We start from the raw sequence: 115,804 nt of genomic DNA on the forward strand, positions 1-115,804 counted from the left end.
ATTTTTTAGTAGGGGTGGGAGAAAAAATCGATTCACATAAATATCGCAATATCTTTTTTGACGATTTTTAAATCGATTTTTTTTTCAAAGATCGATTTTTTTTTTGAATTATTTTTTTATTTTTGAATTTTTATTTTTATTTTTTTTGAAATTTTTTAAAATATCGTGCAATGTGCATTGGTTAGCCTTTTTTACATACAGAGAGTACAGGTTTTGAAAAGGGTTTAAGTTCACTTTATAATGGAGTATGTTAATTTATAGGCTCCTACAGTATTTGTGTGCAGATAAATGTTAAAAATGCAGACTAAAAATCGAGAGAATCGGCAATATCGTAGAATCGCAATTTAAATCGAATCGCCATCCAAAAAATCGTAGAAAAATCAAATCGGGAGAAAAGCGCATCGTCCCAGCCCTATTTTTTAGTCTGAATAGTTTCATGGTAACTGTATTTGTCCACATCCAGAGGTGCATGTGAACTGTGCTGATGAACAGTTGGGTTTGTATTTTATCATTAGCATTTATCATTAAACTGTATCAGCTCACCTGTAGGGCCACATCTTCTTTGCTAATTAATGTTATTTAATGAGAAGCTCTATGCTCTGTTATTTAGATTGGTCATTGAACGCACCTGTCAGTGTCACTTCAACTGTTTCAAAGTATTGTGGTTTGCAAGAGGCTGTTTTCATAGCAGAGGTATTGGTTGGTCATAGTTGGAGATGCACAGCTATTACTAATAACACTATCGCTGCCTGTGTTGTCCCAGTGTGTGGACACAGTGACAGAACATGGAATGAATTCAGTCACGTTTTCCATCTACACCTGTTTTGTTCCCACTGTGATGTGTCCACCATGAGAAAGGTCCTTCATGTTCAGCAGAGTTCACACATACAGTAAGACACCTGATTAAAAGTCTTAGCGCTGTGAATACTGTTGCAGATCAGTAAACACAGGAGTTTCCCTGCTACGTCAACACTACAGTAAACACTAACTCCCAAGCTTTACCACTTCCTCTGACCAACTATGTCGGGGAAATTCTGCACAGTGTCCACTACTCGTGATTGAAACACACAACACTCGGCTGGAGCTTTGATGTAGTCCAGCAGACTAACAAACACATTCTGTGTAAAATACCACCAGACATCTGTTGATACTCTACACTGATGTGTGTTGGCACCTTAACCTGACACTTGGTTCGTCCTGCAGTGTCTCAAATCAGACTTTGTATCCCCTTGTGGCCAAAATACTTGAGAACACCGACAACCCCCTCACACAAATGCAACATCCTGACACAACTTCCTCTGAATAAGCCACACGTCATTCATTGTCCAGTCGTGTTTGGGCAATCGGTGAGAATTCGGCAATGAGTGAGCTCACTCTCACCGTATTTGGCACTCGGTCGTCTGATTCATGTTGTCGTCCGAGTTGATTTATTCAGAAAAGCTCTTGAAGGCATCGTAGGCTGGTTGTCTCACGACAGTGCTATCAGAAGGGAGTTGTTTGACTTTACTGAGAAGAAGAGTGAAGTGTAAATACTGTAGCAGAATGTAAATGGAAGTTCAGTGTAGAGTAATGTGTAGCTTACAGTCGCTGTGGCAAATTTCATGAATTTCCAAGGTGACCATGAAGCTCTCTAACCTCTTAAAGACTGTCACAGTCAACACTGTGTCATGTAAGAATAATGTTTAACTTGCTTGAAGTGACGCATGAGTCTGAATTTAGCTTCTTTTTAATCTTTTTCCACAGTGCATGTTTCAGAAGAGTTGGAGAACCCCCACCCCCCCTCATACAGTAGCACCAGGACTGGGGGCCAAACAGGAGGAGAAGTATTACGGTGAGTAGCACTTCACGCTGTAATGATAGGATTACTTCCTTCTGTTGTGCTCAGACAAACTGTGATTACATCAGGACTCAGTCTGGGGAATGTGTTGTTTCCTGCATTAATATCTTTTGATTGAAACTAACAGTTGAGCTGCAGTGCATGTTACAGTGCAGCTCGCTCATTTCTTTTCATTTATTAAAACATTAAATGGTAAATATATGCAGAAAAGAAATGAATACTTAGTGTCAATTAAAAAAAAAGTAATGTCTGTGTACACTTGGAATGAATTAACGCTTACTTTTCACATTGAGGTTTTTTTGTAATGCACCATTGAGCTCAATAGAGATTCCCTTGTTTCCCCTCAAAGGCCAAACACAGAAAAGATTCTAATCAGGAAGAGAAACACAGCGTGCTCTGTGTGTGTGCTGAGAGGGTGTGCTCTTAAAAATAGGTCCTATCCCAACCTATCTGCTGCGAGGTTCATAGGTCACTGCAGTCTCATGTTTATAAACACTGTGTTGTGGAAGAGCCGTGAAGAAGGCTTGTAACCACACTTAACGTCTGCAGCTTTGAGCCAGAGCGCCGTCACTCACGCCTTGACCAAACTTTAATTTCACACTCCGCTCATTAAAGGGGACACAGTGGTAAGTAGCTCTGCCTCCAGTTTGTACGGGTAATTTTAAATCAGTGCTAATTGAGCTATATGTATTTTTTTTATTTTGGGAATTTGAAGTGTGTGTGTTTGTGATATTGCTGGCCCTTTAATGAGGTGTTGGAATTGCACCTCGTGGCCTATCACCGAAAAGACTCATCATAAAAGTGAACACCTTGGATCTGTAGTGGCTCTTTTTTATTGAGTCTTTAATGTAATTTTGGACAGAAATTTTAGTGAGAGGAATAAAATAAGCCCTGTCTGGATTCAGCCTTCGACAGAAAAGTGCCCACTCCGTTTAACCCGAGCCAATCCTTTTTAAAAGACGGATGTTAAACACTAACAGCTCTTGATCTTGTTATTTGGGGAGAAGGAACTCCATAGCTGATAAGCTATTGATGCAGCCTGGTCAATGATCAAGGCTTTGAGGATTCAAGAAGGGATTTGTCTTCTTGTTTTTAAATGGTGTTCTTTGTGAAATATGCTAGTGGTATGGGTACGCACTACGCATGCTTTATGATTATGGATCAAAATATTTTAGTTGGACAAATTGATGGACTGGTGCTCTTTTCACGCTTCACCAAAAATACCGTAGAAACTCTGTATTACGAGTTTATCACCAATGGGTTCTGGTTTAAAATTAGCTCATCTTGTAATATCACTGAAAAGATGTCAGGCGTATTTCTATATCCTTCCTACAGAGTTTTTTGTTTTTCTCTAGTTATATTGTTGTCTTTTGTTTTGTTTCCGTTGCTCCCAGAATGTGCAGTCTGTTGTCACCAGCTTTGACATCTGCGAGCCGGATCACCCTCGTGGTTTTTACATTTAACCCAGTATTTATGGTCTTCACATGGCACAGATCTATTCCCTCATGTTGTGCGCGCCGTAAATCCGTCAAAAACTTTGCTAACAAGCAGACTGCCAAAAGACCTGTATGTGTGGATGTGGATGTTTGTGTGTGTGTTTATGGCCGTCTTGTGTCTGCACTGTGTGCCATCATACCATTATCCAGCAGTGTTCCTCATCTGACCTCTCTTTACTATTCCCCCACCCTCACCCCCCCCACGCATCAACCACCCACAGGCTTCACAAGAGACCTTATGAGGATCATTTGACTGAAATGATATTGCTGCTTCAGGCTTTTTAGAGTGGGGGGAAAACAAGCAATTTGTTACACAATTCTCACCAGAGACTTTATTGTGCTGCAGAAGGCTCCTTGCTTCAGTTATTAGATATGTTATTCTAAGATAAAGGTAGCCGTTTCGGGGGTTTGGATGTTTTTTTAATGTGTGATGTGCAAGCTTATTATACTAATTCTTGTGTTTCTTCATAATTAATGTCTCCGTGCATCATTGAGAGAGCCTTTATTTTTAGGGCTGATATTCATCACTGATTTAATGACATCAGGACTGATTAATCTGATAGCAGTGTTTCCTAGTGTTGCCACATAGGAGTCTAAGCACAATCTGCAAATGTTCTTGTCTTATACTGATGACTTTCAACTCTGCTCCAAATTATTATTTAATTCTTACTTTTTTAATTATTCTTATGACTAATAGTCAGAGTGACAGCATATACTCGAACTTTTGGCAACGATTCATGAGTCTTGTTTCAAAAATAGATATATTTCCGATGCAGTGCATATTGCATAACAATATCCATTTCCAATTATTTCATGTGATGTTTGCCACGCATACTTAATCACAAAGCAGCTACGATCTGCTATCGTCACAGTCCAGTCATGTTAAAGTAAGACAAGAGGGTTTGGAGCATGGAGAACATGATTGTGACAGTAAGGACGTGTTCACATTTGAGCCAGACAAAACAATTCTCACAAACTCTGTTTTCATCTATAATGAAATTGTCTGTGTGTAGCTGTCTGACATTTGATGCTATAACCAGAAAGTCTGTTTGTCTTTTAAAACATGATCACATTTCCCAGAAACCTCACCCAGTGAGGTCAGTGGTTCTAATGTTGAGGAAGCATCTGTCAGAAATGTGTCACTAAAAACACAATCTGCATGATTTTCAGTTTGCTATAGCTGTGTGTGTTTTAGTCCGACTCAGATAGCAGCACCACTTTTTTTCATTTATTCGTCATATATTAATATTGTAGGCTACAACATTTAGTTACTCTGCATTTCATCATCACTTTGCTGTCACTCCTGTCTTCCAGGGGACCAGAAGCGAGGGGACAATGCGAGTCCACGTGCACACCAAGTTCTGTTTCCTGTGTGTGCTCACCTTCCTCTTTCATCAGTGCAACCACTGCCACGGAGATGGGCACGGCCATGGGCACGGCCATCAGCACGGCGGGCATCACCACGACGACCACAGCCACGCCCACAGCGACCTGCAGATCTCGGAGGCCCCGTACGTGAAAGGAGCCACCGCCCCTCCGGAGTCCAAGGGCCCCCGGGGGGACGCTCTGGAGGAGGAGCAGCGCTTCTACATCCAGCAGCTGTTCAGGCGCTACGGCCAGAAGGACCGCATGGACTTCGAGGGCTTTCAGAGTATGCTGCTCAGCTTGGGTCTGGGCGAGGTGAAGGTGGTGGCCGCGGATCACGAGGAGCTCGGCCACGACCACGTAGCCCACCTCGACCTGCTGGACCTGCAGGAGGGGCTGCACTCACATTCATCCACCAGCGACGGCCACGATCACGATCACGGCCACGGCCACGGGCACGGCCACGGGCACGGGCATGGGCATAAGCACGGTCACGGTCATCCGCCTCACAAAGCAGGCTCCCAACAACCACACACAGAGAGAAGTCCCACACGGTGCACGCAGAAGCCCACCGCTGCCAGTCCAGCCGCCGGTGATGACCATAAACATGACCACGATCATGACCACGATCATGACGCAGAACACGGTCACGATCACAGTGACCATAAACATTCTGACGGACATGTGCAGGACACACACGATCATGATCACGAGCACGACCATGATCATCACGCACACGACAAAGAGCACAAACACGAGCAGGTGCAGGCGCAGCCGGACCGCAAGGACCTGACCTCCCAACCTCACGCCGATCACGACCACGCCGGTCACGATCACGACGACGGTCACGATCACGATCACGACGGTCACGATCACGACGGTCACGACCACGACGGTCACGGTCACGATCACGACCACAGCGATCACAATCATGACCTCAACCACGTCGATCAACCACAGATCAGCACGGGCGTCCCTCCCGTCGACCAGGACCAGGCGCCGTCCCCGGTCCCTCAGGAGCGCCGGCCCTCCCCCGCCCCAACGGAAGGCCCGAGGACCAAGAAGCCCAAGAATCCGTCACGGCCCAGAGGACAGCGAGGGCGCAACAAAACCCCCTCCCCTCTCACGCCGACGTCTGACGACCACGATCACAAACACGATCAGGGTCACGGACACGGTCACGGTCACTCTCATAAAGATAAGAGAGAAGCACCGGGAGCGCCCGTCATCCCCACTTTACCTGCCCCCTTCCTGCCTGGGCACCCGGGCGGAGTGTCACATCAGCATGAGGAGGTAGGACTAAAATGTTGCCTGTTGTAGAAAATGAACAATTTTTTTTGTTTAGTCTGAGCTGGGCAATACAGCTTCATATAGCTACCTGATGTTTCCCATAAATACGTTACCCAATGCCATGACAATGTGGTCACAGCAACTCAGGTTAAACATTAAGGAAGGTTTGTTTGCATATGTTCCATCTTTCTTGTCACTACATTTCTTTGTTGAGTTGTTTTTAATGTTTTATGTTTGCAAGGCTGCAGCATTTTGAGAGTGTTTGTTTACACAGATAACAAATCCCTTGAAAGTATTTTGACCCAAGAACATTGGAGGATGTTTGCCTTAAATGACAACATTATGATATGTTGGAAATCTCTGGCTTTGTCTAAGAAGAAAAATGTAGACTTTAGTAGAAATTCTGAACCGTAACTTAAGGTGATCCTTCACACAAAATCTGTCAAACACTCATCTGTTCTTTCTTCTCCAGTGCTTGAACCTGACACAACTCCTCACCCACTACGGCCTGAACCCTGAGTCACTCATCTCCCCCGCTCAGTTCACCTACCTTTGTCCTGCCCTGCTCTACCAAATAGATAGTCGCGTCTGCATCCGCCATTACCACCAGATGGATGTGGTGGAGCAAGAAGCCTTGGAGCCCATCAGTTCCGGTAAGGGGCCATGTATCTTATCGATCCAGTCCATTTTGACTGAAAAGACTGGGATTGTAGAAAACAACGAACAATAATTTCAGAAAGTGTCTGCTAACAGCACAGGCTTAAGTACTCGAGACCTCACTCGGGCTGCAGATCTCAGGAGGGCTACAGCAGACGTAGAAATGAAAACACTCTGTGTCTGCCAAGTTGTTGTTCAAGGTAGTATTTTTGTTTTTCCATAAGACGTGGGCAGGAAAAACCAAAACATATCCTCATTATGCTTGCTCAGGGTTTGAGGTTCGTCCAAAGCACAGCACTTTGACCTGAAGTCTGCACTGCATATGTTAATGTACTGACAAAAGGAGGGGTTTGTGGTGTGCTACAAAAGTGTGTAAACATCACTCGCTGCCTGTTAATGTTTAGTAGCATTTTTGTGATGTTTTAACCTGTGATTCTGAGAGAAAACTTTTAGCCAGTCTATCTTACATTTAAAGGGATAGTTCAACATTTTGACAAATTGGCCCATTGCCATAATCCCTATAGTCATAGCAGTAGGTTCGTTACCTTTAATTGTCGGTGCAAACTATTTTTAGAACGGCGGAGCAGAGCCGTGAGCTGCTCAGAGCTACGCTACGGAGGCTCATGGATTTCTTGGTTTCCCTCATGAAACTCATCAAATACACAATCCAAGAACTCCAAAAGGCTCTCGTGGACAAATTGTGACCTGCACATTCACCACGCTATGAGATAATAACAGAACATTACAAGATGGAGTTGTTTTCTATGCAAATGCAGAGACTGCTTGCTGAAATACTGCCCCCGACGGCAACGCGCATCAGCAGTTTTGCATGAATTTACCTTGAAAACAACTCTGTCTTGTAACGTTATTATCTCATACCGTGGTGAATGTGCAGGTCACAACTTGTCCACAAGAGTTTTTTGGAGTTCTTGGATTGTGTATTTGATGAGTTTGATGAGGGAAACCAAGAAATCCCATTGGTAGCGTAGCTCTGAGCAGCTCGCAGCTCGCGGCTCTCATACTTAGATGAGCTTTATTCGCACAATGGAAGTACAACTGTAAGTTATTAGTTTTACCTGCTATCTGCAGCCATCAGCCACAGGAAACAGCCATCTTCACGAGAGGGAAACCACAGGGACATCACCAGGAACCATTGTATGTATAATGTGATGCTATCAGGGCGAGTAACCTGGAGCCTCTCTCCTGGGGAAGAGTGACAGACCTGCATAATAGGATGTTTGTTTGAACTAATCAAGTCACATTTTAGAATGACGATAATAATTGAGGCGAATGAGGAATCATAACCGTCTTCTCCTGGGTATGCCCACTATTGTTTATTCCATCCTTTCTCATTTTCAATACTTAGAGAGGCCAGTCCCTCTGTGGGTGAGGATTACTTTTTTTCTCATTTTCCACTCTCCAGAGCTGCAGTGAATATCATCAGAGAGTAATTTGAACACTGACATTAGCTTAAAAAGCAGGATAGTGAAAGTCAGTGCGAGTGTCTTACAGTAATTTGAGAGCACGTCTGAGACTCAGAGCCTCAATGAATAAGCTCTCCCTGACTCATCTCAAGCTTTTTGTATTTCTACACCACCGGTGCTTATTTAACTTTTATTTGCAGAAGAAGGAAGAATAATATGCAATGGCCCTGAATATGAGTGTTTTGGTCAGAGATTAACTCTTCAGTCTCACAGTCACACAAAACTGCAAGCGCGGCCTGGCAGAGAGGAAGAGAGAGTGTTGTTGCTGTTAGTTGTAAACTGTGATCTTTGATCTTGACAACACTTGATAAGACTTTGCCTGCTAAACAAACACATCTATCCCATTCACACATTCACATTCATTTTTTTCTTTTGATTCCTGCAAAGGTTTCTCACATCCCAACCTTGTCTTTTTTTAGTTGGTTGAGTGGAAACGTCGGTCCTGCTCACCTCACTGATGTGTAGACGGAGTAGGTCACTCAAGAAGAGAGTTGTTGTTGTTTTGTTTTTATTTTGGGTGTATTCGTCTAGTGAGAAAGTTAATGTCTGAATGAATACACAGCCAATTTGCTGTGTCATGTCCTGCCGACCTCACACAGAGCATCATGTGATAGATGCTGAATAAGAATCATTCACTCACCGACCTGCAGCACTCGTGAGCTCGGCCCCTTTATGAGACAATATGAGCCCTATTGTGGCAATGAACAAGTAGCTGTATCATGTGCCGACCACTTTGAAAATGCCAAATAGCTTTTTTTTGTGTGTGTGTCCTTTTTTTATGGACCGGACTCATTTGTGTTGAAAAAGACAGTGTTAAAAAAAGAAAAGAAAAGAAAAGAAAAGCCAGAAATGGGGGAAAATGCTGTGAAGAATGAAGTCAGTGTGAATCCACACTCACAGTGTTTGTACTGTAGGTTTATGAGAATGCAAATGATAAAATCACAGTGTTTTAAAGTTAATGAGTTACAGGTCATGAAACAAAGCTCATAAAACCATAAACACCACAATTCAAACCAGGACCAGTAATCACACCTTCTGCGCACAAAACAGAGACTGCAAATCTTTGCAGAGTTGGGGATTTATGTGTTATGGTACTCTGTGTGTGTGTGTGTGTGTGTGTGTGTGTGTGTGTGTGTGTGTGTGTGTGTGTGTGTGTGTGTGTGTGTGTGTGTGTGTGTGTGTGTGTGTGTGTGTGTGTGTGTGAGAGAGAGAGAGAGAGCAAGTGAGCCACCTCACACCTGGAATGAAAATTTATTGTGAACCTGTACACTAATCAATCTGCCCATGGTGCATCTGCTGCACTGTTACCACTACACTGTGCTGTTGCCGTGTTTGTTATTATGGACAGCGTAGACAGTGTGAGGTCATAAGACGCTCAGCTCAACCAGGATTTATATTTAATTGGAGGCAGGATCTATTTTAATGACAGGAAATGTTATTTTTTTTGCACACATCACAGTTTTGCATTCGGGATTGGATGACACTGTCAAAGCAGTGGGCACTTAAGTTCAACTGGGAGATTACACAAATCCCCTGAAGGTACTCACACTTAAATCATTAATTATTAAACGCGCATGCTCCTCTGGAGACACCTGTATCACGTGCGCCTCAGGCAGTGTGCCACCGCCGCAAACAGTCATAAAAATGGTAATGACCACGAGGAAGACAGCACGAACAAGTCAAAAGGGCAGGAATGGCTCCTCATTAGTGGAAATCTAGAGGCGCTAGTTTTTCTTTTTTTTTTCCCCTGCATTGGTACACCAAGACTCGACCACAGGCATCATCGCCACACGCTGTGGAGCTACCTCTCATTTACCTCGTGCCAGCATCCGTGGGGGAGCATAGAAAAAGAAATTTGCAATTGGTTTCCCCCTGGTCCCCACACCCCCTCTCTTTGTGTGCTGTGCCAATTAGGAGTGCTGAAGCAACACCCTGGGCCATTTTTTTTTCTGAGCCCTGGCTCAAAAGAGATGTGTAATTGGAGAGAAGACACAGACCAGTGGGTTCTCCTTCTCCTCTTCTTCTGTTCCCTCATCACCGCCCTCTATCTCGGGGCCTCTAACCTGTGACCAACTCCTCCTCCACACACACACATGCACACAACCACAACTGCATAAAGGTAATGAGACAGAGAAGTAGATGAGCTGCGCGAGTGCAGAGGACCCGATGTGCTGTCGGCCTGATATACAGCTGCCTCTCAGGGTTACACGCTGTTCCGCCTGATGCAACAAATAAGAAAGCAGTCGACTGTGGCGTCTTTACTTTTGTACGGCACATTGGAACTGGTTGTAACAGTAAAACAAGGAAGTGAGGGTTATTAAAGACATTTTCAACTATGATGAGAGAATGAATTCAGCCCGTCCACTTTGTCCCCCTTCTAACGACGGGGCCCTCGCCATAAGACCGGCAGTCGATAAACAGGCACTTTGTAGCTGTTGACGTCTACTGCTCTCTCGTATGCAGCTGAGAGCTCGCTGTAGCTTTTATGGGAAATGAGGCCACGGATCAGCTGATGATGAATAACAAGAAAGCACAAAAACAAAACACTGGTCATATTTATGCTGCTGTCACGCTGTAGTTATCAGGCTGTCTGGTATAACGTCTCTCTGAGTCAACAGAAAGACACCGCTGGGGGGACACTGACCCAGGGTCAGTCGAGGAGTTTGATTTTACACTCTTCACTCTGCTTCCCACACAGGACAAAACATAATCTGCACTGTTTTTAACAAATAATAACATGTAGCAATGCACAAAACTAGACAGATATAATGTAGAATACAGAAATACAAAACACAAGCTTGGATCAATGACATAGATTTCACCATATGTCAAACCTAGATTTTTATTTTTATTAGTTATTTTTGCTTTTTTATACTGGCAAACTCCACGCTTGGTTTTTGCTCCTGAACGCTGCCTTCACTGCACAGTCAGCGGGATGCGAGGCCCTGACAGAGAGCCTCAAAGCACCAGAGGCAGGACTCTTCCACCAGAAAAATAAATGCAACACATTTAAAATAAAAAGAAGGCAGGGTAGAAGAGTGGAGAAGTGTAACAAATGCAGTTGCCTCCATACACAACATGGGGCTCTGGTTTGATGAGCATATAGTAAATGCTGTGAATCCTGAGCTCCCAGCTCCACTGTCAACACCCCATGTGCCTCTTGATTCCTGCTCCAGTTTCAGTGGGGCACATGTGACCCTGCAGTGAGAGTCGGGGGGTTTGGGGAGCAAACTTCCCCAAAAGCTAAAGACAAGCAACTGTGTAATCAGGGCTTCGGCGTCAGTGTTTGCCTTTTCACTTAAAAATGTCTCCCCAGCAGGAACTTAAGTCTGCTGTCTTCTGATTGCAGAGGCTGTTTGTTTTTTTGTTTTGTAATGTTATTTTTTGTAATCCTGCAGCTGGGTAATGGGACAGTAACAGCTTGACTCAGCCACTCTGAAGTCTGCTCCGTCAGGCGGAAGACGCGTTTCAGATCATCTCTCCACAAGCGACACCACCTGGGGTTGATTAGACGAGGAGAGGAAGTGTGTCTGTCAGTGTGTTTTTACTCTTATCTGTAATTTCCCTCTCTGGCTAAGTGTTAGATTTTGTCCTTTGGTGCATGTTAGTCAAACTCTATTATTGCTCAGTAGTTTTTATGAAGATAAGTCACACTATATTAGGTTGTCGTGTTGTAACAGCTGAGTTCACTTCAAACCCTTTGACCCTACAAACCAGAGAAGATAAATTCGATGGCTATAAAGCAAAGAAAGAGAGAGGGAGCGTTGAGAGCTGTATTTACGGAGCAGCAGACGAGTGTGTTGTGAAGCGCTTCTTCTCAGATGCCGAACAGAAGTCAGTTGTCTGTGAGACGCTCATTACATGCGCACAGTGTTTTAGTCAGCAGATGACCTGCAGCACAGCTGAAAGTCAGCAGCAAAGGACCCATCATCACTTTAGTAAACACACCGGCAGCTCCGCTCTTACACTGAACTTCATACTACATTAAACATTTTGTCCTCTGTGATGAAAAGAATCACAAACTTTTTCTTCTCTCTGTCTTGTGCTGTTTTGAGCCACGTCCCGGCCCGACAGCAGGACTGACACTTAAAGTGATTGTGTTACCTTTCTGACTTCTTCTCCTCTGCTTCATGTCGTTGTGTCCACGGCCTTGAATGAAAAATGAGGCGAGTGGAATTCTGCTGAAATGTCACTTTGTGTTTCCCGCTGTCGGCATCATGTGTCAACACAAGGACACGGGGGGATTGAAAACCTCTGGAGCATAGTTTCCTTCACTTGTGAACAGGATGAGAGAAAGGATTTTAGCCAGCAGTCTAATGACGCTGTTAGCGTATCTTTACTCTGAACACTGGAGCTGGCTGCTTAAAGTTGCGACAGCGTTTCAACCAAGGTTGCTGTCTTTGCTACATTGTCTACATTTGATCCGGTTAGTCCTGGTTTCACTCAGCATTAATGCAGCGAGCCAAATAACTTTTTATGACATATTGATGCCAGGTCCTCCTCATTGCCTACGTATGCTGCATCTCCCTACACTTGACATTGATTGGTTTGTAAACAGGCGCGCATATGAAGTACACGTGTCACCAGAACTCTCCTCAAATTAGCAAAGTAGCGATCTAGGAAGATGGATGGACGTTCCGTTACGACGTCGCTACCAGAAGCATCAACACCACGTCCAATACACGAGCCTAGTTCTGATTCAGATGAATGTCGTCGTCATGCGGAGGCTTTATCGCTGACGGCTCGTTCGTCCGGAGAGACCAATGAGTCGTATCACATATCACTTCTTGAAGGCTCTTTAACATATATTTGGATGTTTGTCTTGCCTTCCGGCAATGACCAAAAAATCTGTAATGGGCTCCCTAGGTTGAAATCCATGTGATTTTACCAGCTGTTCCCTCAGTTGTCTTCCAGTGATGTAACTAGGTTTTGAATTTGCACAATATCACCTCTACCTGGGACCAGTAGAAGGGGCGGGGCAAGCAGTGGTTCATTTGCATTTAAAGGGACAGCCACTGAAACCAGCCGTTTTGAACAGGGCTGTTTTGAGCAGATGAAAAGAGCTGTGATGTTTGATCCTTGGGGTATTTTGACCAAAGCATGTCACAGACATGTCTTTAAGACACCTGGGAACTATTTTAATTTGTGGAAAGGCATGACATGTCTCATTTAAAGGTTCATAAGTCTGAACCATCAAAAAAAAAAGCACAGTGCAAAAGTCCAAACCATGGTTTTATTTTGGCCCGAACCGAGTCCAACTCTTTTGGTTGGACCAGATTTCAGGTCCTTGGTCCGGGGGAGCTTTCACATAGAAAAAACATCATGTGGCTTCGGGGTCTGGGCTCCTGCTGCTTGTTGTCATGTAAATAACAGTCGTCCATTCTGTGTCTTTTTCCAGTGTGGGTCTGGACCTGGGGCTTCGTGTCCATCACCATCATCAGCCTGCTGTCTCTCCTGGGCGTGGTCCTCGTCCCCATCCTCAACCAATCGTGCTTCAAGTTCCTGCTCACCTTCCTGGTGGCGCTGGCAGTGGGCACGCTCAGCGGCGACGCTCTTCTCCACCTGCTGCCTCATGTGAGTTCACCACAGACACAACGTCCGCACACTGGAGGAGACACTTTAGTGAAACATGGGACACCGAATCAGCCAATAGAAGTCCTCCAGAAGTTATTTCACCTGCATGTTGACAATATCCGTATAGACTTTATATATTTGAACCATCCTGTTGCTGACTCGCATATGTTTGATAGTTAACTCATTGGCTGCCAGCCATTTTCAGAGCAGAGAGCCCCATACTGCCAGCCATTTTAGAGCATTTTGAACGATCTTATAAGACCCACAGAATATTGTGTTCTATGACTATATAAACACCGAAACTACCAAGAGAAAAGTAGACTCTCTTTGTTCAATAGGGAAAAAAAAGTTTGTTTCTACCTTTTTCCGTTCTTTTGTAAACAGCAGTAGAACATAGGCTGGTTTCGCCAAAAACAGCAGTTTTTGACCAAAACACTGAGAAAACGAGCTTTTTGTGGAAAGAAACATGTCAAGCAGATCAGTGACTTTGACGTTGATATTTTTTGCTTTAGTGACACCTCACACATCTGAACAGTGTTTTCCTTCTATAAAACAACAAAAACAACACTGAGAAAGGACTTTTGATGGCAAAATAATAATTTATTTACAAATATCAGTAAAAATGCATTAACTTTTTTGTACGTTTGTAGCTGTCACATGACCTCTGCCCCATGGTCGACCACTGCTCGATCCACCACCTGTAAATTATAGAAATATATAGAATTACCATAAAAATACATCTCTTATAGATGTAGTCAAGTGTGATGTGGAGTTTTTTTTTTTTTAACCTTTCCGATCAAAGCGATCCGCCCTTCTCTAAGCAGTAAAAGTTAGCTCGCTAGCAAGTTAGTTTATTTTATTATTTTTACCATTGATGTATTATATTATTACCTTCATGTCTTTCTGGAGCGTGGGGACGGGTCTCTGCTGCTCCTGGTTGATCCGGACGGAATCGCTCGGGTCACGTCCACCGAGCCGTCAGTTGAGCTCGGCTCTGGTCTGTGGTGACGCACCGTCAGCTGCTGCTCTCACCGGCCGCTCGGCCCGGCTTGATCGCCGGTGTCCAGCGTCGGTGTCTTTTTCAATGATCTCCGTCATTTTCTCACGATCGCGACCCTCTTCCTCTCCGAACTACCGCGACACACACGGTACATAATGTGCCGACGTGCGGAAGGCTCCGTGCATAAGTTTCTTTAGCTCTTGTCATCTCGCTTCTTCTTCTCATACCGTAATACATGCTGATCTCTCATCCAAAGAGGGCACTGCTGCCCCCTACAGGCCGCTACACATCTTTACACTAGTTTACAAGCCTGATATTGATGGACAAGCTCCGCCAGACCTTCCTCCAGCCCTTCCCGTTGAAAAACGCAATTGACGTCTATCGACGTCAATGGCAGTGAACGGTTGTAATTAGATTGACGTCTATAGACGTCAATGGCAGCCAATGAGTTAAATCATCAGAATTTAGCAAACAACCACAAATTAAAGCATTTCCTTAAAAACCTCTCTTTTTTCCTTCAGATTTTTGTGTCTATAAACCTTCATCCTGCTGGTTCTCTTCCTCTATCCAGTGTTCTCCCTCTCAGTGGGAAGGAGCATTAGGAGTTTGATCTGTCGTTCTAGGAGATAAAAATCTGATGTCCTGATAAATTTGTTATCCGTCTCCGCCTCACAGTCGTCTTTTGTTCTTCTCTGTGTTCAGTCTCAAGGGCAGCACGACCACAGTGAGCCGGGGACAAGGCACGAAGACACTGATCTGGTAACGGAGTTTGATGGAGTCTGGAAAGGGCTCACAGCTCTCGCCGGCATCTACCTCCTCTTCATCATCGAACACTGCATCGGCATGTTCAAGCATTACAAAGACCAAAGGGTAAGTCGAGCGTGACCTCGTGAGGCTGCACCCCAGTTATTACCACTTATTCTCACCAGCCCAGTGCTTTCTCATCTGTGTTTATTGTGCGTAAACGTGTGCGTCTCTGCTCACAGGGCTTGAAGAAGTCGTGCGAGGAGGGGAAGATTGGCAGGAAGCTCTCAGATCACAAGTTAAACCGGCGCTCGGATGCAGAGTGGCTGCACCTGAAGCCGCTCAGTGAAGGTAAGAAGCTCAGAGGTCACGGCTCACGGCCTGGCTGAAACGGGCTCCGTCTCTGCAGGACGTCACTCCAACGTCTCCTCTCTCTTTCTCTCTCTCCGTCCCAGACCCCGACAGCACGGCCGTCTCCTGCGACAACGGCCACAACGACACGCAGCTCACCGAGCTCCAGACGCCGGACTCGCCAACCAACAAAACGCCGCTGGCACCCGCCAATTCCGAACAGGAGCAGCACTCCCCCACTAAGGAGAACGGACGCAAGGCCAAGCAGCACAGACACTCCCACGGCCACGGCCACTCCCACGGAGGGAACTGCCACTCAGACCAGGAGATGAAGGACGCCGGTATAGCCAGCATCGCCTGGATGGTCATCATGGGCGATGGCATGCATAACTTCAGTGACGGCCTGGCTATAGGTAACGGGGCTTAAGTTGTTATGGAGACGGTGTGATTGTTCTCATGTTGCCTATTGATGGGTAACAACCGAGGCAGGAGCAGATGCTATTGATCCCTGATTGGCTGATTCGCATTGAGTGCACTGTAGTTACTGTGGTATGAAAAACGTTTCAAATGAACGTCCCACCTCACAGGCAGCTGCTGTTTTTTTATCTCCATCATCATGGTTTGACAGTCAACTTCCTGCAGCTTTAATCTCACATCAGAGAGAGAGGTTTAAAATTGACATAAACTCTATCATAAAACGCCAATAAATCCATCAAATAATGATAATAATCCTGTCATTTCCTCTCATGCTAAAAATAAGTTGCCAGGTGGAAAACGCTACATTTAATGTTAAACCTAGGATCACAGTAGTAGTCCATAGTTCACATGGCACAGTATGAAAGAATAACCAATATTGAGAGCTGGCAGCTGTTCATTTTCAATAGACGCTGGCGTCGAAGGGCGCCTGGCGCGGTGGCGGCGCTGAGCTCATAATTGCGGTCTTCGGTTTCTCGGAGCTGTATGATTTCTCTTTATTCATGTAGGGGGTATAATGAATAATACAGAGTGAAAACATGAATGATAGTATGTGGTCAGCCTAGATGGACAGATCCTGCGGCACAGTGTGAAAGCCCTGCCCCTTCGATGTCAGCGATCAGAGCGTCCGCAGGCGCCCATGGTGCTTTTGGTGTGAACGCACAGTTTGTCTGAAGTAGAGCTGATGAAAATAATCACTGAGTTTGGTACTTTGGTAGTTTGTCTGACACGGTTCCCCTTAGTGATTCAGCTTTTTACTATTATTTCCAGAACAGCCAGACGCGTCTCAGTCACATTAAAGTGGAATGTATCTATTAAAGAAATTAATTGGCAAAATTAAATATTGGAACAATAAGTAGAAGGGTTTATAACAGCTCAGTGGCCTGGGAGGCCCTGCTGGCTTCTTCCCAATTCTGTATTCCCGTTTGATTTTGTTTTTAAACTGTGTTTTAAATGTTATTTAATCCAGAAACACAGGACTCTAGAGGAGAGAGTAGCAGCCCTGTTATGACCACTGGTTTTAATTATTACAACTTTTTTTTCCTCAGATGTGTTTTTTTTTCTCATTGTGGTGCAGTTCACAAAACTAAAATACCCTTGAGCCGCGTGCGCTGTTGCCACGGAGAAGAAGCCAGAGAGAACTAAGCTGAGAACTGTAGATTGTGTTCTGGCAGCACTGTGATGTAGCTCTCGTCTCAGTGGGTCATGTGACAGATTCTCCCTGATGCACCTTGAGAGATGGATTCACCTTCTACAGTGGAGCTCCACCTCAGCATAATGTGACTCTATCTCTGTGGGACTGTTGCTCCTCCCACTTCACCGCTCTGGTTGTGTTTGGTTCCAGACTAAATGTCTGGCCACATCTCAGACATAGAAAAGAAAAGAGCAGCTCACTCTCATTGTAATGTACTGTTGTGTGTTGTGTCGAGGGTTCCCACACTGAGTTAACAGGTTGTGACTAGTTAATGGTTTCTATGGTTACCTGATTAAAACCTGCACACATTAAGCCGCTGCCAGACTTCCAGTGGAATTCAGTGAAAACAGCGGGAGATGGGAAATGAATGCTGAAAGTGATATTGAACTATTTCTTGTCTCTACAGGTGCAGCGTTCAGTGCGAACCTGACGGGAGGCATCAGCACATCTGTGGCTGTTTTCTGCCATGAATTACCTCATGAACTTGGTAAGCCGAAGCACCAAATGCAAAAAAAAAAAAAAAAACATAACAAAACATTAAATTAATACCCACCACACGCAGCACACATGTTTGTTTCGACGAGAACAAAGCCGTTGTTTTGCCAAAGGCTGTTTGCTTAATTCACTGCACAGAAACCTGAATGCGTCGTGTTGTCTCCCGACCATCCGTCCCCTGAAACCTGTTCAAAACCCAGTGGTGTCAATAATCATCATTCTTCTCCTTCTCTGCAGAGAAATGTACTTTTTCTTTTTTTTTTTAACTAGATTAATGGCTTTCGTCTGACAGCAGTGAAATGGCCTGTCAATGTGTCTGTCAGTGACGATGATGCAGCGCGCCTGGCACACATTGTTCAGTACAGTCAGACTCAAAGATGGTACAGCAGCCGGTGCATTCATTTGCATTCGAACATGTTCTCTCCGAGGAGCCTTTTGACTCAGTTTGATTCAGCAACAGCGAACAGTTTTGTTCCATGTTTTATTTTTTCCTCTCCGCTCCTAGTTTGTTTATAGTGAGAGGAAGTGGCGGTGGCGGTGGCGAGCGCGGGGGTGAAACAGACAAGACAATGGGGCCATCCATTGTAGATCAGTACTAATGATGTCTCTCATCGCGCCACAGTTTCAGAGCCTCATTTGTGCACTTGAAGAATAGAGCAGTGTCCATTATGGCAGAGCGAACCGGTGAATAATGGACTGTGTTTGTGTGCCCACTTCCCCCTCGTCGTGACCAGCAGCAGCCTGTCCCGCTGCGTTCAGGGGGAATATGTGAGGAAAAGGGGTAAAAACACACTTGGCAAAACAAAAACTCGCTTCATCGTCGGCGATGTTTGGCACTCAGCAGGTTGAAGTGCCAAGAAATCAGTTGTTTAGGCTTCGAGACCATATAGAATAAGCACTTGAGCTTTGATTCGAACATTTATGTGATTTATGGTTATTTTTTACACACTTGTACTCGAGTTTCCAGATGGTTAACTGCAGCACAAGTCCCGTCCAAGCGGCATGTGAACATTTGTTTGATCGTTCTCTTTCTTTATCTCTCTCTTTTTTTTTTATCCTCTGTGCAATTTCACATTTCCTGTTGATTCACAGCCCATTTTTGAGCGGCACTTGTTGTCGTGCCTTCGCCCCCATCGGGCGACTTGTCAGACAAACCCAGCAGTTTGACAAGTACACCTCTCAGCTCCTCCTGAACACAAAAGCCGTCCCCCAACTGGCAGCTGGATGGCAAAGATGATGATTATGAGGCGTCTTTAACCACCCAGAGTGAAGCTAATTGGCAGTGATGGGTGTGTTAATTGCGGTAGATGAGGCGGTGGCAGGCGTGTCTGAGTGTCTGAAGGACTGGAACTGGGGAGGCAGGAAACGCCACAGTGAGGCGAGGCAAAAAAAAAAAAAAAAAGAGCCATTGAAGTGAGGTGTGTACCGACTGTCTTTCTTTAACTTCACCCACTTTTTCTCCGGCTTTGATTGATGGATGAGAGCAGACTGGTAATATATTCATTGTGGTAATTAGCGAGGAAAAGAGGCCGCTTGTTACACAGAGCAGGAAATGTAGGCCACCCCCTTCTCAGTATTCATCTCTCTTTCCAAATCCAGGGCGTTTCCGCTGAGACTTGGGCCTCTTCCCGCATTTGGCCCGGCAATGATTGAAGAGGGTAGAGAGGCTACGGCATGCATATGTAATCATAAGTGTATCGGCGGGGGGAGTTAAAGACATATTTCTTGGAAAGAGCAGCTCCTGGTCTGTTTTTCACCTACTTGAAGACAGATAGCGGTGGCAGGTGTGTGGAGGGAGTTTGTTTTGAACAGGTTCACCTCATCACCGCAGGCAGAGTCAGAATAAACTGGATGAAAAAAAAAATAAATACAGTATATATATATAAATGAAACACGCAGCGTGACATGTGCCAAGCCTTTCACCGAGGGGTTTACATGCAGCAAAGTGCACGTCACTCTGCAAACTGTAAACAGAAATTGGACACCGCGCTGTCACCGCCGCAGCTTTGCACTTTTTTTTTTTTTACTTCCAGCGCTGGTAAACAACTCGTCAGAATAATTCGGGAGCGGTGCATGATAGGATGCAGTTTTCCACTGAATAGACAAGGTACACGGAAATTGCCGTAATGGTGTTAAAATGAGTGTGTGTCTCTCCCCCCTCCCCCCCTCCCCCGGCCGACAGGTGACTTTGCGGTGCTGCTGAAAGCCGGCATGACGGTGAAGCAGGCCATTGTCTACAATCTGCTGTCCGCCCTCATGGCCTACGTTGGCATGATGATTGGCACCGTCGTGGGCCAGTACACACACAATGTCACCAACTGGATCTTCGCCATCACAGCTGGCATGTTCCTTTATGTGGCTCTGGTGGATATGGTAAGTTGGCACAGTGCATTCAACAGCCCCAGAGTGATAATTGCCCCCTCCCTCCTCCTCCTCCTCCTCCTCCTCCCCCCGCCAAAAGCATTAGCTTAACTTTCACTTTATCCTCCTGTTTCTGCTTCCTGATCTGCAATGCTAATTCCTGGAAGTCCTTTTTCTGATCCCAACCGGTTACTGTCTCTTCTTTCGTAGCTGCCAGAAATGCTTCACGGAGACAGCGAGGAACACAAGCGCTGCCAGCTGGGACACTTTATCCTGCAGAACCTGGGCATGCTCACCGGGTTCGGCATCATGCTGCTCATCGCCATCTTCGAAGACCGCATCGTTTTTGATTTTGGCTTTTAGTAGAGGAGAAGGAGATAGAGAGAGGGGGGTGGGTGGGTGGGTGTGGGGTGGGAGCTGGATATTCCAGTATTGTTCTTCTTGGCCTTAACATGCTTCGTTTGCAGTGTATCGGCCCAGTCTTGCATGCAGTGTGAGTCTCGTTCATGGCCCGTGCCTCCGCTCCGAAACACTCTACGGTAGTTTTATGCATATCCCCCACGACTCCGCCGGTGATGTTTACTCTCTGCGCCACTGTCACCTCTGCTCCGTCGGCTCCAATCTGTCCGCTCCCCGCGCAGCAAAACAACAAGAACCGAGGCCGCGCTCCAACCACTAAAAAAAACCCCAAAAAAACACACCATCACCGCTCTGAACCCAGTCAACTCCGTCTGAGGGAACCGGGCCGTAGATGCGGAGGTGGTTGAGGAGCCGCAGTGGTGCAGAGACGCAGCAGTCACGGCCCAGCAGTCCTCCACCTATCCATCATCACCTGTTGTTAGCGTGCCGCCGCCGCGCCCCCCCCCTCCCCCCTCCCTCCCACGTCCTCGTCTCTCATCCGCCCTGTGCTGTGTCCCATCATCCATGCCTCGCACATCTGTGGTGTGTTGTGTGTGTGTGTGTCTGTGTGTCCCGCCTGCCATCCATCACCAGCTGTGGATGTCATCACGCCGTGTATCAAACATCTCGTGCCTCCGTGTGCCAAGCCCTGGCCGCTGGAGCAGCACCACAGCTGCCTACAACCGCACAAAGAGACAGTTCAGCTCGCTCCAACATCTGGAGTTGAACCCTCCAGCTCGTGTGGCTTTACCTGTAAAATGTTTTTCCACGGCCTTATGAGCTGCAGCGTCAAAACAGAAACACGTCACCCAGACTACACATGGGAGATGATCGAAATGAAAACGGCTCTGTTGTTATTTTGCTGCAACTTCCATTCGTTGGCTTTGAGTTGCGTTTAATTGTCAGATCATGTTGTTGGGATTATTAATTGTAGTTCATAGTGATAACTAACACAGCTGCCAAAGCCTTTACAAATTAGCATTTTCAAAATGTTTCTTTTTTCTTTTCTTTTTTTAGAAACTAGACGTCACAAGTGTCTGACCAACTCCTTTAAAGGGTTTGTTGATCTGTGGCCAAATGAGACATATCCCTGTTAGGCCTTGATATTGTATCTTTCTGTATAAGAATCAGCAGCTTCAAAAATGTGAAAAATGAGTTTTTATTCCTCATCACAAAGTGTTGTAGTTTACTAGATTCATTTAGGGTGCCTCTTTGAGTTCCTATACGGTACTTTGTCTGATGGGACCTTCCTGCAGTGGACATGCAATTACAGTAGGAGGCCGAGGTGTCGCACTAATGCAGATTTCTTGAAGTACTGTAAATACATGAGGTCTTAATAGTGTCAGTAGCTCAGCAGAGCAAACGTTTGTTCCTGCTAATAGTTTAGAAGAATCACCGAACTTCCTGACAATCACAGACAGACCAGGCAGAAGACGGTACTCTTGTTTGGCAGCAAGGTGAAGTACAGTGTGCTTTCAGAAGAGCATTCCCTGCACTTGTAGTGGATGATCAACCCAGGTTGTCAAACCACAGCATCAATCTTATTATTATTATTATTATTATTATTATTATTATTTTAATATTTTACAAGCATTCCTCATGTACCGGTATGTTCGGTGTTAAGATTAAAGTCAATCTGGTGACTGTGCCAAAACTAGCCCCAATGTGGAATTTCAGTGGCTGGTGCTTGACACCTCTCCTCTCGCCCAACCCCTAACCTTCCCCCTGACCCCCCCCCCCCCAATGCTAACCCTTTCCCGCCCCCGCCCCCGACATTCCATTGGCTGTTCTGCGGCTCAGATGCTAAGCTAGCGATCCCTAGCTTTAGCTGCTGGAGCACACGGATACTGTGCGTGGCTTCATTTATCCTGTCACTGTGTGACATCCATCGTCTATGTCTTAACTGGCTGTAAATCATCGTCAGTCACATTGAGCTCACGTTATCGATCTGACTGATTCATGCATGAAGCATGAGTGAAACGGTACAGACGTCGTGTTGAGTGTAAAATTGTTTTCATTCTTTGTATTGCAAAGTTAAACTATTGACATCCTTTGTTACTTTTTAAATGAAGTGAGTGTGAAGATACGGTGACGTAGTTTGGGGCGTAGTGTGACAAGTGTTACCAGCCTTTATTAGCTAAAAGCAAACATACAGGTGGCACCCTCTGAATCCTCAACAAGCATTTTTTTTGTTTCACCTTGTGTTAATATTTAAAGTGCAAAAAATGATTAAGCACGACTTGAATGTAATTTCACTCTGTTCTTACATGGAATAAGCTCATCATCTGCGGTCTGTAAACCAGGAGCTCCTCTCTCAACTGTGCTGTCATGTATTTGATAAGAGCTGGTGACACCTGAGACAATATGCCTCAAATACAAAGCTTCTTCAATGTTTGTTGGACAAAAACTGTCCTTTAAATAAAAGTCTATGATTGTTTGCTTTTTTTTTTTTTTTTTTTTGCTTTGTTGTCTGTAATTGTTTAGTAATCTGGATATAAAATGTAAAATGTGACATCCGTGCTGTTTGCCTGTCTGTGCATTCTCCCCATTGCGAAAAAAGGAAATAAACTCTGAAAAGATCCCTGATTTGTGATCTCTGAAGGAGGTTTGGTGTCATGTTAGATAGACAACTCGTTAAGTCCTCAGCAGCATGATCTGTCAGCATCACTTCCCTGCCTCTGTTCCTCTCCTGCTTCACTTTGCAGTTCCCAGATCAGCAGGTTTAGGAACGCTGATTCTTAAATATATGCAAAAAAGCTCAGTGAATGGAGCGTAGATGTAGAAAGTGAATGTGCGAGGTGCAGCTGAGACACTGCAGTGTCCTGGCTGCTGTAAGAGCTGTCATAGCTCGCTAGCGCTGCATAATGAAGTTACCGGCGTGGTCTGAATGTATTTCTGCAATCAGCAAGCAAACCTCTCTGTAAAAAAAAAAAAAAAGGTGCAACGTGGTGAAATAAATAACTGGTGATGTGGCCTCTGTAATGTTTGGGTGCATTTAAACCTGCTGACTGTCGACTCAACAAGAATATCTCTAAAAAGCATTTTGTTCTTCAGCCTCTGAGCTTCAACACATTCAATTTAAGATAAACTATAGATCAAACCCTTGGCTGTAACTTTAGTAGGTTTACTACAGCAGATCCATGCCAGAGTTTAGAGGTTCAGACGTGATTGGACAGACCATATCAATAATTTGTGGTCAAACCTTTACAGTGAGTGACTGAAGACTTTGACCCACAGACATCAACAGACGCTTCTTCTCCTTCAGTTCTTCCTTGTTGTGGAGTCTCCTGGTCTTCAGCAGGTGAAATGCAGCTCAGTCAGACTGAGACCAAGTCAAAGCCTCAGACAGTAGAAAATGTTCCACCTGTTCACCCTGAAAACAAGCTTGTGTTGCTTTGGCCCTGTGTTTAGGATCACTTACCTGCTGAGTGATGAAGTTTTCTCCAGTGGGCTCAAATGTGTTTTGTTGAATCTAAGCACAGAGTGACCCCCCCCCCCCCTGCATCCTTCTGCCTCCAAGTTCCACTGGAGCCATACATAACATACGTAACAGAACCAGCACCATGTTTGACAGATGAGGTGCATCATGGGTCAAGAGCTGTTCCTGTTGTCCTTTTCCCTTTTCTTCTTTCTGTTGTCTGGACAAAAGTTGATTCATGTGTCATCAGCTCAAAGAACTTTGTTCCAGGTCTCCTCTGTATGTCCCTGCAGTCAGACCTTTGCTGTGAACGCCCTGAGGTTCTGATGAGGTCTTCTCTTGATCAATGATGAGGAAACTGGTCCACCATGGTCCTGCAGAGGACTCTTGACCCACTTTGCATTCATACAGAGGCTGGTAGTCATCAGTCTAATAAAGTTGTTTACCAGCTATTTTATATCTTTGAGAGTTTGTGCTTTTTGTTGAGCCTCATTATCCTCTTCACTTGCAAACTGACAGACTCTAAATAGTAACTCAACACTGAGCAACATGTGAGCTCATTGAAGCAATATGCACCTGCCCAACAAACATTAAGCAGCCGTGTGTCAAAATACTTACTTTCACTATGAGAACTTTGTTTTCAGTTCTTCTATCCTGACATCATTATTCTCATTAAAGCACAGACATGGTAGTTTACTGTAGCATAAAATATTTAATTTAAAATAGGAAAATGCTGAAGCTGAGAACCTGAAGAACATAAACTGTAGCATGGACTGTAAATGCTCACATGAACAGTGCTGGTTCTGCCTCAAGGTTGTTCCAGCCAACTGGAACATCACAACACATAAATCTAATGAGCTGGAGGCCATGCTACTGAACACGGGCCTGGTATCATACCGTTTCTACCACACCACTGTTGTATATGAGGTAGAAAAAGGCAGAGACGGTGCCTTTTTATGCTTTTAATATCACAGTTACAGAGTTTGTACTGAACCAAGTTGTGAAACAAACCAGAGTCTAGGAGCTGAGCTGGCAGAGGAGCGCGACCCCTCGTCTGATCCAGTGCTCAGCGGGCACGTCGGTGTTGAGCGTCATGGCGATGACATAATTGGTGGAGTGGCCAGTGGTGGACAGGGTGCCGCGTCGCTCGCTGGTCTTGTAGACGGGCACCACGTAACACATCCTCTGGGGGATGTCCTGACGCTTAATGGGCTTCAACCACATCTGACAGAGAGAGAGAGGAGCACAGACGGGCCATCAGGGTCAAATGACAGTTATTGCAGTCAAATATTTTCAAAGGAGAAATTCAAATCCTTAGGACGAATGCATGAAGATGGATGCAGTTGCATAAAAAAAAGAAAAAGATCAGATTACTATTAGAGGTCAGGACAGAGAGACTAACCTGGATTTAAATCAAATATTACCTTACAAATTGTAACTTTGGGGACATAAACTTATAAAACAATTGCATTAACAAGGAATATTCCCTTTGGGCTATTAACAAGTCTTGGTTATGCAAAAGGGATAAACTGGGCCACTCACAAAAAAAACAACAAAAACATCTTACAAGGGGGGAAAAAACAAAAACAGTTTGTTGAGTTGCAGCCAGAAGAGCACTGATCTGGTTTCATAATGGGCGCCTCTATGAAGATTTGCATTTCAAAGCCAGCCACGGCCTCTGTTGTGTTTTTTCCCCAACAAATAATAAACACATTTTTAATTAAGTTCTGGTCTTGTCAAAAAACTGATTCTGTTAATAACTTGCCCTGAAATGTCGGAATATTAAAAAAGTCAGTCTGGTGCATTATTCATAATCACTTGAACAGCGAAGACGAGAGAACAGAGGGAGGGAAAGAAGAAGAAAATAAAGAAAACTTGATCAGTCCTCGCTCTTAGCCACCGGCACTCTGTTTTCCATCACTCCGTCAGTCTACTTTCATATAGCATATCAAACTCAATTAACACGAGGATGAGAGAGGCAGCCCGGCTTCCTACAGGCGCAATGTGAAAAGTGCTGAAGCTGCTCTGTGTTGAGTCCAGAGAACAAGGAGCTGTGAACATCCTCCTGGGTGGAGCTGCAGCTACTGCTGCTTGTTCTTCACTTTCTCCTTGGAGACTCGCAATATTGGTCTCTGATTAAAAAAAAAAAATCCTTGTTGGAGTTTACAAGCTGAATAACGCTGAAATCTGCCCATTTTTAATAATGTGAGATGAGGATCCGATCTCTGTCTCTTTCTGACACCCAGAGGGATTCACGGGAGCTGAATCAATACACCTCCTCTTAATATCAGAAGGTGTGTTATTTTTACTCTGGTATTTTTACACTACCAAGTCATCTCACAATAAGGCTTAATAGTCTGCCTCACTGAGGTGCCAAAGCCTCACTTATTAGTGCTTTCCTTAAAATTGAGTTTCAGTACTTCTTTACCAAAAAAAAAAAAGTTTACTCATAGTTATGAAAACAAAAGATTCCAATCTTGTATTCAGCTCAGTGTTCTAAGTCATAACCAAGAAAAGTCCAAAGCACTCTGTTTTGGGGGGCAACTGCCAGTCTGACATAGGCCTCTAATTGTCTAAACACTTAATTTTCTATCAAATGCCCCATCATTCTGACAATTCTTGCCTCCTATGGTCAGAATGATGGTATTTTTTTTTTTTTTTTTTAAACATCCTGCCTTTCCGACAATTCATTTAATAGTGTATTTTTTTCCCAAACGATTTTGCACTGGTTGGGCTTAGGCAATGATATAAGGAGTTGGTTAAGTTTAGTAAAAAGACCAGGTAGAGGCTAGACAGGCCAGATAGACAGAGCCTTGGGATTTTCTTGGTTATAACTTAGAGAGCACTGAGCTGGATACAAGTCTGAGCGCCTGTTTTTGATACTCTGACCTGTGAAGCAGCTCTCCTCAGCCAACCTTTTGGCATTCGCTCTTTTGAGATTTTTGTTATTGCCTTAGAAGTTAAGTCAAAGGACAAAGTGCAGTTTCAGATTAAAAGAAAAACTTAACTTTTGAGAGTAAAATACAAACTAAACTTTGAGTTTGAAAACATCCTCAACTTTGAGTAACAAGAAAAAAAAACTGTGCTCATCTACATTTCTATGACAGCTAAGCAAACTCCATCTGCCGATGAAAAACAAGATCTCATCAGCAGCTCCAGAACATTTACTAAATGGAGCCTGAGAAGTGTTTGTCACACGACATGTTTGGTAAAGTTGTGTTGGAGGTAGCCCAGCTCCAGACGTCCTCATCAGTGCTTCCATCTTGAAGCGATTCACTACGTTTAGTACATGGAGTGGGAATCATTGTCCTTAAAGTGGGCTGGAGCTCCACTGTCACAGAGTCTGGAACTTTTTTAGCAGTGGGACTCCCTTCACCAGTGACTGAGCGGTGACTGTTGGCTCAGCTGCTGAGAGCTTATTAAAGGATCAGGAAACTCACAGAAGCTCTCATAATGTGATCACTGTAGTCAATAATAGACTGTGGAGCTGCTAAACACAGAGGAGGTTTTCTAACCAGACTAAAAGTGTGGACAAATTGCTGATCATCACAGCCATATGAACAGTGATGTATTCACTTACTGCTGCACGTACTGAAGAACGGTGAGGTCACTACTTAGCTCAGAAAGAAAGAAGTGAGTGGCATACTCAGCTGAATACTGTATGTAGTTTTTTTTTTTCTCATTTCCAATTCATACTGTTAAATGTTTTGTTTTTATGTCAAGTACATTGAGTTTCCCCTATATAAATAAAGCTGCCTCGCCTAGTGAGTAGGCATAAGTCTTTGATTGGTACTGATGGAAACATAATGTCAGGCTGAAAAAGTGGAGTGAGACAGAAGGACAGTAGACTCTGTTTTTCACACTGTTTTGCTGTAGTTTTCTAATCAGTAGTATTAGTGTAGCAGGTGTTCTCCTCACCACAGGCATGGGGTCATGCAGCACTTTGGGATAGGACTCAGCCAGCAGTTTGGTCTCTCTGTTCCAGCGGGCGCCATCCAGGAAGAGCCCTCGAATGTACACACCTGACACAAGCATCGAGAGGTAGAAGAGGTAGTGAGTGAGTGTTCACGTTACAGTCTCCTGCTTCCTCCTACAAACTCTACACAACCCAGAGCCGGGAGGAAGCCTGTGACTGCAGCGCATGCAGACGCCGGCTCTTCCAGCAACCACACAACTTATTACAAAATTGAGCTTAACTGACCTCTGTGAAAAAACGCCATCTTTTCATGCGGCATGTGCGCGACCCTATTAATACGGCAGGAGGAAGCCAAGGGTGAGATTTAGAGATAAGTGACTCTTGGCATCCTGTCAGTATCACACACTCAAATGCACAAACACACTGTCAGATGAGTAGTTTGGCAGTATGGGCTGTGTTAGTGTGACGGGGGCCCCAGCTGGGAGCTGATTGATGGTGAGACTGACTGAGGATCTCACAGCAGAGCTGGAGGCACAGCGAGGGGCTGACGTAGACCTTCATGCAGGCGAGAGACAGGGAGGCTTTGCTTTAACTTTACTCTCCGCCTCTCTCATTTTCAGTCAGCCTAATGTCAGTTTTCATCTGTTTGTTTCTTCCGCTCCACCCACTGCCTACGTGCCTCTTATTTCACTCTCCGCTCTCAGAGCTTGTATCCTTTTCTCATTTCCTTCTGAATCCTTTCACTCTTCAAGTACACTCAGTCCTTCCAGTCTCTTTCCTCTGCCTTTCTTATTGCTGAATATCACCTTTTCAATGGCCCTTCTAGTATCCTACTTTTTCCTTTAAAACATAGTTCAACATTTTGGCAAACTCACCTATTGCTATAATCCCTATAGTCATACGAGTAGGTTCATGACCTTTAATGGGCTTTATGCACAGCTCCACTACTTCCTGAACTTTAGCCAGCTCCTTTATTTCCTGTCTTACATTATTGGACAAACTGATTAATCCAGGTGTGTCTGACCATTGTGACTACTCAGACACACCTGGATTAATCAGTTTGTCCAATAATGTAAAACAGGAAATAAAGGAGCTGGCTAAAGTTCAGGAAGTAGTGGAGCTGTGCATAGAGCCCATTACCGGTGCATGTTGTTTAGAGATCAGCGGGGCAGAGACATGAGCTGCTCAGTAAACACAATGTAGGTAAATGATACAGGTCCCCTGTCCCTCATCAAACTCATCAAATACACAATCCAACAACTCCAAAACACTCACCTGGACAAGTTGAGATCTGGACATTCACCACACTATGAAATAATCCTGTAACATTATGAGACAGAGTTATTTTCAAGGCAAATGCAAAGCCAGAACTACATTCCAGCACAAGTAGTTCTGCGTATTTGCTTGATGTGTCGTAATGTTTCATAATTATACATGATTATTTCATAGCGTGGTGAATGTGCAGATCACAACTTCTCCATGAGAGCGTTTTGGAGTTGTTGGATTGTGTATTTGATGAGTTTGATGAGGGACAGGGGACCTGTACCATTCACCTCCGTTGTGTTCACTGAGCAGCTCACGTCTCTGCCCCGTGGATCTCAAAACAACATGCACCGATAATTAAACGTCATGAACCTACTCCTATGACTATAGGGATTAAGGCAATAGGCAAATTTGCCAAAATGCTAAACTATCCCTTTAAACTACCATCCCTTCTTCTCCCTGTAACCACTGCTGGTTATGGGGACTCCCTACTACTCTATCTTCAGTAGTACCCTACCGTCCTCTGGGGCCTGTTTGTATTGTCTGTCGTCCAGGACCTCGAAGTCGAAGCCCAGCAAGTCAATAGGGACGGTGTGTTTCCTGGCATAGTTCTGCTGGCTGCCTGTGAGGAAGGCCTGGGTGAAGAAGAATCCTGATACCCAGAATACAGCAGGTGTTCCCTTATCATACCAGCCCTGAACACAGGGGGACAGCAGGGCAGAGAGGAGAGAGACAATCACAACCACAGACAGACACATTTCAGATAGGTTCACATGGTTGAGCTTCGCTTCAGGTTACTGTGTGCTTTGTTCACAGTTTTTGTATTTTCATACAACAGGATAATCCACAGTGGAAAGAAAAACTGAAATGCACGTGAACAACATACACACAAAAGGGGGGATGGTGGGAGTATAACTACACAATAATGTTAAGTTGATTACATTAGCATGATAACAGGGTCTATTGTAATATTTAATATTCTAATATTCTAATCTAGGTCTAACAGATTTGTTAAAGAACGGAATCAGACTCTCAAAAAAGGCAACCTGTCTGAGTTGTAAATCTTATTTAAATACAACACTGTAATATAAAACAATGCATATTTCTGAACTATTAACATATCTGCCAGTTTGCTTATATCAAGTAAGTTATGTCAATGTAATGTAAAAAAGAAAAAAAAAAAAAAAGAAAGAAAGACAAAACATTGCTAGCATGCTTAATTAACCTTATTCACCATCCTAGATTCAGCTACTAGAAGCTATTAGTCTATGTTTTTGCAGGTGCGTGCATAAAAATTATTCTAGTAAAGTGGTAAACCAACTGACAGACCACACTGCCATCCATTCAGATCAGAAAACAAACAGCTTCTGAACTGAAGTCAAACCCTCTCCAGCTGTGGACCCCAGGATGTAAACAGCACAAAGTAAATGAAGAGATTTCAATTAATCTAAACCAATTGAGTTCATTACTTCTGTCAAGAAGGACTTGACTCCTTTTTAATGCCACAGCCGGTGGATTTAAGTCCCCACTTACCCACAGCCATGCAAGCTGTAGCCCATTTTTTAGATCTGGAGGGAGTAATGTAAGCTCTGCATACTGTAGAAACTATACAGTCACAGTAATTGCCAAGGTTAGAGGACACTCAGTATTGGAGCTCATAAAGCTCCACTTATAAGAAGAGGCAGCTGTGGCTCAGGAGGTAGAGTGGGGCTGTCCAGTAATTAGAAGGTCGGTGGTTTTAATCCCCGACTCCTCAGGTCCGTAAAAGTGTCCTTGGGCAAGATCCTAAACTCCAAATTGTACCCGATGATGTACCATTGGTGTGTGTGTGAGTGTGTGTTAGACATACTGTTGAACAGGTGCTGTATGATTGTATGTCTGCATCGGTAAATGTGACTTGTAGTGTAAAGTGCACCGAGTGGTCGTTAAGCCTTGGAAAGTGATGTATAAATGCAGTCCATTTGCTGCAAGTGCCCTAAACCACACTTAAATAAACATGCATTCAAGTTGGGTCATCATTTTTTGAGTGTTTCCCATCCATTAGCCTGCCTGTTGGTATCAAACAAAAATATACTTGTTTGATTTATGACACGAGAAGAAGAACTTGAGTTTCTCTGACCATATGGGAAAGAAAGAAGATTCAAAAAACTTATTCAGTCCAGTGTAGCTCAAAGACAGGCAGCAGGGGCAAAGGACTGCCAACAGCTTACACTCTGGAACCATCTAAAAAAAACATCAACAGATTAACAAGTAACCTGGACATGACAAGATGTGTGTTTTCAGTCTTCATTTGGAGCTAGGCAGCAACACTCTGACCTGTTGAAGAAACTGAAAAATAATGTATTTCTTCAAACAAAATTGTTACAACAGTATGCATTTCTTAATGCGTGGATGTTTTCTGCTCAGAAAGCTGCTGCTTCAGATAAGAAAGCCAAGACTTTCCAGTTCACCCTGTGGGGAGTCAAGGGTGGACATTTCAGTTGGATAACTAGTACACACACATGCACACACAGGCGCACACACACACACACACACACACAGAGAATTCTTTTCACTTGGCTGAGTAATGATGAAGAGGGGATATTTCTGCGGTGGAAATAGGAACAGGAAGCATGTGAACCGACAGTGAAGTGAAGCAGTTCACTTTGCAGACTCACATGACAGACCGTGTGTCTCTACATGTGTTTCCTCCACCGACTGTGATGGATCCAGATCCACCTACCTCCTACAGTACGTGTTGATAAGGAACAATGAAATACAGCCCGTCTTGTGCAGCTCGAGTGTGACACAGCTTAAGGCAGGGTTGCAGTTCACTATAGAGGCTACAGTATGTACTGGAATGAACTTCTCCATGTGATACCAGCCCCACACCTCTGAGGCCAAATAGCCGACAGGGTTTAGGAGACATTACCATTTAAGGAGTGTGTTTTTTTTTTTTTCCCAGAGGCAAAGCTGCTTGTTGGGTATTTGCCTTCCAGTGAGGAATGACCACAGTGAAACATTTCTTCTAATTTGATACTATAACTAGTATGACTGTGAAAACACTCTCTTCTTTCTTGTGTTCTTGGTTTTCTCTTTTAAATTATTTCTCTTTTGGTGTCAGTTTCATTCAGTCTTTTTCACTTCACTGTCTTCTTTATTAGGTTAAAAAAAGGCTTTTAAAATTAGTGATTTCTAATAACCCAAAACACACTGACACTGAAACTGAGCACCATTTCAGTACCTGAAAGAACTTGAGTCGGTCCAGGAAGTCGTTGACGTAGCTTCCCAGCGGTTTGAGGCTGGGGTAGGACTTCTTCATCCACATGCCTGGTATACGGCCCTTCAGGATGCTGCTGACCACTTCCTCCAACTCTGAAGACATCACCACCAGCCCCTGTACACACACATATACACAAAGATAAATTAACATACTGTATTTGCACACATACTGAAATCATCTTCACATTCTAAAAATGTGAAATTGTTCAGGTGCTGCATTGAATGTACGGCAAAGCTAATATGAGAGAAATCCAAGTTTGACACTTAAATACATCTCAGTGGAGATAGCTGACAGACAAGCACAGAATGGGAGCTCTTGTTACTCTACAGGGGGTCTGTAATAGCAATATGAAAGATCATGTGCTTGTTTCCCTTAGTGACTCTTTCATGTTCCCTCCAATCCAATCCCACGAGGAAGGTGCATCTCCAGAAGAGAGGAAATGTGTGAGTGATTGTTTATTGAACGATATAAAGAGATGCACATGAGTGTTCAGGGATGTTTTCTTTTCTTTTTTTTTCATTTCTGAAAGTGTTGTAACTGAGAGCACTACACATATTCAAATGACATCTGGTTTAGTAATTTCAAATTATTACAGCTTCATTTGTGAAAACAAATCTGCAAAATATCAAATCTTAAAAAATACAAAAAGATGGAGAAAGATATTATGGCCTAAATAAGTGCTTTCACTTTAATTATATCTCTTGGTTGCAATTCGATGAAAAAATAGAGTTGAAAACAACTCAAAAATAGCATTTTTAAGGCTTTTTAGTGGTTGTATTTGTGAGTCTGCTAAATTGTTGAGATTCACAGCTCATCACACCCAGCAGGTGTGGTTTGTGCCAACTACTTAACTCTTCTACCACTTAGGCACCTTCACTCTGATTTATTTGTGGATCAAGTGACTGGAAAAGCATTGCCCACATTTCAGACTAGGAATGGTAATTCCAACACAGTGATCTAAAGTGAGTGCCGTCGCAACAGCTGCTGGATAACATTACATTTGGGGCAAACATACATAGTGAAGAGATAATGAACAGTAATAATCTAAGTCATCTCCCTGTGTTTAAGTTAAATTTAAATTTGAGTTTTAGACCGAATCCTTAAATAAATGGTATTACTACTTTCCCATCAGCCTGAGTTGCAAAAAATGTGTCTACCGCTAATTGTTTAATATTAACATGCTAATATGCTAAACTAACATGGTGAACATGATAAACATGACATTTGCATGTTGGCTTTGTTGTTGAGAATGTGTTAGGCTGCTGATGATAGTTCTTAGCTCAAAGCACCACTGTGCTGTACAGCCTCACAGAGGTGCTTGCATGGCTGTAGATTATACTGTACAGTATTTAGTCCAGGCAAAAAGGAAGTGGCTGGAATACATAATAGCACTGCAGGATCTGAGACATTGTATTTAGCAGGGTGGACCCAGTTCTTCTCTTTGCTGCAGAGGAAAAGAGCTCTTTCTGAAGAGAAGGTCAAAGCACTAGCTCATGATTTGAGGATTTAGAGAGCTGGTTCATCACAGTGATTTCCTCTGGGTCATCAACATTTCTATAAAGTATCTACCTAATTTATTTCCAGACAGCTCATTGCCTATACATTTACTTGGTGCGTAATACAAACACACTGACTTTTAGGTAAGGAGGATTTTATGTATTGTACTTAATTACCTCACATTTCCCAAGTGCTTAACTGATAGAAGAATTATAGTGTTAGATTAGTATTCGTCGTGTCGTATTGCTTACAGTATTTGATTTCTGAGGATGTATTACCAGAGTTTCCCCTTAAATCGTTCAGCAGAGGTGTGCCTTTACGGAAGAATTATTGCTTTCACTGCACAGAAATGTAAAATCAATAATAATTCATCATGTGGCCTCACTGTTCATCTAAAAACAAACAAATGAAGTGTAATTACAGTGCACTGGGCCATATATCAGGCTATAACTATTCACGTAACAAGGATCACTGGAAATGCAACCAGGATCAAGTTTAAAGACTTAACTGGCAGCCCTTAGTTCCAATATGTAAGGTGTTGCACATCTCGCACATCCATTAGTAATGGCATCCAATTTCACTCAGTATAATACAATACCCCCCCCGCCCACTATCAGCACCACATGTATGCACCTTAATGGCCTTCTGGATGTTGATGCAGGAGCTTCGGATGGTTCCGAGCAGGTTGTTGAAGCGGCCCATCTCCTGCACAAGCACAGTGTTCATGCTCTGATTGTAGCTGGTGGGAAAGCTCCTCATTGCTGCCTCCAAGTCAAAGTTTCTAGGCAGCTTGCTTAGGATGTCAGCTGCCACATCAAAGACCATGTCATCTGAGGATTTGGCGTCTCCCCCTGAAGAGCGGGACTGATCAGAGACACAGAGCGTCAGAGGATGGATGAGAAGGGAAGGCAGGACTTATGGCTTTGACAGTTCATCATTTTTTGGGGGGAAATTATCTTTTGCTGTCTTTGACTTGTCAAATTATGTATTCCCTTTTTTTAGAACTTTTTTTTTTTTTTTTGCATTGGTGATATTTTGATCCTGAAAAAGACCCTGATGTTAAGAGGTTCTGACTTCTGACTTTACTCTGCTTATATTTCATCATCCTCGTGTCAGGGTGATTAAGATTTGTGCTGTTAAAAATATATAAAATGACACAAAATATCATAGATTTATCAGTTACCTTCCCTCTCCTAATCTGTGATCATTTCTCCAGCTCAGAGGTTCTCTCTCTCACACTCACACTCACACACACACACATACCACACATACGCCCACTCACACACACACAATCACAGTTTCATGGGAGATGGGAAGCTTCATTGCATTTTCCTCAATTTATTCCCACACTGTAATTTGACACGGTCTTTTCAACAATTCTAATAATCATTCATGCTGATAATTATTCGTTCTCATCTGTGATTCGTCCACTTTCCTCTCAGTCCGAGTGCAACATTTACCTATTTGATGCTCAGTCGGTAGCCAGCGGTAATGGATAATCATTGGCTAATGGCATTGGGGTTACAGTAGGGGAATGACAAATAGTTGCTTCATCCCATTTGAAGCATTTCCATGTTTATCGGTCATTGAGATGGATGACACTATATTAGATGCTAATAAAGTTCACACATGACTGAAGCCATTATTAATCTTGTTGAATGGAGTTTATATGAATAAATGTCAGACTCCATTGGGCTCTAATTTTAACTTGAGGTCTAGGAGTGGCAATGCCTGTGGAAATAATTTTCTATTTATTTGCAACAAGCTAGGTCTGTATATGAGGAGCTGAAAGAGGCATATCTATACCTATATATATATATATATATATCATGCAGTTATATCTTGATCCCTTGCATTTGTTTAATATTAAGTTTAATTCCCACAGGAATTCAGACAATTTAAACTTTTGAACATTTTTTGATAATTGAAAGGAAGTGCCATGTATCTTAAAAATACATAAATGGATACATGGATAAATAAATATCTTTCTCCACTTTGCCGGAGAAGCTGCACTTGTGTCATTTTCAAGTTGGCCTTGATGTGAAATCCCTTAGATTTGATTTGCGGCAAACATTAACTCGAACCAGGAAGCTGGAAGCTATAATCCTCACCAAGCTAACACAGTCTAACTCTGCAGAGCTGAGATATAATGATGTGGGATCACACAGATCTGCCGCGGTGAGTCACACTGTGTCTTTGCAGTGTGACTTTTTGTTCTTTGAGGAGTCTCTCTACAAACAACTGAACTTTGTATTTATATTTTTCTCTTTAATTAATGTCACATAGTTTATTTCAGTGGAGGGCAGTAAATTATGTTAGGCTGGTAAAGATGGTTAAAAAAGGAGGCATATTAAAGATGTGTGTTGTGATTGTGTGAGACAGTATTTCAGCATCTAGGTGTGTGTGCTACAGTCTGCTTGTTTTGTTCCTATGTTCACATCAGGCATTTGCTGGCTTAGAGTGTGACGCATGTTATCTACAATTTGAGAATCTCTTGAGCAAATACTGACATTCTGACTGAGCATCTGAGCATCATCAGCAGCTCTGCTGTATGACGATATTTTTCACTCTGGGTCCATTAATTGCACAATGTATTAATGGATTCTGGGTTACATTGTCGTTATTGTTCGAGCAAGGTGAAATTGTGGCTTTGTTGGTTCCTATTCGGATACTGGTCTCAGACTGTTGGACTCCACTGCATATTTCTGTACAAGATGGAACAACTAACATGTGTTTATACTTGCCTGTGCCTGCTACTTGGTAACTGCTAATGAAAACTAATGCCCGTTGGATCGGCACAGGTGGGATTACCTGTGTAAGCAAAATGCTGTCAAACAGTAGCTGTGTCTCGGACTGGTCCTTGGTGATATCTGCGTTGGCGTTCATGCCAAAAATCTCCGGCGACGGATTGAGCGGCAGCGCCTTGGTGTATTCTATGTAGCTCTTGTGCTGCAGCAGAGATGCAGAGAAACAGAGGGATGGCAGAGGAGTAAAGTCAGAGGACAATTTTTAACGCAACATCAGGAAACATCTCCAGCAATAACAGTCTCTGAAAAACAAGTTGGCTTCTTAGATTGCTGACATTTATGATAATGACTATGTAAATGTGACTTCATGAATAAAAGATGTGGTTGGAGGGGGGGCGCAGCACTGGAGAACAAAATGCCAAATAAAATGGAGCGCACCATAGATTGCACTTGTGTTAACAAATATATCAACCTTCACTGATGGTGGTTGCCTGCTGTGCCTTGTTACACACATTTTATCTCATAATGACTTTTTAAAGGTAGCTCAACAAGAGTGCTAAGCAACTGTGAGTCCCATAATATGCTTAGTTTAGAAACAAACACATTAAAGCGACTTTGACTTTTCTTGAGTTTTAAAGATAGTGAGCAATATTATGAGGTTTGTGTGCATGTGCTGGGTCTGGTGTCAAGGAGGAACGGTCTCTGATCTGCTGTTGTAACTGATGCAAAGTCATATTGTTGGAGAGGTTTCAAAGAAGCTTGTTGATATGGATATTGTAATTACTCTGCTCTGTGGTGCAGCGTATTCAATCTCAAAAAGATCCGACTATTGTAAATACAACAAAAACAGCGTCCTTGATGCAGCTCATGGCTCTTACATATCAGCTCCTAGGACGGGCATCTCTAGCAAAACTATGTAGGTTTGTTTAGAATGGATACCTGATTAGGCAAAAGAGGAGAGCCAGTGTCATCTTGCTAAGAAAGGATGGTATTTTCTGATGAGGTTATCCTCATATCTCCGCACAATCACTGACAGTCAAAAAAAAACCCAGCATTACATAGCTGATCAAAATAAAGAAAAACTACTTAAGACTTAAGAGCTCCCCCTCGTGGTCCATCTGCAGCCCCCTGACTGTGAATAAGTTGGTGACAGCTCAGTTCAGTGCGGTGCTTTGTATCTAAACCAGACTTTCTATGTGAAATACTGTGCAATGATTCCCAGAAAATACTGCGGTACTGCTTGATCCTTGTAAAATTCTATGTGCATTAATGTGATTACAGTCAAATCCAAGCTAAAACTATGATTCACATGGAACAGTTGTTGATACTGAGACTAGTGTGGCCTATGATTTATAGCGATTTCGTGCAAGTCTCTGTTTCTTACATCTCCCTCGGGTGGTGCATAGTAGATCCCACTGGGATCAAACTTATAGTCAGGGTCCTTGATGACCTTGGAAGTGTAGAAGATGGAGAGGATTGTGCGAAGAGTCCGTCTATCCCAGTCGTCTGTCACACGCCCTCCATAGTTACACTCACCGGTCATGTAGCGCACGGCATCAAACGGCACTTCCTGCAGGAAACGGGAAATCAGGGATTTTAATACAAGAGCTTGCAATAGGGTTGCACATTTTAAGAAGAGGTGACCATGTTGGAGTGCATGTGTGCAGGCTTTGCTGTGCTGAATACATTGTTAAGCAATAGGTGCCTGGCGAAAACTCAACTTCAGGCCCTGGACCTGGAGTGGGAGCTGATGTAATAGCAGGTGAAAGGGTAAGGCTGTGGCCATCGTGGCATTTTCCACTGGAGGGTTTCACTTATAAATTCACTGAGCGACACTTGGTAACAAGATGAAAATGTCACTCTTCAAAAAAAGATATCTTCAGTAGTTAATTTCTGCCACTTTTTCCTCAGCCACAGCAGAGGAACTAAAAGTCTGGTGCAGGGCTGGAGTGCTTTCTGTGTGTGGAAAAATGTCAAGAGAGGTTTTGTATATGGAAGATGAAAGCAGATGCTTGCATAGAGGAAACCACTTGTAAAGACTTAAACCGCTATGATCTGCTATTAAATATCATATATATGGGTGGTAAATGTACATCAGGATGTGACAGATTTTAATTTTGTGCAACAATGAACATGGTTAACACGAGTCAATATAAAATATGTCATACAGAAAAAGACTGTGTTATCCCCATGCCTGCATCACCACATTAGATGGAATTTTGTAATTGGGGAAACACGTGATGTTTTTTCTGAAAAGCAATGTTAATTGAGTTAATGGAGAGGACTGAAAGAGAACAACACTGCCAAGTTATTCAAGAAATATAATAATCCTCCATGAAAGGAAAGAGCTACACACTTCGTACTGTTCCAGGAACATGTGTAGCTGTTGTACAGAGATCCGGAGGTCAGTCTCATTGAACTCGTATGGAATGTTCCAGCCTAAAGGTCCAAACTTCCTCCTCTCCTGAGTCAGGGCATGGAAGAAGCACAGGCCATACAGTAGCTTCTTGAATACAGCCTGAAAAAAGAAACACATATGGGAGGCATGGTCTTAAGATAAATAATGGTGGTTGTTTGGTATTTCTACACTAAAAACAAACATTCACTGAAAAGCACAGCAGGGGGGTGGCAGACACAAAGGAGCATCAGCATGATAAGTATGCATAGCAAGACGGCTAGATACACACACACACACACACACACTGACCGGCTTGCTACAGCTTCCAAAAAACTCTGGGTCAGAGATAGGATCCATTAAGAAGGAGCGTGCGATGTTGGCGCGGAGGCCCTTTGGAGCCTCGTTGGTCATCTTCACCCCGTTCTGAAGAACGGCCACAGGGAAGGTGGGTGATGGGTAACTAGTCAGCCACAGCCTAAACTCTGGGTGGGTGGTGTCTGGGTTCAGCTCCTGCTCAACAAAGACCAAGTAAATGAACATATCGGTGGGGGGGTAGTGTGGTAGCACTTTAACTGCTGGGTGTAGAGATTGTGTATAGAAAGCATGTGTGTGTTCTGACCTCACAGACTCTCTCAAGAGTTGACATCCATGAAGTGGCTAAGTGGCAGTTCTGCAGAACCACCCAGCTGCCCTCTTCAATGCTTGTCCTAATCATACGCATAGCAATGGGACCCTGGCCTTGGCCCAGGGAGAGGGAGGTCAGCTTGTTACCAGTGAAGCCCTGAGGAATAAAAAAAAAAACAGTCAGGCACATGCACACACTCACTCACGTAGCTTGCTTTTTACCTTGGAAGGAGCCAAAATATTTTTTCATTTGCTTTTAAGACCTGTGTGGGAGCCTGGTGAATCTAGAGGATTCAATTTCTCCTTTCATTTTGAGTTTGTACACACAGCAGGCTTCAAAGCTACGTGCTCCGTACCTTTTCATCTCCGAACTTCAGCAACGCAGCCATGGGGTCTGAGCCGGGGGAGAGGATGAAGATGAGGGGGGCGCAGCAGTGGCTATCAACAAATGCCTCACTCAGGTTGAAGGGTGGTGCTTCGATGAAAGGACGACCAAGGCTGGTGGAGACAAACGTCTGTACCATGGGGACAATCTGAAGGACAGATTAATGGAATGTGTTTAGTGTGTGAGTAAAACACCTTGAGCACTTGGAATATTTACATTCTAATATAATGGACAAAATTTGAAGAAAAAGAAAGAAAGAAAGAAAGAAAGAAAGAAAGAAAGAAAGAAAGAAAGAAAGAAAGAAAGAAAGAAAGAAAGAACAGCACATGAATTGACCTTGTCTGGTCTGAGACAACGGATCACCAGCATCTTCTGAAATTGGCTCAGCTTCTCCTGCCACTCAGCGGGGAAAGGAGTCTGATGGGGGTTCTGCAAACGTACACAGCAAAACCCAGACAATATTATACTGTAGGTAAATAGAAATCACTTCAGACCACAGTGGAATGCAAAGCATTTGCTTCTAATCATTAGCATGTCTCACTTTTACATGACCTTTTCTGGGGAAGAAAATATACTGCAGATATCTCATCACCTATTTTTCTTCCAGCATTATCTGTTTCATAAATATAAATGCTAATAAAATACCCAAGTGACTGGCAAGGAATAGAATCGAGCAAATCAGAGGAGAACCTGCGAAGTCACAGAGATGAATAAATGACATCTTTTAATGCAGATCAGAGTGAATAAATTCAATCATCTTTATTCATCAGTAAAAAGGAGGCACGGCCTTCTTCGTTTTACCTTCTAGACACACGTAACTCAAGGCCCCACTGTCAGCTTTACCTGGGGAGGACACGGGAGGATTGGGGTGGGGTTGCACTATATCAAGCTGTTGTAAGATTAAGCTATTTAATTAAGCAAAAAGAGGGGTAATCTGTTATGTGAGCAGGGAGGAGAGTAATGTGGGGAGTTAGATAAATATGTATGGAAGGGGACAAACTGAGGAAAAGGAGGAAGCTTAAGAAAAAGAGGTGGGGAGACAGAAGAACCACTGGGTACCAGGTCAGAGCAATATGTTTGATTAATTTGTTGAACGAGTGCACTAGAAGAAGTGAGCAATGGTAGCAGGAAGTTTTGGAATTATTTCCCCCCAGGCTGTTTGTGGAGAGACTTCTAGCTATGTGTGTTGGCAGGTGCTTTGAGACAGATACACCTATTTAGGATCTCCTGGGGATTCTCTGTGTGTGCAGAGGTGTGTTAGTTAGTGTGTGTGTGAGTCAGAGTGCCTGTGTGCTTGATTGAACAGCTGTTGTTACATCAAGATTGAATAAATGCGAATTCTACAACTGGAACAAACTAGATTTAATTAGATAGAAGCGGTATGGCTGATTCTGTTGATTATAAATCAAAGATGGTGCCGGTGTGTGTGTGTGTGTGTGTGTGTGTGTGCATGGGTGCATGTGTGTGTGTGTGTGTGTGTGTGTGCATGTGTGCGTGTGTGCGTATGACAACAAAGACACAGGCATGTGTGCAGCACACATTGATTAAACAGCTGTTCTTGCATCTAAATTGCATGGAGGTGACTAACACAGGAACAGAATAGATTTAATTAGATAAAACTTCAATTTTAGATTCTTTATAAGAGAGAGCACATCATCATCTGTACCTGACAGGCAAGTTGGCATGTTTCTACCAGGTTTTTTTTCCTTTTTTCACTTGAAATAATACAACTCAGGCTTGACATGAGTTAAAATAAGAGGCCAAGCCTTCAATATCTCTTTGAGGAATCTACATCATCTATCAGCAAATAGCAACCACATGGGGTGTATTTGTGACAATTGATAAGATACTAAAATAAATAGTCAGAAATAATCATATGAACATGCGTGGCAGGTATTAATAATGAAAAAAATTACTTCCATATCTTAATATCTCAAGGATGGAGGTAATAGTAGTAGCAGATGCTCCCTGATGTATGGAGGAAGATGAGGGGCTGTGGTGAGCTGTCATATTGGTTGGGGGATGGTGGTACATGAGTGTTGTGGAATCCCTGTGAGTTACAGTGTTGAGCTGCAGTCTGGGTGGGGCTGGCCTTTTGTTCCTGAGCCAAATCCACTGGAAAACAGGTTCAACCTATTCACTCTGCCCTCATTTCCTTTCTCAGCCCTCTCCACGGTTTTACTGAGCTTTTCCTCAAAGTTCAAATCACTTCTTTCCCTTAACTTTTTCTCTCTTTTATCCCGCACAAAGGCTTTTTCTTTGATACAGAGGAGAAATTTGTTGTTATTTTTTTAAATAAGGAAGTAGATTGTAAACGACCAGCGGTCTAAGTTAGAATTGTAATAGATGAAGTGTTAGGTGCAGCAGCTCAACACCAATATATCAACTGATCTATTTTAATTTAACTACTTCTTTCAAAGGTAGACTGAAGAGGAGCAAACAATATAAAGTTTAAAAGAGACTGATGTTGTAGAAACTTAGATTTTTTTTTTTACCATATCTCAAACACTTGGTCATCTGTAATCTGATTGGCTGCACTTTGAAAGGTCAGCTTTTAATGTGTTGCATTTTGAATAATGTGATCTTTGAGCCTATTAAACCAAAGCAGGACACAACATCAAAAGCGGTATTGATGCCAGGTTTGTTCTCTCTTCACAGGCATATAATTGCTCAAGCTGGTGCCGAGCAGTTCTGCTGAAGATTGTCTGTTCAAGGCATTAGTGAGCTCACGCAGCATAGGTTGGCAAAATATGTGGCAAAACACCTAAAACTCTTTCCTAGTTGCTCTACAAACTTTGGTCCTGTTAATTTTAGTGCAGGATGTGACCTGCTTTTAAGACTAACCTGCTAAAGTACAAACAACAACCACAGTGGAAAGTCGACACATTTGCAGATTCTACAATGTACAATCTATAATGACTCTAACCATGCCAGCAATATTAAGGTGTGTTTTGAGTAAATTTGCATTTGTGTGGATTCACAGATTTTCTTCTCTATTTAGTTATTCCAGGTATTTTTCATTTAATGGTGCCTGTACATGCTGTAAAAATGTGGCCATTGACCCCGACTATGTGGGTTTTTGTTCTAACCCTTTAATTTACAGGCCATTAATAACATGATAATGTGAAGAAATAGCCATGAAATAACAATCAATTGCGTCATAATGTCTAGAAATAGTAATGTCGAGAAATATAGCCAAGAAATAACAATTGATTGCATATTAATAGCCCAGAAGTAACGGTCAATTACTGTACAAAAAAATTCTGGCCTTTCCCAAAAAAATCAAAGCATGAAAAGCATGTGTAATCTCTTGTGTTTATGAAAAACATGATATTACTACAGTATGAAATTGACTGGCTATTTCTTCACATTACTAGGCAAATTAATTGTAATTTCTTGACATTATCATGTAATTAACGACCTGTAAATTAAAGGGTTAACTTACCACAACATCTAAGTTTTCCCAGTTTGTCTTTACCAACTAAAATATATGCAACACCCAAACCAGCAATTCAGTTTGATGACACTCACCGGGCTGTCATAGACCTCCTTCCACTCACTCCTGAGGTGAGCCATGTTTGTCCGCAGCCCTTTGAAACATTCCATCTCATCCAGGCGGCAGATCTCATCCCAAGACTTCTTGGGGAGCCAGGTGAAGGGATTTGAGTGGGGGTTGTCCAGGCCCACACCACCTGTCAGAAGGAAGCGCCACTCCCCCTCATCCACCTACAAAATGAATTAGAGTGATGATGCTATTAAAAATATTACCACAGTATAAGGATAACCCGATATTTGTGATTAAGTGATCTAAAAGGTTGACCATTTTGGGGATTATCTTGGGTAACAACTTCATGCGAATCGGAAATGTAAAATGCAGATAATCTAAAGCAACCATATAGAAAAAATAGACTCACCAGCTTTTACCATGCTTAGTAAACAACAAAACAGCAATATTTACAGTGTTATAAAATAACACAGTCTGGTAAGTGATGTAAATGTGTTCATGTGTGAAGGGTGTGTTTATTCCTACCAGCTTTCTGTGCATGAGCAGGTTGATGCTGAGGCCGAAGGAAAAGAGCAGCTTATCCTTCTCAAACAGTGAGCGACACACATTGACATATAGCGAGTAGGTGAAGTGGTCACTCAGGATCTGCAGCCTGAAAAAGATGCATATAGCAGCATTTTAATGATTTTGTTCCAAACCAAACAGAACACACAAACCCATCCACCATCATGAGCTATAACTGCTATGAATTCTTTTTTCACAGTTTACAAGCCAAATATAGTTTTTTCAAGCAGAAAGAAAAGCTCTATGGTTCAATAACCTGCTTAAGTGACTTGTAGGAACTAGTATTTGGCCAGTGCATTTGTCAGCCCTGCTTACCTCTGCTCCAAGTCGTCACTCTTCTCTGAGTTTTCGACAGAGCTGATGAAGAGGTTAATAAACCAGGTGATGGAGTATTGGTACATGGGCTCAATGTTAGCCAGGTCGGCAATTGAGAAGAACAAGATGGCTGAATGCACGGCTATTGGTGTGTAGCCCATGCGGGTCTCATCAATCTTTAGCTCCGTCACCTCAGCCACAGCTTGCTTTTTTGTGATTTCATTGGCTAATACTTTGGAGGAAGAGAGGATATTGACGCCTGTCTCGTCTTCCAGGATGTTACCCTCGGAGGAGGACAGCACCTCTAATATTTTGTCCTCAATCTCCTTCAACTGCCTGCAAAAATACAAAAACACATTTAGTGTCTGCTGTTTAGCCTTTGACAAAACAGTTTGTTGTCCTATTTGTTAACACTGACATGGGTGCGGCGTGTGCTGCTGTACCTTTTGTTTTCTGCTCCCTGCAGGATGAGAGCCTGTTTCTCTTCCTCCAGATTGGGCCTATCTCGGGCCACCACGATACCCAGCAGCTGGTCCTGGATGCCCTCCGGGGTGATCATGAAGTTCAGAAGGGTCACCTACAGCACAGATGAAGAGAAACACAGAGTTTTTGTGTTTTTGGAGGGTGGGATTCTTTAGCCCCACCCTTGATCTCAGAATGTTACAGTGCGGCGTTGACTACCTTATCACCACTGCTGATCTCCCCACTAACCTCATACCTAAACAATTCTAAAAAAAACAACAACAAAAAAACACTCCAGGCTTGGAAAGGTACAGGTAGGATGCATTTACTTTTTTATTTGTTCTGCGAAAAGGTGTTACAGCTCACAGTGAAGGAGTGTCTTTTACCGCAGCCTTACTTATCCTGCTTTGCACTTACCCCGAGGTTAAAAGCCTATATCTGCTATCTACTCTCTGCCCTAATAAACAAGTGCACTTCTCCAGGGTCTAATTCTATTTCTATTGATGCTGCGGACCCACTGAGCTGATGGTAAAGACTCATAGCCCATATAAATCTCCTATTCGTCCTTTTCACACATACACCCTCCTCCCTCACTCCGTTCTGTCCCCTGAGCTTCATAAGGGCCAGTTTTCTAAATGCTTGCCTCTTGTATTTGAAAGTACTGTAGAGCTTTTAGTGGGAATAATGGAAGCTTCATAGTGTACAGTACTGTAGGCAAAAAAGACTTAAACAAAAAGGAGAAAAAAAAAGCTAGTTGTGAAAAATGAGTTGAATCTATCTAATAGCCGCCCATAAAGAGCGGGGCCCCTGCAAATAGATGCTTGAAATGTGATCTTCGGTAATGCTCTCCAGCCCCTTGCCTCTCTGTAATGCAATTGCCTTTAATGCTCCTTTTCTTGGAATGCTTTTTTGGGAGACTCTGTTCCATTGGGAGGTGGCATCAGTGAATAATGACTCACTGTGTTGCTAGGGTAAAAATGTGCTGTCATTTGAGTGGTATGATGCAATAAGTAAGACCCTACGAGGTGCTCATCTATCAGTAGAGAGAGGTCTGGATAATTCTTCAACGTTAACATTTCATAAATTTAAATTTGAAATTGATAACACAACCTTTATTATAGAGAGACTGACCAAGCCTGAACCAAAACTCTTTGCCAAAATGGCCTGTCGCAGTCTAGTGATAAAAAGAGAAAATACCATGCCTTGCTTCACTTCAATAACAATGTAATGTGTGACTATCACTTTCACAACATTCTAGGCTGCTTGTTTCTAGTAGGTTTTCTAAAAAATTACATTCTCAAGGTAGAGAAATGCATATGACATGTCTGTACTGGTTCCTGTGAGAGTCTGTGTTTCATTACTCCCTTCAGTGTTGGCAGTAGCTCTGTTGTGGAAGAAAGTGTACATCTATCCTTAGCTGCAGTGGGATTAAAGGGCACCTGCTCCATCTGTGTGGAGGTTGTAGATATAGAAGGCATGAATGACTGCACTAGGCTCATTACAACACAACTACTGAAAACAGACGTGTGTCAAGGAGTGACTTCACCGCCAGTGACTCAGTGTGCCTGATGCAGGTGTGAATAGAGGTTGCAGCAGTGGAAGTAATGGGATTTCTTTTTTTAAATCCCCAACACACAGCTGTATCTATGTGTCCAACATTGTGGGATGAATACAATGAAGTTTAACTATAGGTTGTTTTGTATTGATATGCAGGTTATGACAGGACTGATGTTACATAATTATACATGATTATTTCATAGTGTGGTGAATGTGCGTTTCAAGAGCGTTTTGGAGTTGTTGGATTGTGTATTTGATGATTTCGATGAGTCTGAAGAAAAGCAGTACGCTCGAAACGTTGCTGATGTTGTTGGATATGCTAAATAAAATCACATAAAGGGAGCTTAAATGTGCAGTCTCCTCTTTTCTTTTTTCTTTATCATGATTTTGATGAGGGACAGGGGACCTGTACCATTCACCTCAATTGTGTTCGCTGAGCACCTTGCATCTCTGCCCCACAGATTTCAAAACAACATGATAATGGCAATAGACGAATTTGCCAAAATGGTGAACTATCCCTTTAAGCATAGTGGGATACAAAAAAATGTAACAGTGTCTGAGGCAGTGTCCCTCTAGACTACCTTGACGGCGGTCTCAGGCAGGTAGTGGGGGTTGCGCAGCTTGGTGGTGATATAGAAGCGGAAGTCAGGGGCATATTCGATGGTGGAGTCTCCCAGGCGGATACAGATGGCACCACCCTGTTTAAAAGTCTGTCTCAGCAGCAGAGGCTCCAGGATAGGGTCCAGTTCCTCACCAACGTTTTCCAGCAGCACTGAAACAAAATGTTTATCAATATTTTTCTAACCAGAGGAGGCTTACTCTTTCCAGGAGAGACCTTTACACTGACACATTTACAAGCAACCCCACATGGGAGCTGTCAAAATTCACCGCAGTTGCCTACTGTTGACCAAGTTAACAGCTGAACCGACACACAACTTTGCACAAAAATATTTTGCAGCCAGACAAGAGAAAGTTGAAATGTTTCCCAAAACGTTCCAATCCAACCTCAGCTCTGTAGACTTTTAGCTGTTCCGACTTTGATTCGCTATTGTACTGTATTTCAATTTTAATGTACTGGGGCTCAGAGCCTGAAGAAAAGAAAATATACATGTAGGTACCGTAACTGTTGATATGATATGGATTGTAATTATTGTGGAATATATTGCTACAATATTACAAGACTTAACCCTCAGCCTTCTCGTGATTATCACTCAACACTGCAATCAGCTCCATAAACCTGTGCAAACAAATGCAATATCCAGAGATCAATGAAGCAAGTGTATACAGTACAAATGTCTTACTTCCAAAACATCATTACTAATGTAATGTCCCCTTAATTACAATAATGCTGTTCTTGTGTTAAGAACATCCACCCATCTATAAAATGTATGGCTTTACGTCTCAATTGGCCACATTTCAATACAGCGGGCAGCAGGCAATTAAAGCTGATGTGTGCATTTCCTTTCCTCCACATGATAGCTAACCAAATCAAGCAACCCCTCTCCAAATTGCTTTGATGCATCATTTTGCCTTGGTACATCACATCAATAATGTTAATATTTCCAGCAGATTAAACAGTACTTTTTAAACAGTACTTTGTTCTGTTTTATAAACAAATGCCTCGCCTAAAAGACTTGGCACTAAAACATTAGCTCTGTCATACAAAGTACGTATACAGGCTTACAATCAGGATTATCAGCTGCAATACAAACACCAGGACACAGTTAAACCGTGAAATAAACAAACAGGCTGTAGAGGGTGAAACTGTATCCTCTGGAGACTATTTTGCACCCTCCAAGGACAAGGTACTCTCTGAACTGTTAGCCTTGTAGGCTGCCAGTAAGCAAAGACCCAGCGGCTGGCTGAGTCAGGTCATTATTTGGATGTATTTTTAATGGTTGTATAGCTGTCTCGGCTTCTAATTCTTATTCCTGTCTTGCTGTCCCCTTTCATAGCTTCTCAAAATCCTATGAGAAGACAGAAGTACAAGTATATTTCCAAGGTAAGGTTTCTTTTTTTTTAAACAGATAGTAGGATGTGCTCAGAATCCAGTTTATGAACCAAGGTTACACGCGGTAGCACTGGAGAGTGAAGCAAGGCCCATTTAAGTTAAAGAGATTTAAACATACAGACTTTGAGAAATATAGCACAGAAAATAGTCATGTCACCTAACACATGTCAATTTGACATCCTGACAGAAGACAGGGAAAATACAGAGAAACCAAACAGATTTTTGTTTTGTATGATTTACAGCAGTTTAACACACTAATGGTGCAGAAAGGCTCATTGGAACATCTCACTTAAGATATATACCTTATATGAATTCTTCCACTGCAGAACAGAGAACAATAGAGTAAAACATGACAGGCAATGATCAGACTTTGTGGTAAAGAGAGACATCAGCAGGTAGTAACAGGAACTGCAGTGATGAGGCCCATGCACATTGTGTACAGTAGGTAGCAAAAGCACAGGAATCATAGCAGAGAAATACTTCCACTCACCTGGCGTGCCAAACTGGATACAGTTCTCAAGAGTACGGACAAAGTCGCCATCACTCAGTTTGATTATATGCAGGCCTTTGGCCTTCTCCATATTTTTCACCCACTTGTTGGCCTGGCCTTGGGGATCGATCATCAGAGGCCACCGCCTGGCATTACTACAAATGCACACACACAGAGTAGTGTATGATCAAACGATGCTGTCTTCTCAGAGTGAGAACTATCACTGTATGGGGGGGGGGGGGGGGGGGGGGGGGGACAAGAACTGAGACGTAGAGAGCAGCTTAAGGGTGAACATTCACTCTCAGCACAGTTAGACAGCTCACAGTTGGATTGCACACCAGGGGCCATAGTATTGTGATTAAAAAGCAATGTTGCTGCTTCATTTACACAAACAAGCAGATGTCTTGTAATGTTTTTTTTCTGCACCTTAAGGTTGAATCAGACAATGTTACATGGGCTTCTACAATGGGTTATGGGTTTATAAAGTTCTGTCATGGTCTCTATTACATTAGGGTACATTATGGTAATGAGGGACCTAATAATGACCTGAAAACCGTTGGCAGTATCTCTGTGATCAAAAACACTACAATGCAGCCCGTTAAAACATTGGAACATATTCCACATGTATAGTGAGTGAAAGGTAAAACAGTGTGAAAAATAAATAGTATCAGTTTCAAAGCATTTAAAAAAAGTTATTCATGTTCACACATTAAGACAACGCCCTTTGGGTTTATAAGAAAAACACTGATCACTTTGCCTCTATTCCAGAAAGGGGTTTGCAGATGTACCACATCTTCAAAGTGCTGCTTTTGTGAAATATGCATTTGAGCCTCAGTTTTCTGTTAGTGCTCATCATTTTATGATTTTGAAATGCTGTGCAATTTGTTATCCAGGCATTTTATCTGTGCAATTCAAGTAACATTTTTATGCAATGCACTGCACTGCACAGCTTTACTTTGAAGGAATATATATATTATCTATGAGGACTAGCTGTAGATGTTCAATATTCAAGAACAGCAGCAAACATGCTACAGACATCCACATCTGGTGCATTAAACTCTTAATAAAAATTTCTAAGCACAAAGGAAAAGTGCTTTTCCTTTAGAGGGAATGCAATGTCATTATAAAGTTTGTCTTCAATGCTCACGAGATTATGATGCCGTTGTCTATGGAGAAGCTGTCAGATGGTAGGCCAGCAATGGTCCATGCTCGAATCTTTACTGGATCGCCCAGCGAGTTCATCAGAGACATGTTGGCTGAGCATGGGATCTCTTTACTCTTACAAAGACTCATCCACTCCACTATCTGATCCTGTAAATGAGTTCACTCACTGTTAATTACTTCATTTTCATTCTAACACATGCACAGCAACCGATATTCACCCACAAACAAATAAGAGCATGTGCAAAACAATAATTAACATGTTCACAAAATGTACAGACATGTGAATCCACAGAGATTTAACAGTACACACACATACGCTGCCACACTTACAGTGGAGAATTAGTTAAAAAGTGTGAAAATAAGCAGTGTACACACATATAACCACACATCATCACACGTTCTTCCATTCCCAAACATAATCATGCACTTGCATGATAAAAATAACCAATTCATTCTGCTCCTTAGTGTTTTCCAGCATCACAATAGCCCGGCATGCAACACAGTATAAAGGATGACCTTTAAACACTGGCTTGGTCTTGGACACATGTGAGGCTCAGAAAAAAGAAAAACCAATGTGCCTTGGTAGCACCATGGTATTTATTTTTTCACAAAACTACTTGGTCTAAAACAGTTGTGGGAGAAGTGCTTATGAGTAAAAAAAAACATTAGCCTCAGTATTAATGAAAAATGTTAACTTCAAAATGTAGCAGCACTGCCTCAGAATATGTTACAGAGGTTTTACTAAAAAAAAAAAAAAAAACAGTGCTGACAAAACTGTCTGGAGAAGGACACTCTCAAATCTCAAAATCTCCTGAAAATATATTGTTACTATCGACTTCTGCTCCATCATCTCACCTGTCTGTAGCTGGAGGTGAAGGCGCCCAGGTAAGCTACTGTGCCTGCTGAGATAAGGATGTCCCCCGTCAGGTTATTGTAGAGCTGCCCCAGATCGCAGGCCATTTCACTCCAGCGTGTTTTCTCTCCACCTAGGCCTCCAATCAACTGCTCTGCTCGCTCCAGCTTCTTACTGCACAGATCCACCTGTGACGCATCATCGCAGGAGAGAATATGAAAACACGACGCACTGCTGTAGTTTTTCCTGGGTCAAGGAAACCAAATGAAGGTCGTCAAAGCTGAAGCAAGTTGCCATTACAATTTAAACTCTCGCTTTACCTCAAATGCCGACAACTAAATTGTTCTACATTTCCGCAAACATGTAGAAGGCACAAACCTGATTCTCCAATTCAGCTTTCTTTTTTTTATTGGCCTCCAAAGTTTCCTGAAGCTTTGCAAGTTTATCCTGGACTTCTTTGAGGGCAGCCTGCTTTTTCTTCAGGCTCTCCATGGCCACACTCAGCTCTCCCTCAGCCTGCTGCAGCTTCTCCTTCTTTGGAGCCACTACCTTGGCCACCCTGAGGGACACATGAAACAGAATTAGTTGAATTTCATAGATATGGATAAACCGTGGATGAAAAGAACATTGTCAAAATACAGCATGACACAGGAGCCTTAAATCGGTTCTCATTTACACATATCAAGTACAATATGATGAAATGTATCTGATTCTGATGATTTATTTGGGACACTGAATTTTTTTTCACAAAATATAGAGTATGAATTACAGTAGCATTTAAGAATGTCAGATGTTACATGAATCACTTTGAACCTAGCCTATGTGTGGTGCACCAGCAACAGGAAAATGATTATTCTTTTGAAGTTGCCAATAACCAAGCTTCATGTTAATCACCAAGACAGATGAAAGCTACCCCAAGCGTTGCAAATATGCATCAATTTTCATAACTGAGAACACAGAAGGAGAAGAACATTACTTACTTGTCATACTTGTCCATGGCACAAACCCACTTACACATGCCTTCCGCTGCAGTGGATGCAGTTCGAATCTTCTCTGGCACAAAGTCTGGATTAGTGATGTACTTGTTGCGGATGACAGCAATGTAATTTGGTTGGATGTTGTCTTTGTCATAGTCATGGAGGCTCTGAAGAAATTTCATGTCTCCCAGAAGCTTTTTGGCTGGGCCCCAATAGTCCTCAACTTTTTTACCAGAACCTGAAGGGTCTGGAATACGATCCGGCTTGATGCCTTTGAGAATGCAGATTGCCTCCATCACCAGTTTTACAGCTGGGGGTGGGCTTTTCATGGACTTAACCACTGTGATATCCTGTAGATGCAAAGAACTACTTCATTAGATTCATCCTTAAAGGGATAGTTCAAGATTTTGGCAAATCCGCCTATGCCATAACACCTACAGTCATAGGAGTAGGTTCATGACCTTTAATTATTGGTGCATGTTGTTTTGAGATCCGTGGGGCAGAAACACGAGCTGCTCAGAAATCACAATGGAGGTGAACGGTACAGGTCCCCTGTCCCTCATCAAACTCATCAAATACACAATCCAACAACTTCAAAATGCTCTCATTCGTCACGAAAGGCTCGCATTGGCTCGTACCTTCCATCCATTCCCCTCGACTCCCCTGCTCCTCGTCATCCCGACTCGTCCCACCTCGTCCCCACCCATTTCCGCTTAGAAACTACAAATGGTTGTTACCACCATGAGCTGCTCAGCCACAGACACATGAACCCATGAATTTAGGCCTGCTGGCCCCCCCACCCCTGGCCGGTCTGCCACTAGAAGCACAATACAGAAGCACAGAATGTGTTGCCACTGTTATTACCGGTACCAGTGCCGCGTCGAGTCTCCCTGATCCTCTCCCCGACACACAGCCGCTTCCAGCCGCAGCTGCAGCCTGAGCGGGGTCGCTCTGCACACTGCGGCTCCGCTGAGCTACAGATCCCGGTCTTCCTGCTCCTCTCCCCACACACAGCACCCTGTGCTCGGCCGCGCGGCGAGCAGTCTCCCTCTAGCTCTGGAGCTTTGCATGGCGGCGCCGAGCAAAGCTTCAGAGCTAGAGGGAGACTGGTCACGCCAGGACAGGGTGCTGTGTGTCGGGAAGGGAAGCAGGAAGACATGGGGGCTGGAGCACAGCGGAGCCGCGGTGTGGCTGTGCAGTGTGCAGAGCGACCCAGCTCAGGCTGCAGCGGCGGTGCTGATACAGCGGAGTTTATGTTGAACAGGTAATCTTTGGTTTTATTGTGGAAGTTGTTACTGTGAATCTGACATTTAACTGCACATTCAAAGCTGGTGCTGTGTTTGGTTTCTCCTGGCAGGCTTGTTGCTCTGCTCTGCTGAAGGGGGGCGTGTCGTGACGAGGCCGTACAAGCTCGGAGGGGATGTGTGTGTGTGTGGGGAGATGCTTTTTTCAAATATTTCTCATAGTCTGTCAGATTGTAGACCATAGCTTTAATGAATCTACCCCTATTGACTATAGAGATTATGGCAGTACTGTAGGTGAATTTGCCAAAATCTTGAACTATCCCTTTAACTATTCAAAAAATAATAATAATAATTTTACCTGATTTGTGAGAGTATTCAATGCAGCAAGGGCTGACTCCAGGATAGGCAAGGCTTCAGCCAGCTCAGCATCACATTCATCCTTGATGGCCTTGGCAGCCATGGCTTGTTCGTTGGCCACAGCCTCATCCACTTTGACGATCTTCTCTGTTTCAGCCACCTCCACAGATTCATGTTCGATTACCACCATCATCTCATCTACCTCTTTGCTGGCCACAAGCAGCTGTGGCTGTAGAGCCTCCAATTCAACCTGCATGGTGGCCACTTGGCCTGCTGCTGACTCTAGTTTCTCAAGACCCACCTCGTAACGACGTTTCAGCTTCATCACCTCCCTGGGCAGAGGATGCAAAGAGATCAATCTTAAATACCAGCTGAAGTAACTCGTTCATCAAGCAACAGCTGTACACATGCAATACGTGATAAATCTTGATCTTACGCTCTTTTTGTTTTCAGCAGGGCTTTGAAGGTGGAAATGAGCTCCAGGTACGAGGTTGGTGTGACATAATTGTGGCGCTCCAACTCAGACAAAAAACGCGCTGACAGGTCAATAGTTGAGGTGTGGAAGATCTTGCACATGTTGACGCAGCCTTCTCGGGATTCATCCGTCATCTCGACATCCTCCAGGAAGCGACAGGCCACAGCCTGTAAGGCATCTTCAGGCCACGTCTGGTGAAGAAGGAAATAAGCTTTATACTGTAGTCACTTTATATACAGTGCATTCAATCTCTGCAATGGCTTTCTTTATTTCCCTTTTTTTTTAACTCACTCCTAATAATATACATGGATTATATATGGTCTGTGTCTTTTGTTAAACTACGTGGAGCACTTTGTGGTGCATATGCCACATACAGTATATACACACACCTGGAACCAGTTAATAGTGCAGCAGTTAATGAGGGCAGGAAAACGTCTTAATCGGTTCCTAAAGGCATCTCCGATGGGACTCATGGCCAACACAACATGCAGCTGTGTGCGACACCGCTCGATAAACATGTTGAAAAGGGACAAGTTGCTGCCGTCCGTCTGCTTGTCTCGGTCACGCTGCCGGTCGAGCACACGCATTCGCTCACAGATTTCCTGCTTCTCATCAACTGCAAACAGGTTAGGCACCTGAAAAAACAACCAGTTAACATATTAAAGTGGATTTGGGTATTTGCTTTGTTTAAGGGATAGTTCAACATTTTGGCAAATTGGCCTATTGCCATAAGAGGTTTGTTACCATAGTAGGTTTGTTACCATAGTAGGTTTGTTACCTTTAATTGTCGGTGCAACCTATTTTTAGAACGGCGGAGCAGAGCTGCTCAGAGCTACTCTACAAAGGCTAATGGGATTTCTTGGTTTCCCTCATCAAACTAATCAAAAACACAATCCAACAATTCCAAAACGTTGTGACCTGCACATTCACCACACTATGAGATAATAACAGAACGTTACCAGACAGAGTTGTTTTCGAGGTAAATTCCTACAAAACCACTGATGTGATGTGTGTTCCCGTCAGGGGCAGTTTTTCGGCAAGCAGTCTCTGCATTTGCCTCGAAAACAACTCCATCTCCCAATTTGCCAAAATGTTGAACTATCCCTTTAGTTAAGTTAACCACCTTTAACCTATTTCTCTTTGTATAACATTCATCATTTCATATATTCACCAAGTATTCATCCATTTTTCAGTCTACAAATATATCCATCTTCTCTGTCCATACTTCTTTTTAACCATTCATTCAAACCTTTATTCACTGACTGACCTTCTTCCCGTCAGCTTGTGAATGTTATTTATACCTTCATGCTCATTTGTCGATCTAGCCATGCACATTATTACATTTTATGATCAACCTTGGCTTTGTCTGTGTCCCCTCCCTTGCACTTTACCTCACCAGTGTTGAGCAGGTTGCCAATGTCTTCCAGAAATGACTCCATTTTGATTTGTGTGTCTGTGAAAAGGAACACGCCATGGGCTTCACCCTGCGTAGACTTCCTCATTATTAGTTTCAGATCATCGTGCCACTCAGTGGTTCCGTAAGTCTTGGAGATCTCCACCTGGAAAAGCTCGGCCTCTGCCATGTGGGCAGCCAACCGGGTGAGAGACTGACGCCCGCTCCCGCCCACACCGACCAGCAGAGCGTGTCCACTTGGCTGCTTGAGGATGCGGGAAATGCGGCACACATGCTCAATGGCGAAACGGAAAAGCACCAAATTCATAGGTGCCTTGCTGATGTTGTTGAATTCCTCCAAGTGGGACTCCACCACCTGGCCGAGCTGGTCCAGATTGTGCACCTCACGATAGTTGCGGTCGTCGCCCTTAGGGTCATGGAAGTCACAAAACATGAGGCTGCGTAGGTCGTCCTCAGTGACTTTCCCATCTTGGTCCTGGTCCAAATGTTGGAAGAGCTGATGGAAGTTTTCCTTCATGTGACTTTGAGACACTGTCTGTAAATGGCTTACAAGCCAAGACCGATCTGTGTCATGGACCAGTCGATCATAGTACACCCTCAGGACCTGAGAATCAACAAGACAGAGGGAGAAAGGGGAACAAGGAGAAAAATCAGCAGAGTCCAGAGGTTGCAGAGAAATGTGTGACAATGTCATCTTCAGTATACATGAACTATATTTTAATGTATTTTGTTTTTTATTTGTAATTGATGTTACTTAAGTTATGTACGTAGTTCTGAGTAGGCATTTTTTTATACTGTCTTTCTGTTGTGTACCACATTACCTCATGCACCCAGAGCCGTTTGATGGCAGTTGGTTCATCTGCAGTTTCTGGCCGTGCCAGACAGATGCCCTGGATGACTCGGGACACATCGCGCAGATTGAACAGGTAATGGGACTTTGTCGGGGTAGGTAGCAGGTTCTTGGTGGCCTCTTGGTACACTGACATGGTGCTGTTAACGATCTGAGAGGTCAGAGCTGTAAATGTCTTGGGGAAAGCGAACCTGTGGATGAAATAGTCCCACACAGTTCAGATTGCCCCGTTTCATTTGAAAATATTAGTACGCACACGTACATGTAGACATATACAGAGTGTATGTGTATGTGTGTGTGTGCCTGTATACAGTACATATACCGGTATACAGTGTATGTCTGCACACAGTCTGCATGAGTACTTGAGTTCATTTGAAACTTTTTCAAACAGTTTTGCAGTCTCCTGAATAATTAATAACAAACATTTATCCTCCTAAATTTATATACATTTCTGCAGTCGTGGCTGCCTAATGGTATTTGATCAGCAGTAATTTTCATTTCATTTTTATTCTAAAAGTGATTGGATGCTCTCATGATAGTAAAACATATTCCATATTCTATGTTGTTACCGTATGGTGAAATGCCAGTCTATGATCCTGGAGAAGATTGTATACATAGTCTTGTCATCAAAATCATTGATGGTCATCATGTTGAAGTGGCGCAGAAAACGAGGTGTGACAGGGTTCCGCCCTCCACCTATATGAAAAGGAGAAGAAAAAAGAACCATTTCTGATCCATGCTCCTGATACTATAAGAACCTGAAGATTTTGCTTGCAATGCTCACTTATCATTACCATTTGTTCAATGTGTCTAATGTATGTCTCAGTGGTCACTAACTAGAGCTCTTTCCATTTGTTTTGTATCATCATTGTTCAATTGTTTACTATTATTTTGGTAAGGAGCAGTTATGTATTAAAGATGACCCAGCAACCATAGATATTGTCAGAGATGACAACCTCTATGTTACTCATGTACATGTAATACTACTTAACAGGGTACCTTGTTCTGCATTTACATGCTGCAGCTACAGTATATTGCAATGTTGAAATATTACATTGCAAGACTAACTTGTGACTTGTTAGATCATCCCAGTCAACAAAGTGAATTGGAAGGTCCCTCTGGAGCTTTAACTCATTATTAGCTATACAGCTAACAACAACACTGTTTGTGTTACCATATTTGGACAATATGGCATTTCCTTTATTTTGAGACACAAGTTTACATCGGCATATCTGGTGGAATCCACTGGGAAAGTGGTCTCAGACCTCTAAATCCAACTGTCTTTTGATTTGACCAACTAATTCCTTAAACATGATAGACCAGTGTAACATTAGCTCAGCACAGGTACCAGCAGCAAACCCTGGAGCTGTGTGAGCACCTGAGAGTGGCACCCACCCTCTTTCTCTTGCAGCTGTCGCTGCCAGCTGCATCAGTGGACAGGAGTGCTTTTGTGCTTTAGTAGTTGTAGGAGGAAGTGGTAAACATTTGCTATTTGTAAGCACCTCAAGGCAACGAGGAGCTCCACAAAACAGAAGGTAGTGGTGGTTTGTGGCAATGTCTCTACAGCACTTAGGCAGCAGTGAAGAGACAGAAAGAAACTTAATTTTTATCAAGCAAACTTGGCTTTGAAACGGTACAGCTGCTACTTACCAGGTGGTCCCATAGCACATACGATCTGAATATCCACCAGGTTGATCATGGAGCAGTCCTTCAAGTCATACCAGTTCCAATGATCCAGCCACTGGCGCAGGAGCTCCACAGGGGGCTGAGCACCATAAACCTCCCTTGCTGGCATGTTCACATCATCCACAAATACCACCTGATAAGATAGAACATTAGTATACATGGCATGATAAATAGGTTGTAATATCAGCACAAGATAACTGATATTTAAAACTACACAGATTTCTGTTTAAACATCTGACAACACTTTAAATGATGTGATCCTTGTTATCTAAGGACTATAGATTTTTTAGAACAACATTAAAACAATTAGCCAAAATGTGCATAAACTCAAGGGGGAAAAAAAACAAATCATATCAACCTAAAACATAATATGAACATAAGACAGACGACGTACCATTTTCTTCCCCAGTGGAGGGCCAAACACTCCTTTGCGCCGCTTATCTAGTCTGGACAAAATAATGTTTTGGGTCTGGGCAGCTGTAGTCTGGGCAGAGAAGTTGATAAATAACGGGCTGTACACATCCTTATCCAGCTGTTTCAATAGGAAGTCCTAGGAGATAAGAGATATCAGGAACATAAGCACAGGTTATCATCCAATAGTATGGACATTTCTTAGTATATGTTCATGTGCCAGACAACTATGTAAAATGGGGACACATTGCAAAAACAAAAGATGTGATTGGCAAAAATGTTACCTATGAATTGTACACTTGTCATAAAATGTAGTGTATGTATGTTTTGAAAGTAAAATTCAATACATACTGTAAATGTGTGCTAATGCTCACTGGTTGAAAATGTTTTAAAGGATTTCATTTCTCTCCTCTGTATCTGCACAGCAAAAGCCAAATACAGCTGCAGCACATGTAAAATGATAATTTCCAATTTGATCCTGGGAAATGGTTGTGATAAGCTTTATAATCTCATTAAATGTGGCAATTAGTATGTATTTTATTATATACAAACTGGATCTCAGTTAATCCCTAAAATTGACTATGAAATGAAGTAGGAAATTAGTTGCCCTCTGAGGACATGTTCTAAAGTAATGTTCTGCAGGTCAAAAGGGTAAAATCAGTGAATGTTAGATTCTGCATGACCATTTACAAAAGGGCATTTTACTAAAAGCTGAGAGAGGTTTGAGCTAAAGGTCATTATGATAAAATGGCTCCCTCTTTTTCTATGAGTACACATCATAGGACACAGAACATAGTCATAGCTGATCTGATGTATTTAATTAGGATTTGATCTATTTTCATGGTGCCTTTATTATACACTGTGTGTTCAGGACACACTCTCTGGGTTTCATGAGCACACATGTATCAGCATGCACGCAAGCGCGCACACACACACTCACACCACGCGTACCTATGAAATTAAGTGGGTAATGAGCTGTATAATTGAATTGGACTTGTGATGTGAGTGATCACAGGATGTAGCCAAGGTGCATCATCATCCTCTTGTCTAAATTATAAACCAACAGCACAGCTTGTCTCAGTCTAATTTCAAAGTATTACGAGGTAGGCGATAGAGCTTCATGTACGTTTTCTCTGATGGAACTAGTGCCGACACATCGCCAGTCATTCTTATTGTCTTAAGTGTGTGAAGTGCTGACGCTCCTTTATCACTCCCCCTTTGGGATTCAGATTCTGTCTGCTGGTTGTGACATGGGACATAGCTCCTCCACCACACACAGCCATGAAGCAGAAAACGAGGCAGGCTCTCCACTGAGATGATCTCTATTCTTCCAAGACTCCAAAGTCTTAGCACACTAATGGGTGGACTAATGAAGGAAAGGGAAGAAAGGAGGATTAGTCCTTGATATAAATAGCCTAGGGTCTGCTCTCAGACACTGTATTTTTCTAAGGTGGCTGTTTCACACCTGGTGTGGCTGTGTTGTTTCCAAATGATTTGTGTGTTGAAAGCACTTTCTCCACTTTCCTGTGACTGGGGCTATACTGATTCACAAAGAATACTCCCTGATATCATTCATTTAGTAGACAGTGTTTTTCTATAATAACAATAATTTATTCGACTAAAACTCTGAGAACAATTCCCAGTTCCCCAGGAATGGCTGAAAACCAACCTTGCAACATCAGTGTAGTACCTGGCCGCCGCCCCGGTGTCCCAGCTCTCGTCTCTGCACACCGCGACACAAACGCGCTGTGTAACCAGCCATCTTTTGTTGATGACGGTTAAGACTACACAAATACACATGTCATAACATCGTACTGTATATGTTATATAACGTTATCCACCGCTCCATGTATTGATTTTCCGCCGGCTTCATTGTGAACAAATGTACATGGACGAGAGGAGCGTTACCAAAACAGCGGAAAAGCGACCAGACTTGCATAGTTCCCTTTTAACGCAAGTGTAGCCCATGTTTAAGGCCATTTTTACAAGCAACAGCAAGGGAGATGATTCAGGGACAGGTACTATTGTACTTGTATTTCACTGTAAATAAAGTAAATCAAAACAAGTTAATTTTGCTTATTGAAGGTATGTAGTGGACTTTTGACCAAGATGTAAAAGATGTAAAAGGTCTCAATGTGGAAGGTATTGCATGTTTCAAAGCCCTCCAGGAGTAGACAACCTGTTCAAGACAACCAGTTCAAGGCAGAACAATGACCCTCTATTCTCTCTTTGTGCCTTTTACACATATTAGCATGGTGGAATGAAGGTGAAACATTCTACGCTTGAACGGTCTCTATGAAAAAAGGGCTGACAGTCACACACAGGGTGACAATATAACACGTCTGTTTGATTCCGTGCAAACAAGCAAAGGCAGCACAATGGATCTTCAAAATGGCAAAACAGAGCGATGTCTGTATAAAAGTGGCGAATGTAACAGAAATAAGGGTAAAGGTGTATACAGTATATACTGTATATGTGTTCGATTTACAATGCCTTTCTGCCCTCCAAATACCATGCAACTGAAATAATACCTAGCAAGCACTCACTGTAATGTAGACACTCTTGCCAGTACCGGTGGGGCCGATGAAAACAGTGGGCTTCTGGTGGGTGATGAGGAGGTCCATCAGTGCCATGTAGCGTACTGTGTTCTCAGTGGGCACAATGATCTCGTTGAACTGCATGTCTTTGCCTATGGGGGGCGCAGTCTTCAGTTCATCAGTCCATAGCTCCCACCTGCCCACACCCTGGGGAAAGAAAATATTAACACACAAAGACTATAGCGCTCCAACTACTGCTCCAGTTATTAGCCATATACAGTAATACTGGGCTCAATATATTCTGTAAGCAATAGTTTATGACAAAGTGACACACATGTGTACTGCATTTGGGGTTACAGGTTATCTCTAATGTTCTTGGACAGTTTCCTTGAATTCAGAATTTCATATCCGTTGTTTACAACAATATCAAACAGTTGATGTTTAGAACCAAAAATGTGTCGTCAACTATCAACCAAAAGTCATTTATTTTTTTCTTAAAACCTTAGAGACAGTCACCACCTTTTTCAAAAGAGCTTTTAAAGAAGAATATCTGGTTTTATGAGTTAACTGGAAAAGTGTTTTTCTTTTCTTTTCTGTGAAAACATCACTTTGTTCCCTATCTTCCATGATAAAAATTGAATTTACTGTTAGAAATCCAAGGCAAGTGAAGTAATGCAACTGAAGCGTGACTGAATATGACACTTTATAAGGGCCGCACTGACAAATAATGAGCAGCCCCCTTCACTGACCGCTTTAGGAGAAAAATGTAACACTGGTACATCACTTTGTCCAGTCCATAAGTGCTTGATGTAGCGGGGCTCTCCTTGTTGTCAGGTAATGTGATAATAATGATATAAACAAAATTACTGAATAATAAAACCATTTGCAGTCTTTCTTTGCAGAAATAATTAGTTTTGTCCAATTCTCAGCTCAGAATAATGGAAAATATGATTTCTCTCACATTTGTTTCATCAGCAGCTCCATACAGTAAGTCATAAATATCACAGTGGTTTCTGAGACCCCGCTCTGCAGCAAATGTGTATTTTTAAGTGACAAACCCACCTCTTTAATGAAGCGGTACTGGTAGACTGTTCCCTCTTTGGGCAGAGGGACTGTCAGCTGTTTAGGTGGAGCCTCCACACTGGCCAGAATGCCATGGCAGGCTTGGGTCTCTTCGCTTAGAGGACCACTCAGTACCTCCCTCAACACAGCATCAAACTTAACCCGACCTGAGTCATCACAGCTGGCACCCACCGACCACACCAGACAGAACACAAAGATGCCCTGTGTAAAAGGAAAGTACAAAAGTCAGTCTCTCCTGTTGGCATCTTAAAATCTACCTATAAAATGCCAATGCAGGTGCAATTTGTGAATTTCCATATTCTACGATTCATTATATTTTGTTTCCCTGCGAAACATAACCAGCAAAATGAACAGATTTAGGTTCCAAATGGTTAGGGTAAGCATTAACAGATATCATCACACTGTAACAAAATACCCACGCTGAGTCTTTATAGTCAAAAACCTCATGGCACAGACAAAAGTTTGCAATTACTAAATTGATCAAAATGCACAGAAAGGATGTAAATGTCTCAACCAGTGTACAGATTATTTTATGAGACTAATACCAGAATCCACAGAGAAGAGATGACTTTGTTGGAAAAACAGCAGGAATACTGTAGGAATTGGAAATGAGGCTTAGCAGCCTCATGATAGCTCCTGCTGTTAAAAGGCTGATTAATTCAGCACTTTGATAATGACTGGCGAAGAAACATGGGAGAGAAGGTTGAAAGGCATTCATCAGTGCAGTGTGCACAGGGGGATAATAGCAGTGCTTTCAAAAGACATGATTCAGAGGCAAAAAAAAATCAATTGGAACTCATGCAGGGGGCAGAAGAGAGGGCTCATCTGCTAAAACTTTTCCACTCTTTGTGAGCCTGTGTGGAGGCAGGCCTGATGAGAACAGTACATTTAAAAGGGAAAATACAGGCTCTCTGAACACTGTACATACTGTATTGTTTGGTAAAATAAAAAGAGTATGAATGCTGGATTGTGTTCAATGCTACATTCTTTTTTCAGTCAATAATTATCACTGAAATTAAGATGAATATAACCCATTTGCGCTACTTATAAAGGGAAATAATAAATAAATGAATAAATCCAGCTCCGGAATGAATAAATGGAAATGAGGAAGCGTGACTTTAGTAAAATGAAGTAAAACTGGTCTCATTGCTCATGTTGTGCTAAATGTTTTAAAGCTTCTACCGGGTCAGGCATCAGGATTTCATGGGTAAAGTGGTAATGTATCTTGCAGAATAGGCTCTTGTCAGTTTCTGTCATGATACAGAGTTGTTTTCTTTCACTAACTGTGCCTGTTACGCTGTTCAGCCGAGCAAACTGATAATTCTAACCATTAAGTACAGTTTCTCTCTTCATGTCAGCCTTTTGTGTTTGCCTCCACTATTTCTTTATGCTATCCACAAGCACAACCACCGGCTTACAACATCAGTGCAAAGCAAAACAAAATTTGACAGTGCCAAGTGCAATTTTTCAGACATATTCTCAGTTTGAATTCTTAGCATTTAAATAGGATTGTTTATCCTCACTCTCAGTGGTATGATCATGTTTGGCCAGTTTGTTTACTGCAATATTTTTTTGCAGTTGTTTCCTTTCATGCAGGTACACGCAACACACCACCACTTGAATGAATTGCAAAGACAAATAGCTGAGCACGCAGGTCAGCTACTTGTCTTTGCAGTGCATTCAAGTCAACTTACTAAGACAGGATATGAAATGTGAAATTAAAATAAGTAATAGTAGAATTAATAATAACCTCCAACCAGGAACAAATATCTTTTTCATTCATGCTCTTCATGTCTCCTTCATCATGAAACTCATCCATCATGCAGTCCATCAGATTCATTATGGACTTGACTAAATTGGCGTCGGACGTCGGTGACAGCTCCTGAAATTACAGCATAAAGAGACAACACGCATCAAAGCACAAAGAGAACTTTACTACTGAACCAACTACATTAAAAGATAATATAGTTGACAATTAGTCAACTACGAATCATTGCTGTATGAAACTGAAAACTCTTAAAATCCCTTCTAAAATATGCAGAAAAGAATACACTTACATCAATACAAAGTATTTCTTTAATAAGACACATAAATAATTTCCTCTTATTCAGGCAGAATAAAAATCTCACTTAAGTGTGACGAAAACAACGATCATTGATTTAGAAACAAGTGCTCATAATAGTATTACGTTAGAATAACTCAGTACCTTGGTGGCCTTTCGAATGAGTTGCACACAGACTGGCACTACGCGGTCAAACAGGGCAGTGATGAGGTCTTTGTGCACGTCATTGACCGTGGTTGGCAGGGTATTTAGCCAGGACAGCAGAAGAGGCCTCCAACCCAGCATATGAGGCTCCATGTAGATCATACCACAGCGAGATACCTGCAACAGATATGTCATCTATTAAATCATGTATGAGATCACATATGGTGATAAAGAAATGAATGGGTGTATCAGAATATGGGTCTTCATGAAGTACAGTATACTGGTAGTCTTGATTATTGAGCATAAATATCTGGCTGGGCTGATCGCTAATCTATCAGAAAATGTGTGGATGCTCAGTGTAGTGTGAAGGAAGGTTCTAATACTGCTGCATTTATGCTGAATTTATCCCTGTAGTTGCATCATCCCAATGAAAATTGTAACTATGCGCAAGCTGCATATGTTACAATGTGCTGATGACTATATTACAGCCTCGTTCAGAAGAGCAGCTATTAATGAGACCCGATAGCTCCAAGTCCCACAGAAGGGATGGCTTCTCAAAGGAGGAAAGGTAAAGTTAAATGGGCCAAGAGACACAGGAGAAATCTAATATACATGATGACTTTGCAAGAGAGAGAATGAATAAAGAAAGGTAAGGTTTAAGATAAATACATTCCATCGACAGAGAGGGAATGAGAGATCAACAGTGCACAAAGGGGGCCATGAACAAAGAAGAGGGAAAACACAGTGCTCAAAAAAAACATTGATGTGTCTGCATTCAGCATGATGAAAGGAACAGATGCCAGGCTATAGAGGATCAAAAATAGAAATCTGTTTAACAAAAAAGTTGAGTGGGGCATGTCTACGCATTAAGGGAGATGTTATTCTCTCCAGGCATCTACTATGTGTATTGCCTTTGTTACTGCCTCACAACAAACCATAATGAGTGATACAATTAAAATACTTTTTATATACTAACTGCATATGTAAATCATAGACTGTATGATATAAATGCAGCACTTGTCATCTCTGAGATGGGTGCAGCTGGAGATGAACTGTATGAACCTTCAACCAGTTATATCATCATTCATTGGTAAAAACTAGTGACACTACAGGCTTTTACGTAAGCAGGCGCAACGTGTTTTTGCCAGAAATCCAACATTCCAGCTGTATTCGAAACTGCATACTACACTGCTAGTATGTACTGATTTGGCCAAAATGCAGTATGCTGTATGCAAACAAAAGCAAAATCTGCAGTATGCGAAAGATTCCCAGATGTCGTACTGATTCGGAAAATATCTCCAGTATGCATCTGACCAGTTTACATGTACATTGTGTACTGTATCCCACAATGCAATGCGCCCATAACCTCTAACCCTAACCAAAGACAGTTTAGAGTAGTGAAATATCTTTGCCATGTACCGTAACAGGGGTCGACAATATAAATGGCCCGGTGGCCCGGACGTACTTTTCAAACCGTCAGGGCCACCAGAACGCTCCAAACACTGGCCCGGTGGGGCCAGTGAAAATAATGCCTTGAAAAAAATATAACAAGTAAATAAATTAATCTAATTTCACATTAAATCCCTGTGGTTTGAAATGATAACTGTCAAATTGTCTCGGTAATTAGTGCTAAGAGATCCCGACCCGATCAACGACAGAGACATCTACTTTCTGTGCGCAGCCAGCGCTGTGCCCTGGCACGTCAGCACCACCTGCAAGCAGCTGCAGCTGCAGCTCCAGCTCACTCACTGCTGCTGATAGAAGGTCGTCACAAGAACCGATAAAAACCTTTTTCTTAACCATGAAACTTCCCTCCTCCTCAGCGCGTCGGGTCGAGTCCTGTCGGGACCGACGCGAACGTTACACACGGGCCAGAGCTCGCGCTGGGGCGCCAGCTGTTCGGTGTGCGCCACAGCGGTGGCACGTCACGTGACATTTAGACCATAATAACAACAACAAAAAAACGTGTGTAAACGCAAAACTGAGCTGAAAATGAAACAATGAGTCAGTTTTGCACCAATCTGTGGAAACAGCCTAAACGTGAATGAATGAGAACAACAGTTATATCACTGAACTACTTGGAGGATAAAAGTAATGACTACATAACTTCATGTTTGTGTTGAGGCATATTTACCATTTTAACTCTGTTTTTACTTCATTGTTAAACCACAGTGGAGGCTAAATATGTGAAACAGTTATTTATTTATTAAATAAAGTAGCCTGATGAATTTAAAAGCACTTTTTTTGACCTTCTTTAATGAAATTGAATGAAAAATATCTGATACAGGATATAAATCCTTTACATCAGACTCAAATAAATAACAACATACAAAAATTAAACACAAATATACCAACTCATACATAATCACTAAAATACATATAACAAAATAATCCCCCAAAATCTCAAGAAACTACAAGATCGTGGTATTGAATAAGTATCAAGAATGTTGGAAATTGACTAGTAATGGTATCAGAAAGTTCCAGCCTCGATGGCGAGACCGCAGGAATTGGCTGGGATATGTTGTTTTTCGTTAATATGGGGATCGATACCTATTGTCCTGGGCCAGTGGTTAGAATGGTGGGGCCAGTGATCTTCAAAAGCCACTGGCCCAGTGACAAATTTCCCTTATTGTCTACCCCTGACCGTAACCATGTTACTGTATATAACTTAATTTAATTTAATGCAGACTGATCAGTTCATTGTAAAACATTTATTTAATGATGTAAATGTGGTGATTTCTGTACATACAGAGCCCTGAGGCAACGCTGCTCTTCTTCACTTTTCATTCAAACAAACTAATGCGACTGCCACAATTGTTAGATATCATCAATGAGACCAACATTAATCTCCTAAATAGAATTTAACCAGCCGGCGGTAAACCTCTAAAAACCTGCAGGTATTTTAATAAGCGATCATTTTCTCCCCCAGGATAACGACGCAGGTTCACCAGCAGATCACTTCAGGAGACCGAGCTGCTGCCTCTGTGATGACCCGCTGGTCCTGGTCGCTGCTCCACAGGTGGAGCTTCACTTCTCCGAAAAATGTCGGAGAAAACAAACCGCACATTGGGGATCCAAACAGTTACTTTCTCGCATGTAAAAATATTAAAACTTAATAAAGTGACGTAATAACAGCGCTATAGTGGGAAATAAAACAGCTTTTCACCTGTTTTACAGCTACCGCCGTTGCCGCAAGATGCATTCTGGGAAACTTGTCATCATACCCCTCCGTTTGAAGTGTGCCTCTGAAAAATCTTCATAGCCTTACCACTTCCCCCTACCCCCTAATGGGAATTGGGACTACCCTATCCCTACACCCAAACGTGCAAAACAGAGGGGTAGGGCTAATGGCGCTTTTCCACTACACTTTCACGGCACGGAACGGCACGGAACGGCACGGCACGGCTCGGCTAGGTAAAGGTGCTTTTCCACTACAGTACAGAGTTCTTCTAGTACCTCCTCAGCGGGGGCAGGGTCGGCACGGGGGTGATCGCGGAGGCGACACAGTGTGGTTTTCCATACAGCATCATTTGACTCGGGTGAAGGAATAACAACAGTCTTGATACAGATCAGTGGTCGCTGTTGCCACTGTGTTTTTGAAATTTCCGGGTTTGATTCTCATGTTGGACGTAGCGCTCGCACTCTTCCAGTGACGACGCTCTGTCCAATCAGTGGAAGGCAGTCGGCTGACGTCACGTTTTAGTATCGCTTCGGCTCGCTTGGAACCAGGGCCGAGGAGGTACTAAAAATGGGACCTTTTACCTTTGACCTGGTACCAGGTCGTGCCGTGCCGCGCTAGTGGAAAAGTGCCATAAGTGGTAGGGCCAAGGGGTGAAATGGGATTCAGCCTTTGCACATGGTTGTCTAGACTCCCCCTATTATATATAGGCCAACAGCAGAGGCAGCAGAGGTAACTACAGATTGTAAGTACATGAAGTCAAGGAACGGTTAGCAAATCAAACCTCCTTGTAACAGTCTAAGCTTAATGTTATTTACATCCGTCTGACACTTTTTAAAAGATAAAGCGAACTAACATTTGTGAGAAAGTATATGTCTAATGATATACAAGTACCGATCCACGAATGTAATGAATAAAACCAACAAATATTTTGTTTGATTGTACCCTCTTGACATTTTTGAGATAACATAAAATAAAAGCAGACAGCCATGAAGAGCATAAATTAAACCATTTGTGTAACTGAAGGATAATAAGATCATGTTATAGATTACCGGTATATTACCCAAATTTAGTCTGAACTGATGCAGCACAATGTTACAGTAAGAAAACCATCATCTCTGTACAAACATTCTGTTTATAAATACGAAGAAGAAGCGATCCATCCTCAACAGTGTCTACAGACTGGAAACCATCACCACAAGAAAATGGAACAGCGGGATACATTATGATGAGACCCAGAATAAAAATAAAAGGTATTTCTCACCGTGGCTGGAGATGCCACCTCCAGGTCCATGGGTTCAAAGATGAGGCTCATTTGCGGGGACATCTGAATGATCTCACCACTCATCAGACACAGCTTCTTGTTGTCATCAAGTACTGTGTTCATATTCTCAATCCACACGGCGTCCACTGGGCCATCAAAGATCAGCCATTTTCTGTCGGGGCTCTGAGAAACACAAGAAATAGAATTGCTTACACCTGAGAGGAATATTTTCTATCACATTTACATTAAATGAGGTCACAAATAGTCTCCATTGTACAGCAAACGATTGATCCCCCAGTGATCATTTTCATTTGTTGAAACAAAGCCAAAGACAAATGATATCAGACAAATAGAGGATAGAATAAATGTATATATTGTTGGTAGCTGGACATATGAAAGGAGGAAAACGTGGATATAAGGAGACACAAACAGATTTTAAGACAAACACATAGTGTAGACAAATGGGCACATAATATGTTGAGCCTTGGTAGGGATTTTTGCTTCAAGGAAAAATCAGACTCAATCTACCAGATGGCTGGCCCCTGCAATGATGAAACACACAGAATGTTCAAAGGATTCATGGAAAGTTAAGAAAAGGAGATTAAAAGTGCACAGAAATTCATGTTCTACCCTGGGCTCATAATTTCAGTGTCTGTATCCTCTAATCATATAGCACATACCACATTTACTTCTTCCCCACTGATAGAAATCCCCGTGCGCACTTTCAAGGTCGCCAAAGAACTCGTGCATTATTATCTTGGCGAAGGCTGTTTGTTAAATGAAGGAAATTAACACCTACACTGTCATAATAAGGGTTGACAACGAGCGTCAATTCTCCAGTTAAATGGGCTGGCAAGAGCTGTGCTTTAAATTGATTTGTTGTAATATAAACAAATGGATGTGCCTGGGTTTGGACCATCTGGTGCTTGTGAGGAGAGTATGTTGTTTGGGCGTGGCACAAAATAACGTATACTGTGTATGCAGGGAGTTTAAAAACACTACATTGCTGCTGACTCCAGATTAGCACACAAAAAAATAGTTTAGTATAATATGATGTAGAAAAAAAGACAGAGTTTCACCCACTAAGGAAATGACTTTTTTTCTTTTGAGACTGAATTAAGACAAGGCTTGTTCTTGTTTTCTATTTTCATTGCATCAATGTGTACCGCCTCGGCTGTCACAACCACTCCTCGCAGCCCTTATTCATTGAAAAAAAACAAAAAAACAATTTGTAAAATGACAACTATATAAACGTTCACAATTTCTAAAATGACAAGTTCATTTGGAAACAATCTGACAAAAGGACAAACAAATGATTTTCCATAATGATATGCCTCCACTGCAATCTGTAAATTGTCATCCCGTGTGTCTAGTGTCTGTGGCTGCACATGAAGGAAATAGAGTTATTAAAGATCTAAATTTAACAAGACAGAAAATTGTTTTTTTTTACCCTGTCATTGCAGCTTTTCTTTCAGCTTACAATTAATCGGAATGTCATGTCTGACCCCAAACTTGTAAACTAATATTGAATAGATGATAATGTACAGTATCTGATCTCAACTTCTTTCTGCACTGCTGCATATGATATAGAACATGAGTGTGCTGCAATCTTTGCTGAAGTACCAAAAGTGAAAGGCCCTTGAATGTTTTAACCCAGAGGGAAAAGTGCAGCAGCATTTAGTGACTCAGTTCTGAATAGCTACTTATAAAGGAGACATTCCTAGACAAGGTCACAGTGGTTATGCACAATGCAGCTGAAGCAGAAAAACAAAAATACTTCTTTCTCTAACAAGGAACAAGATGTTGCTTCGAATACCTTGTTTTAAAAGACAGAGTTCAGGTTTAATTGTCTGTGATCTGTGTAGATATGACAAAAACAAGCAAACTGAGCATTCAGAGCTAAACTGAAACCATGATAATGAAAATGTATTCTGCCACTAGGTCCTCCAACAGAGTGGAATTACCAAAGGTGGACGAAACGAAATTCAATCCAATACTCCTGTAGAGTAGTTTAGGGGTTACATTTGCCAACTTTAGTAAAGCAGTGCTAAAATGTTACAAAATAAGAGAGAGGGCACATTAGGCTCTGGTAGCACAGGCATGAAAAGTGAAAACGGCATGAAACTATGGTTCTGGCTGCTCCTAGTTTTTTACAGAACGGTGACTGCATGCAGCACTTGGTCGTGTTGTTCATCACCAAAATCTTGCTGCTGACAGAGCTGTTCACAGACTCACTCAGTGACCTTGAGAGGTGACATCACTCTCTGAGGTTGCCAACAGGGATGCACTTTCATAGTGTCTCCTCAGCCATGTCCTCATCCACCAGGAGGGGTGGCACCTCCACAAGGATAGATGATGTGGGTTTCCTACCCTCCAGCCGAACGAGGAAACCGCACTTGTGAACATGATTTTTTAGCTTTTGAAATCCACCATAAAAACCATTAAAAGGGATATCAAAGTTAAAGTTAAAATACTTAATCACACGCCCTCAAAAGCTCCAACGCATGAACTGTCTCCGGGGTTTATCAAAATAAAGTTACTAAAATACAGATATCAAATTAAAACAGCGCTTGTTCACCATTTGAATAATTTAAACCACATCTTCACCAAAGTGGTTATTACATCCCTGTAGACTGTACACAATATGAAGCACACATAGAGATGGAGGCGTCACAGCTTCCACGTTTCCTCTGAGAAATGTATCGTGCGCCAGGGCGATGGTGAAGTATCTTAATATGTAAATTTTGTCAAATAAGCTAAATAGATGCACATGTGTAAATATACTGGATTTCAATATGCAGATGCAGATCTGTGGTCGACCCTGAACAGTTCCCTCACATGAACATCCTTATCTGTTGAGGGTCTCTGAATTGCTGTTTCACAAGTCTAACAATACCATGTATTTGTTCGGGCAGGAATCTTACCAGGGAGGAAGCGAAGGTTCTGTAGCTCACGGCAAGGATGCCATCGGACCATTCATGAGAGACAGGGTCAAACTGGCCGTACAGTTGACCCATGGTGATGGATTTGGGGTTGATAACTGTGATCTCTACCAGGTTCTCATCCATCAGACCCTGGTATAACAATCACATACATGCAAACGTGAAAAAGATAATACACAGACAGATATCTTAAATTCAAGGGAAATGGATGCACACATTAATAGATGCAGTATGTACATACATATAGAAATAGTTGTGGTGTGTGCATACACACACATACAACATAAAAATGTATATAAAAGAAAACTTTACTCTATGGGTTGTGGGTTTTGTCTTAGAAAAAGGAAAACAAATGTGTTTCAACAAGTATGACAGCCGCTCATTTGACTAACTTGTCGACGCCAAAACTCATAAATTGCTCAGAGGATTACGGTCCGTATGACAGGACTTCTGCTAACTGAGGAAGAAAAGCAAAAACTGCAAAGGAAAAAAAAAAAAAAAAAAGGTGTCACTTTGAGTTTGAAAAAAAATGAGAGAGTGAGCTGCTGACAAAAAAAGAACAATACAAAAAGGATAGAACAGGGAGCGGGGGGAGAGGGTTGGACATGATCAGTGGGTGTGCAGCGACAAGGATGACGATGATAAATGCAGCGTTCCCAGGCATTCCATCAGCAGGCCTTCATCTGTCTCCTTGGTGGGATGCCTCTCAGTCCTCTCAGCCATGTAAATACAACAGGCCACTTCTGCTCTTCTCTGTGAGATCGATAACTACTAAACAAAGACTACAGCTCTGACAAATTGGATGGATGTGTTTACTTGGGACAAACATGTAGCGCAGATAAGCCTTGGATATTGATTATAAGGCATATTCTTACTTGACATGAAGGTTTAGAGATTTTTTTTTTACACATGGAGTAAGTCCCAATGACCTAGGGGACCTCATCAAAATTCATAATGAAATACAGTTTAAAAAAAGACATGGTCAATCATCTGAAACGTTTTTTTCCTCAAAATGTCTGACAAATTGACCAGGCTAATACTTGACATGAAAACAATAGATAAGTTGAACGTCAAGGACAACAACAGGAATGCAAGCATCAGGGAAATAAAGTGGTTTAAAGCAGCTATTGATCATGATTTAGTGTGAGGTTAGAAACTAAGATGGATAGTTTCAGGACATCATACCTTTTCACAGACGTCATGAAGAGCTGCTGCCAGCACACGATATGCACTAGTCTTTCCTCCGAAGGGCTCACCCACCAGCATGAATCCATGCCTCACTATCATCATCTCAAAGACCTGCAGGATTTTCTCAATAAAGAATTCGGTGACTTGCAGATTCATGCGTGCACAGTTTTCCTTGATAGCCTCAAGCAGGACGCGGTAGTCTCGTTCTGGCAGCTGGACCCCCGGGAAGAGGTCAGAGGTGATACCCTGAGATGTGAATTTGGTGAGATGGAAATTTTTTGGGTTGAATAAGGGAATGGACAAACAGACATAAACAACATAACATCTAATGGGAATGAACAAGTAAACAAGAAACTCATATTGTATAAAAGACACACGTAAAGCCCCTGTACAGACTTTTCATTTAGTGTTGATTTTGGCGGCCCCTGTGGACGAAAGTGGCGGAATGAAGACTGCATTTCCCACTGTCATGAAGACGTTTGTCTGGCCGGCGCGTGTAGATTTGTTTTGGAAACGTCGGAAAGAAGACGGGGCTTGCTTCGTTTTTTTTTTTTTAGCAGTGTAATGTATCTATTCGTATCGTTTTGTCGGTGGTCCGACCAGACCATGCCTTCCAGAGGTATAGAATTAGACTACTTAGAAATAGCGCATCTTCACACTGATGGGCTCAATTGCTGTTGTAGGTAACAGAGACACATTAGAAGAAACCAGAGACTTTTGCGTATCCAGTTAAAAGCTCCGTACAGGGGCTTTAAACAGACTCAAACTGTCCTCATCAGGGATGCAGATCTTGAATTTTTCTAATGACCAATAACCAACGCTCTTTAACCGATAATTAACTGTTAACCGGTAAGATTAAAACGCTCGTGGGGCGATCACCCATGTTTGTTTGTTTTTTGTTTTTTTGCTGTTATAAAATACACACACGCACTGCTCATTGTAGTTCCAAATGATTGACTTGAATTTGTATGTGTTGACATCAGTTGATGAGTACTGCTGTGTTAATCAAGACAGGAGGAGTTCCACTCTATCTCACCTCAAAGAGCTTCAGATCATGGGCCAGGAACTTGGGTAGATTGACGTCAATAATGGATCTCAGCAACAGCATGTCTTCATTCTCCTCAGGAAAAGTGAGCTACCCCACGGAGGAGGGAGGAGAGAAGGCAAAATAAATAAGACATATAAACAGTGGTAAAATAGTGACATATGAAAAGCAGTTGAAGTTGGGGTTTCATGTGTATTTTTCAGGTTTTTTTGGTTTGTTTTTTCCATAGCACAGGTAGCTGACAAACAAGAGGACTTACTATTGTTACTGTACAGGTCTAGCTGACACCTTTACAAGAACATACATTGATGCATTAGATCACCTGATTAGGGGCATATCCAATGTTTACAATACAGTGAAAGAGTTTGTCATGTTCTGTTGAGCTGATATGAATACATTACTCTCTGTGTTGGATGGACAATCTAAAGTACGATAATCCTAGCAATGTGTAAGCCACTGCTCTGTATTAAATATACCTAATCTGTTTTGACAATGAGGCAAAACATTACTCTCATCTATGTGCTTGTTTTCCTTTGGGCTAGCTCAGCCTTTTTCTTTCAGAAACACAGTGAGCAAGAGTTGAGAAACTGTTGCACCCCAATTAGGCATTTCTCTTACTGTTGTCCTATGATCAAAGATTGTTCTACTTCCCCGAAAAGAAATCATCTATGATTTCTAAAAAGAAAGTGTCACAATAACAGTGAGGCACATCTAAAAATTGAAAAATAAACAAGTTCATACTAGCAGCATGGCTCTGATGCATCAGACTGGAATTATTTTGTCGGGGAAGAAATTCTGACGAACGACGAGTTCCATCATATCAAAGTAATTCTGTTTTGAGATACCTTGAGGTTTCCAGCGGCTGTGAGCACCGACTTGACAGCTCTCATCCCGTAGTCGTAGTGATGCTGGGAGGAGAGCTGCTCTGAACAGAGTCGATAGGTGGCCACAATTTTCACAGACAGTGGGCGCGCAGTCACAAAGCCACACGAGTAGAGCACAATCTCTGCGATCATCGCGTAGTCTGGTACCATCATAGCCACAGTCCTGAACAGAGCCTGTTGTAACAAGACAGTTTTGCTTTACATTTACATGTTTGCTTTTTTTGGACATAGTTCAAAAGAACATAGATTTCCTCTTGTTTTAGTTTAATGTTTTCTTTACATCAGTAAAGTTGGGAGAGAAGTAATAAAACCTTCCAACATTTGAACTACATTTACTCAAGGAGCAAGAAAACATGCAGATTTCCTTCCTCACCATGTACTACAAGAATCCTAGTTTGAACATTCATACAGAAACAAATGACTGATACTGTGCCTTGAGGTTATCTGGTAACTCAGAGCGTCCAGCGTAGCCAGGATTCATAGTAATGAACACGGCACAGGAGGGGTTCAGTTTTAGCTCTGTTCCTTCAAACATCAGCAGCTCAGCATGGGCAGCAATTCCTAGATACACAGACACAGTTAGTACATCACAATATGCATTTGGCTTTACCTTTGCGTATTTTCACTCTGACAAAACTTCTTCTTCTCGTTTTTTTTTTACTCCCACTGCTGTTGTTGTATGTGCTCTCAATTGCAAGGCTCTTGTTTTGCGGGGCACTGGAAGTGCTCATGTTGTTATAAGGGGCGTGTACAATAAAACCCAGGTGTCTGTGTGTTGATTGACAAGACGTGAATCGCTCCCTCCGTCAACCATATGTTTTTCTCCCTCTCCGGTACCCTCGTTTACACTGCTGGTGATGAACAACTCTGCCAACAGCTGTTTTGGATTGCTGATTACTGTATTTGGACACTGTTAGAAATGAGTACATCTTGAGGATCGTTATCTGTAGATCCAACCACACCTGTAGAGACATGGACCTGCGCATATCTCAAGCTTTCGAATTAGCAGTTTTAGGCTAATAAAAATCGGTATGCCCCTTTGGCCCTTACATCTCACGACCCAAGTCATGTGATGCTCATGGCACCCACAGGAGATGTTTTTTGTGCTGCAGAGAACAAAGCTGTGGTTGAAGTCCTGCTGGCCAGCCAACACAAATAGCCTTAGCTCCACATTGCACATCTTTGTAGTCTAAAGCTTTTTAAAAGCTTTTTCACTGGTAAGAATACACCAAATGTGTTCCTGGTGCTCTGCCAGCTCTCACAAGAATCAAAGGGATAGAAAGCCAGAATGTCAAAAATAACACACAAACCTCTCTGAATGGTGAGAATCTGTTGAGCCACCACAGACAGCACTTCCAAGTCAATGCGGTTAAACTCATCAAAGCAGGCCCAAGCACCACAGGACAAAAGGCCCTGATCACACATGAATACACACAAACACATAATTTCAATTGTAAATAGACTCAAATATGTCAGCACACACAGACACAGATCTCATGTGAATTTAAAAAGCACATGTGAGCAGGTTTTGCCTGTGTATTTAAGCTATTTCAGTATGGCAAGTGGGAAGGTATTTTAGCAGGGCATAAGCAGTTTCACGATAAACAAATATGGGATATGTTCGTTTTTTTTGCAATCACTTACAGTAGTGTGGGTTTTGTGGCTTCAAAATACATACAAAACTCTAATCAATTGCCACTGATTAACTGCAACAAAGTTCACAGGGGCAAACCCCCTGACTAAGCCATCAGTGCAGTGGAGTGCCTCTTTTAAAAGGACAAACCTCCATATTCCACACTTCCTGCACCAGGACATTGTAGCAGGAGTGCATATGGAGATGACTGCATACATTTGATTTATTTGCATAATGGTGGGCAAACAAACCAGCAGCAAAAGAATGTGGAGATACTATATACTCATTAATCAATTATCAGACGTACAAGATTGAATGCTTGCTTTGACTTTAGTGTTGGAATAAGTTTGTCAGTGCCGCACTGTTTCGCTGTGTGTATGGTTTTCAGTAGATGAACGTGCTTTCAAAAGTAAATTTGTGTTTAAATTTAAATTATTGGTATGAGTAGATGCAGGAGAAATTCAAATTTAGTTCACTCACTTTGAAGAATTTGCCCAGAGCAATGTAGTCCAGTCCGTCAGAGCAGTTGAAGACCACACACTGCTTGGCCACAGCTTTGGCCAAGTCTTTGGTTGTTTCTGTTTTTCCTGTGCCAGCAGGGCCCTCAGGCGCTCCTCCCAAATGGAGGTGGAGGGCACCAAACAAAGTGCTGAAGGGTGATAAACAGACAAGACAAAGACGGTGCAATATTATTTTAGATAAGGTGTCATATCCCTTATTGTATTTACTGTACTATCTTTATTTACATGAACATGTAAGAATAGGTCCACTCCAGCTTGCTAGCAAAGTACTTTGTTATAAAACGAGCTAGTTTCAGAGAGCCAGAGAGTCCAACACACCAAAACCATCTTCTTCTTAATGTAAGAACAATTTTTGTAATTCAAGCTGGAACATGCCAATAGCTAAACTTCAGAAAAAAAACTGATCAGTCAATTGTTGAGGGGGGGTGTGTGTGGTAGTTTTACCGGTAGCAGCGGTCAGTGAGAGGGGTTATGACCAGGCGTGGTGTGTTGCCAAGGTACTCATAACCATAAGGCAAACCAGCATTGATCATCTTGGTCTGGAGCGTGTTTTCCTGCAGAAGGTGTCATGCAGAATTTTGAGGTCAATCTCTATTTATACTATTTATAATAAATGAAACAAATAATTCAATAATTTACATTGTGAATGGCCTAAACCACTGCCCCCCTCCACTTACCACCCAGTAGTAACGCAGTTGGCTAAGCCACTCAAAGTCATTCTCGTCGCTTATTCCTTTTTGCACTAGTGTAGCCAGCACATCCCTGGCATGGACGTCAAGCACGACGAGGGCTCCAAGGGTCACGCGGTTTTGCTTGGACAGCTTGCCACGTACAAGTGCCACAATGTCGTCAATCTGTGTGTTGTTCTGCTCCAGGTAGGCAGCTAGGGCCTGAGGGAGAGAGAGGCATCATTAAACAGAAGGCAGAGCATGTTGGAGTTTATCAAGACTGAGAGGGGACGCTATCAAGGCCCCATCTATAAACCGAAGGTCACAGGTTTACACCCTGCGACACTGCCACGTCTATCACTGTCGAGATGTCTATGAAGGAGGCACCCCATTTTTAATGCCCAGCCACTGCTTTTGCTGGCTGGGCATGATCTTCTTGCTATAAAGTGAAACAAATCTATGTGTATTGAAGTGTATAAAAAGAAAAATACAACACATGAGAAAAAGGGGCCTCCCTTTTCCCTCCATTAAAAAACAGCTGGTTGTTGCAGCAGTACTCTGTGGTCTACATAAGACACATCAGTAATGGCTTTCATTTGATGTGACAGTTTGTAATTGGCATTAACACCAGTTGTTTTACCCATATTCACCTTTGCCTCTGTGTTTAAACCCAGAGATCTCTGAAAGACTGTAGATAATAGCTTCCAGGTAAGTCATTTCTCTAAGCAACACATTCATTGAGAGCTAATGTGTTTGTCTCTGAGTTTTTCCAAGAGTAATCAGTCTGTGTTGACCTCATTTTGGGAACCTTTTAAATCTTTTGTTTACACTTACTCATCCTATGCAGGAGACTGTATAATACACAGGGTACGTTGCCATGGTTACAAGTTTACAGACATCATGCAACATCAGAAGGTACTGTAAATGATGTATTTCAGATACCAGCAGTTGCCATGGTTACAGCTTTGCTACAGACACATTGTAACATTGTTATTTTGTTTGTTTTTTCCAGAATGAATTGAAAGAAAACGTTCATTCTGACTTAAAGAAATTGAACGAAAAATGTAGAAATAGTGTTAAAACTAGAGAGAGTTGATCACCTGCTGTCCTGAAACGATGGCTTCATGGATGTCCTTTGTCCAGTAAACTTGTGAGACACACAGCACAGTCTGGCCTGGCCAAGCCCGCACCCAGTTGATCCTCAGCTCGTTGGGGTATGCCTGGATTGCCTCACCAATTACCTACAATAGAGGGACAGAGGCTTTCATTTCCAGCTTTCTGTATAGTGTAGGATATCTGAAAGGATACTGGGAGACCCCTTGAGTCTGCATGCTCAAATTTGGACACATGTACAGTATTTGCTTGGTAGCATTTATGGGTGAAGTGAAAAATAAATAAATAAATACATAAAAATAAATATGACAGCCCACACAACACCTTATGCAGCGAGGCAATCATGCCACTCTCTAGCTCTAGAAGCCACTTCTCCACCTGGCCCCTGGCTTTGGAGGTGGAAATGATATCCTGCAGCTGCACCACTTCACCCTCACTGCTCTTCATGTGAGTGATGTCCAGCATATCAGTGAACACCACACTAGCAATGCCTTCAAAGCACTTCTTCAGATGGGGCTGCACCCTGGAGAAGAGAAAAGCAAGAAAATAGAATCGCTTCAGTATTGTCTAATATTTGTAGTAAATATACAACATACAACATCAAGTAGTAAGTGGCATCTTGTATAAACCTCAAGGATTTACATAGTATGTGTATAATTCTATTCACAACTGTAACACAGATTTGATCTGACTTTAACCAGTGCGCCTATCAACACTACACAAAGTTGCTGAAGCTTATTTTGGCTTATGTGCAGGTTCCACCACAGAGTCAGGTAGAAAAAAGAAAATTGTCACAATGTTTTTTGTGAGTGCAGATCAATATCAAATTCCTATACTTCTACTTAGACCAAAAATGTTAATTTTCCACATGTTGGCATGGATGCTGATGTGAAAGACTTAAGAGCAACACACTAAATATACAAATACAGATATAAGCATAATCTAAAAGATGCTTAAATCCCATAACGCTTCTTCACATAGGCTTTACTTGTTAAAGGTGGCCCTATGGTGCAGCTGGTGTGTTAGTCCACATCTAAACTGAGTGTCCATGCTGTTTGTCACCAGTAATGATATTAAAATAAGCATTTCTTATATAAAAAAAAAATAATGGTGTGCCTGCCTCCCTAGTCCCTACTGTGAAATATAGGCGGGTACAGTCTTTCATGAAGCATGAAAAAGCGAAAGAGGATTATCTTTCATGTTTCTGTTCCTGATCAGGTTCTGTGTTATACGACAACTACACCTGAACAAAGCTGCGTTCTACACTACCACTCCACTTCCACTGAAGTAAGGTTTTATGAAATAACTACAGGGCTGGCAGATTTGTCCTGAATTGGTTATATTTCAGTAATTTTTCATCTGAAAAAGATGAAAAACGTGAGGGAGTAAAGATTATTTTGGAAACTCTCTGATCTCTGTAGACTTCTTGAATATATTGTTTATTCTGGCACAAGAGAAGCATGACATGACACAGTGGATATGAGCAGATCAAGACTGGTTCTAAGTCACCAACTAGAGCTTTTTACAACCCCAAAGATAATGACTCAGCAAAGACACACACAAATGTTACAATTCTACCAGTACTATCTGCCAGTTTCCCGAAACACTCACATTAAAGATTCATGTCAGCCCTTATGAAAAAAAGGCCTCTTAAATTGTTAGTGCAGTATTGCATTAAACAACACATAACTCAAATTCTGGAAAAAAGTACAACACACATCTTTCTCCTGTTTTACCAACATTAAACTTTGCCTCCACGACTGACTCAAAAAAACCCGGCCAAATCCCTACAAGTGAAATCTGGTCTACAGAAGAGGTGATGATTGTGTGCCTGTGAAGTATTTCAATCTCTGGATTTCATTGATTTCCAATTGTAATCATTACCTAATGTTATAAAACATGTCATTGTGGGCAAAATGATGTGTGTTGTTTACCTTGTGGGGTCTTTGGTCTCAGACAGGATTCCCAGAAGCTCTTCATTAGACAGGAAGAAGAACCGAGGAAAATAGAGACGCTTTTTCTCCAGGTAGTTATTCAGACCTTTGAGGATCATCTCCAGAAGGACGCTGGACGTCTTTAGCCTGTCCAGCATCTTTTCAATGGCTATCACTGCCAATACATGCTTGTCCTACAGATGGGGAGGAAATTGTGTTAAAAGCAAATAATCAATTTGGTCCAGTACTTTTACAACAACAATAGTTTCTGGGGTCAAAAACCAACTTGTCAACTTTATGTTCATGCTGACTCATTTTGGATTCCTAATTTCATCTATAGTTTAAAGGTGGTAATTTGGCACTAACTCCTGATAACTTTAAGTGCTCAAGCTTTCTCTGAGTTTCTTCCAGGTGCTAATGTGTATTCCCTTGGCATCTTTGGACTTGGAATATTCTTTTTTACAATACAGCATCCGAGGCCACATCCGTACAAGATGCCACTGCTGCCTACAACAACTGATGCATGGGAAATTACACAATGCACAGCATCACAGTTGATATGTGTTGCACTTGAGCACTCCTTAATTTAAACACAAATCTTAAGTTTGAGAGATAGAAAATAAATGTAAAATTAACTGCACATTGTTCATTTATCATGGCGACATTTGAGATGGTTTGTTGTGTTGATATTTTTCACAGTGCTACAGTGCTGTCACCGGTGCCTTGAAGGTTAACTCTAAAAACTGCAATATCTTCCTTCAGCAACATCCACAGTGAGGCCCACTTGTCAAACAGCACCCTAGAAAAATCTGTGATGGGATAGTAATAGAGATTTTACCTGAGGCCTGTCTAGCACCTATGAAATATTTCAGCTCTGATATCATCTCATCTGTACACTAATTCAATATCCTCTGGAACTGTCAGCCCCAGGAAGTGCCTAGATAAAAAGTCTATCTAATCTTCAAGGTTGGACACTGAATGCCTGAACCTGCTCATATGAAAATGCTCGTATGCTGAATCTGCTCACATGAAAACGTTTTTGCGATTCTAAAATGAAGTGCACAGCCTGATATCATTCTCTAAAAAGCAGGAGTGAGCATAAGGCTGAGCCACGGTGGAAGAACATACCTTTTTTATTTCTGTCTTTTATTGCTAAGAAAAACTCTATTCTATTTTTGTTCTGTTACTGTACAACTTTTTAATTATAAACCCAATCTGCCAATAAGATAAATGTTTAAAAGATTTGATCACCTTGCAAGACATTTTTTGATTCATCATTTCAACATGATTTTAGCTTGAAAAGGAAAGGAGCTGTAATGGATACAGCTGAATAGGTAGCCTCCAAATACAGATGTTCTTTGATCTTTGATGAATGATTGATTTTCCTTGAGCCTGTTTTTGCCATACCTATAAACAACTGGATGCTCAAGAGACAAAACAATCAACATATCAAAACCAGAGCTGCAAAGAAATAGATAGATAGATGCTGGGTTAGGGTTAGGGGAAGGGGTACTATTGGGTAAGAGATGTTCTGGAAAATGTATGATCAATGTCATAGGATCAGCAATATAAAGAGGATAACAGGAAACGCTGCTTTTACTTGGTACATCAGTTGCTTTGCAAAGGGGTCACTGTTCATTAAAAGGGAGGCAAAGCCATTGAAATACTTTCAATCTCGTCAAGTTCTGTTCAAAAGAATGCCGTGGAATTGCAAAGGCTATAGAACAAGATAATCCGATCTCCGGTGAGTATTTCTGATTTTTTATGATGACTGCAATAGAGACAATGACTCTCTGGGCTCACCATATAATGTAAGTAATAAGCAAATAATATGAATTAAAACACTTTAGATTCCTTTTTTGATGTAGCAGCAAAACAAATCTAAGGTAGAGTACAGTATGACACTAATTTTAAAAGGCTAAATGAACAAGGTCGTTAGCCGAGTCGAAGAACTACATACACAGACAAAAAGCCTAATTTGATTGTGTTTCACTAAACCATATAATTTACACTGGCTAAGAATGTCTGACTGATGAACTATGATTGTAGTTATTCACATTTTTTTTTTATATAGATTTCATCGGGTTGGCAGTTCTTGCATGATTCCAGTTTTATGCACTGCTTACCAATGCTATGGCTGTGGTGAAGCAAAGTGTCATTTGTCAGATTTTGATATAGTATAAGTCTATGCAGGGACGTGTTTTCTCAATACTTGCTTAGATGGTGTGGTGAATTAGTCATTAGCTTTAAAATTTGCAAATGCGTTATGTCAGAAGACAGTGCTAGAATCTTATTTGTCACCATTCATCTTTTAGTATTGCTGTATTTAGCATCACTAGATTAACATATTCTAAAACAGATTCACAATACATAACGCACTGTGAACCTACTGTAATATCAATATTCCTCAAAAGTATTCTTTACAAGTATTTTGTACTACCTTGTGATTATATTCATTTTGTATTGTTTTTTTTTTTGATGTTATGAAACAAACCTTGCACTGACATTGACTCTTTAATTAAGTGCTATCCCAACTCCTGTGATGCCCTATAGCAGAGACGGTGATTAAGTTGTAAAGCAATACGTCTTAATGGATTCCTTTCCCACAGAGACTTCTATTAGTCTTGTGAGGTTTCAAGAGAGTGACAGTAGTAATCTCACATATAATAAGTCAGGTATAGAAAAAAGTCAAATCAGCGTTTGTTAGCCTAAATTATTCCCACTCAAGTCATTTTCGAGTTTTAAAAAGCTTATCGTCATAAAGTACCAGAGTAAACATTTTCACATTATGTTTGTAAAGTAATTCAAGGAACTCCTGTATTCACTTCTGACTGGTAAATGAGCACTTTATTAAACCCGCAGCTAAAAGTGATTGTGATTAAATAAAATACATATTTATTGAAATATTAATTCACCCCTTGACTTATTCAGTGTATCATCACTGTAGGTTTATTTGTATCTTTGAATTAAAATATCAGATAAAATGACATACTGACAGGATTTCCCAGTGTACATATAATGCACAATGATTAAACTTAAAGGGATAGTTCAACATTTTTGACAAATTGGCCCATTGCCATAACCCCTATTGTTTTAGTAGTAGAACACTTGTGCCTACACATGCTCCGTAACTGTGTACGCAACTCATGTTAGACTAGACAGTATGCATGCTCATCTCTGTGTGTAGGCTCCATGTCCCTTGGTGACCTCATTTTCTTTGTGGCTCAGTACGGCCCTGCCCCTTCCAGACAAAATCCATAATTTCTATTTGATGGTGCAGTCAGCCTGGGCTTTCTGGAGGACACTGCCTGAAATTGATGTGTCTCATTTCAGGTCTACTGAGGACGCCAATTACCCTTTGGAAACTCTTTGAGGAGGCTGGTGCAACACTCACTTTCTATCCTCGTTCTGTTGTTTTTGCCTTGCTCTCTATCCTTTCCCCCCTGATTCCCATCCTCTCCATGCTCTGTCTCTCTCTCTACCAATCTCTGTCTAAATACCATTTTCTGCCTCTGCTATATGCTGCAGCGCCCCTCCCTCAAATCTGCGCTCACTCTCTTTGCTGTGCTGCCACTCTCACTGTTGTGAATGTTTGTGATTTTATTTGTTTACTCCATCAACTCAGATTTTACTGTCATACAAGTTAGAGTGGTGACTTTCATTACATTACATTACAATAGACAATGTCACACAGTTAGGAATACAATAGCTCATACAATCCCAGGCCTGAGCTGTGTGAGTCCTACCTGAATTTAGACTGTATTTGTAGTTCAGGCCACACACTCCTGACTGTGTTCCAAGTTATAAGAAGGTTTTTCAGATTTACTGCATTTGTTGCCACTGAGCATTAAACCCTGTCTCTGCTGACATGGCCAGCTATTCATGGTTTGCACTGCAGCATGTCCCTATTTCCAAGTATAGTCTCAGTTTTCTTGCATGTGTGGCACAATTACAGAGGCTCATTAGTCAAATTAAATCAAAATCACTAAAACACACTAGAACGATTCTGTGCGACATTGCTTTGGATGTTAATTGACTATGTGCAGTCAATATAGCAATGGGATAACTGTAGGAATTCCTGTTCACCCAAGATTTGATTGGTGAATGATTCCTGAATAAATGTCAGCCAACTGAATAAGGGCACTTTAATACATGAAGTACCATGAAAACTAAAGATAAAGGATAATGTTAAAGGACCAAAAATGTAACCTCAAAAACACACCATGCAGTATCTAACTCACTGTACAATATACAATATCTAACTTTTTTGTTTTGTTTTTTCAAAAATAATAAACCTAAGGCAATTGCACACACAGCCTACATCTTACTGTACAGAATGAAAATGACAGCAGAAAAAGTCAAACTAATGAAATGAAAATTGATACTGTTGATTGATAAAAAAAAAAAAACAAGCTTAACAAACACAGTATGCAAATAAGTGATGAGCACTATGTATAGTCCTCATATTCTGCTTTTAATGTGTTTTATATACTGTGTTCACCTTACAGCTATGACTGTCCCCACTTAAACAAATCCCTCTCCCTAGTTCTTCCTCAATAGTCAACTGATCCAACCAAATGTTGCAGCTCAAACCACCATTCCACAGAGTTCATTTATTAGTAGTAGTAGTATGTTTTTATTATTCGTACTGTTTTTTTTATATATTACTGCACTATGTTGTGGCTAGTAGGGGTTGCACGACTTCAGATTTTTTAAAGTCGACTTTAATGTTACGAAAGTCGAGTCGACGTCGACTAGTCGCTGATGACGTCATTCATATTTTTCCCATCATAAATCACAGGAGGAGGGAAATGCTTTGCAACAATCTGTAGCTTTTCACTGACAGACGCTCATGCACAGAAATGAGTCCACAGAACAGCAGCTTTATAAACAACAAGCTGTAAATCAGTTTGGCTTTTTGTAACATACACTCCTATACAAGTGCAAAAGATAATACTGTAGCTCCTGTCCGTTAAACAATTAGGGAGGAAAATGACTACAGGCCTCGTCACCATCACAGTCCTGCTCAGTCACAGTTTCACTCACGGTTTTTGTTTTTCCTGGTTGGTTGTTGCTGTTGTTGGTTGTTGTTGTTGTGCGCGACTAAAGCTGTCGATATGAGAGGAGTTTTTTTTTTTTTAATTGCCGGCAGCCCGGACACACTGCCGGCGGAAGCGCAGCGCCTCACAGGCGCTTGGCTGGTGTCAGGCAGCAGCTTCTCTCTCCACGCCGGTCAAACATCGACCCGTCTGTAGGCTGCTCGGTTTTCCACACACACAGGTCTGTCTCTAGCGCTGTATGTATGGATGTGTGCCTTGTGTGCAGACGCAACTGACAAATATTTATAGACGGACAAACTTAATCATCATTTATTTTATTTTGAAAATTGACCGGATTCTCTCGCCTTTTCTGTGCCCGACTTCCTGTCTGGTACGCACTCGTTCTATCCAGCTTGACGGCGCTCGTATTTTTTTCATTCAGCGCACTCAGCTGTTGTTTCAAGCCGCTCTTCTCTCATATTGTCACATGATCAGCGACTAGTCGACGTCATGCTCAAAACGTCATTGTGGAGCAGTAAAGTCGACTAGTCGATTAGTCGACTAGTCTGTGCAACCCCTAGTGGCTAGTGACATGTTGATGTCTTGGATGCTGTTTTTTGTCTTGTGTTTGTAATGCTTGCTGCAAATCCAATTTCCCTCGGGATATAAATAAAACTGAACTGAATTGAACTGAGTTCACTGATTAAAGATGGTATCTCAAATCATTACTGAATCCTGATGTACTGTAATAAGACAAACCAAAATCAAACACAACAAAACAACTTACCAGGGAAACTTGTTTCATAGTGTCCCTCCAGGTTTTGTCAACAGTCGTGAAACGACGTCCCTCCTCAGGCATCTGAGTCATGATGTCTGGGGAGCTGAATATGGGCTCAAGGTAAAGCCAAGTGGACTGCACCTTTAACCATTCATCCAGGATCTCTTGGAGGAGAAGCAACTTGCCCTCCCATTCTCTAAAAGAAGAACACAATCTTGTAATCCATGTCACTCATGTCACACATACTGTACTGTACTGTATGTGCTGTTTTTTTTTTTTACCGTATACAAGAAGATTTTAATTCAAAGGACAGATTAGCTACTGAAAATAGAAATCTTTCCATTCAACAAAATGATTCACTCTTTTCTGTGGAAGTCACAGACACTCTAATGAGTATCACTTCAGAGGAAGAAAGGCATTTAGGAACAAAGGACATGTATATGTTTACTGCATTTAATGCCAGATATCCCCTGCTATGTACTTCATTCAACTGGCTAAAAAAACTGATTTCTTTCAAGTAGCACCTTGTACAGAATAAGGACAAACTGATTTCTTTGTCCTACTGCAGTAACATCCTCTCCCACCCACTAGGCTAGATACTGGCATTAGAAAGTTTTCTTGTGATATTACAAAAAAAGTTTGCAAAAACATTTCAGTAACTGCTTTAGCATCTTGTCCAATAATGTACAATAGATTTTTAAAAGTTGCAGGGAGTCCTGTGTCAAACTGTGCCTGGCAGCAACAATGTAACAAATTATAGAGAATGGGAAAAATTGTATTATTTGCTGAACTCACAGGGAGACAAAAAAAAGAAAGAAAGAAATGAAAAGTAATGAATGGATTACAGAGTATGCTTGACTGAAACTAATGTTTTATAAGTTTCACAGAACATTTTGACCACAACCCTGAGACAGACAAACAATTTGAACAATTTCTCAGCACAGACACCGCAGGAGAAGGATTGTCACTCACCTCTGCAGTGTGCGGCAGAATGTTGGAGGATTTTAACAATTTAAACATAAGTAAGATTTTGTAAAAATGTATCCAACTGAAAATTCAGCAGAGACCTTTTATTACTCAATAGCAATAATTTAAGGTTATTTGACCCTGTGAGTATGTACGGTAAGTACTTTAATTAATCCACATGCTGTGGCATTCATTCAGCAGTCATGAACATTTCTCTGCTTGGTTGGGACAATTTACTACTGAAAAAAGAGATCTTTTATTTGGTACATAATCTCAAATTTGCAATACTTAAATGATTAATGTCGACTCAATGTAGCTCAACAGGATCTTCTACCAATTTTACTCTACTTGGGTCATAACATTTGTGGGTTCTTTTCCAAATGAGAAAAGCTCCAAACAAACAAATCTCTGTTTTCTTACCGTATCTCCACCTCAAACGGTTTAATGAAGGGCGAGCCCCTCATAGTTTGTGTTTTAACAATATGATCGTCCAGCAGCATTTGGACTTCGTCCACTGTTGATAGGATGGAGGTGCCTGTCTCTCGGTACGCCAGGAGGCCAAACTCTATGTCACTCCACTCACTGGCCATTTTCTCCATGGCCTTCTCCAGAGAGTACTCCTTGCTGGCCGTTTCACCAATGTCTTCAAAGCTGCTTAGGTGCTGATCCAGGTTCATGGATACGAACTGTGCCACGCACGCTTGGTCGTCAGCTGGCTGTAGGGAGATGCCGGCAATTTCCGACATGGCATCCCAGTGCCGGTCACGCAGGCCCGGGTTGCACAACACCTATGAAGAATGTAGTACAAAGATTTACAATATTTCAATATTTCAATTTAATCTCATATGAAACATCAATGTTATTTTGATTTTCTGTCAATAATAAGTAATTCTGTTCGGGTCATACTGTACCTGCACCATAGGAATTTGCTCCTTGAAGTCCTCCACCTTAGTTTTCACAGTGGTGGCTATGTGCAGAGCTTTGGGAACTTCAGTGAAGCCTTTCTCCAGCTTGTATAGAGTGCGCCAGTAGTTGCCAACATCGCCTTCCACCTACAGTACATCACACACATACACACACACACACACACACACACACACACACACACACACACACACACACACACACACACACACACACACACACACACACACACACACACACACACACACAATCTAATCAGCTTGTCCTTGAGTGGTAAAAGCATTTTTAACAAAAATGAAAAAATTCCCTCAAGGCGTCACGGAGATATTGTATTCACAAGACAAAAGCCATGTTTTGTTTAATCACTATGACCTCCAACTTTGACTCCTGAAATCTAATCAGTTCATCCCTAAGCATGAAGTGTTTTGTGAGGTCGCCATACTCTTGAGATCTGACCTCTGGCTGTCACCAGCACAGAGGCATAACAATACAGAAGTGTTCTATTAACTGAGAAGTGGAGGGAGTCATTCTTTTTACACAGTACACATTCACATTACAGTTCATTGGACAATTTATAGTCTTCCAACATATTTCTGTGAGGTCTTTCTGGTAACCGCATCAATAACCATGCAAATAGCTATAGAATTATCAGTTATACCCATTATTATCTCCTGACTTCAAACAACAAACATCACTGAATGATAATCAATGGCACAACTACTAATCAGATTTGTTTTCCTAGTAATCCCACAACATCCCAACACACGCAATTCAGGACTGGTATGATGCCGTTCTAAGTAGGACTGGAGCTGTTATGAGAATACAGAATGTTATGTCAAGCTTGATTCGCCTAACACTTTAGGTTTTTTCTGTATGGAACATAACGTCATCAATTTCCACAGCCCCTACCTTGTCTGGGTTCACAGCGGAAAGCGGCCCATTGATCCACTGGTCATACTGGTTTAGGAAATCAGTGGCTGTCTCATAGAGGCGTAAGAAAGGTGTAAGCTTGTCTTGAATCTTCTTACGCTCTGGGTACTGTGAAACAGGCCAGTCAAAGGCCTCCTCCTCCAGGTTGAAATCATTAATCTTCCCAGAGAGGCAAAAGGTTTAAAAGAGAGGCAAGGAAGAAATATACAAAGATGAATAGGATACATAGATGAGTACATTAGTGTCAATGTGTGGATAAAAAAAAAACATTTGATAAAGGCATTTACAGCTCCTCTGTGTAAATTATTATCATACTGTAGCCAATGCTGCCCTCTAGTGGTTACATATTTAAATGCACATGCAATTGTGTGCAATAATATACTGTACTGCACTACTAATGTAAAAGATTATACTCAGCTTTAGTCTTATGATGTGATACATGATATATCATGGTTTGGCCATGAATATAAGGACACTCATAGATACTGATATTATGAAATGACATTTTTGAACAATAAAGTCCTGATGTACCTTTTCCATGGCAAACTCCAGTTTAGCATTAAGGGCCTGGGCTTTCTCCAAGTACTTGGTGAGATCTGTCAGATCACCGTGAGTAGTAAACTCCATCACCTCCACACTATAGCTGACCAACTCTTCCTCAAATTTGTCACGGGAAAACTGAAATGAGTGAACAATAAAAAGCATGTATGTTATTTTTCTTCCAATGATTTCTTATTTTTATTTTACCTTGTCCTTGTCAATTTAATTGGACTGAGAAATACAAATAGAAAAAGAATTAATAATACAGACCTTGAGGTGCCTCTGATATTGTTCTGTCTTGTCAGCAATTATCTGTTTGTGTTCTTTAAAGATGGATGGCAAACGCTGAAACCACTGGATGGTCTCTGTGTTGAGCTTCATGTCCGTTGAGGAGAGAGTGACAAAGTCCATCAGGAAACACAACTGTGTGTTGGAATCTGTCAATCTTTGCTCCAGCACCTGCAGCTCTTTCGTCTCCACATTGTCGATGTAGACCTGAGTGGGTATAGTACACAAGGTTAACAACTTGGTTTGTATTTCATTTATGGAATAAGAATATTTCATAAGATAAAATTCATATCAACCCAGTGGCCTTTAACAATAAAAAAAGAAAACCACGGAATTCCACCTATTACTTTACCCAATCAATCTGTACTGGCTCTTTAGTCTGTATCTCCATCCCTAGTTGATACTGTGTGAGAAATAATACATTGCACACTATGCCAAGATGGGTTGTGACAGGAATATGTGGCAGTTACCCTAAGCTCCATTAGTTTCTGTGTGTCAGAAGGGGTGCTCAGTGCCTTCTCTGCAATCTTCTCAAATTCATTAGAGAGCCTGAGAGAGGAGAGAAATTAATTCAGTGACATAGAGTATACGAAGAGTTTCACAGACTTACAATCTTATTATGGCCCAGCTTGGAGCTAAGAGGCACTACTGGGATAGAGAAGTAACTGAATCTGAAACCACTGTGCAGCCCCGGTTACATGCACACTGGGCCTCATGTATGAATATTTTTTGTTATTTGAGTCCTAAAATCATTTTCTGCAAGGCTTGTTTGTGCCAAGGTTCCAAGTTTAATTCACCAAACTCTAAAGATATCAAGTTTGCTTTAGCAGTCTGGTACTGTAGGTAACTGACAATGGTCGATGCATATTTCAGTGGTACACAATGTCAAAAGATATCTCTTTTGATCTGTCAATTTTTCTAACTTTTTTGATTCCTCCATTTTGTCCATGTCCTCACATATGTGGTGAGATTCTTTTCTTGCTGTGATGTTATGAATGAAAAAGTGAAAACAATGAACCAACTGACGTCTTGTTGAGCTCCTGATGATCCTGCAGCATCCGTGTAATCAGTCTCTGCTGTATCTCCTGAGCACGCTTGACAAGAGAGTGGAGGAGCTTATGGGACTGGATCTCAAACATACCAAGACGTACCACCTAAACCCAAAAGAGTTGGTCAGTGAATTTCATTTTCTTAAAATGTACAGCAACATACCCACCACACAACAAATTGAAAGAAGCGTAGCCAGCTAAAGTTGCGGTGATCAAGATTTAAATTTGAGATGTTTTCAGGATTTACTAGATAGTGTTCTATAGTGAATAATAGTTTTCATTGAATTAAAGAGTAAAGTCGTATATAACAAATAATATCTCTAATGATTTGTAAAATATGTTTCTTATAGATATTGTTTTGTTTTTTTTGTCTTTTATACTTGTTATGAACTACTCATTGTCTCTGTTTCTGAATATAGGCATATGCAATTGTAAGCAAGTACTCAGTCTACATGCGTTTGTTGTTATGGTACTGTACCTAGTGCATATGTTTATGAAAATGAATCCTCTGACTGAAACCTTATGTAATTATTTTAATTAGTCGTTGCTCTCTTTTTTTTCTCTTTTATTTATTTTCATATTTATTTATCTTTTTTTTTTTGCTTTATCACATTGTCTGATTATTCTGTCTGTATTATGTTTTTCATTGTCTGTCTGTTAGTTGGAAGAAAAAGATAATAATATATTTTTTTAAAAAGAGTAAAGAAACATTAGCTACCTATGCATGGAATGCTCAAAATCAACTGGATTTAACTTATATATTATAAAGCTGTATGGTCTTGTTGTAATTTCTTTATATCAAAGATTTCAGAGCTGAATTTGTTAAAGTTTGCTCTGTAATTGTAGAATAGATCCGTTTATATAACAACAGCATGTGAGAGTCTACAACATGAATGTCATATATTAGTCATGGACAATTGCTTTGTCATTTTTGGTAAGGTCCATCTTGCGGAACCAAGTACCTTGCATGATGTGTACTGGATCTGGTCGGCAAGCTGCTGGTAATGGACCATCTCTTCCATGATTTCCTGGAAGGAGTGTTGCTCACTGAGGAACTGCTCCACATCTTGCTCTGCACGCCTGGTTACCAGCATGGAGTATTTATCGTACTCATGGATATACTCCTTGGGCCCGACGCACTCAGCCCAGAACACCCTGCGCGCCTCCTCCTGCTGGGCCTCAATAATCTCTGGCAGGATGACGGGCTTCAGGGTGTTCCCTGATTGAGACCCTGGCTGGCATAACATGAAGTGGGGATCACATGCAGGAAACCAAACTGTTTGGTTCAGCGGTGCAAGTAGATAGTGGATGCAAAGCCATGATTAGCTACTATGAATTTAAAATATACAATACAGCATACTCTCCCTGCGGGGAGAAACCTGGCAACACGGCCAACATTTAGCACATAAACACTGTGCATTCATGCATTAGAAAACATAATACAATGTGACTTAGTATAGTACATTTTCAAAAATACCACATAGACACATTTCCTCTTACCAACTCAGGGTACATTTTGGTCTCTACGCGAGGTATCATGCTGACAGACCTGAGCATGAACTCATAGACATTAATGAGGGTCTCCTCATACAGTCTGAGGTCAGACTCAAACTTGATCTCCTTGTCCTCCAGGATCAGATGAAGTACAAGGCCTGGGTACCCATAGGTTCGCTAGGATGGTAGAGAGAAAACCAAAACAAGTAAAAACTTTGGAGGTATACCTGCTACTAAGTCAAAATCTAGAATTTATTCATTTCAGTTTTTTCCCAGCCTATAGTTCATACAACTCCTCTGACATACAACATACTGGCCTACATTTCTTATGGTTTTTCCTACCAGGTTTTGGGAAATTAGATTTGTATAGTCCCTCATTGAGTCTAGTATAAGGTTCTGCAGCTGGGTGGTCATCAGTGCAGCCATACAGTTGAAGAAAGGCAGCAGTTTGGCCACGCTGCGATTGGCAGGAACCGACTTGTCTCTGCAGTCACGGTAGTAAATGTTATGCACGTTTGAAATCCAACTGGTATGGCAAAAAGCACAAAAAAAACAACATGATTAAAGATTATATTCAGGGAATGTATTATGCTTAATCCAATATCTGAGCAGAACAAACACAATGTATTAAATACATCAAATCCACAAAGATAAGCAAATTTGATTCTAAAAACAGTTATAGATAAATAGTAACATGGACTCACTCTTTGAGGAGGATTTCTCTGGCATCCTCAACATGTCTGGTGACAGTTTGCTGAAACACAGACAGCTCCATGGACTCCTCTCTCCTGTGGAAGTCCTGTACATTTATCAGACGGACATCCCTGCAGGTAGGTCACCCAAGAGCATAAGATTGTTGTAAGATCACAAAAATAGATAGTGAAAAATGTATTTCTTGCCCAGTATAATCAGAGTTTGCAATTGGTTAACTTGACCAAACTGACAGTTCCATTGAATTTATAATTGCAACTGCAGTAAAAATAGATCCAGAATTCTTACTTGTAAGAGGCATGCCAGAGCTCCATCATTTTACGCATAGTCGGGCTGATAGAGTGCAGTTTATTTCTCATCCTCTTTTGTGCATGGACAAAGGCTTTGTTCCATGGTTTCGGACATTCCTCCATTCTGACGGTGAAAAATAAAAATGGGATCAAGAAAAACTTTACGTTTTACCATTCTACACACTTCCAGCCACTGCTCATTAAAACCCAGGGTTTAGGTTACCTGGTTGGCCTGGTAATGACAGCTATGCTACACAGTAGTACACAGTAAATGCTCTGTACTGTATACTTGTACTGTCAAGATAATCTTATCCTGCAGACTTACTCAAGTCTTTGAGGGGACAGTTCCTCTACTTTGTCCGTGTCATTTTCTCCTTCATATCTGAACGTATATTCCACTGAAATTGCAAACAAAAGGGTATAAAAACAACAAACAACATTCTTTTGAATTGCAAATCATCCAGTCACCAAATATTCTAGGTTTGGTTTAGTAAAATAAATACTGATTGCTGTCTTGACGCTGAACAAGTAGTCTTCTTTGATCTCATCGACCAGCAGCTCCAGTGATGGGCTTGAGCGTGATGGTCGGCATCGCGCCCTGACCAGAATCCTCTCCAGCCAAGTGTCCTCCAAAGGAGACACATTCTCCAGGTCTATCCCATTCTGGATGTAGTAGTTGTATTTCTGATTGGAAGAATATTATCAAACCATTTTCAGAAACAATAGGGAACTTTTTAGACAAACAATATCTGATACTAGCTTTGTGACATTGCTGATAACAAGGTGATGAAAATATATCTACATCCAAGATGTCATTGAGATTAAGCTTATTTGTGTGGTGCAAATGATTAGGGTTACTGTGTATAATATTCAACACAACTGACCAATGCCAACCTCATTTTTTCAAGCTGTGTACCTGAATTAAAGCTTGATTTTGTGCATCTACTGTAATCTACTGCCTAATTATGCTTAATTACAATTTAAAAAACTACAACAATGTGATAGTTTCATTGATAAGTACAGACTAAGGCCAAATATCCTTAAAAGGTGTAGATAACATATAATATTTTAAGAGTGGAAAAAAACAGACAAGCACTAAGAGAGAAACACACTGCACCTAGCAACTCAAACCACCGGGACAAAACAAAGCAGTGACAAAAGCTACCATATCAAATGTCTTGAAGAGATTAGCTCAGAAAATGATAAGCAAAGTGTGTCCATTACGGACATCTGCACAACAAAGGAGGGCCTGTAATATAACATATATATTTAATGGAGTGTGTGCTGCATTTCACCATATCTCTGTCACTCTGTGCTGTTGACTTAGAAGAACCACATGGTGGACTGCTGCCATCTTCCTCTTCTTGATGACTTAAGAGAAAAAACAAATGGCACTGCTGGAGTCAAATGTCTCTTTATTCACTGCAGTATGCATCCTGGCTATGAGATATAACTGTTTGTTTGTGGTTTACTGTACAAAACTGTAACTTTAAAAATGGTTATTCCCAAATATGTTCTCACAAGCGCTTAGTTAGTTAGTTAGTTAGTTAGTTAGTTAGTTAGAAAGGTTGACAGACCAATAGAGGGAACACTGATGTACAGTACTAATGGAAAATAAACTGGAAATGACATGACATGGAGTTAAAAGACTATATAAAGATGGTGAAACTAACCATATGAATTTAACCAGTGCTTCTCTGAGCTTCTTTTGCTTTAGACTCTTGTGAGAGAGTTTTGTGCGGGTTCTGCTGTACTGCTTGAGGGCCCCGGGGATCTGTGCTGCCTTTCTGCTCTGAAGCAGGTTCTGGCTTCTGCCATAACTTTGACATGGTCTACCATCTGTCACTTCACCCTGCAGGTCTCCTGACGTGAACATACAGCAAACACTTTAAACAGAACTTCCATAACAGGCTTTATGCACAGCTCCACTCCCTCCTGAACTTAAACGAGCTCCTTTATTTCCTGCCTTACATAGTTGGACAAACTGATTAATCCAGGTGTGTCTCATTGAGTCAGACACACCTGGATTAATCAGTTTGTCCAATAATGTAGTTCAGGACGTATTGGAGCTGTGCATAAAGCCTAAATAAGTACTTCTTACAGATTATAGCAACATTTTAGAATACTAATATGCATGATTATACTGATGTTTACGTTTAACGGTTTAATATCACCAACTCAAAGATTTAAAAGTTGAACCCACTTTTCACAGCGTCTGCAGTCTCTTGAGGTTTCTTCCTAAGTAGAGGATATGGCGAAAATGAAGATTTGTTTTCCATCCACGGCTGTTTTCTGTGCACCTAGACGAAATTCGTATGATACTGGTCAAGTGTCTGGAATTAAACAATATACTACTACTACTAATAATAATAATAATAATAATAATAATAATAATAATAATAATAATAATAATAATAATAATAATAATAATAACAGCCTTTAAATTGCTTTTAAAACACCAACTTTTGGTGCGCTGACACACACACACAACTGTAAAACCTTAGCTTAGTGTAACTGGCTGTCAAGTGGCAGTTAGTCGAAAGTTTTCACGTTTTTTAACATTCATTCGACAAACATTTTCCAAAAACTCACCGGTGGTCGATTTTGTGGTGAGGACGCTTCACTGTCGGTTATATCTGTTTTCTTTCTGGAGAAACTCATGGTGGTTCTTCAGCAAAGTAATCATGAGCTAACGTCGTCTTGTGTCGTTGCTAGGGCCGTTGCTAAGCAAGCAATGGTGAACTCCTGAACCGTCGAGGCCCCGCCCCGCCCCGGCACGAGCTGATGACGCGGAAGTTCCCTCGAGGGACTTTATTTTTTAAATTATTTTTTACAGTCTATGGGGACGTTCAATTGAAACTACAAAAAAAAAAGCCCAGAGGCTCTTCTTCTCACTTATTTACACCCTTCTTGAATAAGACCCTCACATTGTTAATTTATTTTCTTTTTTGTTGTATTATTTTTTCATTTGTCTTTGAAGCTGGTTCAACATTTTCTTAGTATCACAAAATGTTTTTAATAACGTTCATTGAAACTCGACTGATACAAATGTGACAGTGGTGGTCCTGTCACTATGCCTCCAATTGATCATGTGCCCTGGCTACTTGGCCAAGGGGATGTCCCTTTGGGTGACTGGCAAGCGCGCATGACTATTACCCGGGAGGTGTGGGTTCAATCCGTTAATATAATACATCCATGGTTCAATCCCCGCCCGGGCCCTCTTCACCTTGCCACATTCTGGCGTTGTTGGCAGGATCCATGTAGCACTAGGGGTGGGTCCATGGATTCCTAATGTGTGGCAGCCTGCGCGGAAGCACGAGGACGTGCTTGTGAAAAGAGGGGGAGAGATGTGACAGTGGTGGTCCTGTCACTATGCCTCCAATTGATCATGTGCCCTGGCTACTTGGCCAAGGGGATGTCCCTTTGGGTGACTGGCAAGCGCGCATGACTATTACCCGAGAGGTGTGGGTTCAATCCCCGCCCGGGCCCTCTTCACCTTGCCACACAAAGATACTCTAATGTTGCACTTAATATATTCTGGATAGGATCGATAAGATACAAGCACCTACACTAGTATAATAAACACTGATATTCAACTTTTGGGTACAATTTATTGTAAAAAGTAATTTAGGCCTAGGCTGCAACAAAAAATGTCAAAGTCTGAATAAGTTGTCATTGTGGCCAAAGGATGTCCACTTCTCTGCCTTTCTGTGATTCTTCCAGTGTCTCTGTGTCTGTTCAACCCTATGGTTCAACCTGATGATGACACTGTAACACTGAGCTCAGTGGACACTTCACTCTGACAACATCTGAAGCCTCCACATGTCCAGGTAGCTACTTATGGGTTGTTAGCCTAGTTGTCGTCTTGGTCTCATGATTTCAGAATGTGAACAGCATGTGACGACTGTTTCAAACTGAAGCAGAACATACGTATAGTGGTTGATTCATGGAACAGACATTTTTTTGCTGTTATAATCACAGAGAACAGCATGTTATGGATGTTAAGGACTGAAACATGAAACAGTTGGACATGTATTCAGAAGTTAGAGAAGGTCAAATTGAGTTCACCTGTAAAGGTTAGTGCATTGTAGGTGCATTCTGAAATTTCATCGGAAAGTCTTTGTGTGAGTAGCCCTATGTATCCGAGATGCAGTTAACTTTTGTGTGTAGGCTACTTAGGCCCATAAAGATCTATTGTCATGATGATTATGACACAAAACAAAATGTCCACCTACTTTGTGAAATTGTAAAAAATAAAAAAATAAAAAAACACCCCGAAACCATGTTAACAAATCATCAAGTTTTTTACTTTATTTCCCTCAATATATTATTACATTGAACTGTAAATAAAGCTATTTACATGAAAACACAAAAGGATAACGTTGGCTTAGCCTTAGGTTAACAAAATAACAATATCTGACAAAAGTATCCAAAATAAAGACATCTGGTATTTATCAGTAAAATAGAAATACAAACAGTTTCTTATGAATAGATCAACCCAAACAATGCTCAATTGTATGCCTTGTTCAAATTAGTTTAGAATAGCATAGGCCTCCTCTATGTTTGAAGATTTTGTTAAATCATGTGGGTAATCTGTATGAGAGATCAGATGCACAGAAGTTATGTATTCCCTGTGATAAACAGAAGAAAAGTCCACACACTTCAGCTCCCTTTTCAGTGCATTTATCTAGGAAAGACTGGGGTTTGGAATGTAACTATACAGTATGAGCCTGTGACCAAATGCACATTGACGTATAAATACCAAGCATCTCCAGTATCTGACACAAGCTTAGTGCTCCGTTTGGAAAACCAAAACCTGACTAGAGATGATAAGGCAAGCAGATGTATACAACTCTCCAAGTACCTAGGCTACTTGTCAGCCCTGCTTTTTGCCTTGCAGTGGTTGATGCTGCTCTTTATACTGTAGTTGCACCTTAGCTGTATTTCTTCAGCCCAGGGAGTGTGAGCTCATACCTTAAAAAGGGAAAGAGATGTGAGATATTCATTATATTCCACTTGAATATATATTTCTTCAGAAAAACTACTATTTGTCATTACAGAGAGGGCCTTTGCTCTCCAAACAGACTTGCATACTTACCAACCAGATTGATACCAATCTTATGTCGACTTGCTTTATATGAGGGTTATGTGTGGTTAATATGAAGCTAGTGCTAGCAGTTCACTTGGTTTATCAAAAAGACTGTCAAATTGGAAACAATAAAAAAAAGAAGAACAGTAAATTACTGCTAGAAATGGTCCAGGAAATGTGTTTTACACTCTTGCTTTTGTACTTCTTGGCAAAAAAGAGAGCCTCTTTCCTTTCCAAAATCTACACATTGCTGACAGGAAGCAATGAATGAAGTATCTGTATCTAGGCTATTATTTTATTTCACCTTAATTCTGATGAACATCAAAATTTAAGATTGTATCACATTCAGAATTTGCATCTACTCTTTCCTCCAAAGTGGAAAACTATGGGCCGTACCATTCTGTGGAGCCTTTGTTCAGATCCAACTCTGAAAGATCTACCATCACCTGAGGAAAGAAGCAGAAGTTTAAAATTCAGTTGATTATTTAGACTGTATTGCAACAAAAAAAAATTGAGACAACCACAGCAGTCTTATCAAAGACAGTGAATAAAATATGTGGTCTTTTACAAACAGTATAAAGTACCATGCCAATGTCCTTTCTCTCCCTTGTGATTAACATTTTGTTGTTTTTCACCGACACATCCAATTTCCTTGTTTGTGCTTCATCCAGTGACACATCGAACTCAAACCTGTGTTTCAAGAAGGTTGGGGGAAAGAGGGTTAAGTAGGGCTGTTAATGTACAGTATCTTCACTACTTAGATACAGGATCTACACTATTTGAAATCAGAACTGGGATTACTTGTCATTGAAGACAGGATTGATTGTTCTCCTCTTGACGTGGGTCTTCTTGCGGTGTCTCCAGGATTGGTCAGGGAGCAAATACAGGCGGACGTAAGAGTCTGTACCATTGTCACTGCAGGGGAACAAATCCCTGTAGGCAACAGATACATCCACAATAAGTTTCTCATAACTGGGTTTACAAACAGCTCAATCATATGAATTTCAACATCACCCAATTAAAAAAAAACATACACACACACATTTTCAAATACAGCATTTGATTGTTTTGTTGTGTTGGATTCAAACTCAAAATATTCACAGTGAAAAAACTTTTTATTTTTTATTTTACCAGCTGCTGAAAATGATGTTATGCTAATCTCATTGAACCTATCTGTATGTATTTCATTAGACAATATCAATGTTGGTGTATAATGTTGACACACAGCATTTGTTCAAATTCATATTACAACAAGTAGTTCCGACCAAGCAATCTGATTGGTCAAAAAGAAATTTAGAAAATGCTCAAATCAGCATAACGGCACACCTGACCCATCACTAAAAATATTACCCTGCCATGTCATGTTGTTGTATTCATCTCTATGGTAACCATCCGTGGATTTTTATTTTTATTTTTTAGAAAAATTATTTTACTCATGAAAATAAATCACAAACCACATAGAGTTTTCCTGTTAGCTGCACAAAGTCAATTTTTTGGAACAATTAAATTAACATTTTTTAGTTAATATGCTCTAAACTTCCCCGTTTTCGCCGTGAGCATGTTCTCTACAGTATGTGTACGTAGTTGGAGAGATGCTAGTTGTGACCACATTTAAGCAGCACTTAAAAGTCAGTGCTGCTGAAGAGCACAACATGTTATTTTTGGGCATCATACACCTTCATTTGAAAGCACAGTGAAGAGAGACAGGAAAGCAGGGAAAGAGACTTGTGGAATAAAATGCGGGAAAGATCATCTTTGGTCCAGACTCGAACCGGTAATTGCTGCTTCGGGCTATGTTATTCAACCACTGAGAACCCCCTGGGAGGCCGAGATTTATTTTTTTTGTTGTGGTGTAAGTGTTAGAGGTCAAAACTGTAGCAATGTCTGCAGAAGCCAGAAGAACTTTGTTTGGCAAGCCTAACAAACCAAAATGTGTCAGGTTAATAGGAAAGGTATTCCGTATACTGCTATAGAGTGTTGCTAGGGTTGTGAATTATGTAAACTTTTCCCTTTCTCCATGCACCTCGGGGGTGAAGTTGTACCAGAAACCTCTACTGTACCTGCAAGAGTTGACCACAACGATGAGTTTGTCCCTCAAGCTGGCATAACGTACAGTCAGGTTGATCTCCCCAAATGAACCCTGATGTTTTCTAATGGCCCTATATTGATAAAAAAAAACATAGCTTCAATCACACCTGCATTCATTTTCTTTTTTTGCTGAAATACACATAGTTAAAGGTGCCATATGTAAGAATGTGGCCAAAAACGGTTACTGCAGTCAAATTCAAAACACAGTGATCTCGTTTTTTCTCCCAGTCGTAGCGGCAGCTCAGTGGACCAGACCGGAGGCTGAAATGCCACTGACGCCGCCGTGACTGGGAGAGAGGGCTAGGTGGTGCAACATGCCAACACATAAATTCAAAACATAAACATGATTTGCAGTCTGCAAAAAAAGTTTTTAATGCGAATACTCTGGCTGTACTATTGTTGTTGGTGAGTTCATCATGTTATATGAACATTATTCCTGAGTCTCTGTGACATATTAGGAGGATTTTACGGCCAGTTGCTTTAAATTTCTTACATATTGTACCTTTAAGTTAATTACTATGTTAGAAGTCAACACTTTAAAGATGTGTGGACTTACTCTGGATATGAAGCTCCATCTGAGAGGTCAATACGTGATGAAGCGATGGAGTTGTCCGACAGCAGGCTGTGGGAGTCGTACCGACGCATGTTTGCTGTGGAGGGAGATGATCGCCAGGTTCCAGGGGCCACGAAGGAACCACGGCGATGATGTAACTGGTCTTCATTCAAGCCGTCCTGGGAATGAGCTGCCTGGGTTGAAGCTTGTGCATTTTCCCCCTGGGTGGCCTGTGGTATTTGTTGTTTGGCTTGTGGAGGAGGACTGAGGACAACCTTGGGTGGAGGCTTCTCCAACGCAAGAATCTAGGTGAGGTCATGGGTAACAGTTAGAAGTTATAAATGCTCACCTGCAAGTTCTCAATGCAGGTTAAATAACATCCAAGACACATTAACTGGAAATGGATTACAGCAAAAGTGAAACTAGATGATTGGCTTTGAGCACAATTCAGCTGAATGTTGTTTTGGTATATGAGACCATATCTTTGTACTAAAGGTGTCTATGCATAAAGTGAGTGTCTATGTACCCACCCTGAGAGTGGCCTTCAGTTTGATCTGGCTGTTTGCTCCAGAGCGCTCCAGGGGGAAGCGCTGGTCCAGCGTCATGTTGGAGGTGTTGAGGAGACGACTCAGGGACAACGTCAAAGAGCCAAGTAGAGTCTTCTTCTCATGCTCTTTGACCTGCACCACATGAACACAGAGACATAAATATTAATCATAGCCCCCCACTGCTTTTTTTGTTGTTTATTTTTACAGGGACAGCGCACAATTAAAAGTAATTACACCAGAGTTAGCTGACAGCTAATTTACATCTGTTCTCCCTGGACAGGTAGACAGAAGAAACAACGACCGTCAAAACAACAAATACAATACATAAAAACAAAACAATACATAAAACTCCATCAGTGTGATAAATACAATAGATACATGTTAGTCAATCATTGGTGGTTACACTTTGGTGCTGCTTTTAGCCAGAGCTTTAGGCTGGACTTAAACTCTGCAAGGCTTCCTGAGTTTCTTATATTTGTGGGTATGGAATTCCACTTCCCCATTACTTTAATTGAGAAAGCTGATTGTCCAAAAGCTGTTCTTCTGAACTGTTTTATTAAAAAATTACATTACCTACAAGTGTCGACTGCAGTGCAGAGCACAACTTCCTGTTTAAGCCACTGTTTTAGAGCAGAGAATAAGAATTAGTTTCTGGGTAAACTGCTGTTTTGTCTGGATTAATAAATGATGTGTTATCGACTGATGCATATGGATGTGCATATTCCCAGATACTTTATATTAGCCAGGCATTTTAGACACTAGTAATGTATCTCTATTAGAACAAGTAGTATGTAGATAGTGATCATTTTGATAGACTGTCCTGTGGTCTGACTCTTGTCCAGCTATATACATACAGTGGCTTTCATTACTATGTTGCAGATTGACATATGACAAGTGTTTTATAATGTTTTTTTAAGATGCAGTCACTTAGAAATCTCCAGTGTGATGTGCACAACAATAAATTACAAACCTGAACGATGAGCTGCTCTGTCTTGGCGTTATGCACAAAGAAGGTGAAGCCCTCCTCCCACACCGGGTCTTTGGATGCATACACAACCTGTCGAAAAAGAAGACAGTACGTTGTTTTTATTGCGACTACACAGACAACTCGTCTGCTCTTAACTACAGTACAGTGTTGTGACACATCTGCACTTCAAAGACGTGGCATGTTAGCATGATGATGAAGCATCTCAGTCTCTCAGTGACATTCCTGCTCTATTGTTTCCTAATCCACAGACGTGACTTCAGGAACAGGGCTGAATTATGTCAAAACGGGAGGAATACCTTGCTTTTCTGAACTTCATTGCCGATGGATAATTCCACAAACGAGTCGGGGTTGGCAGTCCTCCTTGTGAACTGGAAACAAATCAGTGAGGCATTGTGTAAATTCTGATTATCTACTATCACTGTTTCACTCAATGTATGTTTATGTCAGTGTCAAAATTAAAGACAGTTTGTAATATGAGACAAAGGCAGATGAAGGGTTGGTGTGATGTCACCTAAACACCCAGTGGGAAGAGCAAAAAGTGAACAAACTCATTGAATAAACAGGGTCAAGGATATCCATCTAGTTTTTATGACTAATCAGTTAGGATCATCAAACACTGTGTACAGTAAATATCACTTTGAAGAGCTAATGTATGAATGCTGTGTTCTATAGGCTATCAAACATCTCTAAATCCCAAAGCAATTACGAGTTTTACTTATTAAACGTGCCCAAAGTTCATTGTGAATTTGGTAAGCACTGCTTTAAGTACGCTGCACCTGCTGCTCGGAACGCACTGCAGAAAACTCTAAAGTCAAAGGAGCTCATCAACTTGCAACTTTGAAAACCCGTGTGAGAGACATTGGAGCGGTTTCATATCACACTTATTCTTGTTTTAATGTAAATCCAGAGTCTTGGTCCTGTTGCTTTTATCTTGAATGTAGTATTTCGTCTGTGTTGTTATGTGAGTTTCTGTGTGTTCTTAATTGTTGCAACTTTGCTATGCTGCTGTCTTGGCCAGGCTTCCCTTGGAAAAGAGGTCATTGTATCTCAACAGGACCGACCTGGTTAAATAAAGGCTAATAAAATAAAATAAAACAAATGAAGCGATCATGCTGGACAATTAAATTAAAAATCAATTAAAGTTTAACAGCTCTTGGCAGGTAAGCTAAACACCTCCAGATATTAGATTGCACTTGGTGTTGTGGGCGGAGAGACTCACCATTATCGACAGACAATATATTTTCAACTAGTGATCACCTCCCAGCTACTTTCTGTGCTTGTTTCCCTGATGACATAATTCTCTCATTAAAATGCTGCTTTCACTCATTCAACAAGCTCATGGTGAGAGTGGGTCAGTCTGGTGCCTTGCAGGTTGGGGAGGCTCTGCATTCCTCTCCTAATGCACTGCAGACACCACACACACCATCTGGGACACGTAAAGCAGATGCTTACGCAGCCTTTCATTACAACTGGCTGTCACTGGTTTGAGTGCTGCGCATGTAGTGCAGGTGTGGCCAACCGTCATCTTAACATTCCAGGATAATGATACCTAAACATTTTTTCTTTCAGTCTTCGGCTTGGAGACTGTAGTTTGACAGAGTGGTCAGCAGAGGGCAGTCACGGGCCACAGAGTCTGTTCACAGTTCAAGTTAGGACATATTGAAATGAAGCAGGTTTGTTCAACTGGTTGGAAAGAGTTTCCCTTTTGTGTTTCTCTCTCTTTTATATTATGTGTAATGTGTACTGCTGTTGAACTTTTTTTATGTTATTGGGACTACTAACGGAAATGAGCATCTTGCTATAATTCGGCATATTGTGCACTGTTTCATTCAAATAAACAAATAAATTAAAGTAAATAACTCTGTCTCTTTATTTCAAACTACCTAAAATGGCATATGCATGAGATGTAAAAGTTTTACACCTTACTCTTTTACAGTGTATGAATGTATGAATATGAGTGCTTTTAAGAATCAATCAAAAAGTCATCACTTAGAAATATTGGATATTTGAGGTTAACACTCAGAGAAACCAAATCCTGTAAAGCTGGATGGTAGGTTCAGGTGGGCAGGGCTTGTGGCATGGCTGTGGGAGGTGACTGCTCTGTTGTGACTCCTGACAGGCTGTGGCGTTGCTACTTTCACAGTATGAATGCTCGAAACAAAAAAGACATTGGAATCTTTAAAACATGAGCAAAAGTTTTTGTTTATCAAATGTGAGCCACAATGGTCTTAACATGAACTGTGACCTCAGTGGAATTGATTAATTTGCCCTATGTAATGATTTTAAAAATCCTGAAGAAAAATACACTAATACGCTATTGATTAAACAATTAGGCTACTTAGTCAACTAAAAAAAATCAGCTGTGTTTTTCTCTAGACAGGAAAACACATCCTGAACAGACCACAGAGATCTAGCCACGTGAACACCAGCTGGTAATAACACACCCACATAAAATGTCAGACCCAGACCAGACAAACAGGAAATACCAGCTATGACCTGGGAGAAATACAACTTGAACACCAGTGGAAAGTATCTGATATGACTAAGGCCTTTGTCAGACATTAAGATACAAAATACCTTCACCTGTAAGGCAGTGAAGTGAAAGAAGAGCTACCTATAACAGCTCCAAGACACCCTCATAGACTAAACATTGGTAAAATACCCTTTAAAATGAATATTTCCCTTACTATAAATCCAACACACAATCCTCTTTCACCTGAGCTACCAATTCAAATATACAGTTGCTATCATCAACACACTTTTTCTGCATAAAAGTAAACAGAAACAATTTTCATATTAGTAGATATCTTAAAAGGATCAAAGAACCCACAGTGCATAAGGCCATGTGCAAACTATTACACAACAGAGAGGTTTTTCAAGGAGATAATCTGAATATGGTGTGCTGCAGATGTAAGATAAAACCAGTCAAGTCTTCCTCACACCATATGGAGAATGTCCAATGATAAATATCTATCTATCTGATAAAACCATTGTACAGACAGGTTCTGTTGGACAAGGGGTTGGACCACCGCATACCAGAGACCAGAGAGATGTGCATTAAGTTCTCAGTCACAGTAGTTAGATCAGGATCAGGCTAATAACTAAGGAACAGTTTGGTTCTTATGTAAACGGTCACACTGAACAGAGAGGCAAAGGATTAAAGACTGAATAGGCCATGAAAACCAGTGAGAGAATCAACATGCATTCATATTATTTATACTTGGATTGTATATACACTATAATTCTGTGTTATTCTCGCCAAAACAAGTTACCAATGTGTGTTTATTTCTATCTCAGGTATAGTTTACCAGTCATAACAGCTAAGCCTTTAACCTTTTCATGCCCTCTGATCCTCTTTTCTACAGTTACAAACTTCTGAAACTCATTGAATGCAACACTTTCCACAACGCCTGTGTAATGTATGCCGTAGAATTTAGACCCAATGATAGACTCTGTTATCTCATCCCAATTTCTTTACCCAATCACAAATACAACACGAGAGGGGAAACAACTTAAAGGGAAAGAAATGGAAACTGAAATGTACAAGTCTTAGCGTGACCGTTAAAGGACCACAGACTAAAACAAAAACTGCTGTTGAAATATGTTTAATTCAAGCTAGGGTTTCTGTATTTTGCTTCATGTACTGTACCTATGCCTGATGTGTTGTTATTGTGTTATTATTGTGTTAACTATTATGGATATATTATGGAATTACCTTAGGTGGTTAGAATCTAGGTAGTACTGTAATATGAATTGTTTTCATAATATATTGTATTGTTGTTTTTGACGTTCTGGGCCCCCGTCCGTAAGCTACAGATAGCTTCTTGGGTTACTCTTTTTACAAGATCCTGTCTGCTGTATAGCTATTATGAATTGAAATTGGATTTTGGATTTTAAAATGATTTGTACAGTAAATAAACAAACGAACAAACGGACATCAGTGGGGAATATTTACAAAAAACTGCAATTAAATCTAAGTATAACAACACAATGAACATGGGGCTAGAGAGGAAAGGCAGTGGACACATGTCTAAACCTTCATGTAATAATACCTCAAGCATTTCAATCGCTCATCTTACCCGATTCTCCTTGTGCCTCCCATGTTTGCGATGCTCTGAGATCTCATGGTGGTCTTTCTGAAGACAAATACATAAATATGCATCAGCACAATAACTTAGCCACGTTATATTATCTGCATTCCACTATAACAGTCCCTGTTAGAGGACACTTACAGGTATGTTTGAGGCGTTGTCCAGATACACCGCAAGCATTGCACAAGCCAGGCCGTCTCTAGACTGGGAGAGAATACAGGCAGAGGGGGATACACCATTATTCAACTGACTATCTGCTGGTAGCTCAGTATCACACAGAAGCCGCCTGAAGTTGTGAAACTGTCATGTTGAATAAGAAAAGATTTAAGAAAGGTTGGAGCAACTGTACTGCACCTGACTAAGTAGACTGGCGTCAGTCGTGAGAGAAAACCACTGGAGCTTGAGATGAACTTCACCATTCTGGACCCCCTCCAGAGGAAACCACTACAACAGCCAGACAGAGTTATTGATCAGCATGACACTGATTAAAAATACATTTTCATCTGGGATATTTTTCCCCCTCTGCTGCCATTTAAGATATTTGAGTCAAAACAGGAGGAAAGACTTCTCCATCTTATTGTTAAGTGCTGACAATTGTTTCGTAAAAATCACTTTTACCACAAAATTAAATGAAAGCTCACCTGATCCATTTCTACCTCCCTCTTCACCGCTCCAAAATCAAGGTTATACCTAATGCAGAAACAAAACACAAGGTATAATAATGAAACATGATGACGTTAAGGGAAAGGGTCAAAGACCAGAGAGAAGAATTTGAATGATCCAATTTTGTCAAACTTTTTAACTGAAAATCTTTTGAAAAAGGATGCTTCAACATAATGAGAGATATTGTGTACCTTTGGTACTGAAGTGAATGATATCAGAAATATTTAGTGCTGGGTTTTTTGGCTGCTGTGTGGAAGATTATGATCAAATCAAATCAACATTTCATTTTGAAACAAAGGGGTTTAAATATTGTTACCGCCCAGTAAATGTGTAAGTGACTTTGTATCGGTTTGCACTTACTGTGCAAACCGATACTAAATCTGAACTAAATCTCAGACGAATGCAGCAACAGATCATTGTTGCCTGAGTGAGTAAAACATGTTATTGACGGCAGGTCATAACGAGAGTCCAGTGATCACTCTTAAGAGTGTCTATTTGAGTTTTAAAAATGACATCTAATCAGAGTGATCTGGAATGGAAACATCTTCTTAACAGACTTAGGGAAAGACCATGTGCAACAATAGATAATATCAATTAAGTTGTTATGAGAAATAGAGAAACTTCTATGTGAGGGGCAGACTAGTCGCAGTACTGTATATGAGATAGGATGTGTCATATGAATCACTGACTGAGTCTGTTTTTGTGACAATGTAGAAACATGCAATCACGGTGTTAATTGCCTTTTTCACTCATAATATGGATTGTATCATAAAATAATATCATATGGATATGTTAACGAGGTTCAGGATTAGAGGGGGCTGCTATATGAGACATTCTGAAAGGAACAAATATTTTAGCCACCATGCTAACTGCATGCTTTCTTCTAAGCTAACAATAGTTTTGTTGTGGAGCACCATGGGAAAGGTGTTTGAGGCTAAACAATGAGTGGTGAAATTACATGACTGGTATGCAGGATAGACAATACCATACTGACTCAACCTGAATTAATCCTGTTATTAGATACGTAGCACCTTACCCTCCAAGGAAGTCGTCTTTATCTGTGTCCTCATCATACAGCTCCAACTCCAACTCTTGTCCTGGGGCCTCGTGGACGACAAACTGCACACAGATGAAGAAAACCTTGATGTTTTTTTAAATGTCAATTTTAAAAGGTCCCTGCTCTAGTTAAGCACATTGAATTTGAAATTTAGAATAAAGTTTAAGAAGATACGTAACATAAAATGATGCTGATCTTAGGTGATGAGCATCAGGACTGAAACTGCAGGGCAGTGTGACAAATATGGGAAAACCTTCAACAGATTTACTTGGTATTTCTGCGTATCTTTGCCTTTCACAAAAAGGGAAATGCATCATGGAGTTTTAGTAATTTGCCTATTTTGCAAATTAGTATACCAGAGTGAATGCAGAATTACAGGGAAAGGGAAATTTCCTGTTCATCTTGTTCACACTTTCCTATGAGGTTTTTGTTTTTTAAGTCCATGAGGTTTACAAAAAGAAGAGAGCAGTAATCCTAAGGTAAAATGACTTTGGTTTTGACAAGACAGCTGCAGTACATCACTGTTACTCTACCTCATACACTTCATTCCATTTCGGATGCAAATTCTCTTTGATGGTCTTGCTTTTGAAATGCCGGTTGCCGACTCTGAGTTTTGCATAAGGATCTGATTTGCCTTTCACCAAACCCATCATGTATGTGTCCTTAGCCAGCAGATCCCGGGCCTCCAGCAGGTGGACCCTCACCACACCCTGAGGGGCAGAGGAGGAGAGCAGGATCCAAACTCAGAACGTGGACCTCACATGAAAATAAATTATTCTAAAAGGCTGCACACTTGCATTTTATTGGTTTATTTGGATAGGGAGACAGGTAATGCATTAAATGGAAGTGTTAAAGCAAGTGTTACATACACGAGGTAGTGGGAATCTCATCTGGTCCACTTTGACCTGGTCAATGAGGGGGAAACACATGCGGTTGGGCAACACCATGAGCGAGGAAATAATGTCTACGATGGTCTCCTCGGACAGCGAACTGGAAGTGGACAGATGAAATGAGAGAAATTAACACCCATATAACCAGAGAGCCGAAGGGTTTAAGGTGTTTTATGAAGATTGTTCAGGGGTTTCTGATAAGACCAACCTGAAGGCGGGACTGTCCAGGAGGTTGGTCATGCCAGTCCAGTTGATTTCTAAGGTCTAAAAAAAACAATATAGATATAATAATGAATCTTCACATAGCTGTACAAATGATTTTACCTAAATGTTTTTTTTATGTTTATTTAAAGCAGAAGTGAGTGATATATTTGTGTTAATATAAGTCTTAAATAGTTATATCTTCCGACAGCAATCACTTACATAGAGTGTTTGGACTGAAACACGGGTCTCTCAGTCCCTCTGCTCTGCTCTGAGCCGAAGAGAAAACATTTATCGTATCCTACAGTTTTTATCCAATGAGGAGAGAGAACGGCATGCAGGGCTGTGTGTGCAGCCAAGGAACGCCGTGAATGTGGTGACGTAGCGACGAGGACTGTTATGGTGCGTTCAAGGAAACTCGTATTTTTCCGACCGTGAAGTGGTACCAGTTCGATCTGGTACGAGTTCACCGGTCGGAAGTTACGAGTGGCCGTTATAGTGACTTTCACCGGTAAAACAGGTCGGAAAAACACGAGTGGGTTGCCTGGAACGCTACAAAGTCGTAAGTTGTGACTTGAAGCTGTAATTTACGATTTCAAAAGCCTGCCTGGAACGCAGCATTAGCGAAAACGACCGGGTCACTCACTTCTGCTTTAACAGGGACAATATATACAACATTGCCACAGAAAATGGAAAAAAAAAATGTGATGCATAAAAGACGTCTAGCTTCAGCTAATTTGCAGTCTTTGTAAAGTAAATGTTGTCTTGGTACTCACTGGTGGCCGAATGAAAAATATGGTGACTCCTCCTACAAGCGGTACTTGACCAATGAGGGGCTCCAGAATGACCCTCAGCATACCTTTGAGCTGGAAGATCCAGAAGAGGTTTTACTTGAAAGCTAAACCCAGAGTATGTGATGCAGATGAGTTAAATGCAGAGATCTGAAATCTGTGATACTCACTTTTAGTCCTTTGACACCAGCTACGATGGGCGACTGCACCTCAGCGTCGATGTCCACATCACCATCATAGCTGCAAGATGAACAGTGGTAGTGAGGCTACAGTAAAATGCTTTGAGAAGAATCAAGCTGTACACCCACTAGGCTGCTCTTATACACACTGTAGATGCAAGAGAGCAACCAAAACATGTTTAACATCAGATGACAACACAGACGTACAGAAAAGTGTCTCCAACCCACCATATATTCATGTCCAGAATCACCTCCTTCTGATCCACTTCTTCAGTGTAGGCCTTCATGCTAGTGATCCTGAGAGGCTACAATCATAAAGGAAAGCATTTACTATATAAAACAAGCAGCCAGTAAGATATTCAACTGAATATTCAAGATGATTTAAAATGCATGGTGAGTAATGGTGAACGTGTAGATAAACTTCAACTCACAATGTGTCCAAAGTGGACTTTTTTGAATGTGAACATTTTGAGCGCGGAGCTGGAGAGCCTGACAGCCGGCTGGATGTTTTCTTTGAGGAGTTTTTCCATGAACATCCCAAAGAAAGGCCAGGCCTGCTCCAACACCTGGACACATGACAGAACAGAGCATGTGAGAACAGTGTGGTTCCACGCCTTTATCAAACAACAATTATCACTCTACTTAATCCATTGAATAGAGGGAACATGTGCGAGCACTACACATCAAAACTGTTCCTATGCTTTTTTTTTTAGGTACAGTGGTGGTCAGACACAGATGTAAGAACAGTTATAAGCAATGTTTACAATGTGTTCAAGTGTATGAGGGAAACCTTCAGATGGAGGCTATGGGGGTTTAAAGTGAGATCCAGAAATTCTGATACAGTCTGATACAGTCTTAGAGATACAGTCTGCATTGTCCAATAACGACAAAACTTTGTATTTTTAGCAGAAATAAGTGTTTACCTTGTTGACCCAGTCAACTTTCTCCACATCTGGGAATTGGACCTGAAAAGCAAAACATGACAGTGCAGTTAGAGCAAAATACAAAACAAAGTTCTTTGACAGATCTTATGATTGTGATATGAATCAAGATTCATATCATTTTTTGAATGGACGGTGATGGGATTTGAATTGGATCTTGTAGAGCACATACGTTGCTCTACATGTAAACAATATGATGTGTAGGCCACAGCATCTCTGCTGCACTCACTGTGTTTGATTTATGGTATAATGTGACATGATTTAACTTTTTCAAAAAACTTTGCAGCTTGCATTTGATTAAACGCCGGCCGTGTAAATGCATAGAATTGTGTTGGTCTTTAAGTTATTACTTGTGATTTTAAAATAATAATATATCATTCAGTTTTTGATTATTAATCATCCATCATGCAAATTGTAAAAGGCTTATGGGTAAAGTGAATCAATACATAATCTGAAGAAGAACAGATAGGTGCAAATTATGCAAAATAAGCTTTTTTCTTCATTTCATTTCATTGTAACATAGTTCGGTTCCATAAAATAGCAGTAATATGTTATTTGAGGCTCACCAAGGCTTCTTTTCTGCATCATAACTGTGGACTAGAACATAGGTTATCAATCACCAGTCTGATTTGTCCAAACCCTTTTGAGATAAACCTGGGAGAGTTCTGTCTACAATACACTACAGAGGGAAAACTTGCCCCAACTTCAGCTGGTTTATCTTGACAGTGTAATTCAGCATGTGTTAAATTCTGTGTTAATGATTTTTATACAATAATACTGTAAAGCACATAATATGTCAAACTCAAGATGGAATTATCTTTGGCCCGCATGACAATATTACTATTAGAGCTGGCCTGCCGGTATGTTGCACGCACCACTAATACACTAAAAATCTACAACAAATCCCACAATACACTGTAAGTGCACATCTTTTTTTTTAATTTCATGATTAATTTTGTTTTATATGCATTAACCTAGAAGCTTTGTTGGTTGAAAAAGGTGATTTCAAAAAGTTCTCAATAAACAACCAGTCAAGCCCTCGGCTTGTACCAGTTTTTAAAATTTGGCCCACGGCATATTTGAGTTTGACACCCCTGCTGTAAAGTATGCCACCATCATCTCACTGTGGTTACAATTTGCAAAACACAACAAGAGCTCCCCACAGTAAACTGATCAGATTACACTTCTACTGTACAAGTTGCATTCCTCTCCTTCCTCCATGTTACTCCCTCTGGATTCCCATGAGTCACTGGGTGGGTGTGGTGCCATCAAACATTTGGCTGGTTTAACCCACTTGACTCTGGTCAGGGAGGTTCAGCTCAAGTCTTGTGCATGTCATGCAAATAAAGTGCATACAGTAATTGTCAAGGCAACGGTGAGAAGGGACAGAACAGTGGGTTTACAGTGGTTAAGGTTGACCAGCACACATATCCCTAAAGAAGACTGTTGACACCTACAGGTTTAAACAGCTTGCTGACATACAGCAGAGGTCACAGTAGCCTACATACCCACGATGCCATTTGTAAAGCATTTTTCAGCTCCTGGTTGATCATATGTTTTTCATTGTCCACAAATTCTATAGCGGATCCGATCCGGGCGTCTTTCCACTGCCGGTTCTTCTTCCACCAAGAAATCATCACCAAGCAGAGCAGCACCCAGCTGATACTGAGGCCCAGGTACCCTGTTAGGTACACGGGGTAGAAGAAGATCACGGCTCTGCCCAAGTACATCAGGACCTCCATCAGGAGACGGTTCACAGCGGAGGGACTCAGCTTCTCCGCGCTGCCGTGCGCCGACACGCTCGCTCCCTCCGCCGGCCCGCTCGGATGCATCTGTCCGGCGGATGCCATCGGGTCAAACTCCCGCTGGGACCCCGGCGCTTAAAAGCCCCCGAATGCACTGTTATTGATCCCAGTCAGAACAGATCGGCTAGATCTGAGTTCCCCTCGCTCCAGTACGGCTTCCTCCTCACATAGTAAAATCAGAGCCTCTCTCACACGCACCGTGGCAGCTCCGATGGTCCCAAAACTTCCGTGTTTGAAACTTCCAAAACGCAGGTAGGCTAGGCACACCTGCGCTGCGCCCATGGGTGGGAAAAGTGCGTAACGACACAGGAGTTCCACCCTAAAAATGAATGCGAGCTATTTTCATGGAGGAAAAACGGGGTGGGGGTTGTAATGGAAATGAAAGAGGGATAATTCAGTGGTATAATATTTTAAGACAGCACCTTACCTTATATGTATGTATTACATATGACCGTGCGAGTTAGGCTACATCTTTGAATCTGTTTTCATTGTGATTTTATAATAATATAATAATAATAATAATAATAATAATAAAGTTTATTTAGGCTATATAGCACCTTACAACATCAGAAAGATGATCAAAGTGCTTTACAGGGAAAAAAAATTACATTACAAGTGACAAGGAGTAACATAGCAGATACAAAAGCAAGAGAACACAAATGATAAAATACATAGGCCTATCAAAAGGCAAAAGTTACTCAATATTAAAAGCCTGTCTAAATAAATGAGTTTTAAGATGTGATTTAAAAAGTGCCAAGTCATTAATAAAATGTAGTTCAGGGGGTAGGGAGTTCCACAATTTCGGGGCCGCTATCGAAAAGGCACGATCACCCCACTGTTTAAAATTAGAGAAAGGAACCTCCAACAGGGGCTGTTCTGAGGATTTTATCATGGACCCTTAGAGATAACTGGGGGAAAAAGCTGATGATGAATATTATTATTATTATTATTATTATTATAAGTTATCACTTATTCTAAGTAGCTATTAGGCTGTGGGGAAAAAGGATGAATAAGAGATAGGCACAAATTAATTAAACGTGCAACTTCATCTCTAGCTGGGACGTTGTATTGGCTTCTGATTGACTTAGCACTAGGGGGCAGCATTCCCACACAAACAAGAAACTGTAGCCTGCTGTAACATGTTGCGTGAGCTGGAATACTTGTTTTTTTTTTTTTTTTGAGTCACAGAATACCACATGTTCTCTTGCTGTATTCAAGCGTACCTGCAATAGGCTATTAACATTAGCTGCTGAGTGGGTGTGACAGATCCCTTCAGTAATGAGAGAATACATGAAAAAAAACGTTCCTGTAAATTAAATCAAATTTGATGAATCCTCTTATCAAAAGAACAAAAGATGTACAGTTACACAAATACAAAATGTAATATGTCGGAGCCAGTCTTCCAAAAGCAAGCAGGTGGTCTATAAATTAAAGTAGGAATGATCTGAACCCTTTTTTATCCTGGTAACAGCAGAAGAAATATTATAGCCTATGTGCATGTGTGCAGTATGACCTGCAGGTGTAGCCAGAGCTGTCTCTATAGGCCTACTACAGTGACATGCAAAAGTTTGGGCAACCCTGGTCAAAGTTTCTGTTATTGTGAACAATTATGGTATAAGCAAGTGGAAGATTAAATGATCTGCCTAAACATGAAACACTATTTTTTGCAATATTTCAAGTATAGCAGTGTATCGTTTTTGTTTTCTACAGTTTTACAGTGAAAAGGGGAAACAAAGCAGCACCCTGCAAAAGAATGGAGCTCTGAGATTTTGAGTGAGATTAACTAGGTATGCTTTTCTGTCATTTTGAAAATGTAAAAGATGAAGAAAAAAACATGATATTCTTTAAAATGTAAAGGGAGATTATTATTTTTTCACTTGCCAATATTGTTCACATTAAAATTGTTTTTGACCAGGGGTGCCCTAACTATTGCATTTCACTGTACCTGTGATGTTGTCTCACCTAGAAATGTTTCAAAAGCATTCTTATACAGACAAATGGACACTTTACTTTAGGTATTATCAAAGCTCGTTTTTCAAGGTCCAGGGAGAAATCTGATATCAATGCAAGAGCCTGAAAAGGTTTTACACACTTCTGAGCTCTGAGGAAACAAAGTGTAACATTGACTTCTTAGCTCGGAGAAAGCAC

General features: G+C 41.5%; 3 protein-coding genes across 3 annotated transcripts; 1 reads left to right on the forward strand and 2 right to left on the reverse strand.

The window, feature by feature from the left end:
* Positions 1 to 4,647: 4,647 nt before the first annotated feature.
* Positions 4,648 to 23,192, forward strand: slc39a10 (solute carrier family 39 member 10). Its single transcript, XM_083996487.1, has 9 exons — positions 4,648 to 5,991; positions 6,461 to 6,641; positions 13,528 to 13,703; positions 15,406 to 15,573; positions 15,690 to 15,798; positions 15,903 to 16,211; positions 17,874 to 17,954; positions 20,145 to 20,335; positions 20,534 to 23,192. The coding sequence occupies exons 1-9, from the start codon at positions 4,669 to 4,671 to the stop codon at positions 20,684 to 20,686; spliced, it is 2,691 nt and encodes an 896-aa protein (XP_083852613.1). The 5' UTR covers positions 4,648 to 4,668; the 3' UTR covers positions 20,687 to 23,192.
* A 1,965-nt stretch (positions 23,193 to 25,157) lies between these two features.
* Positions 25,158 to 95,601, reverse strand: dnah7 (dynein, axonemal, heavy chain 7; the record flags this gene model as incomplete). The annotated part of the gene is made up of 63 exons (XM_083996924.1): positions 25,158 to 25,364; positions 28,059 to 28,162; positions 29,837 to 30,014; positions 32,543 to 32,695; positions 34,712 to 34,942; positions 36,890 to 37,027; positions 38,210 to 38,395; positions 39,182 to 39,343; positions 39,533 to 39,733; positions 39,843 to 40,004; positions 40,204 to 40,380; positions 40,569 to 40,661; positions 43,764 to 43,958; positions 44,263 to 44,389; positions 44,617 to 44,952; positions 45,060 to 45,193; positions 47,217 to 47,407; positions 49,137 to 49,291; positions 50,284 to 50,447; positions 51,156 to 51,341; positions 51,532 to 51,712; positions 52,134 to 52,480; positions 53,733 to 54,063; positions 54,168 to 54,397; positions 54,596 to 54,841; positions 55,598 to 56,224; positions 56,442 to 56,661; positions 57,040 to 57,166; positions 58,121 to 58,289; positions 58,551 to 58,706; positions 61,114 to 61,311; positions 62,167 to 62,388; positions 63,938 to 64,069; positions 64,394 to 64,570; positions 68,836 to 69,018; positions 71,760 to 71,909; positions 72,963 to 73,211; positions 74,002 to 74,100; positions 74,856 to 75,068; positions 75,328 to 75,455; positions 76,205 to 76,307; positions 77,008 to 77,176; positions 77,493 to 77,602; positions 77,726 to 77,938; positions 78,817 to 78,957; positions 79,154 to 79,352; positions 80,764 to 80,957; positions 86,590 to 86,776; positions 87,967 to 88,334; positions 88,458 to 88,598; positions 89,380 to 89,559; positions 89,932 to 90,078; positions 90,211 to 90,435; positions 90,699 to 90,777; positions 91,255 to 91,382; positions 92,240 to 92,512; positions 92,778 to 92,948; positions 93,114 to 93,297; positions 93,476 to 93,595; positions 93,771 to 93,896; positions 94,098 to 94,170; positions 94,276 to 94,456; positions 95,527 to 95,601. The coding sequence occupies 63 exons, from the start codon at positions 95,599 to 95,601 to the stop codon at positions 25,158 to 25,160; spliced, it is 11,652 nt and encodes a 3,883-aa protein (XP_083853050.1).
* A 3,080-nt stretch (positions 95,602 to 98,681) lies between these two features.
* Positions 98,682 to 113,701, reverse strand: esyt3 (extended synaptotagmin-like protein 3; the record flags this gene model as incomplete). Its single annotated transcript, XM_083997267.1, has 23 exons — positions 98,682 to 98,746; positions 99,258 to 99,307; positions 99,446 to 99,551; positions 99,663 to 99,794; positions 100,922 to 101,020; positions 101,506 to 101,807; positions 102,033 to 102,182; positions 103,021 to 103,107; positions 103,335 to 103,406; positions 107,118 to 107,174; positions 107,271 to 107,333; positions 107,484 to 107,573; positions 107,771 to 107,819; positions 108,829 to 108,911; positions 109,383 to 109,559; positions 109,719 to 109,839; positions 109,948 to 110,003; positions 110,717 to 110,806; positions 110,902 to 110,971; positions 111,139 to 111,215; positions 111,342 to 111,476; positions 111,834 to 111,875; positions 113,360 to 113,701. 23 exons carry the CDS (start codon positions 113,699 to 113,701, stop codon positions 98,707 to 98,709), a joined length of 2,490 nt encoding a protein of 829 aa, XP_083853393.1. The 3' UTR covers positions 98,682 to 98,706.
* Between the last annotated feature and the right edge of the window lie 2,103 nt (positions 113,702 to 115,804).

The sequence above is a fragment of the Trachurus trachurus genome, assembly GCF_905171665.1.
Source record: "Trachurus trachurus genome assembly, chromosome: 21".
In the NCBI taxonomy this organism is placed as follows: Eukaryota; Metazoa; Chordata; class Actinopteri; order Carangiformes; family Carangidae; genus Trachurus; species Trachurus trachurus.

Bases quoted from the DNA above. Each gene is read 5' to 3' on its own strand.
- slc39a10 (XM_083996487.1), top strand. From the start codon at position 4,669: ATGCGAGTCCACGTGCACACCAAGTTCTGTTTCCTGTGTGTGCTCACC. The intron at 5,992-6,460 runs GTAGGACTAAAA...TTTCTTCTCCAG, and splicing joins TGTCACATCAGCATGAGGAG to TGCTTGAACCTGACACAACT. The intron at 6,642-13,527 runs GTAAGGGGCCAT...GTCTTTTTCCAG, and splicing joins CTTGGAGCCCATCAGTTCCG to TGTGGGTCTGGACCTGGGGC.